Below are 144,179 nucleotides of genomic sequence, written 5' to 3'. Positions count from 1 at the left end.
CCGATCATTCATTCTAACCTTCAGTCTCTGTCTGTGGTACTCCAGGTGCTCGAGAGCTTTAAGATCATGGACTACAGTCTACTGCTGGGGGTCCATAACCTGGGCCTGGCTGTGAGAGAGTCCCAGGGCTCACCAGCAGGGGGCGATGAAAAGAAGCCTCAGGCCCAGAGAGCCCTCTACTCTACTGCCATGGAGTCTATACAGGGAGGGAAGGCTTGTAGAGACACATTAGACCACGATGCTACGTGAGTTACCGAGCTGACACACACAGGCATGCATGTACACACACACCTTTCCCACTAAATGAGATTCTCTCTCTCTCTCTCTCTCTCTCTCTCTCTCTCTCTCTCTCTCTCTCTCTCTCTCTCTCTCTCTCTCTCTCTCTCTCTCTCTCTCTCTCTCTCTCTCTCTCTCTCTCTCTCTCTCTCTCTCTCTCTCTCTCTCTCTCTCCAGGATGGGTGGTATTCCTGCTGTGGATGGTAAAGGAGAGCGTCTCCTCCTCTTTATTGGAATTATCGACATCCTGCAGTCCTACAGGTCAATTTCACCAAATCACTCATTGAGTTACTACTGATGTCCTGCTAATCAAAAGGACCAGTACTAATTTAATGATGTATGAATTACTGAGTTATTTTTTCTTGCCCTGCAGGCTAATCAAGAAACTGGAGCACTCGTGGAAGTCTCTGATCAGTGACGGGGTGAGTCCAGTTGCAGGTTGCCGTTTATTGTCATGAGTCTTACCTTGGAGGCAGAACTGAGCGATTTCTGTTAGATGGGCCAGCTGCAAAGTCAAAATTGTCTATAACTAGAGAAAAAAAATCATAAAAACAAAAATGAGCTTTTCTTTTCTTCATTTAAGGCATTAGGGTTAGCAGTGTGGTTAAGGTTAGGGTTAGGTTTAAAAACAGATTTTATGACATTGTGCCTGTGCCAGCTGGTGACTACTCTACAGAGGTGCCTCCAGGGCAAGATTTATGACAACAAATGCCAACCTGCAGTCCAGTCCTCCAGCTTACACAGGCCCGGTGACGAGCTGCTCTACACACAGCTGCATAATTCAACACAGACAGTCAACAGCATATAGACAGACAAAGTGTCCTTAAACCTTTAAGGACTAACCTATGGATGGAACATTAGTCTGATTCTGAGAATGGCTAGTGGGTTATTATTTTAGAACCAACTAGACTTTTGAAAAGGTGACATGGACTAACTCTCCCATTTCAATAATTCCCTATGCCCGACTGTACAGATGTGTTTGATGGTTTGTTTGCTGAGATGGTTTCCCCTTCTCTCTATCTCTCTCAGGACACAGTGTCTGTCCACAGGCCCAGTTTCTATGCAGACAGGTTCTACAAGTTCTGCAGCACCACTGTCTTTAGAAAGAGCTGCTGTGAGTAGGAGACACACTACATCACCTCGCCACGAGCGTTTTATTCGATATTTCAGCTCACAATCTACATTTCGAGATTGAGTCATCGATTGATCGAGCTTTCTCCTTGACTGCTTTCTCTTTTCTCTCTCGTCCATCTCCACCCTCTTTTTCTTGCCTCTCCCTCCCCTTCAGCCCTGAGGTCTTCTCCCTCCAAGAGAGGGCGTGGGGGGGCTCTGCCCGCACCCAAAAACAGTGTCCAAACACAGCTTTCCGTAGAGAGAGAGGAGAACCAGGAGAACGAAGACCTGCACCTCAGAGGGGCTCGTGGCTTCCCTCTGCTGGAGGAGGACGGTAAGACGGTTACCACACTCCATATCCATACAGAGGCTGACCTAAGGAAACTGTCTCTCCTGTTTGAGCCAAAATGGCCGACAAGCATTTGAGGACCAATAGCTTTTTCCCCCACACGGCTATTTGGGTGAAGTGTCATGCTGTGGTGGTAGATTACTAATACTCTATCACAATCATTTCTCTCTCTCTCTCTCTCTCTTCTCTCCTCTCAGGTCTGAGAGAGCATCCCCACACTCCTCCGTCTTTTGAGGATGCAACCACAGCATCCATCGCTACCACTCTCTCTTCAAACAACTCTCTCCCTACCACACCCTTTGATACACCAGAACACCCACGCTTCAGGTACACACACACACACACACACACACACACACACTAGAGAACGACCGCAGCAACAGCAAGCTAGCTCATTCTGTAACGGAAAGGTGCAGGATTCAGAAGTAAGTGAATTGACACAGTGACCAAAATCGAACTCCTGTTGCAAATGTTAAATCAAATCGAAATGTGTTTTATTGGTTGCATACACCTACAGTTGAAGTCGGAAGTTTACATACACTTAGGTTGGAGTCATTCAAACTCGCTTTTCAACCACTCCACAAATGTCTTGTTAACTAACTATAGTTTTGGCAAGTTGGTTTGGACATCTACTTTGTGCATGACACAAGTAATTTTTCCAACAATTGTTTACAGACTTATTATTTAATTTATAATTCACGGTATCACAATTCCAGTGTGTCAGAAGTTTACATACACTAAATTGACTGCACCTTTAAACAGCTTGGAAAATTCCAGAAAATTATGTCATGGCTTTAGAAGCTTCTGTTAGGCTAATTGACATCATTTGAGTCAATTGGAGGTGTACCTGTGGATGTATTTCAAGGCCTACCTTCAAACTCAGTGCCTCTTTGCTAGACATCATGGGAAAATCAAAAGAAATTTGTAGACCTCTACAAGTCTGGTTCATCTTTGGGAGCAATTTCCAAATGCCTGACGGTACCACGTTCATCTGTACAAACAATAGTTTGCAAGTATAAACACAATGGGACCAATCTCCTAGAGATGAACGTACTTTGGTGCAAAACGTGCAAATCTATCCCTGAACAACAGCAAAGGACCTTGTGAAGATGCTGGAGGAAACAGGTACAAAAGTATCTATATCCACAGTAAAACGAGTCCTGTATCGACATAACCTGAAAGGCCGCTCAGCAAGGAAGAAGCCACTGCTCCAAAACCGCCATAAAAAAGCCAGACTATGGTTTGCAACTGCACATGGGGACAAATATCGTACTTTTTGTAGGAATGTCCTCTGGTCTGATGAAACAAAAATAGAACTGTTTGGCCATGATGACCATCGTTATGTTTGGAGAAAAAGAGGGAGGCTTGCAAGCCGAAGAACACCCCCCCCCCCCCAACCGTGAAGCACGGGTGTGGCAGCATCATGTTGTGGGGGTGCTTTGCTGCAGATGTATTTGACTGGTGCACTTCACAAAATAGATGGCATCATGAGGTAGGAAAATTATGTGGATATATTGAAGCTATCAATGTGGATGTTGTCGTGCTCTCTCTGCTGTCTCCTGAAGTCCACGATCAGCTCCTTCATTTTGTTGGGGAGGTTATTTTCCTGGCACCACTCCGCCAGGGCCCTCACCTCCTCCCTGTAGGCTGTCTCGTCATTGTTGGTAATCATGCCACTGTTGTGTTGTCTGCAAACTTGAATGAATTAGTTGAGTTAATTCACTAATTCACGAATAATAATGCTTGTGTCGAGGTGCCCGGACATTCATGCAATAAGCTAGCTAAGCAGATGGCTATGTGACCTGTTAGCAAAGATTATGTAGTGTTAGCTAGCTGTTGGATTTTAAAATGGATGCATTAATGCATACATGGCTGTCTCTGGGAAATGTTGTCATCAAAATGTTCACATTTTATTATATTGGCCTAAAATATTGGTATCATCATCGGCCCTAAAAAAGTATATATTTTTCTCTAACACACACACGCTCCTACAGATACACACTCACCTGTCCTTGTTCTACCCCACAGGAGGCCAACCCACTCTCCACGGGACCGTGAGGGGAGGTAAGCAGTCTTATTTCATACCCTTTCAATCTAACACATCTCTTCTCATCTGACCATTCTGACTCTAATCGATGGTCCGATGTCACTTCCTGTGCTGTCCCATGTAGTTTCAGGCCACAGCAGGAAGTAGTGGCGGTGCACGAGCAGACCATCACTGTAGCTGTAGAGGTGAAGAGGGAACCTACAACCAGGTACACACACACAAGAACGCACACACACACACACACACACACACGTATGTTATCAACTGTCTGACAGCAATGTTTCTATCTCTGTCACAGTGTGGTTCCAGAGGACCTTCAGGACTCTAAAGCAACAGAGGAGGAAGTCATCACACAGACCACAGCTGCTTCCCCCACCTCTACACCTCCTTCAACCCCTCCTCCCTCCTCCGCCCCTCCATCCTCCACTACTCCCTGCTCAGTCCCACCAGCCTCCACTCTCCCTCGCTCCCTTCCTCCCTCAGTCCCTTCCTCCTCTGCCCCTCACCCTCACTCTAACTCCACTCTCCCTTCTTCTTCCACTCGTCCTTTCTCCACCAATCAATCATCAGCTCACATCGCCTCCACCCTTCCACCCTCTGCAGTCCCTCCAGCCTCCAACTCGCCCTCTTTCACCACTCCCGCCTCCACCCTTCCCTCCTCCTCCCCCCATTCTTCCCCCCTCCTTCCAAGCACCCCTCCCTCCTCTCTCCCTCCGAGTCCCCAGGTGACAGCAGAACGCTTTTCGTCCAATCATCTGTCTGTCACCTCGTCCGTCAGCCACAACTCACTGGAGGGGGAGGTGCCAGTCTCAGACATCTACTTTGTAAGTCGTGGGTGTGCGCGCATGTGTGTAACAGTCTTCAGCGTGTGAATGTAGCTCTGAAGCTCTTGTGGTTTACTGGGGTTTTGGATTTCTTACAGTCGGGCAGTAAGGACAGCGTGGTTGATCTATGAGGGTGAGGGTTTGTGTAGTTTGCTGTCATTGATCATTAATCACAAAGTGTGGCTTGAAAGCATGTGGCAATGTCGGTTACTCTCCCTGCAATAAAGAGGTTGGATTGAACCCTGAGACACCACATGCCTGATAACAAACATTCCGCTGAAATAGCAACTGGGAGAGAGAACAGTATGCAGTGCTAAAAGTCTCTCTTGTGTTGTGTCGTGTGGATTGCATGTTGGCTTGTGTGTTGCTCATGCCTGGCTGATCCATATTAATCCAGTCATGTGATTCCTTCTTATAATCCCCCAGTCATATCATGATGGGTTGTCAACAGCAATCTGGCCTGGTGGTTCATTCAACATGATGTTCTTTCGTCATCCATTTTGAATATGTATTATTCCATTCTCCTCCACATTTTCACTCTTTTTCCTCTCTCTCTTCACTGTCCCACCCCACCCATGTTGTCACAACATCCTTCTGTCCATCTCTCTCTCTCTCTCTGTGTCTCTGTCTCTCTTGCTCTCTCCATTCTCCCTCTTTTTCTCTTACTTCCTTTTCCATTTCTCTTCACCTACCCCCCTGTCCTTACCCGTGTGTGCATGTGTGTGTGTCTGTGTGTCTTTGTGTATGCACGTGTTTTGTGTATTATCAGTATGCTGATGGGAGGTATTGGGTGTACTCCCCAATTCTGGGTCGTAAGAAGCTCAACTCAAGCTCTAGCTGCAATGTAAGTCACGGCTGCTGGTTGCACAAGCCATAGTCCGTCGTAGTGTAATGTCAAGTGGTATAGACTGGTGTCGGCTTCCTTCCCCTGATTCTGAGCTTCTAGAACCCATCTCAAATCACCCCCTAACATGGCCCCTTAGGCACTTTGTGTAACTTAGATCGGAAAGGATCGGACAAGTGTGAGGCAAAATGGCAAAACAATTAACAATTAACACCCAACATGGGGCTAGAATACCTATTTAGGACTTGTGGAAGGTCTTCCTCCCTAAATGTACTTTTCTCTCTCTTCCTCCGGTTTCTGCGAATGCTGACCTGTGTGTCTGCTGCCCCTGCTGGTTGGGTGGTGTAACAACAGAATCAGGAGGACAGGAGCTGGGTGTACTCTCCTCTGCACTACGGCTCAGAGTCCAGACCTGGCTCTGACGGGGAGAGCGAGACAGTAAGTGTGCACTTCGTCCATACCCCTACAGAGAAGTTTCCTTCACTCATACCCTGACTCTAACTCGCCCTCTCTCTCAAATGTCTCTTTCTTTTTCTCAACAGTAAGTTGAGTGGAGTCTCCAATGTCAGCGAATCACGTTGAGAGGATTGAAGACTACAGACAGAAGCCGTGATGCTTTGCGACGCTCCAGGAAGCTCTATGAAGCTTCTACGGCATTGTGTAACCCTTGTGGCCCAATCTGCATGTGAAGGCTTGTTTTACCCACGTGGATGGAGAAGGATTCTGTGGGAAAACGTAATAAAATGTTACTTCTCTGCTTTGGCAACACCTTCCTAACACACACGCACACTAACACACACGTCTTCACACTCACACACCCTAACATTGTCCTATATAAGTATGCAACAATAATGTGCCCTTTGCCGCAAAATCAACTCATAAACATGAAAGTATGCATAATCTTCAATGGGAGTACTTTGAATAAAACCATATTGCAACCATTTCCAAACATCAGCTAAGGCTGCCCAGAGAGACTATCGTAATAGTACTTTAGTTGGTTTTGTCGTGTTAAGAATGATATTTGTCTTTTGTTAACTGTGCTGTAATATCACAAATGGAATATCATGTGTTATATTGTCTTGGTCAGGTTTTTGACTCCTATGGTTAAATGTTGGAGAGGTTTGTCTTTTTATGAAGCAGAACTTTTTTTTTCTCAAGTTGTTTATAATGTTTTGTGGTGTTCACTGGTCTGATGGTGGTGGTTTCAAATTCAAGTTGAGAATCGTGAACATTTCTGTCTGGAATTGTGCTGTGCTCTCTGTGTTCTCACAGGGCTACTGAAGTCTTCACAATGGTCATGAAAACCTGAACATTTTATTTCATTATTAGCCCTCTAAAACTATCATTTTGTAAATGTGTTTTTAAAAAAAAAACATATCTTTGTCATTGTTTTACATTTAAATGTTACGTTTGAGTAATTTAGCAGAAGCTCTTATCCAGAGCAACCTACAGTTAGTTAGTGCATTAATGTTAAGATAGCTAGGTGGGACAATCGCATATCATATGCACAGTAAGGACACATTTCCTCAATAAAGGAGCTATCAGCAAAGTCAGAGCTAGGAAGGGGGGGGGGGGGGGGGGGGGCGGTCAAGTGGTCAGTTTATTTATTTGTTGAATTATTTGTTTCCTCTATTGCTGGTGAATGTTTTTGTTTTTTTGTTGAGATGTACTGAACAAATGTGATATAAGATCATATAAATGTGTTATTGTTGCCTTACTGAGAAATATTCCCCTGGTCAGTTTCCTTTTTTTTTTAAATTAATTTTGATCAAATGGGCCAGGGTAGGTGTAATATAAAATATGGTAATATATGCCATTTAGCAGACGCTTTAATCCTAAACGAATCACAGTCATGCATGCATCCATTTTTACCGATGGGTGGCTTCAGCGGGAATCAAACTCACCACCCTTGGAGTTGCAAGCGACTGAGCCACACACAGGACCAACACAGTGTGTTGAACTTCAGCGTAACTTTCAAAAATAATAATATGATTATCATTATTGTTAAAATACTCAATTATAAGAGGTCCATACACTCCTCAGTAGTTCTATAATGTCATTCTTCAGCATCTAAGAAGAAAAATACATTTTGTGAATTGTTAATAGTGTGTGAGGTAGTGGGTGCGTGGGTGACGAAGCGAAAGGGTTGGTAAGGAAAATAAGATATTGCACTTTGTCCTGGTCGATAATATAAAACATCAAGGGTTAAAAAAGATGACAAAGTTGTTCCAGTCCAGGGAACTTTAAAGGCTATAAACATTACTGTAACATTGAATCAATGTCCATCCTTCTAAAGGTGCCATCTGTAAGTTATCTGGCTCACTGTGGCGACCAGACAAAGGAAAAAAAACACAACTGACCTGAAACAAAACACAAAGAAAAAATCTATAGTTCAAATTTGTCAATGATACTGTACTTGTACGACTTCATCATCAATCCCCCGAAAGGTGTTGGGGTGAACGTACAGATTGCCCCTTGAAGACAAATCAATGGCTGTGTCTAAAGTGTTTTGACAAGGAGTTAGAGCTTATCACCGAGTAAAAATTAAATAATATCTTGTGTAAGAATTAGTCAATTAAATCTCTCACTTAACAGGATCGGTGGCTCCCCCACGGGACGGTTGAGCTAACGTAGGCTAATGCGATTAGCATGAGGTCGTAAGTAACATCTCCAAGGACATAGACATATCTGATATTGGCAGAAAGCTTCAATTCTTGGTAATCTAACTGCACTGTCCAGTTTAGAGTAGCTATTACAGTGAAATAATACCATGCTATTGTTTGAGGAGAGTGCACAATTTTGAACTTGAAAAGTTATTAATCAACCAATTGGGCACATTTGGGCAGTCTTGATACAAAATTTCGAACAGAAATACAATAGTTTATTGGATCAGTCTAAAACTTTGCACATACACTGCTTCCATCTAGTGGCTGGGCTGGAATAATACATTGTGGCCTTTCTATTGCATTTCAAAGATGATGGTACAAAAAAACAGTAGTTTTTTTATTTGTATTATCTTTTACCAGATCTAATGTGTTATATTCTCCTATATTACTTTCACATTTCCACAAACTTCAAAGTGTTTCCTTTCAAATGGTAACAAAAATATGCATATCCTTGCTTCATGTCCTGAGCTACAGGCAGTTTGATTTGGGTATGTCATTTTAGGTGAAAATTGAAAAAAAAAGGGGCGGATCCTTATCCTTTGAACTTGTTATGTAAAATAATGGCTGATATTTATTTATTTGCTCAGGGCTGCAAATACTTGAAGAATCTGACCCATAGAGGTACTATATTCAGGGACGGCTCCAGGCATAAGAAACATAAGGGGTCACTTAGTGGTCGCATGGGGGCCCCCGACCCCCCCAAAAAAACAGTATTGTGTTTTGGGGGGAATTCAGGGTCTCGACTTACTGTTGAGAGTTAGAATAGTAGACAAGGAGCAATTTCCACATGTGGTTGTGCATCCACAGTTTTTCTTTCATGTCAGTCACTGACTGTCACTCAATTAGCAATGTTGGCTAACAATTCTTAAGAGCCTAGCCAGTTATCTAAACTTAGTAATCATGTCCGAATACCAACCAGGACACGGTTTCCCCAAAGCATCTAAAGGCTAAATTAATCGTTAGACCCTTCGTAGGGAGCATCATTAAAACTCTGAGCTGGTTCCCAAAACCATCATGATTAATGTTTCTCTTGAAAACGCTTGTAATCTAACGCCTGCCTCAGACCACTCGCAGAACAGGCAAGTGTGTCGTTAGACTGCATAAAAACTAAACAGTAATCGGCCTATTTTAACCATATTGATATACATTTCATGTTCAATCAATTGAGTTCTATTTTGCTGCTTGTAGGCTGCTGTCTATAATTTGACTCAATATATTTCATGATGTGTGGCCTAACATGTGCACTGTGATGTGCCAAATCGGTGATTTAGTGCATTTTAATTTGTTAAGCATTAGAATAAGCCGTCTCAATATTTGCATCCGTATGTGGTAATATCTCTGGAGGTGATCCGTCATCAGTATTGTGAAATCATTCTGATGTTAAGGTAAGATCTGAATGGAGAAAGCTGATCTGAGAGCAGCGCTGCCTTTAGATCCTATCAGTATCAATACATGCTCCAACAACGCACGTAACAAACATTCCTTCTGCATGGTGTTTTGGGAAACATGACATTTTCGGCCATTGTAGGAAAGATGCATCTTTATAATACTTGTAAGCCTAAATTCCAGGGCTATCAGGAAACTGGGCCCGGGTCTGCAGGGCACCTCCACGGGTTCCCCGTTGATTTGATTTTGTTCGTCACTCTTATTTAAGGCTGTTGCGGTGACCACATTACCGCCACACCTGCAGTTGAGTCATGACCGCAGTAAAATTCTATGTGCGCTCTGGACATGCGTGAATAAAATCCAACCAAACTTTATTTGTCACATGCGCCGAATACAACAAGTGTAGACCTTACCATGAAATGCTTACTTACAAGCAGCAGTGCAGTAATGCAATAAAATAACAATAAAGGGCCTATATACAGGGGTACCGATTAGTTGAGGTAATTTGTAATGTAGGTAGGTGTGAAGTGACTATGCATAGATAATAAACAGCAAGTAGCAGCAGTGTACAAAAAAAATATAAGGGTGGGGGGTGTCAATGTAAATAGTCTGGTGGCCATTCGATTAATTGTTCTGCAGCTTTCTAAGGTGATGACAAAATCAAAACACAAGATATGTATATTAGAGCTTACAGTTACTTCCACTGGAATCTTTTATAAATAAATAACTTTAACTTACGGCTCTCTACTGATGTCGGTATCAATTCTTTGACGTCCATCACTTAAGCGGGTAGCTGGCTAGCATCAATCCGGCTGGTAGCTAGCTCCATTAATTGAACTCACGGTAATCCCGAAGGCGAAAAGGACACATCGGTGGTATGGAACAATCGTCTTCCAGAACTAGCACGTCCTCTCCCTCCCACGATACTCTGACGGAGGTCTCCTCTCTACTCGTTATTATTCTCTAACTCTCCACCCGCACACTCGCTCGTGCCACCTCTACCCAGGACCTTTCAGAGCCGGCGGTGATATCACCTACCTCATAGTAGTCTTGGAAAGTCCCTGAACAGAACGTTAAAAGCCATATCCCTAGACTCCGCCACATTCCCCCCTGCAAAACCCTGCCAAGCCCAAGTACCTCTGAACACAGAAAACAACAATTCACATGCTTGACCTTGCAGTGCACATCAACTTAACTTCTACAGCTTTCATGTTTCGGTATCACAGGATAAGGATAAGACAAGCCCTTCCTAAACCTCAATGTACTCCTAGAGCTCCTCTCTGACCATCGGGGACCCTCCAACCCCTCATTCGCTGTGTGCATGCTTTCTTCCTCCTCAGGGGGTGCCTCCTCTTCCCCTGACATCAACTCAGGCTCTTCTATGCCTACTTCCGTTTGCAGCACCCCTGCTGGCACATCCCCATGACCGTCCTGGGGCAGTGCTCTCAACATGTCATGCATCGTACGAACCTTCCACACTGACCATTTCCCTGAGGGTGGTAGGGGCTACAGCGACTTTTACCGATACCATAAAGATTTCAGAGTTCCTTGATCATGTTGGCCTCGAAACACCTCCATTGGTCAGAATTCATTCTTGCTGGACAACCATAGTATTTGATCCAATACTGCAACACAGCATTAGCCGTAGTGTGAGCTGTCTGGTTCTTTGTCAGCACTGCTATGTTGAACTTGTTAAACATGTCTGTTAAGACCGAGACATTCTCAAATCCATCTGTTGTCCTCTCCAACAGCGTGACGCCCATGGCCACAACCTCTCTTGGTACCATCACGTTGCTGCAAGTCATGCGTTCCCTTTGCATGGGGAACACATCCCTATCCAAGGCACAGCGTTTACATTGTTTCACCCATATCTGGACAGTCTTCAGCATACCAGGCCAGATGTAGCTCTTATGCATTGCATCATGTTTCGCTTCATACGCCTGGAACTGCAGTGGTTCTGGCACTACCAACTGCCACATTTCCTCTCCATCTCTAGGATCTAGGAGCCTTCTGAAGAGAACCCCTTGGTGCAAACAAAGCCTTTCTCATTCACCTAGAAGAACCCTGGCAGACTCCTGAACAGCTAATTAAAGGGCTACCCAGACCCCTCTTTTTACGCTGCTGCTACTCTCTGTTTACTATCTATGCATAGTCACTTTAACTCTACCCAAATGTACATATTGCCTCAATTACCTCGTCTAACCTGTGCCCCCGCCCATTGACTCTGTACCGGTACCCCCTGTATATAGCCTCGCTACTGTTGTTTACTGCTGCTCTTTAATTACTGTACCTACATGAACACATTACCTCGTTTAACCTGTGCCCCCGCACATTGACTCTGTACCGGTAACCCCTGTATGTAGCCTCGCTACTGTTATTTTACTGCTGCTCTTTAATGATTTGTTATTTGTTATTTAAATGTTTCACTCTTCTAGGTTTTACTATACACTTATTTTTCCCCCGTAAAACTGCATTGTTGGTTAAGGGCTTGTAAGTAAGCATTTCACTATAAGGCTGTTGTATTCTGGGCATGTGACAAATAACATTTGATTTGATTTGATTGGAGTAGCCGACCAAACATGAGTAAAAAAATGAACCAGCAGGAAAGTGGCCTCCATTTGCTATTGGATTGTTTTCTCTTGTGTTTTCTCTTGTGTTTTCTCTTGTGTTTTCTCTTGCCTCTGTTCCTGCCCATTTGATAATGGACCATTCTAAATCAAAACACATTTGACATATTATTAAAGACACAATTAGATTGAGAATAGTCTGATGGGTGGAAATATGATAAATTGATGAGAGAACATCGTATGCAGCCTGAGGCAAGGAACAAAGAGCGCAGGCTTATTTTTTTTCCAACTTTCTCACATGATCACTGGCCTATAGTCCATCAAGCAAGCCCGTATATCGTAAGATTTCTAAGGCGTTCTAAGGTTTGTATCATCCACAGCTAAATTTGGCAGAATTTGTAGAATAGCATGAAATGTGTTGTAAAATGTAGACATTTTATCTCTGCCCCATGGCAAAATGAGTAGACTTGCGTGAAATGTGTTAATAAAATTGCTAAATGTTCTCTCTGCCCCATGGCAAAATGTGTAGAATTGCAGAAAACATACTTTAAAATGGCAACATTTTCTTTTTTTAACTGACCTGCAGTAGTAGTTCAAGAGCATTTCACCAGGCATACAGGATCTGTGCTAGGGTGGTTTTGCCACTAGGTGGCAAAGTTGTAACGTTCAGGAGAGTTGAGTTTATTGACGTTACTGTAACTCTATTGCAAAATTCAATTGAACAATTGTTTTTCATTTCCCATACAGTATGATGATTTTTTGCTTGTGTTCTTGAGTGTTTGTGTGTGTTTTCTGATTTGCCCTTTTTCTTGTTCCCTGGAGAGGCTTTTCCATTCTGAAACCTTGATCACACACACACACACACACACACACACACACACACACACACACACACACACACACACACACACACACACACACACACACACACACACACACACACACACACACGAGAGCACACACACACACACACAGGAGAGCACACACACACACACACACACACACACACACACACACACACACACACACACACACGAGAGCACACACACACACACACAGGAGAGCACACACACACGCAGCACACAGGAGAGAACACACACCCAGACACACAAAGCACAGTTTGATGGTGTATTTCTTTAGTGCTAAAATAAAATGTGTGCCTTGGGTCGATATGACTCAACCTCACTCAATCTAGAGGCTTGTTTATAATCTCAGGCAGCACACACACATTTCTATCTCTGTTTTATGTTTGCCTACAGTACTCTCCACCTCTACCACAGAAGGGGAAAACAAGAGCAAAAGAGGAAATCCATGAGATATGTGTGTGTGTGTGTGTGTGTGTGTGTGTGTGTGTGTGTGTGTGTGTGTGTGTGTGTGTGTGTGTGTGTGTGTGTGTGTGTGTGTGTGTGTGCTTGCATACATGTACTTGTTTTCCTACATTATCAGGTCCCCAATGTCTTAACATTTCACCCCAATGTCCTGAAAAGGTAGGAAAACTCTGGACTTTTTTCAGGTCCTGGATGCTATTATAAGCTTAAGGGTTAGCTTTAGATTTTTGGGGGGATAGGGTTAGGTTTAAGGTCAGGTTAGGAGTTAGGTTTAAAGTTAGGTTTAGGTTTAAGGTTAGGTGTATGGTTCGGGGTTAGGGAAAATAGGATGGCGCCAGAGAAAGATGGCTGTTGTTTTTCCATACTCCTTACCAAATGTGTTTTTTTGTTCGTTTTTTTGCGTTGTTTGTAACTTATTATTATTATTTTTTTTTACTTATTCTGTAGGTAATGTCGTCTCTTATGACCGAAAACTTCTGGACATCTGAACAGCGATTACTCACCACGAACTGGCAGAAGTAGTTTTTTTTCCTTTAACGAGTCCGACGAGCCCGTTGTGAAGGACATACTGCTTTCCCGGAAACAGGACCCAGATCACTAGCCATGTAGCATTACTCATCTCATGTGTACAAACTGGACTCCACACTATTCTACGGTATCTTAGTCACTTTTAAATTGTGTTTCTATATTGCATCACCCATTTCATATATATATATGTATGTATATATATATATATACACTGTATTGTATTCTATACTACACCATTGACTGCCATCTCCAGCACATCAGATGCTGCTTCCTGTAGACATAGATTAGGAATCAGTGGCCACTTCAGAGGAAATGAAACACTAGCCACTTTAATAATGTCTCCGTATCTTGCATTACTCATCTCAGATGTGTAAATTGTACTTTATACTAGTCTACGGTATCTTAGTCACTTTAATTGTTTGTAAATATTGCATCACCCATCTCATATGTACACTACCGCTCAAACGTTTGGGGTCACTTAGAAATATTCTTGTTTTTGAAAGAAAAGCCATTTTTTGTCCATTAAAATAACATCAAATTGATCAGAAATACAGTGTAGACATTGTTATTGTTGTAAATGACTATTGTACTTGGAAATGGCAGATTTTTTATGGAATATCTACATGGGCGTACATAGGCTGATAATGATCAGCAACCATCACTCCTGTGTTCCAATGGCACGTTGTGTTAGCTAATCCAAGTTTATAATTTTAAAAGGCTAATTGATCGTTAGAAAACCCTTTTGCAATTATGTTAGCATAGCTGAAAACTGTTGTTCTGAATAAAGAAGCAATAAAACTGGCCTTCTTTAGACTAGTTGAGTATCTTGAGAATCAGCACAGGCTCAAATTGGCCAGAAACAAAGCACTTTCTTCTGAAACTCGTCAGTCTATTCTTGTTCTGAGAAATGAAGGTTATTCCAATGCCAGAAATTGCCAAGAAATTGAAGATCTCGTACAAATCTGTGCACTACTCCCTTCACAGAACAGCGCAAACTGGCCCTAAACAGAATAGAAAGAGGAGTGGGAGGCCCCGGTGCACAATTGAGCAAGAGGGCAAGTACATTAGAGTGTCTAGTTTGACAAACAGCAAGTCCTCAATAGTTTCATTAAATAGTACCCGCAAAACACCAGTCTCAATGTCAACAGTGAAGAGGCAACTCCGGGAGGCTGGCCCCCCCCAACCAGAAGCCATGGATTACAGGCAACATCCGCACTGAGCTAAAGGCTACAGCTTTCACGGAGCAGGACTCTAACCCGGAAGCTTGTAAGAAATCCCGCTATGCCCTCCGACGAACCATTAAACGGGCAAAGCATCATTACGGGACATTACGAGATCGAATTGTACTACACCGGCTCCGACAGTCGTCGGATGTACCAGGGCTTGCAAACCATTACAGACTACAAAGGGAAGCACAGCCGAGAGCTGCCCAGTGACACGAGCCTATCAGACGAGCTGAACTACTTCTACGCTCGCTTCTAGGAAAATAACACTGAAACATGCATGAGAGCACCAGCTGTTCCGGACCTTTAAACAGGTCAACATTCACAAGGCCGCAGGGCCATACAGATTACCAGGACATGTACTGCAAGCATGCGCTGACCAACTGGCAAGTGTCTTCACTGACATTTTCATCCTCTCCCTGTCCGAGTCTGTAATATCATCATGTTTTAAGCAGACCACCATAGTCCCTGTGCCTAAGGTAACCTACCTAAATGACTACCGACCCGTGCTTTGAAGGGCTGGTCATTGCTCACATCAACACCATTATCCCAGAAACCCTAGACCCACTCCAATTTGCATACCGCCCTAACAGATCCACAGATGATGCCATCTCTATTGCACTCCACACTGCCCTTTCCCACCTGGACAAAAGGAACACCTATGTGAGAATGCTATTCATTGACTGAGGCTCAGTGTTCAACACCATAGTGCCCTCAAAGCTCATCAATAAGCTAAGGACCCTAGGACTTAACAGTTCCCACTGCAACTGGATCCTGGACTTCCTGACCGGCCGCCCCATGTGGTAAGGGTAGGTAACAACACATCCGCCACGCTGATCCTCAACACAGGGGCCCCTCGGGGGTACATGCTCAGTCCCCTCCTGTACTCCCTGTTCACTCATGACTACACAGCCAGGTACGACTCCAACACCATCATTAAGTTAGTCGATGGCACAACAGTGGTAGGCCTAATCACCGACAACGACGAGATAGCCTTAAGGGAGGAGGTCAGAGACCTGGCAGTGTGGTGCCAGGACAACAACCTTTCCCTCAACGTGATCAAGACAAAGATGATTGTGGACTATAGGAAAAGGAGGACTGAGCACGCCCCCATTCATATCTACAGGCTGTAGTGGAGAAGGTTTTGTGAGCTTCAAGTTCCTTGGTGTCCACATAACCAACAAACTAACATGGTCCAAGCACACCAAGACAGTTGTGAAGAGGACACAACAAAACCTATTCCCCCTCAGGAGACTGAAAAGATTTGGCATGGGTCCTCAGATCCTGAAAAGGTTCTACAGCTGCACCATCGAGAGCATCCTGGCTGGTTACATCACTGCCTGGTATGGCAACTGCTCGGCCTCTGACCACAAGGCACTACAGAGGGTAGTGTGTACGGCCCAATACGTCACTGGGGCCAAGCTTCCTGCCATCCAGCACCTCTATACCAGGCGGTGTCAGAGGAAGGCCCTAAAAATTGTCAAAGACTCCAGCCACCCTAGTCATAGACTGTTCTCTCTGTTACCACATAGTAAATGGTACCGGAGTGCCAAGTCTAGGTCCAAGAGGCTTCTAAACAGTTAACAACCCCAAGCCATAAGACTCCTGATCATCTAATCAAATGGCTATTTGCATTGCTGCTGCTCTTTACTTACTTGTTCCTTTTATTTCTTATTATTTTTCATATTTTTTTAACTGCATTGTTGGTTAGGGGCTTGTAAGGAAGCATTTCACTGTGGTCTACAAATGTGGTATTTTGGCGCATGTGACTAATACAATTTGATTTGATTTGAAATTTAAAGAAAACAAAGCTGTGTGTGTGTGTGTGTGTGTGTGTGTGTGTGTGTGTGTGTGTGTGTGTGTGTGTGTGGCTGGTTTTATTGCAAGCTTGAGTTACCTGGGGTGGCAGAGAGTTCCATTTAGTCACATAAGTCTATTTAACACTGTATGTTTCCCAGCTTGTGTTCTGGACCTGTGGACTGGAAAAAGACCTCTGGTTGCATGTCTTGTGTGGATTCAATGAGTGTCCAAACTGTGTACCAACTGCTTGAACAGACAGTTTGGTACCTTTAACCCATCAACACCTCGCACAGCGACCAATATTGATGCAGTCAATCTCTGATAAACTTTGAGCAAGGAGAGATTGACATGCATGTCATTGACATTTGCCCTCTGTGTACATCTAAGTGCAATAAGTGCTGCTCTGTTCTGGACCAACTGCAACTTGTCCTTCTTTGCCGAACACATGATCACACAACTGGACAGTAGTCCAGGTGAAACTACACATGATCACACAACTGAACAGTAGTCCAGGTGAAACTACACATGATCACACAACTGAACAGTAGTCCAGGTGAAACTACAGATGATCACACAACTGGACAGTAGTCCAGGTGAAACTACACATGATCACACAACTGAACAGTAGTCCAGGTGAAACTACACATGATCACACAACTGAACAGTAGTCCAGGTGAAACTACAGATGATCACACAACTGGACAGTAGTCCAGGTGAAACTACACATGATCACACAACTGAACAGTAGTCCAGGTGAAACTACACATGATCACACAACTGAACAGTAGTCCAGGTGAAACTACACATGATCACACAACTGAACAGTAGTCCAGGTGAAACTACAGATGATCACACAACTGAACAGTAGTCCAGGTGAAACTACAGATGATCACACAACTGGACAGTAGTCCAGGTGAAACTACACATGATCACACAACTGAACAGTAGTCCAGGTGAAACTACACATGATCACACAACTGAACAGTAGTCCAGGTGAAACTACACATGATCACACAACTGAACAGTAGTCCAGGTGAAACTACAGATAATCACACAACTGGACAGTAGTCCAGGTGAAACTACACATGATCACACAACTGAACAGTAGTCCAGGTGAAACTACAGATGATCACACAACTGGACAGTAGTCCAGGTGAAACTACACATGATCACACAACTGAACAGTAGTCCAGGTGAAACTACACATGATCACACAACTGAACAGTAGTCCAGGTGAAACTACAGATGATCACACAACTGGACAGTAGTCCAGGTGAAACTACACATGATCACACAACTGGACAGTAGTCCAGGTGCGACAATACTAGGGCCTGTAGGACCTGTCTGGTTGACTGAGATATCAAGAAAGCAGAGCAATGCCTATCATGGACATACCTCTTCCCATTTCAGTAACCATTTAGTCTATAGGTTAAAGGGTTTCCAGTACCTGTTTGACTGGGAGGGTTAATACCCGGAGGAGAGGTGCTGGGTTCCCTCTAGAGACTTCCACCGGCTTCCACCGCCGACACCCCGGTCAACCAGGTATGCACCCAGGTAGGACGCCAGGTGGCGCCCCTAGAGGAGGTGTACTATCGCACCCTGATCTGGTTCACCTGTCCTTGTGATTGTCTCCACGCCCTCCAGGTGTAGCTTATCATCCCCGGTGTATTTATCCATGTGTTTCCGGTCTCTCTGTGCCAGTTCGTCTTGTTTGCCAAGTCAACCAGCGGTTTTCCTTGCTCCTATTTTTCCGCAGTCTCTGTTTGTTTCTAGTCCTCCAGGTTTTGACCCTTGCCTGTCCTGACTCCAAACCCGCCTGCCTGACCACTCTGCCTGTTCTGACTACCAGCCTGCCTATCCCCTTGTACTGTTTTGGACTCAGATCTGGTTTCTGACCCCTGCCTGGCCTGACCTCGAGACTGCCTATCGCCTGGTACTGTTTGGACTCTGACCTGGTTTATGAACTCTCGCCTGTCCTGGACCTGCCTTTGCTTACTCCCTTTGTTCTAATAAATATTGGTGCTCTACCGCATGCCTCCTGTGTCTGCATTTGGGTCTCGCCTTGTGCCCTTATACCGTTATGCATGAATAAGAAGGCTCAGCATTTGTTTTTTTGCATACATGCCTAAATTCACTAATCTTGTCAACAAAAACGGGGGTTGGCAATATCAAAGGGTTTTGTTATGAACGAGTCATCTGCCTCAATGAAGGATGGAGCTGAGTTAGCTTTTGTGCCCGGAATTTCATTTAAGGTACTCCAGAGCTTTCCACTATCATTTGTTTATATAATTTATCTTTGTTCCATAGTATAGTGTTTTCTTATTTGTGTCTAATTGAGTTACTTGATTTCTCAATTTACTGTATGTTTGCCAGTCTGCTGTGTTGCCTGATGACTTTGCCTCTCCCCTCTCAGCCATACCGTTTTTTCAGTTCATCATCTATCCATGGGGATTTGGCAGTTTTCACAGTCAGTTTCTTTATGTGCCTGTCAGTAAGCGCAAGAAGCAGTTTCATAAATGCTTCAAGTACGGTGTCAGGATGTTCCTCATTACACATTTCAGACCAACAAATGCTTTTCACATTTTCAACATAGGAATCAATGCAAAACCTCTTGTATGATTGTTTATACACAATTTTATGTCCAGTCTTTTTTATCTTCTAGATTTTGCAATTACATTATGATTACTACATCCAATGGATTTGGATACTGCTTTAGAGCAGATTTCTGCAGCATTGGTAAAGATGTGGTCAACACGCGTGGAGGATTTAGCTCATGTTCTGTTTTTAAATACCCTAGTAGGTTGGTTGACTGATAACCTGAACAAGGTTGCAGGCACTGGTTACAGTTTGAAGTGGACAGCTTGATGAAAGCCCATCAATATTCAGTCACCCAGAAAATATACATCTCTGTTGATATCGCATGCATTATCAAGCATTTCACACATATTAACAAGATACTGACCGTTAGCACTTGATGGGCTATCGCAGCTTCCCACCAGAATAGGCTTTAGGTGAGGCAGCACTTGACATCAGATCCTCTCTAAACTTTACACAAATATGACTCTCTGTGTGTGTGTGTGTCTGTCTGTGTGTGTGTGTGTGTGTGTGTGTGTGTGTGTATGTGTGTGTATGTGTGTGTGTGAATGTCATTGCGGGTGTTAACTCAGCCCTGTCTGGCCATAATGGAATCTCTGATGGACAGGGATCACAGGCTGCTGGTCCAATCTTCTCCTTTAATGAAAACAAGATTCCTATTTCTCTTCTCTCTTTCTCTCGCTCCCCCTTTCTCTCTTTTCATCTCTTCTCTATCATAGATTCTAACTCATGTTTTGTTGAGAAAGAGACATAAAACATATTGTTGGAAAGCACGGAAGGAATATGATGGATGCCTTCTAAGAAAGACAATAAACCCTGCATGTAGAAATTGCTAATTTTATGGTGCAGTAAGTCAATGAGACTGGGAAGAAAATACACTGAATGCCCACAAGGTTTTGTAGAGGCATGAAAAGTATGAGAGAGACAGAGGAAATACTATGGGCAGAATGCTGGATAGACTACTGGGTTAAAGAAAGGATGGACTAAAGTGGTTTAGAGAGAGAGGGAAGGTGAAGAATGATTGCAGTGTTTTTGTGGCAGTTATCGGAAGCTGATCAGAGTGCCGTGGGGTTGGTTCGGGAATTTGGGATGAGGTCTGGATAGCATCACATTGGCCCAGGAAACACACGCCGTTTGCCACCGTCGAGGTCTCTTCCTGTCCTGTGACGTTGTAACTTCCTTCTGGTGGTGCTCTCCTGACATCCATGGCTGTCATCACGGCCTGGTTGTCATCACGGCGATTGGTGTTTATTTACATTTTCAAGGCATGGAGTGTGTGTGCGCGTGTGTGTGTCTGTCTGTCTGTGCAGCACCACTAGGCTTCCAAACAGTCTATCTTGTCCTAGTATCAGTGACCTTTTTAACCTGTTCTTTATCCTTGCCATGTTGTGCAGTATGCTTCATTCTCTCTGAACTGAAGGTACTTCTCCCCCTATTTCACACACCACCAGTCCTATGAGTATTTCTCCCTTTTCTCATCTCTCTCTATCCCCTTAGATTCCCTTTGTGTGTGTGTGTGTGTGTCTCCCCCTCTTCTTCTCTTCCTGTCCCCACAACTACTTTCTCCTGCCAGACGTCCAGACACAAGCACTCTGTCATCACCTTGTCAAAACAGTTTTCAACTCAGACAGACACCATCCAATGGTGATGACTCCATTCTCTTTCTCTTTTCCTCTTTCTCTTCATCAGTAATGAAGGTTTTAAAATGTATTGGTTAGGTCAGTGTGTTTTTGCCAGGTTTCGGGTGTTAATGGTGCGTAATAATTACTCACTTCCCGCCAATCATCCCTCATGAGCCTTGGCTCTTTACAGTTTCCATGGGGGCCATAGCAGTTGCAGTGGCCCACAGGAAACCGTGACTTACTGGACTCCAGGGACCTGTTACTGAGAGCGAATAAAAGCCCAATGATGTTGTTAGGAGATTCTGGCACAGGGTGATGATACGTGATGCCCCAGTGAGGCAGGAGCAGGTGGGTGGGCAGGTACTTGTGCATGCTGATGATAAGGCTCAGTGGCAATGAAATGAGGGCTTACTGGCAATGCAGAAATGTGGGTGTATGTGTGCATGCATGCGTGTGTGTCAGTGTGGTCAGGGTCTCCTCCTCTCATAGGGCCTGATTCAGACTTAGGAAACATATGCCTTTCCTATGCACGCCTTTCCTATGCACTTCACAGTAGTTGGTATTTAGACTTACCTTACGAAGGGGCGTAACAGGCTTTGCAGGTTTGATTCCCTTGCACACGCTGAATTAAATGTAATTTAAATGCTGAAAACCCTCCCACTTGCTGTCCAACAGATTTTCTCATGGAGTTTTCATTCAATAGGGTACCAAAAAAAATCTGCAGCATTGAAGATCCCCAAGAACACAGTGGCCTCCATCATTCTTAAATGGAAGAAGTTTGGATCCACCAAGACTCTTCCTAGAGCTGGCCGCCCGGCCAAACTGAGCAATCGGGGAGAAGAGTCTTGGTCAATGAGGTGACCAAGTACACAATGGTCACTGAAAGAGTTCCAGAGTTTCTCTGTAGCTATGGGAGAACCTTCCAGAAGGACAACCATCTCTGCAGCACTCCACCAATCAGGCCTTTATGGTAGAGTGGCCAGACGGAAGCCACTCCTCAGTAAAAGGCACATGACAGCCTGCTTGGAGTTTGCCAAAAGGCACCTAAAGGACTCTCAGAACATGAGAAACAAGATTCTCTGGTCTGATGAAAACAAGATTGAACTCTTTGGCCTGAATGTCAAGCGTCATGTCTGGAGGAAACCTGGCACCATCTCTACAGTGAAGTATGGTGGTGGCATCATCATGCTGTGGGGATGTTTTTCAGTGGCAGGGACTGGGAGACTAGTCAGGATCGAGGGAAAGATTAACAGAGAAAAGTACAGAGAGATCCTTGATGAAAACCTGCTCCAGAGCGCTCAGGACCTCAGACTGGGCCTCAGACTGGTTCACCTTCCAACAGGACAATGACCCTAAGCACATAGCCAAGAAAATACAGGAGTCTCTGAATGTCCTTGAGTGGCCCAGCCAGAGCCCAGACTTGAACCCAATCTAACATCTCTGGAGAGACCTGGAAATATCTGTGCAGCGCCGCTTCACATCCAACCTGACAGAGCTTGAGAGGATCTGCAGAGAAGAATGGGAGAAATTCCCCAAATACAGGTGTTCCCAGCTTGTAGCGTCATACCCAAGAAAACTTGAGGCTGTAATCTCTGCCAAAGGTGCTTCAACAATAACTGAGTAAAGGGTCTGAATACTTATGTAAAATGTAATAAATGTCTAAAAACCGGTTTCTGCTTTGTCATTATGGAGTATTGTGTGTAGATTAATGAGGGCAACACATTATTTCATCCATTTTATTATAAGGCTGTAATGTAACAAAATGTGTAAACAGTCAAGGGGTCTGAATACTTTCCGAATGCACTATAAGTGTGTCTTTCTCCGTTTTCTTCCTACCTTGACTGCACCACAGCAGCTGATCTGTCCTTTATCAGACACAGACACAGCACTCAGACCAGCAGAACCAGAACTTTTAGCCAATAAGTTGGCACATTGGCACCACCTTTACATTTTTCTGTTCTGACTGAGTGACTGACAGACAGTCAGAGCGTGTCTCACTAGCTTTGATGATGTGCACTTGACTTTGGATGTGAATTTGCGCCAACTGAGCCAATCTTAAAATCGGGGCTGGCCATCTTGGTAAAGGGGCCGGGCCGTTGACAACTGGTCAGCCAAATGCTCAAAATAGATAATTATGACAACAGAGAAATTGCGCAAAAGTCAATTAAAAAAGCAAACCCATATTTTTGGGGTCAATTTCAACCAGCCCACCCCAATAAAATCTGGTCCGGCCCTTCTGGCATTTGCCAGAATTCAGAATTGCCAGATGGCCAATCCGCCCATGCGATCCCATTATCCAATTGGCTTACTTGTTTACCTAGCATTTATCAATAGCTCTCATTAATTTGTAAATTACAGTACATGGAAAATGGTGTTATTTCTATCTGAAAAAAATGAAGTAGATGCTGCTCCACTTTGAACCGAGAGGTTGCGCGTTTCATTGCACATGAAGGTGGGGGAGTTATTAGGGAATTAAGTCAAGGTAGGAATACGGTGCACCTGTAGAGATACCTCCACCACACCTTCATTTCTTTGATCTTAAGTTCATAGTCAGATTACTCGTAGAGAGAAAAGTGCAGACAAAGGGAACTACGTTTCCATTGACGCCAGCTTAACTCGGGTCCGAATTACCCCCCATAGAGATTAGCAGTCCAGTCTCTAACTGAGGCCTGAAATCTCCCTCTCAGGGCTCACCCACTAGGCTACAGCACACACCCACACACACAAAAAACACACAGAAATACATTGATTTATGATTATGAGAAACAGATGATAACATTTTCAATACATACTGCTCTTTCCATGGCATGGACTGACCAGGAGTAATCCAGGTGAAAGCTATGGTCCCTTATTGATGTTGCTTGTTAAATCCACTTCAATCAGTGTGGATTAAGGAGAGGAGACAGGTTAAAGAATGATTTTTAAGCATTGAAACAATTGAGACATGGATTGTGTATGTGTGCCATTCAAATAGTGAATGGGCAAGACAAAAAGATTTAAGTGCCTTTGAACGGTGTATAGTACAAAGATGCTTGATTTTTCACGCTCAACAGTTTCATGTGTGTATCGAGAATGGTCCACCACCCAAAGGACATCCAGCCAACTTGACACAACTGTGGGAAAAATTGGAGACAACATGGGCCAGCATCCCCGTGGAACGCTTTCGACACCTTCTAAAGTTCATGTTCCAGATTTTTACTATACCAGTCTATTTTATGTATGGTCGTATGCACACTGCAAAAAGTGAAATTTAAGCAAACCTAAATATTTTATATTGAGTGATAATTCGCTTGTCTTATTTTCTTGTTTTTTCTTACCAAGCTAAATTATCTAACAATATTGTTATCTAACATAATTTGCTTATTTGCTTAATAACTCAATTAAAGATCAATTACTTGTTTTTAGCCTTTTTTAGGTTAAAATAAGCAAAAATATCTGCAATCGACGTTAGATAATTAAGCTTGTTAAGAAAAAACAAGAAAAAAAAACACATTTTAAGTGAATTATCACTCAACACAAGATATTTAAAATAGGCTTTCTTAGATGTACTTTTTGCGGTGTATGTGAACGTGGATGCATGCATGTGTGAGGACATGTTTTCATAATGTGGATTTTGATTCTATACTCTGATAAAGCAAACAGTGGCTTGTGGTGGCACAGGTCCTCCTCATATTCCACTGTGCAGGAGGACTATGTGAAACAGCCCATTCATGGTGATGACATGAGCTGTTCTGTACTTCCACACCACATCCTATTGGTGTTTCATTCACACATGACTATACCTGCTTCACATGTTTTCTGCAGATGACTATGTGGACATGTTAACAGAGCTCCTCTCTCTCTCTCTCTCTCTCTCTCTCTCCCTCTCTCTCTCCCTCTCTCTCTCCCTCTCTCTCCCTCTCTCTCTCTCTCTCCCTCTCTCTCTCTCTCTCTCTCTCTCTCTCTCTCTCTCTCTCCCTCTCTCTCTCCCTCTCTCTCTCCCTCTCTCTCTCCCTCTCCCTCTCTCCCCTCTCTCCCCTCTCTCCCCCCTCTCCCCTCTCCCCCCTTTCTCCCGCTCCCCTCTATATTTCTGTGTAGTCTGCATGTTCTGTATCAGGGGGGAAATGGGGCGTAACAAAGCAAACGTTTCATCTGCAGGGAAAACTCTGTTATTCTTTGAGCCGGAGAACAAAGGAGAGGAGGAAGAAAGCAGCCGAGAAACAACAAACAGAGAGGGGGGGGGGGTGAAAGAGAATGACAGAATCAGTTAGAAAGAGAGAATGAGAGAGAGAGAGAGAGAGAAAGAGAGAGAGAGAGAGAGTTGGATGGATGGATGGATGGAGAGAGAGAGAGAGAGAGAGAGAGAGAGAGAGAGAGAGAGAGAGAGAGAGAGAGAGAGAGATGGATGGAGAGAGCAGATCAAAGCAGATGGGAAGTGTTTGAACTCCAGAGGGAGAGAACGAGACGGAGACGAAGAGTTGGTCCTGTGTGGGAGGTGACTCTGTACGTACCTACCCATCATGCATTGCGTCACCCCTATCAGCCCACTCATGGTTTTTGGGCCATCACTGTTCTTATCACGTTACCATGGATATGATAAACCCCCATAAGAAACCAACGAAAGGTTACAGAGTTTTTTTGGGATGTGGGAACCAGTGATAAAGTCATTTTAATCCAAATCTGATATGATGGCATAGCTTGCCCAAAATTGAGATTGTATATTGAGTTAGATACGATTTATTTACACAGCACAGCAAAACGCCCTACAACCATGGTCTGTTGAAGGTTTTATAGTTTGCACACTTTGCTCCCATGACAGCATGCCAGAATACTGCCAGGATAGGAGTCATTTTAGGAATCACATTGAAATGAAGTTCTATTATAATCAAATCAAACTTTATTTGTCAAGTGTAGACATTACCGTGAAATGCTTACAAGCCCTTAACCAACAGTGCACTTCAAGTAGAGTTAAGAAAATATTTACCAAATTAACAAAGTAAAAAATGATAAAAAGTAACACAATAAAATAACAGTAACGAGGCTATATACAGGGGGTACCTGTACCGAGTCAATGATCGGGGTTCAGGTTAGTCGAGGTAATTTGTATATGTAGGTAGAGGTGAAGTGACTATGCATAGATAATAAACAGCGAATAGCAGCAGTGTACAAAACAAATGGAGGAGGGGGGATGTCAATGTAAATAGTCCGGTGGCCATTTTATTAATTGTTCAGCAGTCTTATGGCTTGGAGGTAGAAGCTGTTAAGGAGCCTTTTGGTCCTAGACTTGGCACTCCGGTTTATGACTTGGGTAACTGGAGTCTCTGACAATGTTTGAGGCTTTCCTCTGACAGTGATGTACTGGGCCGTACACACTACCCCCTGTAGCGCCTTACAGTCAGATGCCGAGCTGTTGCCATACCAGGCGGTGATAGAACTGATCAGGATGCTCTCGATGGTGCAGCTGTAGAACTTTTTGAGCATCTGGGGACTCATTCCAAATGTTTTCCAAATCTCGTCTCCTGAGGGGGGAAAGGTTTTGTTGTGCCCTCTTCATGACTGTCTTGGTGTGTTTGGATCATGATAGTTCGTTGGTGATGTGGACACCAAGGAATTTGAAACTCTCGACCCGTTCCACTACAGCCCCGTCGATGTTAATGGGGGCTTGTTCGGCTTGCCTTTACATGTAGTCCACGATGAGCTCCTTTGTCTTTCTCACTTTGAGAGAGACGCTGTTGTCCTGGCACCACACTGCCAGGTCTCTGACTTCCTCCCTATAGGCTGTCTCATTGTTGTCGGTGATCAGGCCTACCACTGTTGTGTCGTCAGCAAACGTAATGATGGCGTTGGAGTTGTGTTTGGCCATGTGTTGAATGGTGAGCTGTAGTCAATGAAAAGCATTCTCACATAGGTGTTCCTTTTGTCCAGGTGGGAAAGGGCAGTGTGGAGTGCGATTGAGATTGCTTCATCTGTGGATCTGTTGGGTCGGTAAGCAAATTGGAGTGGAGGGTATCCAGGAGGATGCTGTTGATGTGAGCCATGACCAGCCTTTCAAAGCACTTCATGGCTACCGACGTGAGTGCTACAGGGCGGTAATCATTTAGGCAGGTTACCCTTGCTTTCCTGGGCACAGGGACTATGGTGGTCTGCTTGAAACAAGTAGGTATTACAGACTCAGTCTGGGAGAGTTTGAAAATGTCAGTGAAGTCACCTTTTTTTTCTGCGCATGCTTTTAGTACATGTCCTGGTAATCCGTCTGGCCCCTTGGCTTTGTGAATGTTGAACTGTTTAAAGGTCTTGCTCACATCGGCTACCGAGAGCATTATCACACAGTCATCCAGAACAGCTGGTGCTCTCGTGCATGCTTCAGTGTTGCTTGCCTCGAAGTGAGCATTAAAGACATTTAGTTCGTCTGGTAGGCTCATGTCACTGGGCAGCTCAGGTCTGGGTTTCCCTTTGTAGTCCGTAATAGTTTTCAAGCCCTGCCAGATCCGACGAGCGTCAGAGTCGGTGTAGTGGGATTCATTCTTAATCCTGTATTGCTTGTTTGTTTGTTTGCTTTGCTTGTTTTGATGGTTCATCTGAGGCCATAGCGGGATTTCTTATAAGTGTCCTTGAAAGTGGCAGCTCCAGCCTTTATCTCGATGCGGATGTTGCCTGTTATCTGAGATTTAGCAGGTGGTAATTTGTGGAATAGACACTGGCTGTAATACAATGGGTGGGTGTAATCCTGACTGCAGGTTGGTTAAAACTACATTCCAGCTGGCGTCTATTCCAAAAGTTACTACCAGCTATTTCTTGGATGTTAAAATGCCTATTTAGTCTGTTCCATCTGACTGCGCAATCAACTGTCTCATCAGCCCAGCCCGGCAATTCATAAACTTCATCTCCACTATAAAAAGCGTCTAGATATTATCTCACATTTCTTTTAGACTAACATTTTGTTTTCAACAGCATAGATTTATATTAACCTTGTTCTCTGTCTCCCCGACATTTGCCACATTGTTTCAATATTCAAATTCGATCTCAGGATGTCAGGATGAGACAGACAGGCAGGCAGGCAGCATTTCTCAGCCAGTCAAAATCGTGAATCAGCTAGTATCATTATGGATAATATACAAAGAAATGTCAATTGAGAAAGGGTCAAATGAAACAGTGCAGCCAGTTTGCAGTCTTTCCAGCTTCAGTATGAAGTGATTGTGTTAGCTGTGTTGTTGGCTAGTTCCTCTGAACAACAGTGTCCTGACGAGTGAGCAAATGTTCTATGCCAGGCGAAATCCTGCCTCATTAGCTCCTTGTTATGGATGTATTCAAATTAATGTCACCAGCTTAAACAAATGCAAATGAAGCTACTTTGCTGTTATTCTGGCTGCACTTTTTGACGTGACTGTACAGTATGTTAGCCATAGATGGCTAGCAGCCAAGGGATAAGGACGTTGCCAGCCAGTATGGCAATGGAACATTTAGAATGAACAACTGGGTCTTGTCCATAGATAAGGAACAAGAAGATTGAACCACTGGGTTGCGACACTAGCAACCAAACTGATAGAATGAACATCCAGCCGGCTTGGGTAGCGACCCTTGATTTGTGTCGGGACTATATCTTTCGGAATGATGAAAGAGTATAAATAAATGAATCAAAATAACGTTTTTTTTAATGAAAATATGTCATTCAGTATTTGAATATGTTGGTAACCCGTTGTATAAAAGTGTTAAGGCCCTCAAAGCTGGTGTTTGGAGGATATATTGGCACGCTTTGACGGCCATCGACTTCGTCTCAGGCCTAACAACACGTTGTGTCAATATATCCTCCAGACACCGGCTTCTCGGGGGTAAGACTAAGAGTAAGGGTTACTTGTGTGTAGTAGGGCTATGTAATGGTGGACCTTGAATGCAGGTTCTGGCATGTGAAGAGTTCATTCATGGACACATACAGTGTTGTCCTCAATACTGCAGGACACATGTGGACATGGACATGTTATCAGTAAGAGGGGGTGGGGGGTGGGGGGGGGGGGGCATGGGGGTGTTGTGGTGTTCCTCTCTGGCTACAGCTGCTAAGGAAGACAGTTTTATTGCCAGGCTGACTGATCAACCAGCAGCTCAGTAAAGAAAATATTTGACATTGTTGAAGTGTGTTTTAGCTCCTAAGTATCTCTGGGCAGAGTCTGTGTTTGTCTTTGCCTTGGGCGGAGACAACAAAGTAATTGATTTCAAATAGAAATCCCCTCCTCCATAGTGTCCTATCAATATTCAACTCCTCCCAACTGAGATAGAGGGGTAGGGAGCCCATAAAGGACGAAACTCTCTCCATCTCTACTCACTTTTCATTTCTTTCTCTCAGGCACTCTTCTCTTCTGCAGTCAAGCGCCACAGTACTGTAACAAGCTAAATGTGCTCATGTAGTGGAGTGGGTTTGGTGAACATTTAACGAGTAGCCTTACCTTGATCCTGAGGCCTCGTGTTATCTACCAGAGCAATTACCTGTAGGCTTTAGCTCAATGGGCTAACATGGTCTTGAGGCCCACAGATGACCTAGAATTGATACCCAGTCTGTGACATTTCCATGAAGTTTCTCTGCTTTTGGGGTCTTTTCCCATGACCTCACAGCCAATTCTTACTCTGCCGTCATGGCTGCCTGAGCAAGTTCACTGAATCGACTTGACTGCAAATGACTCAATTCTTCTCTTTCTCCATTGATTGGACTCCTGGCTGTGAAAGTGTACCCCTTCCCCTCTCTCTCATCTCTCCATTCACCGTTGCCCTTTCTCCATCTCTCTCATTCTTTTTCTTCTTCTCTCTTTCTCTTCCTCTCTCTCCAGGGTGTATCATGTTTCAGTCCAAACATCAGTAATTGTCCGGTCTGTGTTTGACTAGCGGGTGGCATGTCCTCAGCTCCGAGTGCCCGATATTCAATGACAATGGCTCTTTTTCTCCAGCCGTAGCGGAATGCTCGAAACGCTGTCTTTGATACACTTGATCTTATGTAAATATTGTTGAAGCTGTAGGATCTTTCCTTGTGTGTCATAGTCAGACTAGCTATTAGAACCGACTCTGATATACCCCAGCATGTACTTGGTCAGCCTTGCTTTATGTAGACATAGTGGTTATTTCTATCAATAAGGGTCTCTGTGGTTAGAAATGTTGAATTGAAGTACAGAATCTATGGGAGTCCATTCACCCAATCGCCTGCTATTACCTGAAAATGTTGGCTGTATTTTTCAACCACAGTAATGTCCTCCTTTACTATTTTCTCCTTCACATTTCTTTCTTTTCCTCTAATATTTGACGCGGTAGGAGAATATGGTACCGCAACGGGAGAGTCCCAGTCAAACCAAGAGGGTTGTGTTGCGTTCCTCACCTTCGTTTCCAGTATATGGGGCGTTACTAGAAGCAACACTGATCACAGGTCTGACACCACGAGCACACTCCCTTCTGTCAACACACTAGCAACTTCCTCTTTCTTCAGACAACTGTGGGTGCACATGCGCGTGTGTATCTGCGTGCGTGTGCATTGCATTTCAGGCACTGCATTCATTCTCTAGAGAGCAAACACACATCAGGGAGCAGCATCAGATTGTAACGGAGGTGGAGATAGATAATGATCTATAATAGGAGACATGATGTACTGTAGATTGCTAGTGTAAAAGACGATGTGATACAGATTTGTAGTTGACTTTGTAAGACACACACAAGCGTGTGCGCGCAAGCACACACACCCATGCACGCACGCACGCAAGCACACACACACACACACACACACAAACACACGAATGATGCACTATTGATTTCAGTCCCCTCTGGGGATGGACAGACACTCTTTCTCATGACGGCACACAGTACATTGGGCATTGTTGGGTATTAGAGTGTTATGTGTTATATTGCACATTTCTGAGCACCCCTCACAATGAGGAGATGAACAGATGGAGAGATGAGTGTAGAGGCGCTTAACGGAGAGTAGATCCATGACAGATGCTTTCATCAGCAAGAGACAGTATGTGTACCTTCTTCTCTCTCTCTATCACTCTCTCACGCCCTCAAAAACACACTCCTCTCCATCCTCTCCTTCCCACTCACTCTTTATTTTCTCCCATCCTCCAACAGCAGTGGGGAGTGTACCCCCTGCCAAGGGAAAGCAGACTCGGTGTTTTCAGATGTTCCTATGAAACCATAACAAAAAAGCCAGGAACGGACGATCTGACTGATGCAACTGAAACATGCTGTTGAATAGCCTCCAAAGCCTGGGGGATTCATGTTACAGACATACACCTACACTACACACACACACACACACACACACACACACACACACACACACACACACACACACACACACACACACCAAGAGGCCTGGAGATTTGAGTTAGAATGTGAATTTCAAAAAAGTTAATACAATGGAATTCTCTTTGAGTTGGGTAGCAGGAACGTTAATGGTATACTCTTGGATAAAAGGGTTCTTCGGCTGTTCCCATAGGACAACCCTTTTTGGTTACGGATAAAAACCCTTTTTGGTTCCAGGTAGAACCATTTTGAGGTCCATGTAGAACCCTCTGTGGAAAGGGTTTAACTTGTAAACAAAAGGTTTCTACCTAGAACCAACAAGGGTTCTTCAAAGGGTTTTCCTATGGGGACAGCCGAAGGACCCGTTTAGGTTCTAGATAGCACCTTTCTTCTAAGAGTAGTCCTCCTGAAAGGCACAATGTGTAAGTTGTGTTCGTTGACTAGGGAGCTAAGTGATCTCGCTCTGAAGTTGGGGTCATAGTTCATTTGGATCTCTCTCTCTCTCTCTCTCTCTCTCTCTCTCTCTCTCTCTCTCTCTCTCTCTCACGAACACACACAAATGAACAGACAGAGAGAGAGATCTAGAGACTGTTTCTCATTAGGACAGTAACCCTAGTCTATGTTTGTCTCATGTGATCCAAAACAGGAAGTAAAGGGCCACCTTTCAGACATCCCCTAGCAGACTGGACTGCACTTTCATGTCCCTCTGTGCCACACACACACACACACACACACACACACACACACACACACACACACACACACACACACACACACACACGTCTGTTTTAAGGTCTCCTCCCCATACATATGCCCCATATCATGGCCTTCTTGGAGTTCACGGCTCACAGTACCCTGCTAGTTAATGTCAGAACGTTTCTCTTCTGTCTTTTCCCTCTCCTCTCCATATTTCTCTACCCCCCACTCTGTCAAATATTCTACCTTTCTCTCACTCTTATTCTCTCTCTTAAGGACAAGACAGACCAACACAAACGTTGGCTGTGCACAGCAGGTGGCCGTCCTATCGCCTCTGACCGAAGAACGTTGGCCGTCAATTTCTGTTAATTCTCCAATGATTCGACATGTTGAATCACCACCGTTCGTCGACACACAGCAGATGAACTACTGCGCATGGCCGATGTTCATGTTGGCCTGTCTTGTTCTCTATTCTATCCATCCCCCTTGCCATTTCTCTCTCTGTCTAACACACACACACACACACACACACACACACACACACACACACACACACACACACACACACACACACACACACACACACACAGAGACAGAGACAGAGACAGACTCTCCGCTGTTACCCTACTGCTGAGGACAGTAATTTCATTAACCCTGCACCCCAATAACCACAACACTTCATTTGTTCACTCAGCGAGATGCCAGATTGATTGACATGCCTTTCGTCTCCGCCTCCTCCTCCCCTCTGTCTACCTCTCTCTGACCTCTAACAGAACCCACAGACACAGACCTATTTTAGAGTGACACATACCTACAGTGGAGAGAGGGGAACAGTAGGACAATCAGTCAGTCAATCAACCAATAAATCCACCGATCAAGGACAACCAATCAATCACACATAGAGATAGGCAGAAGAGGGAATTGGATATTTAGCCGATTTCGATATGTACAGTGTAACTGACTGGATGTTAAACCCTGGTTGTCTGTGTGACTCAAACTTGATAGACATTTCTACGACTGAATCCCGGCCTACACTGCAACAACAAAAAGATGTTGGTTCAACGCACAATTGTAAGGCAACCTGCTACAATAGGATTGTGAGTTTGCTCAACATTTGGGCATGGATCTTACATAACATACATTTTCAAGTTGAATTGAATGTTCACTCAACTTGTTATTTCAGGTTGAGTGAACTTACAATTTAACTCCTGAATTTATTCTACCTTATTTGCATATTTCGCAGTGTGCCTTGTCTTTCGAGTGAAATGTAAGTTACCACCCATATGTTATGAGTTAAAGATAAATATATATATATAGTAACACTAGGCATGAATACAAGGTGAATAACAAATACCAAGTAAAAAATAACATGGCTGAGGTAGAACCACAGGGAGTACCAGTTGATGTGCCGGGGTACGAGGTAATTGAGGTGGCTTTGTACATAGTCAGGGGTAAAGTGACTAGGCAACAGGATGATAATAGACAGTTAGCAGCAGCATATGTGGTGAGTGTGAGAGTGTGTGTTTGCGTGTGAACATATATTTTGTGTGTGTGTTTATGTATGTATGTATGTATGTATGTATGTATGTATGTATGTATGTGTGTGTGTTTGGTGTCAGTGTAAGTATGTGTGAGAGTGTGGGTAGAGTCCAGTGTGTGTGTGCGTATAGTCAGAGCAGGAGAGTTAGTGCAAAAAAAGTGAATGTGTGTGTTGTGTTGTGTCAGTGTGTGTTGGGGGTTAGTGTAAGTATGTGTGAGTGTGTGGGTAGAGTCCTCTGTGTGTGCATAGAGTCAGTGCAAGATAGCACAAAAAGGGTAAATGCAGGTAGTTGGGGAAGTCATTTGATTAGATATTTAGGAGTCTAGTTTAGCGGTCTTATGGTTTGGAGGAAGAAGCTGTTCAGGGTACTGTTGGTTCCAGACTTGGTTCACTGGCACTGCTTGCCATCAAGATGCTCTCAATGATGCAGCTCTAGAACTTTTTGAGGATCTGGGGGCCCAGGCCAAATCTTTTCAGCCTCCTGAAGGGGGAAGAGGTCAGGTCGTGCCCTCTTCACAACTATGTGGACCATGTTAATTCCTTAGTGATGTTGACACAGAGAAACTTGAGGCTCTCAACCCTGTCCACTACAGCCCCATCGATATGGATGGGGGTATACTCGCCCCTCCATTTCCTGTAGTCCATGATCAGCTCCTTTGTCTTGCTGACATTGGGGGATGGAGAGATTGTTTTCCTGGCACCACACTGCCAGGTCTCTGACCTCCTACTTATAGGCTGCCTCATCGTTGTTAGTGATCAGTTTACCACCATCCTGTCGTCACCAAACTTGATGAGTTCAAGAGGGGACTAAGCACACACCCCTGAGCCCGTGTTAATGGAAGTCCAGAATCCAGTTACAGAGGGAGGTGTTCAGCCCCAGGGTCCTGAGTTTGGTGATGAGCTTGGAGGGGGTGAGTTTTGAATGCTGAGCTGTAGTCCATGAACAGCATAGGTATTCCTTTAGTCCAGTTGTGTGAGGGCAGTGTGGAGTGCAATAGTGATTGGGTCATCTGTGGATCTGTTGGGGCGGTGTATGAATTGGAGTGGGTCCAGGATGTCTGGGATGATGGTGTTGATGTGAGCAGTGACCTGCCTTTCAAAGATTTTCATGGCTATAGATGTGCCTTCTATGGGGAGAGAGTCATTTAGGAAGTTTACCTTGGTGTTCTTGGGCACGGGGACTATAGTGGTCTGTTTGAAACAAGTTGGTATTACAGACTTGGTCAGGGATAGGTTAAGCATTTCAGTAAAGACACTTGCCAGATGGTCAGTGCATGCTCTGAGCACGCATCCTGGTGTTCCGTCTGGCCCCTCTGCCTTGCGAATGTTTACCTGTTTAAAGGTCTTACTGACATTAGTAGCCGTAGTGGAGAAAGAGACCACACAGTCGTCCGGAACAGCTGTTGTTCTCATGCATGATTCAGTGTTTCTTGCCTCGAAGTGAGCATAGAAGGCATTTAGCTTGTCCGGTGGGCTTGCGTCACTGGGCAGCTCGTGACTGGGTTTCCTATTGTAATCCGTGATAATTTGCAAACCCTGCCACATCCATCGAGCAGAGTAGGATTCGATCTCAGTCCTCTATTGACGTTTTGACTGTTTCATGGCTCATCTAAGGTCGTAGCGAAATGTCTTATTACCGTCCGGATTAGTTTCCTGCTCCATCAAAGTGGCAATTCTAGCCTTTAGCAGAGTGCAGATGTTGCCTGTTATTCATGGCTTCTGGTTGTGGTACGTACAGTGCATTCAGAAAGTATTCAGACCCCTTGACTTTTTCCACGTTTTGTTACGTTAAAGCTTTATTCCAAAATGGATTTCAAAAAAATATCCTCACCAATCTACACACAATACCTCATAATGACAAAGCAAAAACACTGGAAATGTATTGAAAATACATCTCTCGATTGCTCTGTGTGGCCGGGTGGCCAGCTCTAGGATGAGCCTAGGTGGTTCCAAACTTCTTCCATTTAAGAATGATGGAGGCCACTGTGTTCTTGGGGACCTTTAATGCTGCAGAAATGTTTTGGTACCCTTCCCCAGATCTGTGCCTCAACACAATCCTCTCTCGGAGCTCTACGGACAATTCCTTCGACCTCATGGCTTGGTGTTTGCTCTGACGTGCACTGTCAACTGTGGAACCTCATGTAGACAGGTGTGTGCCTTTCCAAATCATGTCCAATCAATCCAATTTACCACAGGTGGACTCCAATCAATTTGTAGAAACATCTCAAGGACGATCAATGGAAACAGGATGCACCTGAGCTCAATTTCGAGTCTCATAGCAAAGGGTCTGAATACTTATGCAACTAAGGAATTTCTAAAAACCTGTTTTCGCTTCGTCATTCTGGGTTATTATTGTGTGTAGATTTCTGAGGGAAAATGTATACTTTAATCAATTTTATTATATATCTGTAACGATTCAATTTGTTGGAAAAAGTCAAGTATGGTCACATATTCCAGTCTGTGCTAGTGAAACAGTCCTTTAGCCTAGCGTCCGCTTCAGTGGAACACATCCGTATTGAGTGCATCACAGGTACTTCTTGAGTTTTTGCTTGTAAGCAGGAGGTAGGAGGATGGAGTTATGGACTCCTCCAAGGGGAGGGCGAGGGAGGGCCATGTATGCATTTCTGTGTGTGGAATTAAAGTGATCTCGAGTTTTGTCACCTTCAGTGGCACAGGTGACATGCTGGTAAAAATGTGGTAAAACGGATTTCAATACGTTTAAATCACCAGCCACAAAAAACGGCACCTCTGGGTGTGTGTTTGTTAGCGACAGAGACATGGTTGTTGTTTATGCTACAGGTGCTGTTCGTAAATTCCATCTGGAGTAAACTCAGAGCATTGTCAGATTGTCCGTTCATATACTCAGAGCTTTTCGCTCTCAGAGCGTTCAGAAAGCACACGACACTCCGAGGAGTAGGGTTGATTTGAGCATTCTGACCTAACAACAGCAGTCAAGCACCCAAGCTAACTGGCTAATGTTGGCTAGCTTGCTAGCTACTTCCAGACACAAATGAGAGAACTGCTCACTCTGACCATTTTACTCACCCTAGCAGAGCTGGTTAGGCTGTTTTTATGTTAACCAGACCATTAGTGACTATAACTGTGCTGCTGGCAATAATTGAATTACGCTATTTTGTCAACGTTTACTGACACCGGCCACGGGTGTTGAGCGTTCATAAATGTGTCAGTTATTCTGCTCTTTGGCACAGAGCTCTGGCACGGAGTAGATAGCCAGTGCGAATTTACCAGCTACGTCTATTGACAGTTGTTGCCTTGACATCATGAACATTCTATTGAAATGGCTACTTGAATAGTGGAGTCTTTTGTTTAGTTATTTAGCCAGCTAGCTAAACAATGAACCATAATCCCAACTCATAACGCTACTACCCTGCATGAATATGCAGGTAGCTAACCAACTAGGTCCAATGTTAGTCTGCTAACTAACACTGGGCAATAACTAACAATGCAAATGGCTCTGAGATACGTATACTTTTTCTACACAGATCATACAAGTAACATTAGCTAGTGAGCCAGCTAGCTAACGTTAGCTAGATAAATAACAGTACGGTTTTAACTTGAAATGACAACAACTTTCTGACAAATTTACAAACCTGTAATATCTGAAAATGCAGCTAGCTAGACTATCTTACGTATACATGGATGGATGCTTCTCCCTCTCTGTCATGGATGCCATGGTTGCCCTTAGTTTGAAGATGTAATCCAGAGACAGGTATTTTATAGAACAGCCGTATGTTCTCTTTTCGACATCTCTCTGCATATTTGCAATCAATTGCCAGAATTTTCTACATCTCCTTAGCTAATTCCACTGTTCATTCCACTGATTTCAAAACTCTGTCCTCCAGAAAGTGGAGAACACTTTTTCAGTTATACTACATGACATCTTTCAAAAAGGTGTGTTAAAAAGGATTACCTACACATACTGACCAGCTCATATTACAGACAGAAGCGTGTTACATTGCAGACCAATCCGAAAGTATCTCTCGGCATATCCAGCCCATGCATTGTCCCAGCCAATCATAACTAGAGGGAAGGTTCCTGAATTTTTCCGTGGCTAAACCAACTAGGCTTCACAGATTTTCATTGTAAAGGGTTTAAACACTGTTTCCCATGCTCGTTCAATGAACCATAAACAATTAATGAACATGCACCTGCGGAATGGTCGTTAAGACACTAACAGCTTACATATGGTAGGCAATTAAGGTCACAGGTATGAAAACTTAGGACACTAAAGAGGTCTTTCTACTGACTCTGAAAAATACCAAAAGAAAGTTGCCCAGGGTCCCTGCTCATCTTGCATGAACATGACTTAGGCATGCTGCAAGAAGGCATGAGGACTGCAGATGTGTCCAGGGCAATAAATTGCAATGTCCGTACTGTGAGACACCTAAGACAGCGCTACAGGGAGACAGGATGGACAGATGATCATCCTCGCAGTGGCAGGCCACGTGTAACAACACCTGCACCCTGCACAGGATCGGTACATCCCTACATCACACCTGCGGAACAGGTACAGGATGGCAACAACAACTGTCCAAGTTACACCAGGAACGCACAATCCCTCAACCAGTGCTCAGACTGTCCTCAATAGGCTGAGAGAAACTGGACTGAGGACTTGTAGTCCTGTTGTAAGGCAGGTCTGGCAAAAAGTGCTCTTCACTGATGAGTCGCGGTTTTGACTCGGATTTGCGTTTATCGTCAAAGGAATTAGCATTACACCGAGGCCTGTACTCTGGAGCGGGATCGTAGTGGATTGTCCGTCATAGTCTGGGGCGGTGTGTCACAGCATCATCGGACTGAGCTTGTTGTCATTGCAGGCAATCTCAACGCTGTGTGTTACTGGGAAGACATCCTCCTCCCTCATGTGGTACCCTTCCTGCAGGTTCATCCTGACATGACCCTCCAGCATGACAATGCCACCAGCCATACTACTCGTTCTGTGTGTGATTTCCTGCAAGACAAGAATGTCAGTGTTCTGCCATGGCCAGCGAAGAACCCGGATCTCAATCCCATTGAGCACATCTGCGACCTGTTGGATCGGAGGGTGAGGTCTAGGGCCATTCCCCCAGAAATGTCCGGGAACTTGCAGGTGGTTTGGTGGAAGAGTGGGGTAACATCTCACAGTAAAAACTGGCATATCTGGTGCAGTCCATGAGGAGGAGATGCACTGCAGTACTTAATGCAGCTGGTGGCCACACCAGATACTGACGGTTACATTTGATTTTGACCCCCCCTTTGTTCAGGGACACATTATTAAATTTCTGTTAGTCACATGTCTGTGGAACTTGTTCAGTTTATGTCTCAGTTGTTGAAAATTGTTATGTTCATACAAATATTTACACATGTTAAGTTTGCTGAAAATAAATGCAGTTGACAGTGAGATGACGTTTATTTTTATGCTGAGTTTATGTTTCAGAATGTATTTCTGCCAAAAAATGCATTTTGATTTGAAAAAAAATAGTAAGGTTCAAATGGCTCGCCTGTGAAGTAGTGACGCTCGCAACATACACCTAGTTTCCCAAAACGAGTCACAAATGAGTGTCTAAGTAAATATGATATCAGTACAATTAAACTCTTCATTGCAAAGCATGTAACAGCAAGATGGCACTGGCAGACATGGCAGCTCTGCTTCTAGCTCCAAAGCAACTTGGCAGTATTAGATTTTTTGGTGTGTTATTTCTTACATTATTAGCCCAGAATGTTTTTTGTGTTATTAAATACACTTGGAAATAACTTTGGGATTTCAGAGTGGCGGTAACTCACCAGCATTACCAACAGGAATATGACTTTCCCGAATTGGATCCTTGTTCGTAACACCCAGGGCAATTTAACTTATCCCAGAGGCTGCTCCAAGACGCCGGCGGTGGAGAACAGGTTGTTGGAGTGAACCTCTAGTCCGACCTCTAGTACGGGCAAACCATCTACCTCTAATACTTCTAATACTTCTAATACTTACCTCTAATACTTTCTAATGTTCAGTCTCTGGACAATAAAGTAGATGGGTTTATGGCGAGGATGTCCTTCAAAGAGACATCAGGGACTGTAATGTACTCTGTTCCACGGAATCATGGCTATCTCCAAATATACTATCACCCCATCCATACAGCCAGTTGGGTTCTCAGTACATCACGCAGAAAGAAATAAAGAACTCCCCGGGAAGAAGAAAGGCGGTGGTGTATGTTTCATGATAAACTACTCATTGTGTGATTGTGATAACATACAGAAACTCAAGTCCTTTTGTTCACCTGACCTAGAATACCTCACAAACAAATGCTGACCGTATTACCTCCCAAGACAATTCTCTTCGGTTATATATCAAGCCGATACCCTGGCGGCCCTCAAGGAAGTACACTGGACTTCATGCAATCTTGAAACCACATATTCTGAGGTACTCGCGCTGCTAAAACACTCAACCACTGTTACCCCCCTTTCTGGGATGCCTACAAGGCCTTCTCCCGCCCTCCCTTCGGCAAATCAGATCACGACTCCATTTTGCTCCTCCCTTCATATAGGCAGAAACTCGAAAAGGAAGTACCGTGCTAAGGTCTATTCAATGCTAGTCTGACTAATCAGAATCCATGCAGACTGAGATATGTTGTGGGTAGCCTCTGAGAATAACATTGACGTATACACGGCCACGGTGACTGAGTTCATCAGGAAGTGGAAAGGAAATGTTGTTCCCACTGTGACTATTAAAACCTACCCAAACCAGAGACCATGGATAGATGTCAGCATTCGCGCAAAACTGAAAGCGTGAACCACAACATTTAACTAAGGCGACTGCGAATACGGTTGAATACAAACAATATAGTTATTCCCTCTATAAGGCAGTCAAACAGGCAAAACGGCAGTACAGAGACAAAGTGGGGTCGCAATTTAATGGCTAAGACACAAGGAGTATGTGGCAGGGACTACAGACAATCACAGATTACAAAGGGAAAACCAGCCATGGCGCGGACCCCAACTTCATGCTCACGGACAAGCTAAACACCTTCTTCGCCCGCTTTGAGGATAACACAGTCCCACCAATGCGGCCGACTCCCAAGGACTGTGGGCTCTCGTTCTCTGTGGCCAATGTGAGTAAGACATTTAAGCGTGTTAACCCTTGCAAGGCTGCCAGCCCAGACGGCATCCCTAGCCACGTCCTCAGAGCATGCGCAGACAAGATGGCTGGAGTGTTTAGGGACATTCAATCTCTCTCTATCCCAGTCTGTCCCCACTTGCTTCAATATTCCACCATTGTTCCTGTACCCAAGAAAGCAAAGGTGCCTGAACAAAATTACTATCGCCCCATAGCACTCACTTCTGTCGTCATCATCCCCTAAGACCCTCACAAACTTTTACAGATGCGCAATTGAGAGCATCCTGTTGGGATGTATGGCCTGGTACAACAACTGCACCGCTCGCAACTGCAGGGCTCTCCACAGGGTGGTGCGGTCCACTCAACTCATCACCAGGGGCACACTGCCTGCCCTCCAGGACACCTACAGCAGCCAATGTCACAAGAAGGCCAAAAAGATAAATCAAGGACGTCAACCACCCGAGCCACTGCCTGTTCATCCTGCTATCATCCAGAAGGCGAGGTCATTACAGGTGCATCAAAGCTGGGACTGAGAGACTTAAAAACTGCTTCTATCTCAAGGTCATCAGACTGTCAAATAGCCATCACTAGCTGGCTACCACCCGGCAGCTTAGAGACTGCTGCCCTATGTACATAGACATGAAATCACTGGTCACTTTAATAATGGAACACTAGTCACTTTAACAATATTTACGCACTGCTTTACTCATTTCACATGTATATACTGTATTATATTCCACTGTATTTCAGTCAATGCCACTCCAACATTGCTCATCCAAATATTTATATATTTCTTAATTCCATTCTTTTACTTTTAGATGTGTGTGTATTGTTGTGAATTGTTAGATACTACTGTGCTGTTGGAGCTAGGAACGCAAGCATTTCGCTACACCCGCATTAGCATCTGCTAAATATGTGCCAAATGAAATTTGATTTGATACAGTATAAGGCCTAGCATGGTAGGCAGATTGTTCTGGCAAATCTCACATAGAAACTTAATTGGGAGGAAGAATGTTTGACATGCTATTTACATTCGTAGCACAAACCATTCTTTAGAAAATCATGATGAAAATTGACATTTTGGGCCCTTTTTCGACCTATACATGCCTCCTTTAAGACTTTATAATCTGTGAACCGTTCATGATACAGACAACATCTTGGTGTCATTATACTCCTTATAGTGGGCTCTAACATATGGAGTATGTCTTGGTTCTGAAATACACATTATATTAATATGAATATCTCAAAAGTACCCTTCTTGATTTAGTTAATTTCATTGTTTGGAAAGAATATACTCTACAAGTGCATCACTTTTCCAGAGTGGTCTCTCTGGTAATTCTAAAGTTGTGAAAAATGTTATGAGCACCGGCAACAAAGTGAATGCTAAACGGATTCAAAGGGAATTCCTTCTGCTGATGATTTGCTGAATGTGCAATCCCAAAGGAGGGCTGTGATTGGTTAATGAACTATAATGACCATTACTATGTATAAAATGGGTCATATTGTTAAAAGTACCAGAGAGCCCACTGAAATTTTGACTTGTTTGAAGAGTATATTGTTCCAAACAATATATCTAAAAATAAACAATATCAAAAAGGGTGCTTTTGAGATATGAATAATATTTTTTTAATGTTAAATACATTATTATTGTGAAGACAAAAAACTACTCCATATGTTAGAGCCCACTATAAGGAGTATAATGACACCAAGATGTTGTCTGTATCATGTACGGTTCACAGACCATAGGGTCTTACAGGAGACATGTATAGGTCTAAAAAGGTCCCAAAATGTCCACTTTCATCATGATTTCCTAAAAAATGGTTTGTGAAACAAATGTAAAAACCATCCTCCCAATGAAGTTTCTATGTGAGAATTGCCAGAACAATCTGATGTATGTTGGCATGGAATCGCAATTCTGAAAAGCAACCTGCAGTAGAGCATAGTGGGAAATATGATAATGATGGGCATGGTTTAGAGTGGTTTTGAGCAAACATTAATTTGTAGTTTTATATTCAGCTCACTATTAAGCTTGTTCAGTAAATACATTTTAACGCATTAGCTCAAATTCTCCCCCTTTTGAAGTCCAGTCAACTCACAGAATAACGCTGATTAATTGGTTTCGTTTTTTAAAACAATGTATCACAGAGGACACAGACATTAAAGAATAGAGGACTCACACACAATTAGGACACCACACACACACACACACACACACACACACACACACACACACACACACACACACACACACACACACACACACACACACACACACACACACACACACACACACACACACACACACACAGGAGGGGTGTATCTGGTGGCAGATGGGGAGCAGTCTGGTACCTTGGCAGCTCAGGAGAGAGAACCCACATTTCTCTACCAGAATCAGTGGACACACTCATGGACAAGGGAAAAGAGAGAAGGAGAGGAGGAACCTGCACTTTGTCATTGTGCCCTGGACCGGACAAACACAATACAGTCAGCAGCATCTCAAACCAAATCAAATGTTATTTGTCACATGCGCCGAGGGGTGAAAGTATAATTAATTTATTCCCGGTACGGGACCTGCTATATGTGCACGCGCTTGCGAGTGTAGGAATTTTTTTATGGGCCTAATCATAGAATTACATACGGTGCATCCGGAAAGTATTCTGACCCCTTGACCTTATCCACATTTTGTTACGTCACAGACTTATTCTAAAATGGATTAAATAAATGTTTTACCTCGTCAAAACTCGTCAGTTTTACCTACACACAATACCTAACAATGACAAAGCAAAAAAATAAGGAAATACCTTATTTACATAAGTATTCAGACCTTGTGCTGTGAGACTCGAAACTGAGCTCAGGTGCATCCTGTTTCCATTGATCATCCTTGAGATGTTTCTACAACTTGGAGTCCACCTGTGGTAAATTCAATTGATTGGACATGATTTGGAAAGCCACACACCGGTCTATATAAGATCCCACAGTTGACAGTGCATGTCAGAGCAAAAACCAAGCCATGAGGTCGAAGGAATTGTCCGTAGACATCTGAGACAGGATTGTGTTGAAGCACAGATCTGGGGAAGGATACCAAAAAATGTCTGCAGCATTGAAGGTCCCCAAGAACACTGTGGGCTCCATCATTCTGAAATAGAAGATGTTTGGAACCACCAAAACTCTTCCTAGAGCTGGCCGCCCGCCCAAACTGAGCAATCGGGAGAGAAGGGCCTTGGTCAGGGAGGTTATGGTTACTCTGACAGAGTATTCCACCAATCAGGCCTTTATGGTAGCCACTCCTCGGTAAAAGGCACATGACAGCCCTCTTGGAGTTTGCCAAAAGGCACCTAAATTACTTGTTTCTCACGGTCTGATGAATCCAAGATTGAACTCTTTGGCCTGAATGCTAAGCGTCACATCTGGAGGAAACCTGGCACATTCCCTATGGTGAAGGATTGTGGTAGAGACTAGTCAGGATCAAGGGAAAGATTAATGGAGCAAAGTACAGAGAGATCCTTGATGAAAACTTGCTCCAGAGCTCTCAGGACCTCAGACTGGGTTGAAGCTTCACCTTCCAACAGGACAACGACCGTAAGCACACAGCCAAAACAACGCAGGAGTGGCTTCGGGACAAGTCTCTGAATGTCCTTGAGCGGCCCAGCCAGAGCCCGGACATGAATCCGATCTAACATCTCTGGAGACACCTGAAAATAGCTGTGCAGCGACGCTCCCCATCCAACCTGACAGAGGTTGAGGATCTGCAGAGAAAAATGGGATAAACTCTCCAAACACAGGTGTGCTAAGCTTGTAGCGTCATACCCAAGAAGACAAGAGGCTGTAATCGCTGCCAAAGGTGCTTCAACAAAGTACTGAGTAAAGGGTCTGAATACTTATGTAAATGTAATATTTCAGTTTTATATTTATTTATACATTTTGCAGAAAATTCAAAAACCTGGCTTGGCTATGTCATTATGGTTTTTTTTTGTGTAGATTGATGAGGAAAAAAGCATTTGACACGTAAGAAAATCGACTGGTGGAAAAAGTCAGCCCGGTCTGAATACTTCCCGAATGCACTAGAACCCCTATTAATTGATTCAATGTATTACCATTTATTGTGGCATAAACACAACCAGTCCTGATGTCAAACAATCACTTCAAAGGGCTCCTTTACTAGGCTACCCGTGCACGTTCATCCACTCGCAACGTACAGTACCTTCAGAAAGTACTCATAACCCTTGACTTATTACACACCTTGTTGTGTTACAGCCTGCATTCCAAACGGATAATATATTTATTTCTCACCTACCTACACACAATAACCCATAATGACAAGGTGAAAACATGTTTTTGGACATTTTTGCAAAGGTATTCTAAAATGAAATATAGAAATATCACATTTATATAAGTCTTCACACCCCCTGTTAGAATAACCTTTGGCAGTAATTACAGCTGTGAGTCTTTCTGGGTAAGTCTCTAAGGGCTTTGCACACCAGGATTGTACAATATTTACACATTTTTGTTTCAATTATTTTTTTGCCTGTGGTTAGCTCTATTCCATTTCTTTTTATCCTCAAAAACTCACTAGTCCTTGCCAATGACAAGCATATCCATAACATGATGCAGCCACCGCCATTCTGGAAGGCGAAGGTTCACCTTCCAACAGGATAACTACCCTTTGGGGCGGCAGGTAGCCTAGTGGTTAAAGCACTGGGCCAGTAACCAAAAGGTTGCTAGATCGAATCCCTGAGCTGGCAAGGTAAACATCATCCGTTCTGCCCCTGAACAAGGCAGAAAACCCACAGCTCCTAGGCCGTCATTGTAAATAACAATTTGTTCATAACTGACTTGCCTGGTTAAATGAAGAAAAAGTCTTGAAAATATAAAGAGTGGTACTCAGTGATGTGTCCTGTTAGATTTTCCCCAAACATAATGCTTTGTATTCAGGACATAACGTTCATAATTTCTTTGCCACATTTTGTGCAGTTTTACTTTAGTGTCTTATTGCAAACAGAATGCATTTTTTTGAATATTTTTTTATTCTGTACTTCCTGTCATTTAGGTTAGTATTTTGGAGTAACTACAATGTTGTTGATCCATCCTCAGTTTTCTCTGATCACAGCCATTAAACTCTGTAACTCATTTGGTGAAAGCCCTGAGGAGTTTCCTTCCTCTTAGAGTTAGGAAGGACCGATGTATCTTTGTAGTGACTGGGTGTATCGATACACCATCCAAAGTGTTCTTAATAACTTCACCATCCTCAAAGGGATATTCAATGTCTGCTTTTTTACCCATCTACTGTACCAGTAAGTGCCCTTCTTTGCGAGGCATTGGAACATTTCCTAGGTCTTTGTGGTTGAATCTGTGTTTGAAATTTACTGTTCGACTGGGGACCTTACAGATAATTGTACGCTACATATACAAAAGTATGTGGACACCCCTTCAAATTAGTGGATTCGGCTAGTTCAGCCACACCCGTTGCTGACAGATGCATAAAATCGAGCACACAGCCATGCCATCTCCATATAAAACATGGGCAGTAGAATGGCCTTACTGAAGAGCTCAGTGACTTTCAACGTGGCACCGTCATAGGATGACACCTTTTCAACAAGTCAGTTCATTCAATTTCTGCCCTGCTAGAGCTGCCCTGGTCAACTGCAATTGATGTGATTGTGAAGTGGGAACGTCTAGGAGCAACAACGGCTCAGCCATGAAGTGGTAGGACACACAAGCTCACAGAATGGGACCACAGAGTGCTGAAGCGCGTAGCGTGTAAAAATGGTCTGTCCTCGGTTGCAACACTCACTACCGAGTTCCAAACTGCATCTGGAAGCAACGTCAGCAGTGATAAATCACACTTCACCATCGGGCAGTCCGACGGATGCATCTGGGCTTGGCGGATGCCAGGAGAACGCTAGCTGCCCCAATGCATAGTACCAGCTGTAAAGTTTGGCGGAGGACTCACATACTTTTGGTCATGTTGTGTATGTGTGGAGTACAGAGATAAGGTAGTCATTCAAAAATAATGTTAAACACTATTATTGCGCACAGATTGAGTCCATGCAGATTGAGTCCATGCAGATTGAGTCCATGAACTTATTTAGGCTCGCCATTCCAAAAAGGGGTTGAATACTTATTGACTCAAGACATATCATTTCATTTTGTATTCATTTGTAAACATTTCTAAAAACATAATTCCACTTTGACATCATGAGGTATTGAGTGTAGGCCAGTGACACAAACTCTCAATTTACTCAATTTAAAATTCAGGATGTAACACAACAAGATCTGGAAAAAGTCAAAGGGTGTGAATACTTTCTGGAGGCCCTCCAAACAGTGGTGAATAGAAAGAGACTGTAACACAAAACACCAAAAAGGGTCATGGCATTTGGCGAGTTTCATTAGGCCAGAATGAATGAATCCTTTGCTGTCCGCGTGCGTCTAGGAGTTGACCACTCATCTCTGCCTTGGCAAAAAGTTTGTGTTCTGGTAGAACGACATCGCATTTTGGAGCGTAGGCTATACCACTCATTTTTCATGCGTCTGAAATGTGGTAATTATAAAAAGTGGTGTAATAGCCTACAGTTTTCTTGAAATTTTGTTTGAGTTATTTTGATGTGCTCATGTTTTACCGATACGGCCTACCCCCACTATATATTTTGTAGGAACGCCGTACCAAACCGTATACATGTACTTTCACCCCTGTATGCGCCGAATACAACTGGAATGCTTGCTTACGAGCCCGTCCCAACAATGCAGAGATTAAAATAGTAACACAAGAGGAATAAAATAAAGTACACAAGTATGGAGCTATATACAGGGAGTACCAGATCAATGTGCAGAGGTACGAGGTACATGAGGTAGATAAAGTTGAAGTCGGAAGTTTACATACACTTAGGCTGGAGTCATTAAAACTCGTTTTTCAACCACTCCACAAATTTCTTGTTAAAACCTCTTGGAACTACCCATCCCAGATCCGGGAGAATTGTCATCAACTGACACTAATTAGCATAGCGCAACGGTCAAAAATATTACTAGAAAATATTCATATTCATGAAATCACAAGTGAAATATAGTGAAACACAGCTTAGCCTTTTGTTAATCACCCTGTCAGCTCAGATTTTAAAATGATACTTTACAGCCAAAGCAAGACAAGCGTTTGTGTACGTTTATCGATAGCCTAGCATAGCATTATGTCCAGCTAGCAGCAGAAGCTTGGTCACGAAAATCAGAAAAGGAATCAAATTAACCGTTTACCTTTGATCTTCGGATGTTTTCACTGACGAGACTCCCAGTTGGACAGCAAATGTTCCTTTTGTTCCATAAAGATTATTTTTATACCCAAAATTCCTCCGGTTGTTGGTCACGTTATGTTGAGAAATCCACCGGAAATAGCGGTCACGACAACGCCGACAATTCCAAATTATATCCATAATATAGATAGAAACATGGCAAACGTTTTTTATAACCAATCCTCAGGGTGTTTTTCAAATATCTATTCGATAATATATCAACCAGGACAGTTGACTTTTCAGTAGGACCGTTCTTTTGCGCAAGAATCACTCTGAAAGCCATCAGCTGGCCACTTATGCAATGTAGTCGTTCACGCTCATTCTTCAACATAAAGGCGTGAAACTACGTCAAAATGCTGTAGACACCTTGGGGAATACGTAGAAAAAGGAATCTGGTTGATATCCCTTTCAATGGCCAATAGGGGTGCATAGGAACACAACGGTTTCAAAATAAGAGGCACTTCCTGATTGGATTTTCCTCAGGGTTTCGCCTGCAATATCAGTTCTGTTATACTCACAGAAAATATTTTGACAGTTTTGGAAACTTTAGTGTTTTCTATCCTAAGCTGTCAATTATATGCATATTCTAGCATCTGGTCCTGAGAAATAGGCGGTTTACTTTGGGAACGTTATTTTTCCAAAAATAAAAATAGTGCCCCCTAGTTTCAAGAGGTCAAACTATAGTTCTGGCAAGTCGGTTAGGACATCTACTTTGTGCATGACACAAGTCATTTTTCCAACAATTGTTTACAGACAGATAATTTCATTAATAATTCACTGTATCACAATTCCAGTGGGTCAGAAGTTCACATACACTAAGTTGTCTGTGCCCTTACACAGCTTGGAAAATTCCAGAAAATTATGTCATGGCTTTAGAAGCTTCTGATAGGCTAATTGACATAATTTGAGTCAATTGGAGGTGTACCTGTGGATGTATTTCAAGGCCTACCTTCAAACTCAGTGCCTCTTTGCTAGACATCATGGGAAAATCAAAATAAATCAGCCAAGACCTCAGAAAAGAAATTGTAGACCTCAGTCTGGCTCATCTTTGGGAGCAATTTCCAAACGCCTGAAGGTACCATATTCAACTGTACAAATAATGGTATGCAAGTATAAACACCATGGGACCACGCAGCCGTCATACCGCTCAGGAAAGAGACGTGTTCTGTCTCCTAGAGATTAACGTACTTTGGTGCGAAAAGTGAAAATCAATCCCAGAACAACAGCAAAGGACCTTGTGAAGATAATGGAGGAAATAGGTACAAAAGTATCTATATCCACAGTAAAATTAGTCCTATATCGATATAACCTGAAAGGTCGCTCAGCAAGGAAGAAGCCACTGCTCCAAAACCGCCATAAAAAAAGACTGGTGCACTTCACAAAATAGATGGCATCATGAGAAAGAATAATTATGTGGATATATTGAAGCAACATCTCAAGACATCAGTCAGGGAGTTAAAGCTTGGTCGCAAATGGGTCTTCCAAATGGACAATGACCCCAAGCATACTTCTAAAGTTGTGGCAAAATGGCTTAAGGACAACAAAGTCAAGGTATTGGAGTGGCCATCACAAAGCCCTGACTTCAATCCTATAGAAAATTTGTGGGCAGAACTGAAAAAGCGTGTGTGAGCAAGGAGGCATACAAATCTGACTCAGTTACACCAGCTCTGTCAGGAGGAATGGGCCAAAATTCACCCAACTTATTGTTTGACCCAAGTTATACAATTTAAAGGCAATGCTACCAAATACTAATTGAGTGTATGTAAACTTCTGAGCCACTGGGAATGTAATGAAAGAAATCAAAGCTGAAATAAATCATTCTCTCTACTAATTATTCTGACATTTCACATTCTTAAAATAAAGTGGTGATCCTAACTGACCTAAGACAGGGAATTTTTACAAGGATTAAATGTCAGGAATTGTGAAAAACTGAGTTTACATGTATTTGGCTAAGGTGTATGTAAACTTCCGACTTCAACTGTCTACAGTATATGAAGGCAGGGTAAAGTGACGAGATATCAGGATAGATAATAAAACAATTAAAACAGATAACAGTGTAGGAGCCGTGTCCTCTTCATGATTCTGCGGGTGTGTGTGGACCATTTTAAGTCCTTAGGGATGTGTACGCCAATGAACTTGGAGCTCTTGTCCCACTCCACAAGAGCCCCGTGCTCTCCCCTCTTTCTCCAATAGTCCACTATCAGCTCCTTGGTCTTGCTGAAGTTGAAGGAGAGGTTGTTGTCCTGGCATCAAACTGCTAAGTCTCTAACCCGCTCCCTGTAAGCTTATTCATCACGTCGGTGATCAGGCCTACCACTGTCGTGTCGTCAGCAAACTTGATGATGGTGTTGGAGTCATGCTTGGCCATTCAGTAGTGGTTGAACAGGAGGGGACTAAGCACACACCCCCGAGGGGCTCCCGTGTTGGGTCAACGTGGCTGAGGTGTTGTTGCCTACCCTCACCACCTGGGGCCGGCCTATTAGGAGGTCCAGGATCCAGCTGCAAAGGGAGGGGTTCAGTCCAAAAGTCCCTAGCTTGGTGATGAGCTTGAGGGCACTATGGTGTTGAACGCTGATCTGTAGTCGATGAACAGCATTCTCATATAGTTATTTCCCCTCTTGTCCAGATGGGAGAGGGCAGTGTGAAGTGCAATTAAGATTGCGTTATCTGTGGATCTCTTGGGGTGGTATGCGAATTGGAGTGGGTCTACAATGTCTGGGATGATGGTGTTGATGTGTCTCATGTCCAGCCTTTCAAAGCACTTCACAATTACAAATGAGCGCTACAGGACGATAGTCATTTAGGCAGGTTACCTTGGAGCTTGGAGCTTTCATGTCTCGTCAGAGGTCGTAGGGGGCTTTCTTGTATGTGTCCATGTCCGTGTCCCGTTCATTGTAAGCAGTAGCTCTAGTCTTTAGCCCATTGTGGATATTGCCTATAATCCATGTTTTTTTATTTGGATCCATTCTTATAGTCACAGTGGGGATGACATCGTCTATGCACATCGTCTATTGATGAAGCCTGTGACTGTTGTGGTAAACTTCTCAATGCTTTTGGATGAATCCCGGGACACATCGCAATCTGTACTAGCCAAACAGTCTTGTAACCACATGTCTTCTATATTCAACCACTTCCGTATTGAGGGCATCACTGGTACTTCCCGTTTGAGCTTTAGTTTCTAACACGGTAGCAGGAGAATGGAGTCATGGTCAGATTTGCCAAAAAGAGGACGAGGGAGGGCCTTGTATGCATTTCTGAGGGTAGAATAAAGTGGCGCATGGAACGTGTTGGTAGAAGTGAGATAGGACGGTTTTAAGTCTTCCTGGGTTAAAGTCTCTGCCCTCTAGAAACACTGCCTCTGGGTGAGCGGTTTCTTTAACTTCACTAGGGTAGGGGGCAGCATTCTGAATTTTGGATGAAAAGCGTCCCCAAATTAAACTGCCTGCTACTCAGGCCCAGAAGATAAGATATGCATATAATTTGTAGATTTGGATAGAAAACACTCTAAAGTTTCCAAAACTTTTAAGATAATGTCTGTGAGTATAACAGAAAGGATATGGCAGGCAAAAACCAGAGGAAAATCCAACCAGGAAGTACTATTATTTTGAAAGGCTGTTTTTTCATCCTATCCACCATACAAAGACTTAGGACCCAGTTCACGGTCTCTATGGCTTCCTCTACATGTGGCCAGTCTTTAGGCATTGTTTCAGGATTTTACTCTGAAAAATGAGGGAGACACAGCACTTTCAATCAGTGGCCAGTGGAAATTTCCATTCATCAGCCATGCGCCTGATAGGGAACGCGCCTTTCTTGTTTCTCCTTTCCTATTGACAAAGCTTTTGTCCGGTTGAAATATCATTGATTATTTATGACAAAAACAACCGGAGGATTGATTTTAAACATCGTTTGGCATGTTTCTACTAATTTTTATTATACTTTCTTTTGACTTTTCGTCTGGACATAGTGCCTTAAGCATTTGGATTACTGGACAAAACAAACATTTATTGTCTAACATGGAGACCTGGGAGTGCCACCAGATAAAGATCATCAAAGGTAAGTGATTCATTTGAATGCAATTTCTGACTTTTGTGACACTCTCCTTGGCTGGAAAATGTCTGTGTGGGTTTCTGTGGTTAGGTGCAGACCTGACATAATCGCAAAGTGTGCTTTCTGTGTAAAGCCTTTTTGAAATCTGACACAGCGGTTCCATTAACCTATTTCATTTTTGGATAAAAAACGTTCCCGTTTTAAGCACGATATTTTGTCACGAAAAGATGCTCGACTATGCATATTCTTGACATTTTTTGAAAGAAAACACTCTGTAGTTTCAGAATCTGCAAAGATATTGTCTGTAAGTGCCCCAGAACTCATTCTACAGGCGAAACCAAGATGATGCATCAACCAGGAAATTAGCAGAATTTCTGAAGCTCTGTTTTCCATTGTCTCCTTATATGGCTGTGATTGCGCAAGGAATGAGCCTACACTTTCTGTCGTTCCCCCAAGGTCTTAGCAGCATTGTGACGTATTTGTAGGCATATCATTGGAAGATTGACCATAAGAGACTACATTTTCCAAGTGTCCGCCTGGTGTCCTGCGTGGAATTCGGTGCGCAATTGCCAGCTGCTTGTACTTTTCCATTTGATATAGGGGAGAAACCATGCGTCCAAGAACGATATATCAATGAAGAGATATGTGAAAAACACCTTGATGATTGATTCTAAACAACGTTTGCCATGTTTTCAGTCGATATTATGGAGTTAATTTGGAAAAAAGTTCGCGTTTTGAGGACTGAATTTTCGGGTTTTTTTGGTAGCCAAATGTGATGTATAAAACGGAGCTATTTCTAATACACAAAGAATATTTTTGGAAAAACTGAGCATCTGCTATCTAACTGAGAGTATCCTCATTGAAAACATCAGAAGTTCTTCAAAGGTAAATGATTTTATTTGAAGGCTTTTATGTTTTTGTTGAAATGTTGCGTGCTGGATGCTAACGCTAATGCTAATGCTAAATGCTACGCTAGCTAGCTACTTTTACACAAATTATTGTTTTCCTATGGTTGAGAAGCATATTTTGAAAATCTGAGATGACAGTGTTGTTTACAAAAGGCTAAGCTTGAGAGATGGCATATTTATTTCATTTCATTTGCGATTTTCATGAATAGTTAACGTTGCGTTATGGTAATGAGCTTGAGGCTGTAGTCACGATACCGGATCCGGGTTTGGGAGATCAGAGAGGTTAAGGAGAAGTTTATCTTTATTCGCATGTTTAACACTTGTATCGTTTATCAATGTTTATGATGAGTATTTCTGTAATTTAATGTGGCTCTGCACTTTCACCGAATGTTTGTTTGAGACAATGCATTTCGGACCATAATGTGCAAATGTAAACTGAGATTTTTGGATATAAATATGAACTTTATCGAACAAAACATACATGCATTGTGTAACATGAAGTCCTATGAGTGCCATCTGATGAAGATCATCAAAGGTTAGTGATGAATTTTCTCTATTTCTGCTTTTTGTGACTCCTCTCTTTGGCTGGAAAAATGACTGTGTGGTTTTCTGTGACTAGGTGCTGACTTAACATAATCGCATGGTGTGCATTCGCAGTAATGCCTTTTTGAAATCAGACACTGTGGTTGGATTTACAAGAAGTTTATATTTAAAATGGTGGATAATAGTTATTTTTATTTTAATTAGGGATTTCTGTTGTTTTGAATTTGCCCCCCCTCCCCCATTTCACTGGCTGTTGTCGATGTGGGACTCTAGCGTCCCACTTGTACCAGAGAGGTTAATGTCTATGGCCCCAGTTTACAGATTGCTGAGTGCCAGAGTGGTGTTGGCTTATGGAGGGATGTAGACAACTGTGATAATTACAGATAAGGACTCTGATGGTAGTCCTTATTTCCTTCACACTTGAAGCAGCACGGCAGTTGTTATTTGACGAAAAACCACACTCCACCTCCTTTTGAATTCCCAGAGGCTGCCTTCTGATCCTGCCGCTGCATGGACAATCCAGGAGTACTACGTGCGTAGCGTCATCATCCAGCCACGTTTCAGTAAGTCATATAATATGGCAGCTTTTCAAGTCTCTCTGATAGGAGACTCTCGAACGAAGCTCATCCATCTTATTCTCCAGTGACTGGACATTTGCCAGTTGAACATAGGGGAGAGGCGTTCTGTTTTCTCATCGCAACCAATTTCCCCACCTCGTCTCCCGCGTCTACACCGGCTGCGTTTTAGTAGCCCCTGGAACAATGAATAAGGTTCGGTAAGAACAGTGGAACAGCTGAGTCGCATTTGAAGTTGAAATCGAGGTTCGTAACTTTTGATCTGATGTCCAGAAGTGCTTGGTGATCATGTGTGATAATAGTACACACTTTCTTTTAAGATAAACACGATTAAAGTCACCATATAGCCAAGTTGGGGTCGAACTCGTAAGATGTCGCCCTTCTTTGTCGGTGTCCCCTTCATGAGGTGTTGCTGTAACTCTCAGCTCTCTCTCTCGCTCCCTCTCTCTCTTTCACTATGTGCGTGCATAGATGCATGCATCTTAAAGATAATATTTTGGGGGTTGGGGACTGGGGCTTGTAGTCTGTAAATATGATTGGCAATTGGTGGTCCTAGTGTAATGTTGTAACGGCGGGAGGAGGCTTCATAGAGAGCAGCAAGATTAGCGTTAATCACACTGGTATTCCCCAAGGAGATCCTGACTAGACAATGACAGAGACATTGTAGGTCTGCAGACCACACCCTTCCTCCCCCGACCCGGACAACTACGCCCTCAGCGACCCCTCTATGACCTTTAAACCAGGACTCCTCAACTCTGGGTCCATCTAGGATCAGGTCCCCTCTGTCAATGTATTCCTTAGGATCAGCATTTCCACTCTGAGACTGTTTGTTGGTTTTCATTACAGCCACTTACTTTCATTGACAAGACTCCATTAAATGGCTGTGGCTATTTGAAGTATTCCTGATAACTATTCCGCAGAAAAGTCATAGAGCTATTACCCAACTGTCTGAACAGTTTTTAGGGTGAAAGGTGCTGTGGTAAGATGCCACATCAGACTCATTAATTGGCTGCTAATGTCTGTCTCAGACTCATTAGTCAGCTTTTAATGTCTGTCAGATGTTATCTGTCCACTGGCAGCGGGAGAGGTGGATCACATGACTCGAGTCAGTGGCTTCAGTAATAAAGGGAGCACAGGTTGCCAAATTGGACAGGTGGCTACACCAGGATGGCGTGAGAGAGGGAGATAAAAAGAGGGACTAGGCGTTTCTGTATACACTGTGTACAAAACATTAGGAACACCTTCCTAAGATTGAGTTCCACCCCTTTTTGCCCTCAGAACAGCCTCAATTCGTCGGGGCATGGACTCTATAAGGTGTCGAGTGTTCCACAGGGATGCTTCCCACAGTTGTGTCAAGTTGGCTGGTAGCAATTCTTGACACAAACCGGTGCTCCTCGCACCTACTACCGTACCGTACCTGCTCAAAGGCACTAAAATACACACACACAATCCATGTCTCACTTGCCTCAATGCTTAAAAATCCTTCTTTAATCTGTCTCCTCCCCTTCATCTACACTGATCGAAGTGGATTTAACAAGTGGCATCAATAAGGGATCATAGCTTTCACCTGGATTCACCTGGCCTGTCGATGTCATGGAAAGAGCATGTGTTCTTAATGTTTTGTATACTCAGTGTATGCTATTTTACACTGGGGGGACTGCCTGTCACCTCTCTACCAGTACCAGTGGGCACGCAAACTTGCTTGCACGTACACACACAAAACACGCACACCAGGGTTACCGTGGGAATGCCTCTGGCATTGCGTTTGTCAATGCGGTGATGCATATAAATGGAAATCCTGAAAGACATGTAAACCCTGGCTGTGTGTGTGTGTGTGTGTGTGTGTATGTGCGTGCATGCGACTGTGTGTGCGTGTGTGTGACTAAACCCTGTCTCTCTCCTCCCAGTCACACACACATTAGGGTACGGTTGGCTGGCTATTAAAGACACCCCACGATCACTCCCTCTGTGTAAGACCAGGCGAGATTAGCCTGTTCTATTACCACACTAATCTAGTGACCAAAAGACCACAATGACACCCTACAGAGAGCGGGAGAGAGAGAGCGCGCGAGAGACAGAGGGGAGAATTTTTTAATTGAAGCATTCATCCTAACAGAGATTCTGTTCTCTTAACATGTTTTTTTCAGTGGCAGCCTGCGTAGACAGACGGACAGATTAAGAACGGGTGTCTATCTTCGTGCTCCGGTCTCCCTCAAGCTCTATTAGAGTGGGAGAGTGGGCGCACATGACTCTATAAGGACAGAGTGGGTTTTGTGCGAGATGGGTTTCGTCTGTGGGAGAGAGGAGTGTGTCTAACACCATTAACGGGATCAAGTCTTCAAAAAGACTGTCCCAGCATATCTGCCCCACACCCCTAACCCACAGGCCGGCTTTGTGTTGGTGCGAGTGTGTGTGTGTGTGTGTGTGTCTCTCTCAGATCATATGCAAAACCCCGGTGTAGAATGTCTGAGTATCCAAGGTGATTTTGCCTGTTGTCTCCAGCTGGCAAGGATTTTATTTAATCCACAAAAGCAAATATCCCTGATTTGAATGTGAAATTGAGGTTTGGTTTTGTGCAAGTACATGTCGTTGCTAAAGTGACATATCTGTGTTGTACTGTTACCGATGTCCTTCACCTGTGCTGTCCATGTGTGTGTGCCCGAAGTTCTCTCCTGCTGCGTGTGTGTCACAGTGTGTGTGTGTGTGTGTGTGTGACACACTGTGTATGCGTTTCTCCGTGTGTGTTTAGCAGATGGCTCTCTCCACACCACTGAACGTTTTAACAGAATGCCTCCCAGCACCCTTCACTTTAATCCACCTGGCTTTGTTGCCGGTCAGACCACACCAGTGCACACACTTCCCTTAGTTACACACACACACCGAACACACACTTCCCTTAGTTACACACACACACACACACACACACCGAACACACACTTCCCTTAGTTACACACACACACACACACACACCGAACACACACTTCCCTTAGTTACACACACACACACCGAACACACACTTCCCTTAGTTACACACACACACACACCGAACACACACTTCCCTTAGTTACACACACACACACACTTCCCTTAGTTACACACACACAAACACACACACACACACACACACACTTCCCTTAGTTACACACACACACACACTTCCCTTAGTCACACACACACACACACACACACCCCTTAGTTACACACACACACACACTTCCCAGTCGCACACACTCTTCCGCATCTGCTTCAAAAAGAAGTTCAGACAGAAATGACCCATTTCAGTCATTTACATTATTCCTATTTCACAATGTACAACCTCGATAATAAGAAGACGATAAATAGAATGAAATCCTTTATGCACCTGATTGTATTTCCAAACAGTAACATTTTACAAAGACATGTAATACCTAGAGTATATGTTAATCGTTGACGAGATAAAACTAGCTAATACCGTTGTTAATGTGCTCATCCTAAATAAAAAGCCAGCAAGAGCTTGGCACACATACATTCTATCACAAAACGCTCCCCTGCCCATATTTCTGTCTTTGAATATCCCAAACTAGTCCTCAAAGGCAAGCACACACACCAGGATTGAGGTCAATTCCATTTCAATTCCAGTTTATTCAGAAAGTAAACCCAATTCTAATTGAACATTTTACTGATTGAAAAGCATTGGAAGAGAATTGGAGTTGGAATGTCATTGTATTTTCTGAATTGACTGGAATTTAAATGGAATTGACCCCAACCCTGACACACACACACACACACACACACACACACACACACACACACACACACACACACACACACACACACACACACACACACACACAGTGATGCTTCAGAACTACACTTTATCAGCTCGTTCATTAAGTTTCTCGACTTCCAGACGACATTCAATTTGTCCTGTTTTTATTTGTCGAACTATGCTTCACTATTAACTTACAAGTCTTTGTTGGTGAATATTTGTAGCACTCATTAGTCCTGGTCTACAAAAGCTCAATGGATGGATTACTTCTTTGTGGGAATGGGAGCTGGAGTCCTTCTGGTATAAAGACAAATGGGTAGCCTAGTCCTGAGATGCATATGAGGCAAACTGGAGGTGTCTGGAAATGTGCACGGGAGAGAAAACAGTTTCTAAACTGAAAACAATGGCACCACTGTCGGGATGACACAAAATCAACAACAACAAAAATGTTTAAAAAAAGAAAAATCAGGAGCAGATGAATGTTATTTACAAGGACACGTATGTACAAAAAGTAAACAAAAAAGGGACAAAATGTCTCGTTGTTTCCTCAGTGTTGCAGTGAAACCATCTTCAGCAGCTTCTTCAGCCTCAGGTCAAACCTCAGGTCATAGTTCAAAGGTCAAAGTTTATAGGGTTTATAAAAGTGCTGCTTTTCTCTCTTTCTCTCCTCATATTTTCTGTTGTAGTTTTTTGTATGTTGATGTAATTCCTTGTGAAAATCTCATTCTAAAGTGCATGGATGAGGTAAATAAAATTCATTAAAAACAAATTGTTTTAGTTTTGTATCCATTCACTGGCTCAGACGGGAACCATACTGTCTGGCATCTGTTCCTGTATTTGTTGCATGTGGGACAGCAATACCTGCTGCACACTGGCAAGGATCTGGTCCTGGTGTGATGGTGTGATAATTCCTATACTGGTCATATCCCTGTAAACATGGAATAATTAAATTAGACATGTTCAGAGTTATGAAGACTATGAGTACCCACCCAGAAAGAAAGAGAGAGAGAAAGAGAGAGCGGGGGGGAATAGAGGGAGAGAAATAGAGAGCCATAGTGATATATAGAGAGGGGGGTTAGAGAGAGAGAGGGGGGTTAGAGAGAGAGAGGGGGGTTAGAGAGAGAGAGGGGGGTTAGAGAGAGAGGGAGAGAGAGAGAGAGATACAGAGATACTGAGAGAGAGAGAGAGACTCACTGATGTGTGAGGGTTAGCAGAGAAATAGAGAGAGCCATAGTGATATATAGAGAGGGGGGGGGATTAGAGAGAGACTCACTGATGTGTGAGGGTTAGCAGGCTGTCAGGGCTGGTGTATCCAGCAGTAGTGAGCGTGTCTCTATACATGCCCATCCCTATAGCCTGAAGACAGTCTTCTGCTGACCACACTGACACAAACTCTGGACCTCCTACAGGCTCCAACAGACTGGGAACAGGTCTGCACAGAGAGATAAAGACAGAGGTTGAGGTAGTTATGGGGAGTGAATGTTATGCTGGAAAAACACATTGAAAGAGCTTGCAATGAAAGACATCGTGTCCCCCGTGTGTACCTGTCTCCTCCTGTCCTCCTCAGAGTGGTGGTCGGGTTGCGGATGAGTTTATCCAGCATGTTGAGGATCTGTGTGAAGCTGGGTCTGTGTGTTCTCTCTGTCTGCCAGCAGTCTAACATCAGCTGGTGTAGACACACAGGACAGTCCATTGGCGGGGGCAGACGGTAGCCCTCATCTATTGCTTTTATCACCTGGAGAGAGAGGGAGAGAGAGAGACATTTGTCATTTCTTTCTTCTTTTGGAACTTTTGTAATGTTTACTGTTCATTTTTATTGATTATCTCACTTTTGTCTACTAAGGGAAAATGGCGCTGGAAGAAATGGCAGCAGTTTTACGGGCGCCCAACCAATTGTGCTATTATGTGTTTTTTTTTCGTGTTATTTGTAACTTATTTTGTACATATGTAACGGTTTTCTTCTATCTCCTCCTCTGATGAAGAGGTAGAACAAGGATCGGACCAAAATGCAGCGTGTAGATTGCGATCCATGTTTTAATGAACAAACGTTAAACACGAATCAGTACAAAAACAATAAACGTAACGAAAACCTAAACAGCCTATCTGGTGAAAACACATAGACAGGAACAATCACCCACAAACACACAGTGAACCCCAGGCTACCTAAATATGGTTCCCAATCAGAGACAATGATGAACACCTGCCTCTGACTGAGAACCATATCAGGCTGAACATAGAAATAGACAAACAAGACATGAAACATAGAATGCCCACTCAGATCACACCCTGACCAATCAAAACATAGAAAATACAAAGTAAACTATGGTCAGGGCGTGACAACATAATGTTTCTGCCACCGTATCTTACGGCAAAAAAAGAGCTTCTGGATATCAGGACAGCAATCACTCACCTCGGATTAGACAAAGATTTTTTCTACAACAAGGACGACGCACAAGATACTCTCCAAACACCTCACAGGGCCAACATCCCCGTTATTTGCAAGAGGAAGCGACGCAGGTACAGAGGACAAAGAGCCGGATGCCTGGTCAGCACCCGTAGAAAGCGAGTGGGAAAGCTGCCGTTACAGTCAATACTACTCGCCAACGTGCAATCATTGGACAACCAATTAGACGAGGTACGATCACAAATATCCTACCAACGGGACATCAAAAACTGTAATATTCTATGTTTCACGGAATCGTGGCTGAATGACGACATGGATATTCAGCTGCACCGGCAAGATAGAACAGCATACTGTGAGATGAGGGCGGGGAGGGGGGGGTTCTGTGCATATTTGTAAACAACAGCTGGTGCATGAAATCTAAGGAAGTCTCTAGATTTTGCTCGCCTGAAGTAGAGTATATTGTGATAAATTGCAGGCCACACTACTTGCCTAGAGAGTTTTCAGCTATACTTTTCGTGGCTGTTTATTTACCACCCTAGACAGATGCTGGCACTAAGACCGCACTCAGTCAGCTGTATAAGGAAATAAGCAAACAGGAAACCACTCACCCAGAAGCGGCGCTCCTAGTGGCTGGAGACTTTAATGCAGGGAAACTTAAATCAGTTCTACCAAATTTCTATCAACATGTTAAATGTGCAATCAGAGGGAAAACAATTCTAGATCACCTGTACTCCAAACACAGAGATGCGTACAAAGCTCTCCCTCGCCCTCCATTTGGTAAATCAGACCACAACTCTATCCTTCTGATTCCTGCTTACAAGCAAAAATTAAAGCAGGAAGCACCAGTGACTCTTGTCTATAAAAAAGTGGTCAGATGAAGCAGATGCTAAACTACAGGACTGTTTTGATATCACAGACTGGAATATGTTCCGGGATTCTTCCGATGGCATTGAGGAGTACACCACATCAGTCACTGGATTTATCGAGGACATCATCCCCACAGTGACTGTACGTACATACCCCAACCAGAAGCCATGGATTACAGGAAACATTCACACTGAGCTAAAGGGTAGAGCTGCCGCTTTCAAGGTGCATGACTCTAACCCGGAAGCTTACAATTAATCCTGCTATGCCCTGCAATGAACCATCAAACAGGCAAAGCGTCAATACAGGACTAAGATTGAATCATACTACACCGGCTCTGACGCTCATCTTATGTGGCGGGGATTGCAAACTATTACAGACTACAAAGGGAAGCACAGCCGCGAGCTGCCCAGTGACACGAGCCTACCAGAGAGCTAAATCACTTCTATGCTCGCTTCAAGGCAAACAACACTGAGGCATGCATGAGAGCATCAGCTGTTCCGGACAACTGTGTGATCACCCTCTCCGTAGTCGTCGCAAGTAAGACCTTTAAACAGGTCAACATTCACAAGGCTGCAGGGCCAGACGGATTACCAGGACGTGTGCTCCAGGCATGTGCTGACCAACTAGCAGGTGCCTTCACTGACATTTTCAACATGTCCCTGATTGAGTCTGTAATACCAACATGTTGTTTCAAGCAGACCACCATAGTCCCTGTGCCCAAGAACATAAAGGCAACCTGCATCACTCACGTCCTGTATCACTCACGTCCGTAGCCATGAAGTGCTTTGAAAAGTTGGTAATGGCTCACATCAACACCATTATCCCAGAAACCCTAGACCCACTCCAATTTGCATACCGCCCAAACAGATGATGCAATCTCTATTGCACTCTACACTGCCCTTCCCCACCTGGACAAAAGGAACACCTACATATGTGAGAATGCTATTCATTGACTACAGCTCAGCGTTCAACCATAGTACCCTCAAAGCTCATCACTAAGCTAAGGATCCTGGGACTAAACACCTCCCTCTGCAACTGGATCCTGGACTTCCTGACCGGCCGCCCCCAGGTGGTGAGGGTAGGTAGCAACACATCTGCCACGCTGATCCTCAACACTGGAGCTCCCCAGAGGTGCGTGCTCAGTCCCCTCCAGTACTCCCTGTTCAACCACGACTGCATGGCCAGGCACGACTCCAACACCATCATTGCAGATGACACAACAGTGGTAGGCCTGATCACCGACAACGCTGAGATAGCCTATAGGGAGGAGGTCAGAGAACTGGCCGGATGGTGCCAGGACAACAACCTATCCCTCAAAGTAACCAAGACTAAGGAGATGTGAACTACAGGAAAAGGAGGACTGAGCACGCATCCATTCTCATCGACGGGGCTGTAGTGGAGCAGGTTGAGAGCTTTAAGTTCCTTAGTGTTCACATCAACAACAAACTAGAATGGTCCAAACACACCAAGACAGTTGGCATGGGTCCTGAGATCCTCAAAAGGTTCTACAGCTGCAAGAGCAGCTGGTTGCATCACTGCCTGGTTGAAAGTCTGTGTTGCCCAGCAACAACCCCAAAACATCACTGCTCTAGAGGAGATCTGCATGGAGGAATGGCCCAAAATACCAGCAACAGTGTGTGAAAACCTTTGAAGACTTACAGAAAACGTTTGACCTCTGTTATTGCCAACAAAGGGTATATAACAAAGTATTGAGATAAACTTTTGTTATTGACCAAATACTTATTTTCCACCATAATTTGCAAATAAATTCATTAAAAATCCTACAATGTGATTTTCTGGATTTTTTTTCTTATTATGTCTGTCATAGTTGAAGTGTACCTATGATGAAAATTACAGGCCTCTATCATATTTTTAAGTGGGAGAACTTGCACAATTGGTGGCTGACCAAATACTTTTTTGCCCCACTGTACATGTTCATACTACCTCAATCTGCCTGACTAACCGGTGTCTGTATGTAGCCTCGCTACTTTTATAGCCCGCTACTGTCTATAGCCTGTCTTTTTACTGTTGTTGAATTTCTTTACTTAACTATTGTTTACCTAATACCCTTTTTGCACTATTGGTTAGAGCCTGTAAGTAAGCATTTCACTGTAAGGTCTACACCTGTTGTATTCGGCGCACGTGACAAATAAACGTTGATTTGATCTAGTTCACTTGCTTTGGCAATGTTAACATATGTTTCCCATGCCAATAAAGCCCTTAAATTGAATTGAGAGAGAACAGGGTATAGAGAAAAGAGGGTAAGAAAGCATGTTTAACTAACTTTGTCTACAGTGAATACATTTGCACACATTTCTAAAAACCTGTTTTCACTTTACCATTATGGGGCATTGTGTGTAGACTGATTTAACCCATTTTAGAATAAGGCTGTAGCGTAACAAAATGTGGGAAAAGTGGGCTCTGAATACTTTCCAAATGCACTGTAGCCATCTACCTTTTGCTTCAGTCCACACAAAAAAGATTCCACTTTCAGGGGAAAATCCATTACATAGAAAACGCACTTACATCCTGGTTACTCATGTCCCAATATGGTCTCTCGCCATAGGACATCACCTCCCACATGACCACGCCATAGCTCCAGGTGTCAGAGGATGGGGTGAACTTCCTGTAGGCGATTGCCTCTGGAGAGGTCCATCTGATGGGGATCTTCCCCCCTGGAGAGTGGTACGTCCCAGTCACCTCCTGTAACACATGGGAAGAGAATTGTATTTCAATCCACAGTCTAGCACAAAGGACCCAGAGTTCAAAGGTGATTGAAACATGAACCTCTCTCACATACTAAATCATTACCCCAGATAGACATGCTAGTGTTCAATGTTCTCCCCTGTGTTCTTACCCGTGTGGTGTAGGCATTCTCAGGGTCCTCTTGGAGTACTCGGGACAGGCCGAAGTCAGACACCTTACACACCAGGTTGCTGTTGACCAGGATGTTGCGGGCGGCCAGGTCTCGGTGAACGTAGCTCATGTCAGACAGGTACTTCATGCCCGACGCGATGCCACGCAGCATGCCCACCAACTGGATCACTGTGAAATGACCATCGTGTTTCTAACGGAGAGAGAGAGAGAGAGACTTTAGGACAGGTGTCAAACTCACGCCACGGAGGGCTGAATTCAGGTCACTGACTAGTAAGGAACTCCCCTCGTCTGGTTGTCTAGGTCTTAATTGAAACCCCCTGCTGTTTTAGAATATAACACACAGTACAAAGACATAGAGATAAAACTTATTTCTAATCTTTGTTTAACTTGGCAAGTCAGTTAAGAGCAAATTCTTATTTACAATGACAGCCTGCCGGGGAACAGTGGGTTAACTGCCTTGTTCAGAGCTACACCTTGTCAGCTCTGGGATTCGATCCAGCAACCTTTTGGTTACTGGTCCAACGCTCTGAACACTAGGCTACCTGACGCTCCAAGAAACACTAGGACCTCTTACCCTGAGGAAGGCGTCAAGAGATCCATTCTCCATGTACTCTGTGATGATCATCACTGGTTTACCTGCACAGGAAGCAAACAAGCAGCGATTAAGACAGGGGGGTGTTCCACAAGGATCAGTTTCGGGATCCTCTGCATTTTTATATCTTTATAAATGTAGAAGGAACCTGTCAATCTCTGCTTGGATTGGTCAAAGTAGCTGTCAATCACTCACATCGCGTGACCACGCCCTCCAGTCTGATGATGTTTGGGTGGTCGAACTGTCCCATGATGCTGGCTTCAGAGAGGAAATCTTGCCTCTGTTTGTTAGAGTATGCTGCCTTCAGACTCTTTATGGCCACGTAGATCTCCCTCTTTCCCTGGAGACGCAGACGGCCACTACACACCTCCCCAAACTCACCTACAACACACACACACAGCATAAATAACTACACACTTCCCCAAACTCACCTACAACACACACACACACACAGTATAAATAACTACACACTTCCCCACACTCACCTACAACACACACAGTATAAATAACTACACACCTCGCCACACTCACCTACAACACACACAGTATAAATAACTACACACTTCCCCAAACTCACCTACAACACACACAGTATAAATAACTACATACATCCCCACACTCACCTACAACACAGCATTAGCATCACACACCTTCAAAACCTTGACGATTTACTGTGAGCGTGTGTGTCAGGCTCCCTTACCAATGCCAATGACCTTCTCTATGTGTATGTAGGAGGCGTCAATTTCTTTTGCAAACTCATGAACTGCCTGGTCTGGGTCCTCATAGGTGAACGGGTCCACGTATATCCTCACACCTACAGATGAAGAAAGGGGAGGAGATGGGTTGGGGAAAGGAGTTTGACATGTTTGTGGAATAGGATGAGGTGTGTGTGTGTGCGTGCGTGTGTGTGTGTGCGTGCGTGTGCGGTCTTACCTGGGTTTAGGTGTTTCTCCTCCTCGGAGTCTTGCTTGGCTTGGCTGTATTTGCCCCTCCTGAAAGAAGAAAGGCAGAGGAAGAAGTGGTGAGTGGCACGGAACACACACAATGTGAGTGATTGACAGCTACTTTGACCAATCCAAGCAGAGACGGGTTATTCAAGGCGAGTAGAGGGAAAGAAGGAGAAGGGGGATGGAGGGTGGGAAGGAGAGAGAATAGTGCCTCGGGTAATATAGGAGAAAAGGTGTGTTATCTTACAGAACCTGTCTGTAACACTACCCATTGTGTCTTTAAGCGGTGTGGTGTGTCATACCTTGAGAGCCACTGTCAGTAAAAAGAGGCCTCAAGGGAGAGGTTGTGTGTGAGTGTTCGGAGGCCAGGGGGAAGCTGATACAGTGGCTGTGTTATTGTGGAGACACTAATGATAAGTCAGGGACAAGGGGATTACCAGGTGAACAATCAGACCTTCAGAAGGACATACTGTCTCCTCTTTAATCCCCCTCCAAAGCCCCAGGTGATCTGTGTGTGTGTGTGTGTGTGTGTGTGTTTTAGCGGTTGCTTGTTCTTCTGAGGCCATATGTGTTTGTACCTGCGGCTGATAATGAAGACTGCGGTGGAGGTGAGCAGTAGAATCACACCTCCGCTGATTGACAGCAGGAGCAGGGTGGAGCTGGCGGCATCACCAATCAGAGGCAAGGGATCTGTCAGTGGGAGGAGACATCAGGTTACAAACCAGGATGTTTTCTGTAAAAACAGGTCGCCCCCAAAAAATGCAATATCTCTTGCTCAAAATCAGCCGAATAGAATACATTAGAATGTCTTCTACCTGAGTTGGTGGAGAACTCCAAGGGGCCGCTGAACTCTCCGTATCCGGCGGCGGTGCGAGCGCGCACCTGAAACAAGTACACAGTAAGGGGACTCAGCCCAGTGATGTCAGCACTGCGAGACGCCGTCTTCATGATGCGGTAGGAGCTCTCCTTCTGATCCTGATTGGAGGAGAGACAGGAAGAGAGAAAGAGGGGAGGGATCTGTTAATGAGCAGAAATCTGCGGCCATATACATGACTCTTTCCAAGATACAGCATAACTTAAATGCACCCCATTTTAACTGGGAAGTGTAAAGATAAGGGGTAACGGATGAGGTCATGATCCTAAAATGTAACTTGAAGTTGCAGAACAATGTGTGGTTCTGGAGCGAAATACCTCTCCCTGTGGACCCTAGGCCTATAATCACAAAACCAGACGAGCGAGGACAAACTGTAGCCACACAATTCCAAATCCACTACAAATCACTCCCGCCCATCTTGCTCTCTCCACAAAAAAAAAAATGCATCTCGTAGTCTCGCCCTTCATATCTCCCTCCCTCTTTTTCCATGTCAAACACAAGGAATGCTTTGAAGATTGTTTATTGGTTGTTTTATAGGTCTATTGATACCAGTTTAAGCAGATAGCATGTGAACACTCACAAACATGCATGGATGCACATAACATCCCCCCCCCCCACACACACACACACCAGTTATAGTGTTTTCCAAAAAAAGAAAGTGGTATCAAAAATAGTGGTATCTAGTAGAACCCTTTCCACAGAGGGTTCTACCTGGAACACAAACGAGTTCTCCTATGGGGACAGCCGAAGAACACTTTTGGAAACCTTTTTTTTTTCTAAGAGTGTAATTTTTTTTAAAGGATTTCTGAACCGCGGTTCCCACAAGGCATCTCACCTTCTCGTAGTACTTGACCTCATACTCCAGGATCACCCCGTTGGGACGATCGGGCTGTTGCCATGCCAACGACACACCATGCCTGGTGACATCACCAGCCTGGATGGATGTAACTGGGGAGGGAGCTGAGTGAGTGAGAGAGGTACACAAGTTGAAGAACTAGGACAGCCCAAGATATATCATGGCTTTTATGTTTGTGTATTGAATCTCTTGAATAGTTTACCAGAAAATAATGTATAAGACACAATGGCATAACATCCGCAAATAAAATAATTCAAGCTACAGGATTGACAGGTTTTCATCCAAATCCACATTTGGAGTTATAAAAAAAACACTTCCCTGAATGTTTGGTGGCAGTCACAATGACCCAATTCACCACAGCTGAGTCCTGGATGACACTTTTACCTTTTTCTCTTGGGAACAGGCCTTTCTCACCTTGGGAACCTTGGGAACAGACCTTTCTCACCTCTTTTCCTTTATCATTGTCTTTCCCACTTCCTTTATCATTGTCTTTCCCACATTCTTTCTATCCCTTTATCATTGTCTTTCCCACTTCCTTTCTATCCCTTTATCATTGTCTTTCTATCCTTTTATCATTCATTGCCTTTCCCACATCCTTTCTATCCCTTTATCATTTTCTTTCTATCCCTTTATCATTCATTGCCTTTCCCACATCCTTTCTATCCCTTTATCATTGTCTTTCTATCCCTTTATCATTGTCTTTCTATCCCTTTATCATTCATTGCCTTTCCCACATCCTTTCTATCCCTTTATCATTGTCTTTCCCACATCCTTTCTATCCCTTTATCATTGTCTTTCTATCCCTTTATCATTGTCTTTCTATCCCTTTATCATTGTCTTTCCCACATCCTTTGTATCCCTTTATCATTGTCTTTCCCACATCCTTTCTATCCCTTTATCATTGTCTTTCCCACATCCTTTCTATCCCTTTATCATTGTCTTTCTATCCCTTTATCATTGTCTTTCTATCCCTTTATCATTGTCTTTCCCACATCCTTTCTATCCCTTTATCATTGTCTTTCCCACATCCTTTCAATCCCTTTATCATTGTCTTTCCCACATCCTTTCTATCCCTTTATCATTGTCTTTCTATCCCTTTATCAATGTCTTTCCCACATCCTTTCTATCCCTTTATCATTGTCTTTCCCACTTCGTTTCTATCCCTTTATCATTGTCTTTCCCACATCCTTTCTATCCCTTTATCATGGTCTTTCCCACATCCTTTCTCATTGTCTTTCCCACTTCCTTTCTATCCCTTTATCATTGTCTTTCTATCCCTTTATCATGGTCTTTCCCACATCCTTTCTCATTGTCTTTCCCACTTCCTTTCTATCCCTTTATCATGGTCTTTCCCACATCCTTTCTCATTGTCTTTCCCACTTCCTTTCTATCCCTTTATCATTGTCTTTCTATCCCTTTATCATGGTCTTTCCCACATCCTTTCTCATTGTCTTTCCCACTTCCTTTCTATCCCTTTATCGTTGTCTTTCTATCCCTTTATCATGGTCTTTCCCACATCCTTTCTCATTGTCTTTCCCACTTCCTTTCTATCCCTTTATCATGGTCTTTCCCACATCCTTTCTCATTGTCTTTCCCACTTCCTTTCTATCCCTTTATCATTGTCTTTCTATCCCTTTATCATTGTCTTTCTATCCCTTTATCATGGTCTTTCCCACATCCTTTCTCATTGTCTTTCCCACTTCCTTTATCATTGTCTTTCCCACTTCCTTTCTATCCCTTTATCATGGTCTTTCCCACATCCTTTATCATTGCCTTTCCCACTTCCTTTATCATTGCCTTTCCCACATCCTTTCTATCCTTTTATCATGGTCTTTCCCACATCCTTTATCATTGCCTTTCCCACATCCTTTCTATCCCTTTATCATTGTCTTTCCCACTTCCTTTCTATCCCTTTATCATGGTCTTTCCCACTTCCTTTCTCATTGCCTTTCCCACTTCCTTTCTATCCCTTTATCATGGTCTTTCCCACTTCCTTTATCATTGCCTTTCCCACATCCTTTCTATCCCTTTATCATTGTCTTTCCCACATCCTTTCTAGCCCTTTATCATGGTCTTTCCCACATCTTTTCTCATTGTCTTTCCCACTTCCTTTCTATCCCTTTATCATTGTCTTTTCCACTTCCTTTATCATTGTCTTTCCCACATCCTTTCTATCCCTTTATCATTGTCTTTCTATCCCTTTATCATTGTCTTTTCCACTTCCTTTATCATTGTCTTTCCCACTTCCTTTCTATCCCTTTATCATTGTCTTTCCCACATCCTTTCTATCCCTCTATCATTGTCTTTCTATCCCTTTATCATTATCTTTCTATCCCTTTATCATTGTCTTTCCCACTTCCTTTCTCATTGTCTGTCCCACATCCTTTCTCATTGTCTTTCCCACTTCCTTTATCATTGTCTTTCCCACATCCTTTCTATCCCTTTATCATTGTCTTTCTATCCCTTTATCATTGTCTTTTCCACTTCCTTTATCATTGTCTTTCCCACTTCCTTTCTATCCCTTTATCATTGTCTTTCCCACTTCCTTTCTCATTGTCTGTCCCACATCCTTTCTCATTGTCTTTCCCACTTCCTTTCTCATTGTCTTTCCCACTTCCTTTCTCATTGTCTTCCCCACTTCCTTTCTATCCCTTTATCATTGTCTGTCCCACATCCTTTCTATCTCTTTATCATTGTCTTTCCCACTTCCTTTCTATCCCTTTATCATTGTCTTTCCCACTTCCTTTCTATCCCTTTATCATTGTCTTTCTATCCCTTTATCATTGTCTTTATATACCTTTATCATTGTCTTTCCCACTTCCTTTATCATTGTCTTTCCCACATTCTTTCTATCCCTTTATCATTGTCTTTCCCCCCACTTCCTTTCTATCCCTTTATCATTCATTGCCTTTCCCACATCCTTTCTATCCCTTTATCATTGTCTTTCTATCCCTTTATCATTCATTGCCTTTCCCACATCCTTTCTATCCTTTTATCATTGTCTTTCTATCCCTTTATCATTGTCTTTCTATCCCTTTATCATTCATTGCCTTTCCCACATCCTTTCTATCCCTTTATCATTGTCTTTCCCACATCCTTTCTATCCCTTTATCATTGTCTTTCTATCCCTTTATCATTGTCTTTCTATCCCTTTATCATGGTCTTTCCCACATCCTTTCTCATTGTCTTTCCCACTTCCTTTATCATTGTCTTTCCCACTTCCTTTCTATCCCTTTATCATGGTCTTTCCCACATCCTTTATCATTGCCTTTCCCACTTCCTTTATCATTGCCTTTCCCACATCCTTTCTATCCCTTTATCATGGTCTTTCCCACATCCTTTATCATTGCCTTTCCCACATCCTTTCTATCCCTTTATCATTGTCTTTCCCACATCCTTTCTAGCCCTTTATCATGGTCTTTTCCACTTCCTTTATCATTGCCTTTCCCACATCCTTTCTCATTGTCTTTCCCACTTCCTTTATCATTGTCTTTCCCAATTCCTTTCTATCCCTTTATCATGGTCTTTCCCACATCCTTTCTCATTGTCTTTCCCACTTCCTTTCTATCCCTTTATCATGGTCTTTCCCACATCCTTTCTCATTGTCTTTCCCACTTCCTTTCTATCCCTTTATCATTGTCTTTCTATCCCTTTATCATTGTCTTTCTATCCCTTTATCATGGTCTTTCCCACATCCTTTCTCATTGTCTTTCCCACTTCCTTTATCATTGTCTTTCCCACTTCCTTTCTATCCCTTTATCATGGTCTTTCCCACATCCTTTATCATTGCCTTTCCCACTTCCTTTATCATTGCCTTTCCCACATCCTTTCTATCCTTTTATCATGGTCTTTCCCACATCCTTTATCATTGCCTTTCCCACATCCTTTCTATCCCTTTATCATTGTCTTTCCCACTTCCTTTCTATCCCTTTATCATGGTCTTTCCCACTTCCTTTCTCATTGCCTTTCCCACTTCCTTTCTATCCCTTTATCATGGTCTTTCCCACTTCCTTTATCATTGCCTTTCCCACATCCTTTCTATCCCTTTATCATTGTCTTTCCCACATCCTTTCTAGCCCTTTATCATGGTCTTTCCCACATCCTTTCTCATTGTCTTTCCCACTTCCTTTCTATCCCTTTATCATTGTCTTTTCCACTTCCTTTATCATTGTCTTTCCCACATCCTTTCTATCCCTTTATCATTGTCTTTCTATCCCTTTATCATTGTCTTTTCCACTTCCTTTATCATTGTCTTTCCCACTTCCTTTCTATCCCTTTATCATTGTCTTTCCCACATCCTTTCTATCCCTCTATCATTGTCTTTCTATCCCTTTATCATTATCTTTCTATCCCTTTATCATTGTCTTTCCCACTTCCTTTCTCATTGTCTGTCCCACATCCTTTCTCATTGTCTTTCCCACTTCCTTTATCATTGTCTTTCCCACATCCTTTCTATCCCTTTATCATTGTCTTTCTATCCCTTTATCATTGTCTTTTCCACTTCCTTTATCATTGTCTTTCCCACTTCCTTTCTATCCCTTTATCATTGTCTTTCCCACTTCCTTTCTCATTGTCTGTCCCACATCCTTTCTCATTGTCTTTCCCACTTCCTTTCTCATTGTCTTTCCCACTTCCTTTCTCATTGTCTTCCCCACTTCCTTTCTATCCCTTTATCATTGTCTGTCCCACATCCTTTCTATCTCTTTATCATTGTCTTTCCCACTTCCTTTCTATCCCTTTATCATTGTCTTTCCCACTTCCTTTCTATCCCTTTATCATTGTCTTTCTATCCCTTTATCATTGTCTTTATATACCTTTATCATTGTCTTTCCCACTTCCTTTATCATTGTCTTTCCCACATTCTTTCTATCCCTTTATCATTGTCTTTCCCCCCACTTCCTTTCTATCCCTTTATCATTCATTGCCTTTCCCACATCCTTTCTATCCCTTTATCATTGTCTTTCTATCCCTTTATCATTCATTGCCTTTCCCACATCCTTTCTATCCTTTTATCATTGTCTTTCTATCTCTTTATCATTGTCTTTCTATCCCTTTATCATTCATTGCCTTTCCCACATCCTTTCTATCCCTTTATCATTGTCTTTCCCACATCCTTTCTATCCCTTTATCATTGTCTTTCTATCCCTTTATCATTGTCTTTCTATCCCTTTATCATGGTCTTTCCCACATCCTTTCTCATTGTCTTTCCCACTTCCTTTATCATTGTCTTTCCCACTTCCTTTCTATCCCTTTATCATGGTCTTTCCCACATCCTTTATCATTGCCTTTCCCACTTCCTTTATCATTGCCTTTCCCACATCCTTTCTATCCCTTTATCATGGTCTTTCCCACATCCTTTATCATTGCCTTTCCCACATCCTTTCTATCCCTTTATCATTGTCTTTCCCACATCCTTTCTAGCCCTTTATCATGGTCTTTTCCACTTCCTTTATCATTGCCTTTCCCACATCCTTTCTCATTGTCTTTCCCACTTCCTTTATCATTGTCTTTCCCACTTCCTTTCTATCCCTTTATCATGGTCTTTCCCACATCCTTTATCATTGCCTTTCCCACTTCCTTTATCATTGCCTTTCCCACATCCTTTCTATCCCTTTATCATGGTCTTTCCCACATCCTTTATCATTGCCTTTCCCACATCCTTTCTATCCCTTTATCATTGTCTTTCCCACTTCCTTTCTATCCCTTTATCATGGTCTTTCCCACTTCCTTTCTCATTGCCTTTCCCACTTCCTTTCTATCCCTTTATCATGGTCTTTCCCACTTCCTTTATCATTGCCTTTCCCACATCCTTTCTATCCCTTTATCATTGTCTTTCCCACATCCTTTCTAGCCCTTTATCATGGTCTTTTCCACTTCCTTTATCATTGTCTTTCCCACATCCTTTCTATCCCTTTATCATTGTCTTTCTATCCCTTTATCATTGTCTTTTCCACTTCCTTTATCATTGTCTTTCCAGACTTCCTTTCTATCCTTTTATCATTGTCTTTCCCACATCCTTTCTATCCCTCTATCATTGTCTTTCTATCCCTTTATCATTATCTTTCTATCCCTTTATCATTGTCTTTCCCACTTCCTTTCTCATTGTCTGTCCCACATCCTTTCTCATTGTCTTTCCCACTTCCTTTATCATTGTCTTTCCCACATCCTTTCTATCCCTTTATCATGGTCTTTCCCACATCCTTTCTCATTGTCTTTCCCACTTCCTTTCTATCCCTTTATCATTGTCTTTCTATCCCTTTATCATGGTCTTTCCCACATCCTTTCTCATTGTCTTTCCCACTTCCTTTCTATCCCTTTATCGTTGTCTTTCTATACCTTTATCATGGTCTTTCCCACATCCTTTCTCATTGTCTTTCCCACTTCCTTTCTATCCCTTTATCATGGTCTTTCCCACATCCTTTCTCATTGTCTTTCCCACTTCCTTTCTATCCCTTTATCATTGTCTTTCTATCCCTTTATCATGGTCTTTCCCACATCCTTTCTCATTGTCTTTCCCACTTCCTTTCTATCCCTTTATCGTTGTCTTTCTATACCTTTATCATGGTCTTTCCCACATCCTTTCTCATTGTCTTTCCCACTTCCTTTCTATCCCTTTATCATGGTCTTTCCCACATCCTTTCTCATTGTCTTTCCCACTTCCTTTCTATCCCTTTATCATTGTCTTTCTATCCCTTTATCATTGTCTTTCTATCCCTTTATCATGGTCTTTCCCACATCCTTTCTCATTGTCTTTCCCACTTCCTTTATCATTGTCTTTCCCACTTCCTTTCTATCCCTTTATCATGGTCTTTCCCACATCCTTTATCATTGCCTTTCCCACTTCCTTTATCATTGCCTTTCCCACATCCTTTCTATCCCTTTATCATGGTCTTTCCCACATCCTTTATCATTGCCTTTCCCACATCCTTTCTATCCCTTTATCATTGTCTTTCCCACTTCCTTTCTATCCCTTTATCATGGTCTTTCCCACTTCCTTTCTCATTGCCTTTCCCACTTCCTTTCTATCCCTTTATCATGGTCTTTCCCACTTCCTTTATCATTGCCTTTCCCACATCCTTTCTATCCCTTTATCATTGTCTTTCCCACATCCTTTCTAGCCCTTTATCATGGTCTTTTCCACTTCCTTTATCATTGTCTTTCCCACATCCTTTCTATCCCTTTATCATTGTCTTTCTATCCCTTTATCATTGTCTTTTCCACTTCCTTTATCATTGTCTTTCCCACTTCCTTTCTATCCCTTTATCATTGTCTTTCCCACATCCTTTCTATCCCTCTATCATTGTCTTTCTATCCCTTTATCATTATCTTTCTATCCCTTTATCATTGTCTTTCCCACTTCCTTTCTCATTGTCTGTCCCACATCCTTTCTCATTGTCTTTCCCACTTCCTTTATCATTGTCTTTCCCACATCCTTCCTATCCCTTTATCATTGTCTTTATATCCCTTTATCATTGTCTTTCCCACTTCCTTTATCATTGTCTTTCCCACATTCTTTCTATCCCTTTATCATTGTCTTTCCCACTTCCTTTCTATCCCTTTATCATTCATTGCCTTTCCCACATCCTTTCTATCCCTTTATCATTGTCTTTCTATCCCTTTATCATTCATTGCCTTTCCCACATCCTTTCTATCCCTTTATCATTGTCTTTCTATCCCTTTATCATTGTCTTTCTATCCCTTTATCATTCATTGCCTTTCCCACATCCTTTCTATCCCTTTATCATTGTCTTTCCCACATCCTTTCTATCCCTTTATCATTGTCTTTCTATCCCTTTATCATTGTCTTTCTATCCCTTTATCATTGTCTTTCCCACATCCTTTCTATCCCTTTATCATTGTCTTTCTATCCCTTTATCATTGTCTTTCCCACATCCTTTCTATCCCTTTATCATTGTCTTTCCCACATCCTTTCTATCCCTTTATCATTGTCTTTCTATCCCTTTATCATTGTCTTTCTATCCCTTTATCATTGTCTTTCCCACATCCTTTCTATCCCTTTATCATTGTCTTTATATCCCTTTATCATTCATTGCCTTTCCCACATCCTTTCTATCCCTTTATCATTGTCTTTCTATCCCTTTATCATTGTCTTTCCCACATCCTTTCTATCCCTTTATCATTGTCTTTCCCACATCCTTTCAATCCCTTTATCATTGTCTTTCCCACATCCTTTCAATCCCTTTATCATTGTCTTTCCCACATCCTTTCTATCCCTTTATCAGTGTCTTTCCCACATCCTTTCTATCCCTTTATCATTGTCTTTCCCACATCCTTTCTATCCCTTTATCATTGTCTTTCCCACTTCCTTTCTATCCCTTTATCATTGTCTTTATATCCCTTTATCATTCATTGCCTTTCCCACATCCTTTCTATCCCTTTATCATTGTCTTTCTATCCCTTTATCATTGTCTTTCCCACATCCTTTCTATCCGTTTATCATTGTCTTTCCCACATCCTTTCTATCCCTTTATCATGGTCTTTCCCACATCCTTTCTCATTGTCTTTCCCACTTCCTTTCTATCCCTTTATCATTGTCTTTCTATCCCTTTATCATGGTCTTTCCCACATCCTTTCTCATTGTCTTTCCCACTTCCTTTCTATCCCTTTATCATGGTCTTTCCCACATCCTTTCTCATTGTCTTTCCCACTTCCTTTCTATCCCTTTATCATTGTCTTTCTATCCCTTTATCATGGTCTTTCCCACATCCTTTCTCATTGTCTTTCCCACTTCCTTTCTATCCCTTTATCGTTGTCTTTCTATCCCTTTATCATGGTCTTTCCCACATCCTTTCTCATTGTCTTTCCCACTTCCTTTCTATCCCTTTATCATGGTCTTTCCCACATCCTTTCTCATTGTCTTTCCCACTTCCTTTCTATCCCTTTATCATTGTCTTTCTATCCCTTTATCATGGTCTTTCCCACATCCTTTCTCATTGTCTTTCCCACTTCCTTTCTATCCCTTTATCATGGTCTTTCCCACATCCTTTCTCATTGTCTTTCCCACTTCCTTTCTATCCCTTTATCATTGTCTTTCTATCCCTTTATCATGGTCTTTCCCACATCCTTTCTCATTGTCTTTCCCACTTCCTTTCTATCCCTTTATCGTTGTCTTTCTATCCCTTTATCATGGTCTTTCCCACATCCTTTCTCATTGTCTTTCCCACTTCCTTTCTATCCCTTTATCATGGTCTTTCCCACATCCTTTCTCATTGTCTTTCCCACTTCCTTTCTATCCCTTTATCATTGTCTTTCTATCCCTTTATCATTGTCTTTCTATCCCTTTATCATGGTCTTTCCCACATCCTTTCTCATTGTCTTTCCCACTTCCTTTATCATTGTCTTTCCCACTTCCTTTCTATCCCTTTATCATGGTCTTTCCCACATCCTTTATCATTGCCTTTCCCACTTCCTTTATCATTGCCTTTCCCACATCCTTTCTATCCCTTTATCATGGTCTTTCCCACATCCTTTATCATTGCCTTTCCCACATCCTTTCTATCCCTTTATCATTGTCTTTCCCACTTCCTTTCTATCCCTTTATCATGGTCTTTCCCACTTCCTTTCTCATTGCCTTTCCCACTTCCTTTCTATCCCTTTATCATGGTCTTTCCCACTTCCTTTATCATTGCCTTTCCCACATCCTTTCTATCCCTTTATCATTGTCTTTCCCACATCCTTTCTAGCCCTTTATCATGGTCTTTTCCACTTCCTTTATCATTGTCTTTCCCACATCCTTTCTATCCCTTTATCATTGTCTTTCTATCCCTTTATCATTGTCTTTTCCACTTCCTTTATCATTGTCTTTCCCACTTCCTTTCTATCCCTTTATCATTGTCTTTCCCACATCCTTTCTATCCCTCTATCATTGTCTTTCTATCCCTTTATCATTATCTTTCTATCCCTTTATCATTGTCTTTCCCACTTCCTTTCTCATTGTCTGTCCCACATCCTTTCTCATTGTCTTTCCCACTTCCTTTATCATTGTCTTTCCCACATCCTTTCTATCCCTTTATCATTGTCTTTCTATCCCTTTATCATTGTCTTTTCCACTTCCTTTATCATTGTCTTTCCCACTTCCTTTCTATCCCTTTATCATTGTCTTTCCCACTTCCTTTCTCATTGTCTGTCCCACATCCTTTCTCATTGTCTTTCCCACTTCCTTTCTCATTGTCTTTCCCACTTCCTTTCTCATTGTCTTCCCCACTTCCTTTCTATCCCTTTATCATTGTCTGTCCCACATCCTTTCTATCTCTTTATCATTGTCTTTCCCACTTCCTTTCTATCCCTTTATCATTGTCTTTCCCACTTCCTTTCTATCCCTTTATCATTGTCTTTCTATCCCTTTATCATTGTCTTTATATCCCTTTATCATTGTCTTTCCCACTTCCTTTATCATTGTCTTTCCCACATCCTTTCTATCCCTTTATCATTGTCTTTCCCACATCCTTTCTATCCCTTTATCATTGTCTTTCCCACATCCTTTCAATCCCTTTATCATTGTCTTTCCCACATCCTTTCTCAATGTCTTTCCCACTTCCTTTCTATCCCTTTATCATGGTCTTTCCCACATCCTTTCTCATTGTCTTTCCCACTTCCTTTCTATCCGTTTATCGTTGTCTTTCTATCCCTTTATCATGGTCTTTCCCACATCCTTTCTCATTGTCTTTCCCACTTCCTTTCTATCCCTTTATCATGGTCTTTCCCACATCCTTTCTCATTGTCTTTCCCACTTCCTTTCTATCCCTTTATCGTTGTCTTTCTATCCCTTTATCATGGTCTTTCCCACATCCTTTCTCATTGTCTTTCCCACTTCCTTTCTATCCCTTTATCATGGTCTTTCCCACATCCTTTCTCATTGTCTTTCCCACTTCCTTTCTATCCCTTTATCGTTGTCTTTCTATCCCTTTATCATGGTCTTTCCCACATCCTTTCTCATTGTCTTTCCCACTTCCTTTCTATCCCTTTATCATGGTCTTTCCCACATCCTTTCTCATTGTCTTTCCCACTTCCTTTCTATCCCTTTATCATTGTCTTTCTATCCCTTTATCATTGTCTTTCTATCCCTTTATCATGGTCTTTCCCACATCCTTTCTCATTGTCTTTCCCACTTCCTTTATCATTGTCTTTCCCACTTCCTTTCTATCCCTTTATCATGGTCTTTCCCACATCCTTTATCATTGCCTTTCCCACTTCCTTTATCATTGCCTTTCCCACATCCTTTCTATCCCTTTATCATGGTCTTTCCCACATCCTTTATCATTGCCTTTCCCACATCCTTTCTATCCCTTTATCATTGTCTTTCCCACTTCCTTTCTATCCCTTTATCATGGTCTTTCCCACTTCCTTTCTCATTGCCTTTCCCACTTCCTTTCTATCCCTTTATCATGGTCTTTCCCACTTCCTTTATCATTGCCTTTCCCACATCCTTTCTATCCCTTTATCATTGTCTTTCCCACATCCTTTCTATCCCTTTATCATGGTCTTTCCCACATCCTTTCTCATTGTCTTTCCCACTTCCTTTCTATCCCTTTATCATTGTCTTTTCCACTTCCTTTATCATTGTCTTTCCCACATCCTTTCTATCATTTTATCATTGTCTTTCTATCCCATTTTCATTGTCTTTTCCACTTCCTTTATCATTGTCTTTCCCACTTCCTTTCTATCCCTTTATCATTGTCTTTCCCACATCCTTTCTATCCCTCTATCATTGTCTTTCTATCCCTTTATCATTATCTTTCTATCCCTTTATCATTGTCTTTCCCATTTCCTTTCTCATTGTCTGTCCCACATCCTTTCTCATTGTCTTTCCCACTTCCTTAATCATTGTCTTTCCCACATCCTTTCTATCCCTTTATCATTGTCTTTCTATCCCTTTATCATTGTCTTTTCCACTTCCTTTATCATTGTCTTTCCCACTTCCTTTCTATCCCTTTATCATTGTCTTTCCCACTTCCTTTCTCATTGTCTGTCCCACATCCTTTCTCATTGTCTTTCCCACTTCCTTTCTCATTGTCTTTCCCACTTCCTTTCTCATTGTCTTCCCCACTTCCTTTCTATCCCTTTATCATTGTCTGTCCCACATCCTTTCTATCTCTTTATCATTGTCTTTCCCACTTCCTTTCTATCCCTTTATCATTGTCTTTCCCACTTCCTTTCTATCCCTTTATCATTGTCTTTCTATCCCTTTATCATTGTCTTTATATCCCTTTATCATTGTCTTTCCCACTTCCTTTATCATTGTCTTTCCCACATCCTTTCTATCCCTTTATCATTGTCTTTCCCACATCCTTTCTATCCCTTTATCATTGTCTTTCCCACATCCTTTCAATCCCTTTATCATTGTCTTTCCCACATCCTTTCTCAATGTCTTTCCCACTTCCTTTCTATCCCTTTATCATGGTCTTTCCCACATCCTTTCTCATTGTCTTTCCCACTTCCTTTCTATCCCTTTATCATTGTCTTTCTATCCCTTTATCATGGTCTTTCCCACATCCTTTCTCATTGTCTTTCCCACTTCCTTTCTATCCCTTTATCGTTGTCTTTCTATCCCTTTATCATGGTCTTTCCCACATCCTTTCTCATTGTCTTTCCCACTTCCTTTCTATCCCTTTATCATGGTCTTTCCCACATCCTTTCTCATTGTCTTTCCCACTTCCTTTCTATCCCTTTATCGTTGTCTTTCTATCCCTTTATCATGGTCTTTCCCACATCCTTTCTCATTGTCTTTCCCACTTCCTTTCTATCCCTTTATCATGGTCTTTCCCACATCCTTTCTCATTGTCTTTCCCACTTCCTTTCTATCCCTTTATCGTTGTCTTTCTATCCCTTTATCATGGTCTTTCCCACATCCTTTCTCATTGTCTTTCCCACTTCCTTTCTATCCCTTTATCATGGTCTTTCCCACATCCTTTCTCATTGTCTTTCCCACTTCCTTTCTATCCCTTTATCATTGTCTTTCTATCCCTTTATCATTGTCTTTCTATCCCTTTATCATGGTCTTTCCCACATCCTTTCTCATTGTCTTTCCCACTTCCTTTATCATTGTCTTTCCCACTTCCTTTCTATCCCTTTATCATGGTCTTTCCCACATCCTTTATCATTGCCTTTCCCACTTCCTTTATCATTGCCTTTCCCACATCCTTTCTATCCCTTTATCATGGTCTTTCCCACATCCTTTATCATTGCCTTTCCCACATCCTTTCTATCCCTTTATCATTGTCTTTCCCACTTCCTTTCTATCCCTTTATCATGGTCTTTCCCACTTCCTTTCTCATTGCCTTTCCCACTTCCTTTCTATCCCTTTATCATGGTCTTTCCCACTTCCTTTATCATTGCCTTTCCCACATCCTTTCTATCCCTTTATCATTGTCTTTCCCACATCCTTTCTATCCCTTTATCATGGTCTTTCCCACATCCTTTCTCATTGTCTTTCCCACTTCCTTTCTATCCCTTTATCATTGTCTTTTCCACTTCCTTTATCATTGTCTTTCCCACATCCTTTCTATCATTTTATCATTGTCTTTCTATCCCATTTTCATTGTCTTTTCCACTTCCTTTATCATTGTCTTTCCCACTTCCTTTCTATCCCTTTATCATTGTCTTTCCCACATCCTTTCTATCCCTCTATCATTGTCTTTCTATCCCTTTATCATTATCTTTCTATCCCTTTATCATTGTCTTTCCCATTTCCTTTCTCATTGTCTGTCCCACATCCTTTCTCATTGTCTTTCCCACTTCCTTAATCATTGTCTTTCCCACATCCTTTCTATCCCTTTATCATTGTCTTTCTATCCCTTTATCATTGTCTTTTCCACTTCCTTTATCATTGTCTTTCCCACTTCCTTTCTATCCCTTTATCATTGTCTTTCCCACTTCCTTTCTCATTGTCTGTCCCACATCCTTTCTCATTGTCTTTCCCACTTCCTTTCTCATTGTCTTTCCCACTTCCTTTCTCATTGTCTTCCCCACTTCCTTTCTATCCCTTTATCATTGTCTGTCCCACATCCTTTCTATCTCTTTATCATTGTCTTTCCCACTTCCTTTCTATCCCTTTATCATTGTCTTTCCCACTTCCTTTCTATCCCTTTATCATTGTCTTTCTATCCCTTTATCATTGTCTTTATATCCCTTTATCATTGTCTTTCCCACTTCCTTTATCATTGTCTTTCCCACATCCTTTCTATCCCTTTATCATTGTCTTTCCCACATCCTTTCTATCCCTCCATTAATGTCTGTCCCTTCCCTTTCTATCCCTCTAACATAGTCTTCCCCGTATGTCCCTGTATTATTGTGATAGTCCCTCTGACATAGAGAATGACACAGTGACTCACCAAAGACAGTACAGTGTATGTGACTCAGTGACTCACTAAAGACAGAAAATAGTTATTTCAGAGTGAATGAGTATTGAATGACAACACTGTTTCTGCCTTTGAATAATAGTTCCCAGCCTTCTCATTTAGCACCCAGTAGGTTACTCTACGCTACACAGGGAGACAACACACTTCCCACGGGTAGTCAGAGCAGGTGTGTCTGCCACTATCTGGGACTCAGAGGCCGCGTTTACCTAGGCATCTGATCTTTTTTTCCCTTCCACTCATTGATATTTTGACCAATCAGATCAGCTCTGAAAAATATCTGATGTCAAAAGATCTGATGTGATTGGTCAAAAGGTCAATTCCTGAAGGAAAAAAAATCAGAATTGGGCTTCCTGTGTAAATGCAGCCAAAGACATTGTAAAGATAGAGTCAGTGGGCAGTGTTCCAGTTCACGCACAGTAAAGCACACAGAAAAAACACTTCATAAGCACACACTCCATCTGACTCACACTCCCCGTAGAAGCTCAAATGAAACACCTTGTAAAAAACTTTACAGACCTCCTAAATGTAGAGGTGATCAAACCAACACACTTTCTCCCCGCATGTGACACACACACGCACACACGCACACACCGTGGCATAAGCCAATAAGACCGTGGCATTCTGTTTATGTCACCGAGACAAGTCACTCCTTGAGAGTTTGACAAACACACTCACACACATTACTCCCATGTACTGTTCCAGAATGTATTCACACCCCTTAACTTATTTCACATTTTGTTGTGTTACTGCCCGAATTCAAAATGGACTACATGCAAATGTATCGAAAATGAAATACAGAAATATCTCATTTTACATAATTATTCACACGCCTGAATCAATACTTTGTAAAAGCACCTTTTGGCGGCTATTACAGCTTTAAGTCGTCTTGGGTATGTCTTTATCAGCTTTGCACATCTGGATTTGTTCCTTGCAGATTTGGATCGGCGCTGAATAGCAATCTTCAAATCTTTCCACAGATTTTCCATGGGATTCAAGTCTGGGCTTTGGCTGGGCCACTCAAGGACTTTCACATTCTTGTTCTGAAGCCATTCCAGCCTTGCTTTGGCTGTATACTAGGGGTCATTGTACATTCATTGTCCCCTGTATCCTTACCCTTCTCCCAGTCCATGCCACTGAAAAGCATCCACATAGCATGCTTCACGGTAGGGATGGTCCACCACCACCATGCTTCACGGTAGGGATGGTGTTAGACGGGTGATGAGCTGTGCCTGGTTATATCCAGACATAGCACTTTGTATTCAGGCCAAAGTGTTTTATCTCATCAAACCACAGAATCTTTTGCCTTATACTTTGAGTCTTTCACGTGCATTTTTGCAAACTCATGGTGTGCTGTCATGTGACTTTCTCCGGAGTGGCTTCTGCCTGGCCACTCTAGCAAAAAGCCCAGATTGGTAAAGTGCTGTAGAGACTGCTGTACTTCTGGCAGGTTCTCCCATCTCAGCCAAGGAACTCTGCCGTTCTGTCAGAGTGGTCATTGGGTTCTTGGTCACCTCCCTGACCAAGGACCTTCTTTCCCGGTTGCTCGGTTTGGTCGGCCGACAAGCTCTAGTCTGAGTAGTTCCATATTTTTTCAATTTCCCAATGATGGAGACTGTGCTCTTGGAAACTTTCAACACTCTAGAAATGGTTTTATACCCTTCTCATCACAATTATATCTCGGAGATCTACTGACTTCATGGTGTAGTTTCTGCTCTGACAACTGTGGGATCTTATATAGACAGGCGTGTTTCTTTCTAAATCACGTCCAAACAATTGAATTGGCCACCCGTGGACTTCAATCAAGCTGGAGTGACATCTAAAGGATGATAAAAGGAAATTGGATGCACCTGAGCTCAATTTGGAGTGTCATAGCAAAGGGGTGTGGTGTGAATAATTTTGTAAATGCGATAGTTCTGTATTTTATTACCAATAAAGCATTTATTTTCTAAAAACACATGTCATCTTTGCCTTTATGGGGTATTGTGTGTAAGAAGAAAAAAAATATATATATAATCCATTTTGAATTCTGGCTGTAACACAACAAGATGTGGAATAAGTCAAAGGGTATGCATACTTTCTGAAGGCACTGTATACAGACACACACCAGCAGGCACATACACTTCTTCCAACTTAATCCAATTCACATTCCCCAATTAAAGGCTACCTGCTTCACAGACGCTCACACACACTCCCCTCAATCCCCCACACTCCATGCAATGCACAGCCTGTACTTGGCCACACACACACACACACACACACACACACACCTCCTTACTTACATACTCCTTCACACAAACTCACCGGCCTGGTTGGTGGTGAGAGTGACAGACACACTCTGTCCTGCCCCTGCACTGTGGCCCTGGGAGACCCCGTTGCGGGCGAGAATGGTGAAGGTGTAGCGTGTGTGTGCCTGCAGCTCGCTCACACACACCCTGGTGGCCCTTAGGCCACTCTGCTGGGGAGAGAACAGGACGTCTTGACTGCAGGGCAGGCAGAGCTGGGCCCCAAGAGGACCCTTAAGAGCTGCAATGCTACCAGCTTCTCCAAGTTGACTCCCAATCTGAGTTCGATTTCCGGTTTGACTCTCAGGTCCGTGGCAGAGCAGGCAGTCCACACTGTAGCTGATGTCACTTCTCCCTCCGAGCCTGAGGGGGGCGCTCCACTCCAGAACCACTGACGTCTCGTTGACCTCGGAGATCAGCTGCTGCGGAGCAGATGGGGGTTCTGGGATACATAGGACAGGGAGGTTGAGTTAGAAAATATATTGTGGCTGTGGTACATATATGGTTCCTCTGTGTTACAGTTTTCGTTATGTTTTTGTGTGAGAGAGTGTTGTCTGTGTTCTCAGGCTGGCTGAACCCTGTGCTGTATATAGGCATAATTAAGTTTATGACAAACAGACCAAGGTCTCAGTCAGAGAGAGAGAGAGAATGAAAGAGAGAGAAAGACAGAGCGAGAAGGAGAGAGAGGGACTGAAAGTGACATGTAACTGAGCCCGAGGACTATTCATTCGATCTCAACGCCTTATCTCCCGTCCAGGACATGGTGGATTAGTCAGAAGTCATTAGATCAGTACAGAGGGACGACAGAGGAAAGAGAGAGAGGACAAAAGAGAGAAGAGGAACCGAGAGGAGAAAGAGTACAGATGTTATAGATTGATCGATTAATCGACCCCCTGGGGGGAAATGATGTGTGTGTTCTTACGTGTGCAGGGCACAGATGCAGGGTCGCTCTCAGAGCGGTAGTATCCCGGGTTGCAGTCACAGACAGCAGCCCCCTCCTTCTCTGAGTGACTGTGCGGAGGACACTTGGAACACGCTCTGTCTGTAGACACAGCTCTGTTGAAACCGACCGTGCAAGCTACAGAGAGAGGATGAGATTCCATTCATTTTCATTCTAGTACAAACAAAACACATGCATTGACATGACAATACTCAGTTTGACTTATTCAGAATGCCCAACCCCCATGGCTGTCAACCCATTCATGAAATCATTCACTTTTTCACAACTCTTCTAGAAGTAATTACGTTACTATCTCTATTCTCCCCCTATTTCCTTTCCAGGGGGTGACCAAGTCATCGCAGTGGGAGTGGTTCGGAATGTGGGAGTGACAGAGTTTGTATTTGAAAATGGGGGTGACAGTGTGTGTGTGACAGAGTGTTTTATGACACTCAGTAGAGGAAGTCTTCCCATAGGAATGTCCCATCTCTGTAATCAACGCTGTCCTAACCATCCCTCTCTTCTGGGAGGCTCTACCTCTCTCACACATACTTTATTTCTCACGCTCTCTATCTTTCTCTCTATATTCCTCTCTCCCTCCCTCTCTGTATTCCTCTCTCTCCCTCCCTCTCTGTATTCCTCTCTCCCTCCCTCTCTGTATTCCTCTCTCTCCCTCCCTCTCTGTATTCCTCTCTCCCTCCCTCTCTGTATTCCTCTCTCCCTCCCTCTCTGTATTCCTCTCTCCCTCCCTCTCTGTATTCCTCTCTCCCTCCCTCTCTGCATTCCTCTCTCCCTCCCTCTCTGCATTCCTCTCTCCCTCCCTCTCTGCATTCCTCTCTCCCTCCCTCTCTGCATTCCTCTCTCCCTCCCTCTCTGTATTCCTCTCTCCCTCCCTCTCTGTATTCCTCTCTCCCTCCCTCTCTCCCTCCCTCTCTGCATTCCTCTCTCCCTCCCTATCTGTATTCCTCTCTCCCTCCATCTCTGTATTCCTCTCTCCCTCCCTCTGTATTCCTCTCTCCCTCCCTCTCTGCATTCCTCCCTCCCTCTCTGCATTCCTCCCTCCCTCTCTGCATTCCTACCTCCCTCTCTGCATTCCTCCCTCCCTCTTTGCATTCCTCTCTCCCACTTTGCATTCCTCTCTCCCTCTCTGTATTCCTCTCTCTCCCTCTCTGTATTCCTCTCTCTCCCTCCCTCTCTGTATTCCTCTCTCCCTCCCTCTCTGTATTCCTCTCTCCCTCCCTCTCTGTATTCCTCTCTCCCTCCCTCTCTGTATTCCTCTCTCCATTCCTCTATCCGTATTCCTCCCTCCCTCTCTGTATTCCTCTCTCCCTCTCTGTACTCCTCTCTCCCTCCCTCTCTGTATTCCTCTCCCCCTCTCCCTCTCTATTCCTCTCTCCCTCTCCCTCTGTATTCCTCTCTCCCTCTCCCTCTGTATTCCTCTCTCCCTCTCCCTCTGTATTCCTCTCTCCCTGTATTCCTCTCGCCCTGTATTCCTCTCTCTCTGTACTCCTCTCTCCCTCTCCCTCTGCATTCCTCTCTCCCTCTCCCTCTGTATTCCTCTCTCCCTGTATTCCTCTCTCCCTGTATTCCTCTCTCTCTGTATTCCTCTCTCCCTCTCTCTCTGTATTCCTCTCTCCCTCCCTCTCTGTATTCCTCTCTCCCTCCCTCTCTGTATTCCTCTCTCCCTCCCTCTCTGTATTCCTCTCTCCCTCCCTCCTCTGTATTCCTCTCTCTCTGTATTCCTCTCTCTCTGTAATCCTCTCTCCATTCCTCTCTCCCTCTCTGTATTCCTCTCTCCCTCTCTGTATTCCTCTCTCCCTCTCTGTATTCCTCTCTCCCTCTCTGTATTCCTCTCTCTCCCTCTCTGTATTCCTCTCTCCCTCTCTCCATTCCCCTCTCTCCCTCTCTCCATTCCTATCTCCCTCTCTCTCCCTCCCTCCCTCTCTGTATTCCTCTCTCCCTCTCTCTCCCCCCTCTCTGTATTCCTCTCTCTCCCTCCCTCTCCGTATTCCTCCCTCCCTCCCTCTCTGTATTCCTCTCTCCCTCTCTTTATTCCTCTCTCCATCCCTCTCTGTATTCCTCTCTCTCTCCCTCCCTCTCTGTATTCCTCTCTCTCTCCCTCCCTCTCTGTATTCCTCTCTCTCTCTCTCCCTCCCTCTCTGTATTCCTCCCTCTCTGTATTCCTCCCTCTCTCCCTCTCTGTATTCCTCCCTATCTCCCCCTCTGTATTCCTCCCTCTCTCCCTTTCTGTATTCCTCCCTCTCTCCCTCTCGGTATTCCTCTCTCCCCCTCCCTCTCTGTATTCCTCCCTCCCTCGCTCTCCCCCCTCTCTGTATTCCTCTCTCTCCTTCCCTCTCTGTATTCCTCCCTCTCTGTATTCCTCCCTCTCTCTCCCTCCCTCTGTATTCCTCTCTCCCTCCCTCTCTGTATTCCTCTCTCCCTCCCTCTCTGTATTCCTCTCTCCCCCCTCTCTGTATTCCTCTCTCCCTCCCTCTCTGTATTCCTCTCTCCCTCCCTCTCTGTATTCCTCTCTCCCTCCCTCTCTGTATTCCTCCCTCCCTCCCTCTCTGTATTCCTCCCTCCCTCCCTCTCTGTATTCCTCCCTCTCTCCCTCTCTGTATTCCTCCCTCTCTCCCTCTCTGTATTCCTCCCTCTCTCCCTCTCTGTATTCCTCCCTCTCTATTCCTCCCTCTCTCCCTCTCTGTATTCCTCCCTCCCTCTCTGTATTCCTCTCTCCCTCTCTGTATTCCTCCCTCCCCCTCTCTGTATTCCTCCCTCCGCCTCTCTGTATTCCTCCCTCCGCCTCTCTGTATTCCTCCCTCCGCCTCTCTGTATTTCTCCCTCCCCCTCTCTGTATTCCTCCCTCTCTCCCTCTCTGTATTCCTCCCTCTCTCCCTCTCTGTATTCCTCCCTCTCTCCCTCTCTGTATTCCTCCCTCTCTATTCCTCCCTCTCTCCCTCTCTGTATTCCTCCCTCCGCCTCTCAGTATTCCTCCCTCCGCCTCTCTGTATTTCTCCCTCCCCCTCTCTGTATTCCTCCCTCCCCCTCTCTGTATTCCTCCCTCCCTCTCTCTGTATTCCTCTCCCTCTCTCTAGATTCCTCCCTCCCTCTCTCTGTATTCCCCTCTCCCTCTCTCTGTATTCCTCCCTCCCTCTCTGTATTCCTCCCTCCCTCTCTGTATTCCTCCCTCCCTCTCTGTATTCCTCCCTCCCCCCCTCTCTGGTTTTCCTCCCTCCCTCCCTCTCTGGTTTTCCTCCTTCCCTCCCTCCCTCTCTGGTTTTCCTCCCTCCCTCCCTCTCTGGTTTTCCTCCCTCCCTCCCTCTCTGGTTTTCATCCCTCCCTCTCTGTATTCCTATTCCCTCCCTCCCTCCCTCTCTGTATTCCTTCCTCCCTCCCTCCCTGTATTCCTTCCTCCCTCCCTCCCTCTCTGTATTCCTTCCTCCCTCCCTCCCTCCCTCTCTGTATTCCTTCCTCCCTCCCTCCCTCCCTCTCTGTATTCCTTCCTCCCTCCCTCTCTGTATTCCTTCCTCCCTCCCTCTCTGTATTCCTTCCTCTCTCCCTCGCTGTATTCCTCCCTCCCTCTCTGTATTCCTTCCTCCCTCCCTCGCTGTATTCCTCCCTCCCTCCCTCTCTGGTTTTCCTCCCTCCCTCTCTGGTTTTCCTCCCTCCCTCACTCCCTCTCTGGTTTTCCTCCCTCCCTCCCTCTCTGGTTTTCCTCCCTCCCTCCCTCTCTGTATTCCTTCCTCCCTCCCTCCCTCTCTGTATTCCTTCCTCCCTCCCTCCCTCCCTCTCTGTATTCCTTCCTCCCTCCCTCTCTGTATTCCTTCCTCTCTCCCTCGCTGTATTCCTCCCTCCCTCTCTGGTTTTCCTCCCTCCCTCCCTCTCTGTATTCCTTCCTCCCTCCCTCCCTCTCTGTATTCCTTCCTCCCTCCCTCCCTCTCTGTATTCCTTCCTCCCTCCCTCCCTCTCTGTATTCCTTCCTCCCTCCCTCCCTCTCTGGTTTTCCTCCCTCCCTCCCTCCCTCTCTGGTTTTCCTCCCTCCCTCCCTCTCTGGTTTTCCTCCCTCCCTCCCTCCCTCTCTGTATTCCTTCCTCCCTCCCTCCCTCCCTCTCTGTATTCCTTCCTCCCTCCCTCTCTGTATTCCTTCCTCTCTCCCTCGCTGTATTCCTCCCTCCCTCTCTGGTTTTCCTCCCTCCCTCCCTCTCTGTATTCCTTCCTCCCTCCCTCCCTCTCTGTATTCCTTCCTCCCTCCCTCCCTCTCTGTATTCCTTCCTCCCTCCCTCCCTCTCTGTATTCCTTCCTCCCTCCCTCCCTCTCTGGTTTTCCTCCCTCCCTCCCTCCCTCTCTGGTTTTCCTCCCTCCCTCCCTCTCTGGTTTTCCTCCCTCCCTCCCTCTCTGTATTCCTTCCTCCCTCCCTCCCTCTCTGTATTCCTTCCTCCCTCCCTCTCTGTATTCCTTCCTCCCTCCCTCTCTGTATTCCTTCCTCTCTCCCTCGCTGTATTCCTCCCTCCCTCTCTGGTTTTCCTCCCTCCCTCCCTCCCTCCCTCTCTGGTTTTCCTCCCTCCCTCCCTCCCTCTCTGGTTTTCCTCCCTCCCTCCCTCCCTCTCTGGTTTTCCTCCCTCCCTCCCTCCCTCCCTCCATTCCTTCCTTCCTCCCTCCCTCCCTCTCTGTATTCCTTCCTCCCTCCCTCTCTGTATTCCTTCCTCCCTCCCTCCCTCTCTGTATTCCTTCCTCCCTCCCTCCCTCCCTCTCTGTATTCCTTCCTCCCTCCCTCTCTGTATTCCTTCCTCCCTCCCTCCCTCTCTGTATTCCTTCCTTCCTTCCTTCCTCCCTCCCTCCCTCCCTCCCTCCCTCTCTGTATTCCTCCCTCCCTCCCTCTCTGTATTCCTTCCTCCCTCCCTCGCTGTATTCCTTCCTCTCTCCCTCGCTGTATTCCTTCCTCTCTCCCTCGCTGTATTCGTCCCTCCCTCTATTCCTCCCTCCCTCTCTCTATTCCTTCCTCCCTCTCTCTATTCCTTCCTCCCTCCCTCTCTCTATTCCTTCCTCCCTCCCTCTCTCTATTCCTTCCTCCCTCCCTCTCTCTATTCCTTCCTCCCTCCCTCTCTCTATTCCTTCCTCCCTCCCTCTCTCTATTCCTTCCTCCCTCCCTCTCTCTATTCCTTCCTCCCTCCCTCTCTCTATTCCTTCCTCCCTCTCTGTTTTTCCTCTCTCTCTCCCTCCCTCTCTGTTTCTCTCTCTCTGGAATGCTTTGAAGATTGTTATTGTTTTTTTTTATAGCTCAATCGATACCAGTTAAGCGCTGACTGCATAAGAACATGCACACACACGTGCACTAAAACACACAGATAGGAGCCATTCACATCCGTGAACCCTGCTTGTATGGCTCTATGTCAATCACTTTACAGCTGTAGGCCTTGATGTCGACATTTTACATTTGAGTCATTTATCTAGCCGACGCGCTTATCCAGAGTGACGTACAGTTAGTTAGTGCATTCATCTTATGATGAACCACGTATCACAGTCGTAGTAAATGCATTTTTCCTCAATACAGAAGTTATCAGAAAGTCTGTGCTAGTTGCAAAAGGCAAGTGCCTTTTGTTGTTTTTGACTGAGCCCCCGCTATCAATGAGTGAGTAAAGATCTGGGTATTATAATACTATCAGTAGAGACCTTGGTGTGTGTGTGACACCATAAGGTCGTAAACTGTTGAGGGTGGTGGTCTTTGTGAGGGTGCGACAGAGGGGAAAGAGGTGTGTAGAGAGAAAGAGAGAGAGAGAGAGAGAGAGAGAGAGAGAGAGCAGCAGTCCACTGTAGCCCTCTCTTATATAGGGCTCAGAACACCTTTATGAGCTGTAATTTCAGGTCAACGCTCACTCTCCCTTTGCAGCACAAACACAAATCATGACACACACACACACACACACACACACACACCTTTTCCCTTCAGAGAGAGGAATGATAAAAAATTGAGAATATCAGAGACTGTGGGGAAAGAGAAGAGGAACAGAAACAGAGAAGACAGGGAATGAGCGAGAGACAGAAACAGTGGCGTGAAAAGACGAAGGAGTGTTTATGGGTTGGTGGCCACACTCCCTCCCTTTCTTATTCTCTCTCCCTCTCTCTTTCACCTTCCCTCTGTTCATTGTGGGAAAAATGGAGAAAGGCAGGGTGGGATGGAGACAAAGCCAGCTCACAGCCTTGAGTCCTGCCCTCCTGCTACAATGCAATAGCTCACGGTGTGCCAACAATGTGTGCCAGTATGGCTGTATGTGTGCCGGTGTGTTTGTGCATGTGTGGGAGAGAGAAAGAGAGTGTGTGTGTGTGTGTGTGTGTTCATGTCAACGGCAGGTCAGGTATCGCGTGTCTCTATGATGGACAGCCCCTGGGTCGTCCATCAGACTCAGAGACAAGAGTCCCGCCCAGCAGAACGCACACAGTAGGAGTGTGTGTGTGTGTGTGTGTGTGTGTGTGAGGAAGGGGGGTGGCAGTTGACAGAGGAGGAAGGACAGTAGGACACACACACACAAACACACGCACTGTAAACAGTCAGATCCTTGGCTCTTGTCTCCAGTCTCCTGATGAGAGCAGCTGAAGCTGCTAGCCAAACCCAGCAGGTAAGGGGTAGACAACTCACATTACTCTCTATTATCCCTAAACTCTCTCTCTCTCTCTCTGTGTGCAAGAGAGATCCCTCTCCACTCCTGTAGTTTCTCCTTCCCCTTTGCTCTTCATTTGACAGAAAATGCTGAGTTGGGTAGAGTGAGTAAATGAGTGTTGGCTACTTCATTTTTACTACAAACTCCATAAACTGTGTGAGTGAGTGAGTGAGTGAGTGAGTGAGTGAGTGAGTAGCACATCTTTGACTATGTAGAGACTCAGTGAGCATAGCCTTGCTATTGAGAAAGGATGCCGAAGGCAGACCTGGCTCTCAAGAGAAGACAGGCTATGTGCACACTGCCCACAAAATGAGGTGGAAACTGAGCTGCGCTTCCTAACCTCCTGCCAAACGTATGACCATATTAGAGACATATATTTCCCTCAGATTACACAGACCCAAAGAATTCGAAAAACTAATCCAATTTTGATAAACTCCCATATCTATTGGGTGAAATACCACAGTATGCCATCACAGCAGCAAGATTTGCTGTCACTTGCTTTGGCAATGTAAACATATGTTTCCCAGAGAGAGCGAGAGAGAGCGAGAGAGAGAGCGAGAGAGAGAGAGAGAGAGAGAGAGAGAGAGACAGAGAGAGAGAGAGACAGAGAGAGACAGAGAGAGACAGAGAGAGACAGAGAGACAGAGAGAGAATTGTTGCCGGGGGCTTCTGACATGCTAATATTCTCACTGTCAGTTCCAACCGCCCCCAGCCTGGGCACACACACTAAACACTGTGAATGTGAAACTTAATCCACCTAGACTAGTGTGTAACTAGCAGGTCTGGGTGACTGATGGAGGAAAGAGAAGCGACAAACTCTGTAAATATCCTCCAAGACAACGAGTGTCAACACCTTTCCAATGACAAATGCATTCCACATACAAACACACAGGGCTGTGCTTGCATATCTGTGCGTGCGGTGGTGAGGTAGGAGCTAATCCTGGTTTACCCTGAGGGAAAGGCAGGCTGACAGTCAGACAGACAGACATCTCACTCACTCAGGGGAGCCATATATAACATCTAACCAGGCTCTCATACAGATGTTCTGTTGTGTGTCACTGCAGAGGTGACACATCTGCATTGAGGATCATAGTTCTTCTGGTTAGGAACTCTGATTTTGTTCACAAGCCACAAGAGGAAGTGCCGGAACACAAGAGGGATTACGTAATCAGACTAGATTGCAACATTTAAGTAGCTATATTCTGCTACAATGTTGAAGAGCCCCTTGATCACAGAGGAGTGAATGGGACAGGCCTTGGGATCACTAATCTACAGTGGTAAACTCATCTCGTTTTCCCCAGGTCCACCAGGCACCAATAACTCCCTCTGATGTCCATCCCTCCATCTCATTTATCACTCCATCCATCCATCACTCCGTCCCTCCCTCTATCCATCACCTAGACAGCCGACACACTGGAGCGGTCAGGGCCACTTCCGACTCACAGAGAGAGAGAGAGCGAGGACGACAGGAGAGGGTTAGAGAGAAACTCACACACACACACAGGCAGGCACACACACACACAGTATGTAATGAGATAGATTTGCATTTTATCTGGATTTGCATTTGCGCAAAAAAAATGAATATGTAAATGACTTAGATGATAGCAATAAAAGGGCACCTTTACTGTGAATGTTTCCCTTTCACTCTCTCCTCTTGTTCTCCCACTCCCTACACCTATCTCATCTCTCTATCGGTCTCCCTCGTCTCTCTCACTCTCTCGCTCGCTCTCTTCTCTTCTCTTCTCTTTCAGTAGACAGGTGATGATCACGTATTCAGTATTCTCCCACAGAGAGAAGCAGACAGGATATGAATATTCAGACTGTCAATACCTTTTGTTTTACAGACACAGAAGGAGAAGCAACACACAGCACTGTGATCACACACACATTTCCAAAATAATATCCATATTCAACGGGTGTTGAGTGTTCGTAAATATGTCAGTTATTCTGCACTCTGGCACAGTCAGACGAGAGTGCTCTGAAATCGGAGAAGATAGCCAGAGCGAATTTACCAGCTACGTCTATCAACAGTTGTCGCAGTGACATTCTATTGAAATGGTTACTTGCATAGTGGAGTATCCTCTTGAAGCTAGGGGGCACTATTTTTATTTTTGGAAAAATAACGTTCCCAAAGTAAACTGCCTATTTCTCAGGACCAGATGCTAGAATATGCATATAATTGACAGCTTAGGATAGAAAACACTCTAAAGTTTCCAAAACTGTAAAAATATTGTCTGTGAGTATAACAGAACTGATATTGCAGGTGAAATCCTGAGAAAAATCCAATCAGGAAGTGACTCTTATTTTGAAACCCCTGTCTTTCTATGCATCCCTATTGCCCATTGAAAGGGATATCAACCAGATTCCTTTTTCTGTGGCTTCCCCAAGGTGTCAACAGGCCTTTACTTTGAAGAATGAGCATAAACGTCCACATTGCGTAAGTGGTCAGTTGTTGGCTCTCAGTGTGATTTTTGCGCTAAACAGAGAGGTAGCCATTTTTCCTCCCGGTCTTACTGAAAAACCAACTGTCCCGGTTGATATATTATCGAATAGATATTTGAAAAACACCTTGAGGATTGATTATAAAAAATATTTGCCATGTTTCTGTCGATATTATGGATATAATTTGACATTTTTGTCTGCGTTGTCGTGACCGCTATTTCCGGTGGATTCCTAGGCATAACACATCAAACTAACGGAGGTATTTGGATATCAAAAATATCTTTATGGAACAAAAGGAACATTTAATGTCTAACTGGGAGTCTCGTGAGTGAAAACATCTGAAGCTCAAAGGTAAACGATTAATTTGATTGCTTTTCTGATTTTGTGACCAAGTTACCTGCCGCTAGGTGTACATAATGTTTTGTTAGTATATCGATAAACTTACACACGCTTATTGTTTTCGCTGTAAAGCATAATTTCAAAATCTGAGACGACGGGGTGATTAACAAAAGGCTAAGCTGTGTTTCGCTATATTTCACTTGTTATTTCATGAATATGAATATTTTCTATTAAGATTATTTGACCGTTGCGCTATGCTATTTAGCATAGTTGATGACAATTATCCCGGATCCGGGGGGGGGGGGGTTCCAAGAGGTTAAGCCATGTAGTTAGCTAGCTAGGTAAACAATGAACCATAATCCCAACTCATGACGTTACTACCCTGCATGAATCTGCAGGTAGCTAACCAACCAGGTTCAATGTTGGCTAGCTAACACTAGGCTATAACTAGCAAAGCAAATGGCTCTGAGATATGTATAATAAGATCATACATGTAACATCAGCTAGCAAGCCAGCCAGCTAACGTTAGCTAGCTAGCTAACAGTACACTTGAACTTGAAATGAAAATGAATTTGTCAAAATTAGAAACGTGTAATATCTGAAAATGTGGCTAGCTAGAATATCTTACCCATATACATCATGGATGGGCGCTTCTCCCTATCAAGGATGCCATGGCTGCCCTTAGTACAGTGCCTTGCGAAAGTATTCGGCCCCCTTGAACTTTGCGACCTTTTGCCACATTTCAGGCTTCAAACATAAAGATATAAAACTGTATTTTTTTGTGAAGAATCAACAACAAGTGGGACACAATCATGAAGTGGAACGACATTTATTGGATATTTCAAACTTTTTTAACAAATCAAAAACTGAAATATTGGCCGTGCAAAATTATTCAGCCCCTTTACTTTCAGTGCAGCAAACTCTCTCCAGAAGTTCAGTGAGGATCTCTGAATGATCCAATGTTGACCTAAATGACTAATGATGATAAATACAATCCACCTGTGTGTAATCAAGTCTCCGTATAAATGCACCTGCACTGTGATAGTCTCAGAGGTCCGTTAAAAGCGCAGAGAGCATCATGAAGAACAAGGAACACACCAGGCAGGTCCGAGATACTGTTGTGAAGAAGTTTAAAGCCGGATTTGGATACAAAAAGATTTCCCAAACTTTAAACATCCCAAGGAGCACTGTGCAAGCGATAATATTGAAATGGAAGGAGTATCAGACCACTGCAAATCTACCAAGACCTGGCCGTCCCTCTAAACTTTCAGCTCATACAAGGAGAAGACTGATGCAGCCAAGAGGCCCATGATCACTCTGGATGAACTGCAGAGATCTACAGCTGAGGTGGGAGACTCTGTCCATAGGACAACAATCAGTCGTATATTGCACAAATCTGGCCTTTATGGAAGAGTGGCAAGAAGAAAGCCATTTCTTAAAGATATCCATAAAAAGTGTTGTTTAAAGTTTGCCACAAGCCACCTGGGAGACACACCAAACATGTGGAAGAAGGTGCTCTGGTCAGATGAAACCAAAATTGAACTTTTTGGCAACAATGCAAAACGTTATGTTTGGCGTAAAAGCAACACAGCTCATCACACTGAACACACCATCCCCACTGTCAAACATGGTGGTGGCAGCATCATGGTTTGGGCCTGCTTTTCTTCAGCAGGGACAGGGAAGATGGTTGAAATTGATGGGAAGATGGATGGAGCCAAATACAGGACCATTCTGGAAGAAAACCTGATGGAGTCTGCAAAAGACCTGAGACTGGGATGGAGATTTGCCTTCCAACAAGACAATGATCCAAAACATAAAGCAAAATCTACAATGGAATGGTTCAAAAATAAACATATCCAGGTGTTAGAATGGCCAAGTCAAAGTCCAGACCTGAATCCAATCGAGAATCTGAGAAAAGAACTGAAAACTGCTGTTCACAAATGCTCTCCATCCAACCTCACTGAGCTCGAGCTGTTTTGCAAGGAGGAATGGGAAAAAATGTCAGTCTCTCGATGTGCAAAACTGATAGAGACATACCCCAAGCGACTTACAGCTGTAATCGCAGCAAAAGGTGGCGCTACAAAGTATTAACTTAAGGGGCTGAATAATTTTGCACGCCCAATTTTTCAGTTTTTGATTTGTTAAAAAAGTTTGAAATATCCAATAAATGTCCTTCCACTTCATGATTGTGTCCCACTTGTTGTTGATTCTTCACAAAAAAATACAGTTTTATATCTTTATGTTTGAAGCCTGAAATGTGGCAAAAGGTCGCAAAGTTCAAGGGGGCCGAATACTTTCGCAAGGCACTGTATGAAGATGTAATCCGGAGATAAGTGTTTTCTCCATCTCCTTAGCTATCGTACTCTAATTCTACTGATTTCAAAACTCGGTCCTCCAGAAAGTGGAGAGCAACACTTACGCAGTTCTACTACGCGATACATAAAATAAAAAAAAGCTGCATTAGACAGGATTACCTACACATACTGACCAGCTCCAATAGACAGCAGCGTGCTATATGGCAGACCAATCCGAACTCATCTCTCGGCATGTCCAGCCCACTCATTATCTCAGCCAATCATGGCTAGCGGGAAGGTTGCTCTTTTTCTGTTGCTAAACCAACTAGGCTCGTAATTTAAATGTTTTAATCTTATTTACAGACGGCATACAAGTCTGTTATTAAGGAACATGAAAGTTCACATGTTACAAAAGCTATTTATAGAAAAAAAACACATTTAGATTAAAAACAAAAAGTTTACATTCAAATGGCTCTCCTGTGAAGTAGTGACCCGTGACATACGCCTAGTTTCCTGAAACGAGACACATTTATGTCTTGCACAGAATAGAATAGGTTAACTTTTGTACTATGAAAGATAGTAAATTGACATAGGCTAGTTATTTTGCCATTTGTTAGGCCTACTCATCTTATTGGCTGATGAAAAGTAAATGTGGACAGTTCTTCCAATGTCTTCAATATGTACCTCGGAAATGGATAAGGACACGCACATTTGTGTCCCCGGTGTGTCTGTCTTCACTTGAAGCCTGTGAGAAAAACCTGATCACTTGAGGGAGAGCCATGTGGTTTGGAACATGCAGCACTCCAGGCCAAGGGCACAATGGCCACTGGCTGCAAAAGGCATGGATATTTTTAGGTGCATTACGGCCAAACAAAGGGGATGCCGCAGGGAAATTCAAGCCGTTATCAAGTGCTTGTCTAATTGTGAACGAGAGACTGATGAAGTGTGTACAGCCTGCGCAAAAAAAACAAAGCAGAGCTAATGCCTTTGAAGCCACTTTTTTCAAATCATCAATAGACTCGCATCATGCAGCTTTACAATGTATTAAACATCAAAAAATATCGCCCAACGTTTGTAGAACAACTAAAGTTACATTTCTTTGTTAACCGCTCAACACAGTATAGCCGCATATGTGCACTCCTTCAAATCGTTTGGAGGAAATATCCTTTCTATTTAATTCAGCTTAGTTCAAGTGTATTCTTCATACTATAATATAAAATACTGCCACAGAATTCTAAGCAAATCTCGTCTGCTAAATGAACTAGTGTAGCCCACAGCCATTTGGCATAGCCAGATCAGGGCCTAACATAAGGACAACTCAACTTCTGTTCTTCTGAAATGGACTACATTTTCATCATATCATGTTTCTTAACACCTGTCTAAAAAATAGATTTCATTTATTGTGAATGTGTAGGCGATATTACATCAGTTATTTGCTTGACAATCACCGGTTGACAAAATGTTGTGACAGGATACACATGAGTATCCTTGATGAAAGGTGGCCATTGAGGAGGGGAGGACACTTCTGTTCACCTACTAACGAATCGACATCTCCATAACCACTCAACCACTCATCGGTGTCCGTGTCAAGAGAGAGGACGGAGGAGAGAGGGTGGAACAGACTTTTGCTCAAATGAGAAAATTATGTCACCTGAGCGTGCGAAACAGCGCCCCACTGTCTTACTATCTGTAGCCCATGTATCTGATGCCGTCTGGCCCCCCAAAAAAAGAGTATGACATGTCATGCACATGGGCTACACAGACTGAGGCAGATGGGTGCTGTTTCGCTCGGGTGCTTTGTCTGGTATTGTTGCGTCTATGTCGACGTGCGTCTCAGTCAAATAAATGATCAATATTTAAATATTTTATTTGGATGGGCAAGGAGGTACAGTAAGGCGGGCCAGGCCCCATAAGGCCCACCCATAACGCTGGCCCTGTCTCTCTCTCTGGCCATCTCTCTCTACACACACACACACACACACACACACACACACACACACACACACACACACACACACACACACACACACACACACACACACACACACACACACACACACAACCAAATCCTCTGTTGGTTGAGTTACTGAAGGTGCACCAGAGTGAATTGCAGTTATAAAGTCTCTCTGACGTCGATCACACTTGGACAACCGCCACCATGCATCTTATAAAATCTCATTTCAGGTCTCTCTCTATCCCTCTCTTACTCGCTTTATTTCACCTCTCCCTCCACACAGTGTCTTCGGAAAGTATCCAGACCCCTTGACTTGTTCCACATGTGTTTTTCTCAGCAACACAGTACTCCATAATGACAAAGCAAAGAAAAAAACAGAAATACCTTATTTATGTAAGTATTCAGACCCTTTGCTATGAGACTCGAAATTGAGCTCAAGTGCATCCCTTCCAAGACTCAGACCATGAGAAACAAGAAGCTCTGGTCCAGTGAAACCAAGATTGAGCTCTTTGGCCTGAACGGCAAGCGTCACATCTGGCACCATCCCTACGGTGAAGCATGGTGGTGGCAGCACCATGCTGTGGGGATGTTTTTCAGCGGCAGGGACTGGGAGACTAGTCAGGATCGAGGGAAAGATGAACGGAGCAAAGTACAGAGAGATCCTTGATGAAAACCTGTTCCAGAGCGCTCAGGGCCTCAGACTGGGGCGAATGTTCACCTTCCAACAGGACAACGACCCTAAGCACACAGCCAAGACAACGCAGGAGTGGCTTCGGGACAAGTTTCTGAATGACCTTGAGCGGCCCAGCCAGAGTCCGGACTTGAACCCGATCGAATATCTCTGGAGACACCTGAAAATAGCTGTGCAGCAACGCTCCCCATCCAACCTGACAGAGCTTGAGAGGATCTGCAGTGAGGAATGGGAAAAACTCCCCAAATACAGGTGTGCCAAGCTTGTAGCTTCATACCCCAAAAGACTTGAGGCTGTAATCGCTGCCAAAGGTGCTTCAACAAAGTACTGAGTAAAGGGTCTGAATACTTATGCAAATGTGATATTTTATTTATAAAAAAAAAAAAAATTGTTGCAAGAATTTGTAAAAAACAGTTTTTGCTTTGTCATGATAGAGTATTGTGTGTAGATGTATGAGGTGGAAAAACGATTAAATACATTTTAGAACAAGGCTGTAATGTAACAAAATGTGGAAAAAGTCAAGGGGTCTGAATACTTTCCCGAAGGCACTGTATATCGCACACAAACACATATACACACTGCAGAAATTAGAAACACACTCACACACAGATAACGCCCACATAGGACACCCAGTAATAGCAGCAGATGAGCAACCACAGCTGAACAAAGTCCCTCTAAAAAGGCGCCGTCAAAACTCTAACAAAACTCTTAACAAAACGCAGAGATCCTTTTTCATTCCGGAGTCTGGCTGTCCCATTCACATTTAAACCACCTCTGTTGTCTCTCCTCCCCTTCTCTGTCCCCTCCCTTGCTTCCTCTCCTCCCAGCCCGAATCACAGCTGTCAGAGTTTTGACGTCTTTATCAACCTCGGTCATGACCCTGCCCTTCACAACTTAACAGAGTGTATTTGCGTGTGTGTCTGTCAAAGTTTTTGACGGCTTCATCAAGCCTGGTCATGACCCTGCTCTTAAAGGTGTGTGTGTGTATGTGCGTGTGTGGGGGTAAGGGGGGGTAAGGGACATTGGGGGATATAGTTGAGGGGAGCGGGGGGGGGGGGGGGGTAACCTCTCTTATGTTTGTGTTCTTGCCCCTGTGTGAGCCCACTGCACCACCTCTAACACCCCGACATAGTAACAATTTGGGGGGGGGGGGGGGGGGGGGGGGGGGCTGGGCTATCATTGATGCCTTATGCCTTAAATGGCCTCCTTATACAACCCCCTCTCTATTCACAAACTAATTCCTCCTTCCTTTCCTCCCCCTCTCTCTCTCCAATCCTCCACCCCTACTCCACCTCTATCCACCGGTATCTCTCTGCACTGCTCTATTTCTCTCTCTGTCTCTTTATAGCACTCTGTAGCGCTAAACAGTCTTCTACTCATTCCCTGCCTCGCTTTGTCGTTTCTCTCTCCCTATTGGTACTCTCCATTGTTTGCAGTCCGCTAATTGATATGACGGAGAGACTTAATCTAGGGTCCAATCGGTCGTCAAGCCTGACAGTGTATTGGCAAATCACTAGAGCACTCCAGTCCTGAGTGGGCTGTTTCAACTTAGAGTGGGGAAAAGGAAATACTTAAAAAGAGCTAGTCCTTCACTTCAGTTCAAAGGTGATCAGAGTCAAGGGTCTAGTTAAATCTTGTTAAAGAAAACAGCCTTTAGACGTCATTAACTCTGCTATGGATAAAGAGAGGGAGGTCTGGCTGGAGAGAGGGAGGTCTGGATGGAGAGAGAGGGAGGTCTGGATGGAGAGAGAGGGAGGGAGAGAAGTTGGTGTCTGTCACGTACAGAAACGTTTGATAGCTGTCCCTTTTCTCTACTATCACAGACACACCTTCTGCTCCGGTCCGCAGGCCTTTAAAAGTTGAAGCTGTTTGTTATATAATTAGCCTGCTGGGATGGCCATAATAAATAGGATTGAGAGAATAGACCCACAGCTGTATATCATACCCTACTGAAGCACTGACGCTCAACTGGTGTGTGTGTGTGTGTGTGTGTGTGTGTGTGTGTGTGTGTGTGTGTGTGTGTGTGTTGAACAGAGACTCTCTATTCAGAGAGAGTAATGGCGTGCTATAAAACTGTCTTCAGAACGTCTGTTCCCTCCAGTCTCGCCTTTTTCCCTCACTCTCTCTTCCAGAGGTCCAAGAGCTGATGACTTAACTTTAGCTCAGTCGCCTAAGTGCATACGCCCGGGGGTTCGATACAATTTAGAAGAAAATGTGGTCATTAAATTAAAAGTAAATCAAATGCCTTACCCTGACAGGCTCCGCTTTTCTCCTCGTATCCCAAGTTACAGACACACCCTCCAATGGGGACCAGCCATTCCCCGTCTGCGCCACAATACATCTTGGGCTCCTCCCTCTCTTCTGATTGGTTCACGCACGACCCCCTGACCTCCACTAACGAGGAAGTGTCAGCTCCGGTGTTGGTATCTGGGAAGGTTGCTAAGTTGCGGACAGTGAGGGGGCAGGTTTTGTAGAAGACACGTACGGAAACCAGAGCAATGCAGGCGCCAACATCCTGGAACGCCAGGTAGAAACCCTTCCGGGTTGTGACCTTTACGTCCCGCACCTCAGTGTTCAGCTTCATGATGCGGTCCCCAATGTCCACCTGATCATTGTAATAATAACATAATTACTGATAATAAATAGCCATAAGGACACAATCTTCCTTCATTGTAATTTTCACATTGAACAAACATAATCAACACACCATCAGATATTAAAATTGAACAAAGAGATTAAAAACAAACCAAGGCTCCTAACCTGAGTGAAGCTCTCGTCGGCTGCCACGGTGTCGATCTTGAGAAAGTTGCTCTCTCTGATGTAGTGCTCTCTGTCGTTGTTAGACTCATAGTAGTAGAGGTTGAAGGTCTCCTTACAGGTGCCGGTGACTCCAGGCAGGCTGTTACAGTCCCGGAGGGTGAACTTGATCTCGACGTAGATGCGCTGCGCTCCAGACCGAGGGATCCAGTCGGTTCTAAGCCAGTTGCTCTGGCTGGGTTCCATCACGTTACACACCTGGTATGTTCTGATAGGGACGTTCTTCTCATCCATGATGCTTACCTCCTCCCACTGGGAACACACACATTCTGATCATTAGACCAAAGTCCTTTCTAGTCATTAATCAGCTTCAGTGACGACAAAACCTTCCATGCGTTTATCTTGGATAGTTTATCAAGGACGTTTTATGGAGTTGCATGGTGACCTTGCCTAACTATGGCATCTTATTACCATGGAATAATAATGTGGCCTCCCACTCCCTGCTGGTGAGAGCTTTAGACGTACCGGGCCAGAGACTGTGTGTGTGTGTAGAGGTGTTCTATAGGACCTGTCATAGAGTATGACTCCAAGGAATAACCCTCCTTTGGAGTCTTTGTTGAAGGACAGAAATCACAGCTGTCACAGTCGTAAAGCTGGACACGGGCCCCGACTGTGATGTGGAGAGGGGTTTGTGTGTGTGCGTGTGTGTGTGTGTGTGTGTGTGTGCGTACGTGCGTGCACGCGTAAGCAATGGGTGGGTGGGGGTACGCTGGCAATCAAAGGGCTCAGTGTGTGGGGACCAGGACCTTGTCAATCAAGCAGTTCAGTAAAAGAAAGTGAGCGCAGGGAGACTGGAGAGGAGTCAAGTTCACCAATAACTCTTAAACTAACAAAGAGGCTGGCGAGAGTGAAAGTGAGCGCGAGAGAGGGTGTGCCTGCAATGAAGACAGAGGGAGATGGAGACTGCAGTAGAATGCCGTCTAGCTTGGATTATAGGGTATTTCAAAAAAAAAAATACTCACCCATAGTCTACCTGTGTACAACTATGCATTATAAAACACATATTCTCACTGAAATAGGTTATTTTGTCTCGGCCGGACCACGTACCCCTCCTTCTGTTGGACTTGCCGCCCATTTCAGCTCGCCAGGAACTGTCCTTGTGTCCAGTAACGTCTCTGAAACACACAGTTACAAACAGGTACGGAAGGTGATTTCCACTTTCCATTGGCAGTACACTCCTAGGCTCAAGAAGAACCCGTACATACTGTATTCATACAGATGCAGATATGGAAAGAAAATGATAAGATTGATAAAATATCACAAACAGACAGACTATCTCAAATATACTGGAACGAATGTATAGATTTTGGGCTAAACTTTACACATATAGCTCGCCCATGACACTGTGTTGGGATTAACTAGTGCCCCTGTACATTGTTTTATTTAACCTGTATTTAACTAGGCAGGTCAGTTATTTAAGAACAAATTGTTTTTTTTACAATGACAGCCTACACCGGCAAAACACAGACGACGCTGGGCCAATTGCGCGACTCCCAGTCAATGCCGGTTGTGATACATCCTGGATTCAAACCTGGGTGTCTGTAGTGACACCTGAAGCAATGAGATGCAGTGCCTTAGACCACTGCGCCACTCGGGAGCTCCAACATTGACTCTGTACCGGTTTGCCCTATATATAGCCTTGCTATTGTTATTTTACTGCTACTCTTTAATTATTTGTTACTATAATTTCTTATTTTTTACTTAAACCTGCATTGTTAGTTAAGGGCTTGTAAGTAAGATTTTCACTGTAAGGTCTGTATTCGGCGCATGTGACAAATACAATTTGATTTGATTTGGGATAAAAACCCGTAGCGCAAAGGCCGTAGGTCACTGCTGAAACCGAAAATGCTTTGACGTTTTACTTGTTAGAAATGTGACATTTGTCAGAATCTGGAGGTTTCATTTGTTCCCCTGTTCAAACTGCTTTCGGCTGAGCAGGCTACTGACTGCATAACATTGAAATTCAGCTAAAATGATAAAGAAAGATAGTTTGGGAGGCAACCACATACATTTTTTGGATTGCAGTGATTGCGATTATCATTCATCATTCTAAGCTTGTGAAACAAATTGTTGGATAAAAGTCAAATGAAAGAGGAACAACTGTATGTACATACTTGAACTCCAAGTATGTAACTTGCGAAATAAGAAACAGCAGTTTCCAATAGTGCCCGAATATGAAGGGAAAAACGGACCCTCAATTAAGACACGTTAAGTAGCCTAACCAAATATTTCGGAGAATCGTACCCTCCCTTATGCCTAAACAATTGCAAAACACTGATTTCCTTACCTTCGTTAGGCGGATACACTCGAGCGGTGGAAATAAGTGTAAACATCCATATGAACGCACAAGTTGTTTTGCAAAAACTCGCAGCCATTTGTGCTGTATGGAAGTGTCTCCGTTTAGCTCCGCGCATCCCTGTCGGAAAACTGTGTGTGTGTGTGTGTGTGGGAATGATATACTTGGAACGCTGTGGGCAAAAGGAGGTCCTCTCTCGCTCCCTCTGACGCAGTTGAAGGTATCTTCTCTTCTCTGGTCAGTGGTATCTCGCTGGCATAGGGTGTACGTGTTTGTCAACGTGTGAGTTGTTATATGTCATATGTGTAGATTATGTTGTAATGTCTGCGTGTTTTTACTGTTTTACCTGTGCTCCTAGCAATTAAGTCACTGACAGTCGTGTGACAACATCACACTAAGCCCGCGTCATTGATTCGTCATGATGAGCCAATTTAACGTGATCGTTTCGATAAATCAACAGACAAGCTTTTAACGAAACATGTGTAGTATGTGACAAATAGGACTAATTTAAGATAGAAAACTGTTTATAGATTGAAACAAAAGTGATAGATAAAATAGTGTGCTGTTGGCTATATATTGTCGCTTTGGAACTGGGAACACATCAAATATGAAGGTCACTTCCCACTGGGCAAATCCTGGTTGAACCAACATTGTTTCCACGTTATTTCAAGCCAAAGAAATATATGTGATGACATTTAGTCAACGTGAGAAACTGTTTCGATTTGCTTAAAGTAACCAATTGAAGGGCATTTCGTATTTTTTCACCCAACTGTTAACCTAAATCCAATGGCATAATTACATTTTTTTGTTGATTTCACATTGAATTCATGTTAGTTGAAATGTAAATCAAAACTAGACGTTGAACTGACATTCGTCCCAGTCTGTAGGTTGTTTGTTGCTTGCTGCATTTACAATGCCTCACTGACAAGGATGCAGGAAAAACAAGAGGGAGATAGCGCCCCCTGTCTTTAGCTCATATCTCTCTCTCTCTACCTGACGCTCTTCCATTGGGAGTGAGATCTGGGGTGATGCTGATGAATCTCAATAGCCTAAGGCCAGGGTTGGGTAGGTTCCTTTCTTAATGTAATCAGTTACTGCTACTAGTTATCTGTCCAAAAATTGTGATCAAAAACGTAACTTTTGGATTACCCAAATTCAGCAATGCAATCTAATTACGTCAGGTTGTGGTTCGATCGATGGGCCAGTAACCAAAAGATTGCTGAATCAAATCCCCGAGCTGACAAGGTAAAAATCTGTTGTCCTGCCCCTGAACACGACAGTTAACTCGTATGCTGCCATTGTAAATAAGAATGTATTCCTAACTGACTTGCCTGGTTAAATAAAGGTAGAGTAACATTTAGTTACTTTGAGATGACTTTCCCCTTTAAGAGGCAAGAAGACAAAAATGTATGTTACCAATGGAACGACATCTAAATGTAATTTTATGGGTTGGTTATGTAGGATCCTTCTAAAACCTTTTCTTTCTAATACATATAATAATAATAATATTACATTATATCTTCACTTTAATGTATATAATTTATAAATCCCAAAATAGATGTAGCAACTACAGATTGCCCCTTTAAGGCTATCAAAAGTGTGCGAGTTTGAACATGTGTCCATTAGGCCAATGGAAATAGATTGAGCAATAAAAGCTCCACTTTTATTTCATAGGCTGGGATCCGCAATATGCAGCTGTTGCAAGAGCACATTTTTTTCACTGGTTGTCCACTGGTTTCAAAAACAATGATTTATAAGCAGCTTGAACATGCTGAATTCAACCATTATTGGGTTCAAATACACATTTAGATTTGTGATCAGCCATCCACAACAACCCACAATCTGCGTAAGGCGCAAATAGTTAAATGAGAGAGCAGCAGTGTGATTCACATCAATGCACTTTGTAAATATCAGGAATAAGTGATATCCGTATCGCCGTAGTCTACATCACTGCTGACATCCTTACCGCCAAGCGTTTATTCAAGTTGGATAATCTTAGGATGCCGACAGCAGTCGCACCATTGGAAGACATAGCTTGGACTGTAGCCTACAAAAGCCTATTCCTGCTATTGTTACACGATCCGTCAAACCCATTAGTTGTGTCGTCATAGTGGTCTCTGACTTGTGGTCAGACTCGTTCAGCTGGAACAAACTTACACTTGCACCACCTTTTTTCAATGTTGATTTGAATGTCATTGAGAAAACAGAGAAGTGTCAAATATTTTTTTCTCCCCAAATATCCTTTCTGAGTTTAAAAGTAATCCTCAAAGAAATCATCTAGTTTTTCAAAAGTATCTGTAATCCGGCTACAGTGTTTTTACGGGTAACGTAACGGATTACAGTTACATATTTGTTGTAATCCCTTACATGTAACAGATGACATGTAATCCATTACTCCCCAACCCTGCCTAAGGCTATGGACAACTACACAATAAGAACAGTGACACTGTCAACATAAAAAAAGGTCTGAATACCAGAAACGTTGCCGTAACGGGACACGCGCACCACCGTGCCACAACGATCCAGACCTCTTGGCAAAGGTCATACTATGCTTACATCTACCGTATACAGGTAGTCCCCCGAGGCAGGCACGCACCGCAGCCATTATTACACACTCTGTTCGGAAAAAAAGTCGGACTCCATCCTGTGCAGGCTGTAAAAGCTTCGAGGAAGAACAAAGAGAGGGGTCTGCGGTCCTCCCACACCTTCTCTCTCTCAATGGAGTGGCTGCACAAAGCAGCACAGTGGATGTCTCTTAAGAGAAGAGACACAGGTCTTTTACTATAGCCTGTTACAGCTGTTTATCCCAACCCCGACTTGGTAGTCCACGATCTTTAATTCCGTCCTGTCCACGTCTAATATTGCTTTCGACCGGGTCACGCGAGTTGCATGTGGTTTGTTAAGAGCTCTACCTAGGGAGTTTGCGATGTCGACCAGAGGCCTTTTGTCACATTGAAACGTGTTCAACCTCGAGTGAGAGTGTGTAACTTTTGTGCTGACCTCAATTTAGAGACAGAGGGAGAATTTATTGTGTGTGAGACCTGTATATGTGAATTGCATGTGTGTTCGCCATAGACTTTCCATCTCGTTGCATGGGGCCATTCTCAGGTCCGGGCGGGGCCCTTAGTACAGGGTGCTGTGTGTTTGTGTTTCTCCAGGGTCCTATTCTGAACGCCTTTGTGTCATTTCGGTTGCTCAGGCGAAACCATCCCGTCCCCCATAATGCACCATAATGGAACCAGGAAGAGCATCTGGTGCTTTGAGACCGAAACCCATCGCCTCACATCGACCCGTCACTCACCGCCGCAGACCATAATGCCGTTTTCACCACCTCATTTTCCTCCAAACCCACGACAGACTGCGCATTCACAAAGACCCAATTAGCCGAGAGCGGGTGGCAGCTTCGCTGTGGAGTCGGTGTCCAATCACATCGAGCCGTGGAGGGCAGGGGCCTATCGAACGCGGGTGCCAGTGGGCAGACCCTCGCCGCGGGTCGGAGGTGACACAGTGACATTATGGAGTTGCAGGCCGTTGTTCAGGCTCGTTTGTGTCAGTGTAGTTTTGATTGATGACCGTCGAGATGGTGTTCCCATTCTCCTGTGGGATTCCCAGATCTGAAGAGTGAACTCCCACTGCGGCCCCGAGCCTTCGGCCCCCACACACATGTTTTGTTCCTATAGGGCCCCAGATGGCTCCTACTGCCCACACATCTATATTGTGTGTGTGTGTGTGAGCACCCCTTAACCCCTAGGGATACCTTACCTTCCCCTAATTACTAGAAAGCCTAAACCCACCAAACCCACTAACCCCCAGAAGAGCTCCTGAAGCCACAGTGAAGTCATCTTGGCCCTCTCCAAACCCCCTCCTCAAATCACCAACTAACTCCTCATGCCTCCCACAGACACCATCGGGTACTCGTCATAGAAGTAGTGATAAAAGGAGTCATGGGGAGAAGTTCACAGAAGGACCCTTTAATAGTGTGACAAATATATGTCTAACTGCTTTGTAGACACATTGCTGAGAAGGATAGGGGGATGCTTGTGTATGGAGATATGTTGGACATGTGTTGTGTGTGTAAGGAGCTCGGGCAACAAGATATTTTCAAATAGCATGTCTCACTCTCGCTTGCCCTCTCTCTCTCTCTCTCTCTCTCTCTGTGTTAGAAACACAATGGTCAGTTCACAGTGATCCAGTTGGTGGGCATGCTGCGTGGCATCGCGTCGGGCATGAAGTACCTGTCTGATATCATCTACGTTCACCAAGACCTGGCCGCCCGCAACATCCTGGTCAACAGCAACCTGGTCTCTCTCTCTCTTTCTCTCTCTCTCTCTCTCTCTCTCTCTCAGTGTGTGTGTGTGTATGTATGTATGTATGTATGTATGTATGTATGTATGTATGTATGTATGTATGTATGTATGTGTGTATGTGTATGTATGTATGTATGAGCTGCAGGTCTGGTAAAGGCTCCAGGGATGTAAAAGATATGTGGGTGGTTAAGACAGAAGAACAAAGGAGGAGAAGAAGAGGACAGAAGTGTTGCTAGTGGAGCTTCTGTATGGGGCCTTTCAAAAACCTCCTCATATATCACGTGCACTCCACGAACAAGAGTACGGGTTAACAGAGAGCGCAATCTGTGCTATTATATTGGGGCTCAAACATAGAAAGAGGGTAGCAGATATTTGTGTGTGTGTGTATGTTCACGCGTGTGTCCAGAGCCCACAGTTAACGGAGCATCATTAACATGCCTGAGGCGTAGTGGCGAGACCTAGGGATCGCTAGCATCTGTCACACCACTCTGAGGGAGCACAGACACACACACACGCATGAGTGTACACACAGCTGACGTGATTCCACTGAGCCACCGGCTGCTCTGAGGGAGGGCTGGGGGAGAGTTGGCGGAATAAGACTCCAGGTGCATCAAGTCTAGCATGATGGTCCTCTCCTCTCTTTTCCTTCATATGCTCTGATGAAAGGACTAAAGAGGTCAAATCCCCTTGCAATCCTCTGCCATAATGTATCTGCTGGCATTTATCTGTTAAGCATTTGTGTGTGTGTGTTTGTGTGTGTGTGTGTGTGTGTGCGTGTGTGTGTGTGTGTGTGTGCGTGTGCGTGTGTGTGTGTGTGTGAAAAAAGGTTTAAGTTGCCAACAGAGGAAGAAGGAGGCAGCAGAAGATGTCGTCAGTAAACCCAGGAGTGTGTGTCCTTTTATTTGTTTGCTTACTTTGACACTAAAAGAACACAGCCAGGGAACCTCTCGCCTCTTTAATTCTCCTCCTCTCCCCCCTCCCTCTCGTTCTATTGCTGTCTTTCCTTGTTAGCATGTGGTAGAAAGATAACTTTTTACACGTTCATCTATGTGTGGGTATCTGTGAGTGCGTGAATCAGTGTGTGCGGTTATGTAAAGTGAAGTGATATGATGCAGAACACGTTTGTTCTCTCCATCCATCCATCTGTTGTGCTGGCGTCTTGTTGGCGGCTCGCTCCTCAGGAACAGGGGAACACTTTCTCCCTCTCTCCAACTGGTACACTAAGGCAGAATGAACAGATCACTGCAGTCCCAAGGGAAAGAGAGAGATGGGTAGAGTGAGTGAGAAAATTGAGAGAGAGAGAAAGAGAGAGAGAGAGGCAGTGAGTGACTGGGAAAGAAAGATAGGAAAAAGAGAGAGTGCTGTGGGGTGGTGGTAGATTCCATGGTGGCCTTGGTTTTTGTCTGTCTGTCAGCACAGTCTGCGACGCACACTCTCAGGTCACCTGGTGACCCCGCAGGCTCCATCCTGCCTCTCACCCCACGCATGTGTGTGTGTGTGCGTGTTTGTATGTGTACGTTTGACCAAACCACACCTCTCAACATCTCCCTCTCTCGCACACCCTGAGGTCTCCGACACGACTCACATGGTTATATATAACCAACCACTAATAGTTCCAAAGTGTGTGCGTTTGTGTGAGCGTGTCCTTACTTCCAGAGGGAATGTACTATGATTCTCATCCGTCTTGGTAGTTTGTGTCGCTCTGTTGATGGATGATATTCATCAAGGAAAAAGGCTTAGGGCTAACCACTATTCCACAGCCATTAATTATGTCAGTCAAGAGGATGCTCCGCTGTATGTGTGCGTGTGACTTTCTAGAATGAGAATCATTGTAATCTAGTATCTAAATCGTTGCTGGTAATTCACACTTAATGACACAGTACTTGTTCAATTGGAGAGGACTCGAGGAGCACGAGCTTCTACTGAAAGTTTTAAGGCAACGCCTTTGCAGCTTCTGTTGCCCCACAGCCCAGGCAGGAGAGAGGTGACCAGAGGACACAGTGTGTGGGTGGGCAACTCAAAGGGACTCCCTCCCGCCTTTTCCACCATTTTGGGAGGGCGAGTGGGAGAGAGGCCCAAGGCAAGACATATGTGGACAGGGAAGACTTTCTTTCTTGCTCTCTCTCTCTCTCTCTCACACTCACACACACACACACACACACACACACACACACACGTGTTTGCTTATGCAAAACATTTCGCTCTTTTGTGTTGGACAACATTCACGCTGAACTCAAACACAGATCACCACTCACATGCCACTGTATAGGAGCACCACTACATAAACACAGACTCACTTACCACTGTTACTGAAAACAAACACATGATTACAGGGCACAAGAGCCACAATAAATCAAAGTGGCAGAGGATGCGGGGAAAGAGGAGGGGAGAAAGAGAGAGAGAGAGAGAGAGGAAGAGTGAGTGAGCAAAAGAGATGAAAGGTGTCTTCTCAGAGAAGGATCCCTCTGTAGATGTCTCTTTGAGTGAGCACGGGGAAGGAAACAAAGGGAACTGTGTTATGAGGGAGATTACTTGGGGATTAGATGTAAACAGATGATTGCACATGTCAGGCCCTTGTTGCACTGATGAGACAGGATAGACACACACACACACACACACACACACACACACACTACAAAGCAGCTCTACACCAGCCCTCTGTTAACAAAGCATTAACTTGGGTATTACATAGCAAATCTTTGAGAGCAGAAAGGAGAGAAGAGGAGACCGAAAATAAGGAAGAGAACAGTGGACTCTCCCAACAGGAAGTTGGTTTTGAGATCCGTCACTCGTCACCTTTGACTTCCTGTCTCTGTCTGTTGACAGCCCCCTCCGCCATGTTTGTTCTTTCACACCAACTAACAACACTCACACACATGCAGGAGGAGGGTGAAGGAGGGAAGTGTCAAATAACCAATCATCACTTCTTTCTTTGCCTTCTTTATCTCTCAGTTATTCAAGGATGAGAGGACAACAAGGCCCTGTGTTTTGCATGGCAAAGAGAGAGAGACAGACATGGAGAGACAAACACCAAGATAGACCAACTCACGGAAATTTCCTCTGAACCTACTTGATTCATTTGACTTTCTATAGGTGTTATTCACCATCTTCTACTGGCTGATTCTAACCCAAACCTGGGAGCTCCGGGTTCAAGGTTACGTCTATTGGTTTGTGCTACACTTAGACCTCCCCACCATGTTTTCATTCCTTCTCTCTCTGCCTAAACTGAGGATGATCAAAGCATGGGTCTGTCTGACACATCTCCAGGACTGGGCTCATCAAAGTCAATGATAGTCTACAGATCAACTGGAAGGCTTGCTCTGATTCCACTGCATTCTGGAGATAGAGTTTATCAGTCTGTACCAAAGGACTGAGACTTCGGGGGTCACCAGGGTCAGAGATAGCTGACTGGAGTATACTAAAAGACTCCTAGGTGTGGGGGATGCACAAGGTCAAAGACTGCTGGACAATGAACACCAGAGCCAGTTAAAGACTGCTGGACAATGAACACCAGAGCCAGTTAAAGACTGCCGGACAATGAACACTAGAGCCAGTCAGTGCAGATATGACACAGACAGACATGAGAGGGTCAGACAGAGACCAAGAGCTTGCATATGTGCCTATAAATGATTTATACATACACTACATGACTGCCACCGCACCTCCATTTTACTACTCCCCCACAATTGTAAAAAAGATTTTGGATTTATTGATGTCTACATTCATTTTTACCATGTTTATTATATTACAGACAACTTAATGCACACTTTTAAATGACATTGTGTGAGTTAAACATACAAATATATATATTTTTTTGTTGTTGAGAGTACTTATGTTACTGTCCCCACAACAACCAAATAATACTTAAATACATGTTATTGCGTCCTTGAAACATTGAATTGAAATACTGTACATTCCTATGGAGGACTGCTTCTTCTGAGGAGTACCAATATGGCCGACGGGAGGCTTCAAAGCTTCTCATTGGCCAATACATAGCAAATTGCAATCTAGTGTTTATGTACATCATTGATGTCTACTGACAAATCTAACAACACAGAATGGAATGAGATTATACTAAATCTATTCATGCAGATGACATGTATTTAAATGTTAATTACTGTACCATATCCCCCTCCACTGGTTATGATTAAAACTACAACATTGACAAAAAGGCTGTGGAGTGTGGGTGTGGGTGGTGGGTGAGTGAAAACCTTGAGATGAGTGTGTCAACATCCTACCTAAGGGCACCGTGAGCCACGCATTCAGACATCGCTGAGAAATTCTGATCTTGTTTAAAACAGAAGCATGCACCCCTTCCTCCACATCAGCACTCTGTGGTGACAGTTTATGGATGGCAATGCACCATTTCAGAGTACACAAATTCAACGGCTGATATAGATATTTCAGCAAAGAAATATGATCTTATGTGAGAGACCGTTAGACAATCTCTAACTTTTCCTTTGAACTTTTCGATATCAGAAGAGGCATTTGTAGAAGGTCAACACATTATAATAGCCATATCTAGGAAAACCAAAGTTCCGAAAGGCTGGTAATAGGAGGTCGTACAATACGTTTTGTAGTGAATCATATGTTGATGATTTAAAGAATATTTGCTGGTCTGTGGTGTGTAATGAGGAGCAACCAGACGCACATTGGCACATTTGTGAAATTGCTTATTCCAGTTACTAACAAGTTAAAAAATGACTGTAAAAAGGGTTCAATCCCCTTGGATTGATGAGGAATTGAAAAATGTTATGGTTGAGAGGGATGAGGCAAAAGGTATGGCAAATAAGTTTGGCAGCCCAACTGATTGGCAAACGTATTGCAAATTGAGAAATCATGTGACTAAACGAAAACTAACTATACTATGAAACAAAGATACATGATATAAAGAATGATAGTAAAAACCTTTGGGGCACCTTGAATTACATTTTGGGGAAAAAAAGCCAACTCGGCTCCATCATTCATTGAACCATCAGATGGCTCATTCATCACAAAGCCTGCTGATATTGCCAACTACTTTTCATTGGCAAGATAAGTAAACTTAGGGATGACATACCAGCAACAAACGCTGACACTACACATCCTCTTATATTGGACCAAATTATGAAAGACAAGAATTGTAGTTTTGAATTCCATAAAGTCAGTGTGGAAGAGGTGAAAACTGTTTTGTTGTCTATCAACAATGACAAGCCACGAGGTCTGACGATCTGAATGGATAATTACTGAGGATAATAGCAGACGATATTGGCACTCTTATTTGCCACATCTTCAATTTAAGCCTACGAGAAAGTGTGTGCCCTCAGGCCTGGAGGGAGGCTAAAGTCATTCCGCTACCTAATAGTAAAGCCCCCTTTACTGGCTCAAATAGCCGACCAATCAGCCGGCTATCAATCCTGGAAAAAACAGTGTTTGACCAGATACAATGCTATTTTACAGTAAAGCACACTCACAGCCTCGCCTTGTTGGGGCAGGAAGTCCAAATAAGGCTTGGGTGTGGAGCCAGGGGGCTGCAAGATATCTCCCCTCAATAACCACTCCCCTCACCTCTCCCTGCCATCTGCCACAGCATTCTTTAACTTAGGGCTAGGCCCCTTTTTCTCTCCACTTCCTGCCTGAATGACGTGCCCAAAGTAAACTGCCTGTAGCTCAGGCCCTGAAGCCAGGATATTCATGTAATTGGTACCATTGGAAAGAAAACACTTTGAAGTTTCTAGAAATGTATAATGTAGGAGAATATAACACAATAGATATGGTAGGAGAAAATCCAAAGAAAAACCAACTAGATTTAAAAATAAATAATAATGTTTAGAGACCATCCTCTTAGAAATGCAAGAGAAAGGTCATATTGAAAATTAGCTCCCTGGATGCAATTTCTATGGCTTCCACAATGTGTCAGTTGTCTATGTTCAAGGTTTCAGGCTTGTAACTTAAAAAAAAAGAAGAAATGTCAGTTTTAGTAGAAGGACACAGTCTTGGAAATTCTTGATTGCGTGCGCCATGAAGACATTATGGGCCTGCTAAAATCGGTTTCCTATTGAACATACTTCTTTCCTAAATAAATATTACAGTTTGATTACATTTTAGGGTATCTGAGGAGTAAATATAAATGTATTTTGACTTGTTGAAACAAAGTTTAGGGGTAGATTTTTGGATTCCTTTCTCTGCAAGTTGAATGAGTGGATTACTCAAATCGATGGCGCCAACTAAACAGACTTTTTGGGATATAAAGAAGGATTTTATCTAACAAAACGGCACTACATGTTATAGTTGGGACACTTTGGATGACAAATCAAAGGAATATTCTCAAAAAGTAAGTGAATATTTCATTGTTATTTGTGAATGTATGAAACCTGTACCTGTGGAAAAATATTTTGATGTCGAGTGCCGTCCTCAAACAATCGCATGGCATGCTTTCGCTGTACTAGCTACTATAAATCGGACAACGCAGTTAGATTAGCAAGTATTTAAGCATTCAGCCGATATATGACACTTAAATGTACATAAATGTTTAAAATCCATAATATTTATGATTGTTTATTTGAATTGCGCGCCCTCCAGTTTCACTGGTAGTTGTCCCGCTAGCGGGACACCAATCCTTAAGAAGTTTAAATGGAAGCCTCTCAAACATAATCCAGGTAGAATCAGGAATTCCCCAGGGTAGCTGTTTAGGCCCTTTGCGTTTTCAATCTTTACTAACGACATGCCACTAACTTTGAGTAATGTATGCTGATGACTTAACACTATACACGTCAGCTAAAAAACTGAAATGAAACTGAAATGACTAACATTTAACAAAGAGTTGCAGTTAGTTTCAGAGTGGGTGGCAAGGAAAAAGTTAGCTCTAAACATTTCTTAAACTTAAAGCATTGTATTTGGGACAAATCATTCACTAAATCCTAAACCTCAACTAAAACTTGTAATAAATCATGTGGAAATTGAGCAAGTTGAGATGACTAAACTGCTTGGAGTAACTCTGGATTGTAAACTGTCATGGTCAAAGCATATTGATACAACAGTAGCTAAGATGGGGAGAAGTATGTCCACAATAAAGCACTGCTCTGTCTTCTTAACAACACTATCAACAAGGCAGGTCCTACAGACCCTAGTTTTGTTGCACCTTGACTACTGTTCAGTCTTGTGGTCAGGTGCCACAAAAAATGACTTACCGTAGATTGGCAATTGGCTTAGAAGAGGGCAGCACGGCTGGTCCTTGGATGTACACAGAGAGCTAATATTAACGTCAGTCTCTCCTGTCTCATAGTGGAGAAGAGATTAACTTCATCACTACTTGTATTTATGTATTGACATGTTGAATGCACTGAGCTGTCTATTTGAACTACTGGCACACAGCTCGGACCCCCATGAATACCCCACAAGACATGCCACAAGAGGTCTCTTCACAGTCCCCAAGTCCAGAAGAGACTATGGGAGGCACACAGTACTACATAGAGCCGTGACTATATGGAACTTTTTTCCACATCAAGGAACTGATGCAAGCAGTAAAATTAGATTTAATAAACAGATTCAAAAACACCTTATGGAACAGCGGGGACTGTGAAGCAACACATATAGGCACAGACACATGCATACACACACACGCACGCACGCACACACACTCATGATAACATACATGCACATGGATTTTGTACTGTAGATATGTGGTAGTGGTGGAGTAGGGGCCTGAGGGCACACAGTGTGTTGTGAAATCTGGGAATGTGTTATAATGTTTTTCAAATTGTATAAATTGGCTTAATTTTGCTGGACCCCAGGAAGAGCTGCCAAGGCAGCAGCTAACACTGTCACTCCCCCGCTAATATGTTGTTCGATTGGAGTATTACTAAAATACTTTATGTGAAAAACACAATGTAGCTGACCCAAAATCAATAGGCTACTTCTCAGAAATCTGTATGTGGATGGCTTTTCAATAGCAGCTGCATATATATTGGAAAGTTTAAAGTGGCTTAAATTGATGACAAAAAAGCATTTGAAAATTGTCATAGTTGCCACAGGAGTAGCAAATGCTGAGTTCTATTAAACTATTATTGATTTGAGCTTTTATCAATTGATTTGAAGCTATTAAGCCATATTCAACTGTTCAAAAATGTACTTGAAACATGCACTTTTTATTGATCTTCGGTAGTTAGGCCACATATATTCTGCTGCACCAGATTCTGGGCTCAATCGAACCCACATAGTTGTATTTACCCACTAGCTATTTTTCTCATGGCATTTGTTATTGAGACTAATGTTCAGTGCTGCATGACAACACAATAATAGCATTTATTTTATCTAGGTCAGGTGATCTGGGTTTGCTCTTGTCAGCTTTCTGCAGGAACCACTAAATAGGTCACGGTACAGACGAGGGGTTTTTGACAACCTGCTATTGTTTCATAACTTCACCACAAACACTCTCATACAGGGGAGGCTGCCTCATAATAATGGCTGGGACGGAACGGCATCAAACCGGAAACCATGTGTTTGGTACCATTCCATCTACTCCGCTCCAGCCATCACCACAAGCCTGTTCTCTCCAATGTTTTTATTTTATTTAACCTTTATTTAACAGGGCAAGTCAGTTAAGAACAAATTCTGATTTACAACGATGGCCTACTGGGGAACAGTGGGTTAACTGCCTGGTTCAGAACAACAGATGTTTGACCTTGTCACCTCAGGGATTTGATTCAGCAACCTTTTGGTTACTGGCCCAACACTCCAACCACTAGGCTACCTGCCACACTAAGGTGTCACCAACCTCCTGTGCCCTCATTATATTATTACTGACTATTCTGAGCTTGTAAAAGATGCTGGACTCATCAGACATGATAGCCAAACACCTTTTTTTATGCCAATGTGGGGTGATGTTGCTCTGTTTGGGAAAAGTCGAGGGGAGCCTGAGTTGGCCTTGAGCCTGCAGAAGTCCCTAGATTTGTACGGTCACTACTGTATGCATATCAGTCAAAACACATACCATTCAAGCAACATTAGGTGTGGACCTATGATATGACCGTAACCAGGTTATACGACTGAGAACAAATTAGCGACAACCAGTGCAACAACTGATATAGGCCTGAAACTAAACGGGTCATGGGAACAGGCAATGTTCGCATCTCTGTCAGCCATCGTGCAGAGATGGGCTTCCTGTCCTCAATTTAGAAACCACAGGTTAGGAGTGAAGGACATGATTGACATGTATCAGAATCATCAACAAACACACACTCACATGCACACACCTGTTTGTAGGGGTATATAGGATCAGTCCGTAGGCGTGTTTGGTGTATCTTCTCTAGTCTACCATCACCATGGCTCCCACATACCTGGAGACAATCCTGCTTCTCTGCTGTGTTGGGACCATGTTCAGTTCAACCTCAGCTGCATGTAAGTTTACCTGGTAACCAATTTACCCGTTTAAGAGTTTTGCCCATGTACATGTACCACTTATTTGTTTTACCAATGTCTGATAAGGTCTAGCTGTGAGACCTGCCAACTCTGTTTTGGGGGTCATGTTGGTTAGGTTGGATCAGATTAGAAGACTAGCATTGTAGTTCACAGAATAGATTACAGTGTGTGTGGCATGTGGCTGACTGATGTTTGTGCATGTGTTCAGACGGTCCTAGGAGACTTTACTGTTGTGTGGAGTACCAGGAGAAGCCTATACCCGACCAGCAGATAAAAGGCTACAAACTACAGCGCTCCAAGGAGGTGTGCAACATCGACGCTATCATGTAAGCCCTGAACAAAGTATACACACACACACACACACGCACCGTTACCATAATCTTAGAATGTATGCTCATATTTTGTCATCTCTATGAGGTCAAGGGTATAAACTACAGTCCTTAATTTAAACAATAACAAAGCGGGAACCCGCCTCTGTTTTGGTAAAAAGCTGAGGGAGGGGCCTGGAGAAATATAACCACTCTCAAATTCATAGACAGAGCTATGGACGCAAGGACTGACTATCCACGACATATATATATATATATATATATATATATATATATAAAAAAAGTGGTTTTAACCATGTTGAGGCTATATCGTTTTACATTGTTTACAAACATTGGCGTCAAACACGCCTATGTATGGTGTGTTTTCTGTCGTAGCTTCTACACCTCGAAGAACAAAAAGGTGTGCGCCACAGTTAAGGACGAATGGGTGAGGAAGGCTCTGGCTCGTCTCAGGTACGCAAACACACTTCTCTTAATAAGACCACACATGCTGCCTTTCAACTGGAACACCAGTGTTACACTAGTGTGTACTCCTTGATGTTACACTAGTGTGTACTCCTTGATGTTACACTAGTGTGTACTCCTTGATGTTACACTAGTGTGTACTCCTTGATGTTACACTAGTGTGTACTCCTTGATGTTACACTAGTGTGTACTCCTTGATGTTACACTAGTGTGTACTCCTTGATGTTACACTAGTGTGTACTCCTTGATGTTACACTAGTGTGTACTCCTTGATGTTACACTAGTGTGTACTCCTTGATGTTACACTAGTGTGTACTCCTTGATGTTACACTAGTGTGTACTCCTTGATGTTACACTAGTGTGTACTCCTTGATGTTACACTAGTGTGTACTCCTTGATGTTACACTAGTGTGTACTCCTTGATGTTACACTAGTGTGTACTCCTTGATGTTACACTAGTGTGTACTCCTTGATGTTACACTAGTGTGTACTCCTTGATGTTACACTAGTGTGTACTCCTTGACGTTACACTAAGGATATTGTGTTTCCATAGCTAGTGTTGACAGTGAGGACTTGTGAAGAACAGAATCAACAACCTCTGCACAATCACAACAGTTGCTTTGTGAAGTGTTAAAGTTCACAGTTAGCCCGTGGTATGTAAATGTCAGCTGAAAAGTACCAGTGTCCTGGCTTTGGAAAAATAAAATACACCAAAACCACAAGACTGGATGTCAATCGAACTTGCCGTACAGGTTTTACCCAGTGTCTTCATGTACAAGTGACTGCCTTCTAAAGAAAGAAATTCATGCGAGTCTGCTTCAAAATGTCCTGAGTTTCATGTTCTGTGTCATATGCAGCTCCGAACTGAAGAAGATGTCTAGCAGCAAGACTGTGACGGGAACCCCCCCCACCACCCCGATCTGAAAGGAACATCCAGCCACATCACCAGTAATCCCAAACGTTCAGTAATGTGGTGAAATGATGCAGCTATTATTTGAAATATAATGCATTGCATTAGCTCTGATGTTTGCTGTTGTTGATGACTGTAGTACTCGATTCATGCTTAAGCTTACAGGGGTCCTCTGAATCCACAATATAAGCTAGTAAAGTCAACGGCTTCAATTAATCATATTTTTTTCTACATTTAAATGTTGAACGTTTGTTTCTTTTAAGGTCGGCAGAAATAAAAATTATTTGAGATAATGCCAGCCGTGATTATTTGAGTCACATTACTGTATCACGACTTCAAATGATCACCTGAGACAAACCAAGAGGTTGGGGAAAAATAACTGTATATTTAATCATTTTGAATTATATAAAGCCAATTCATACAATGTCATTTCCTCAAGCCCAGTTAAGGCACAACAAATCCATAATGTCATCAGGAGTGTGTATTTGTGTTTAGAAGACCCCGTAGCACATCTGCTGGAAGGTGTCCATGCGGGCCACTTCACAGATGATGTCACCGGTGGCCGTGTCCTTGTTGTCCTCGCTCTCGAGGGGCTTGGGGACCGGCGTGCCCTGCTTGAGGTCATACATCAGCTGGAGGGGACACAACACAGTTACAACGCAGACCGGTATAATCACAATGTAGGCCGAGACACAAAAGAAAACGGGGACACACTCATCCTCTGTTGTGCAAGACGAGCCAACAAGGTCCGAGTTGGAAGTAGATGCAGAGACTTCCCATCAGCGCCGTTACATGTGCTCTACCTGGAGGTACTCCTCGAAGTTGATGGACTTGTAGTTGTCCTTGTCCGCTCTACTAAACATTTCTTTCCTGGCCTCCATAGTTGATGCATCGTTGACCATGTTCAGAGAAGCGCAACTGTCAGGGGGTAGAGGGAGGTAAGTCTGTGCTCGCAGTAGCCACTTTATTCAAGTGTGATGGTTTAAAACCACGACTCACAATAAGACTACTAGTAGACCTACCTCGTTATTGTAGATGGCATTTGTGTGCGTGTGCTGCCACCTACAGCCCCCTAGGCTTGAGCTAAATACCACCGAGTAGCCACGACATCAAAAGTCACATCGGCATGTACTACGTTCACTCACAACTCGCCGAAGTCCAGCAGGCGGTCTTTGTTGGTGTCAAAAATCTCAAACTGCCGTCTCAGGTTGAGCAGGTCATCAGCTGTCCAGTGGGGGAACTCGTCCTTCAGATCCAACACACTGGTGTTCCAGTCGTAGCTGTACTCTACACGCAGGCAGACATACGGGTTACATTTATAAAAAACACAGCAGGCCAAATAACCCCCACAAGTAGTAAATACTTTCTGAACACACTGTACAGATCCTTTTTGACTTCAGATTGGTGATGTTAGTAGAAAAGTTTATAGGCAACATGATGACACAATATCAATTGCTTAAAACCGATCAATATCTTTGGTTTTGTACTGCTGATTTTTGTCAGGGGCAGCGGGGGGGGGGGGGGGGGGGTCGCAGGACTTAGAACGCAGCTATTATTTGATTTCTCAAATACCACGGATAATTCGGGGACGGTCTCTCTATAAAAGTCGCTGGCCACACACCAATACACGGATATGACATTCAAACTCTCTCTTCAACAGCAACCAACCATTGTCACTGTTGATATCCTATGGCGGATTGTGATTCGTTGAAGTTAACTATCAGAGAAGGTGATTTGTTCCCTCTTACGTGATTGCAGCCTCCCGAAATCAACATCCGCCCATTCCAAAATATAGATAGAAGCCTTCTACAAATTCTCGTCAAACCAACCACGTATAGGTAATTCCAAGTATCCGTACGGCCTTGATGTAATGTACGTTTAAACCAGCACATACTACCCAAACGCTTGGTCCGTTCTATTGATTTCAATGTGTAGTGATATGAGTGATTAACAATGTTACATTACACTTGCCACGTTGGTGACTCACGTCAATCAAAAAGCAAAACAGTTCAAAATGTAGCTCGTCTTCCACGTATTGTCCTCTACCAGGGAAATACAAATGATTCTTGAGTTGTGCTAGTGAACAGAATGTGCAACCTATCCCCTCTCGCTCTATTGAAATCAACTTGATATCGATAGGAGTAATTGACAAAACAGTGGTGTTTCTCTTCGTTTTGGCAACCCCCTTATCAAAAATTCAACACTGAAAAGTAGCTGTCCATCTTCTGCAGGTTGTCCTCTAATCCATGCTGTAAAAAAATATATCCAGTTTCCATGTTTTTTGTTGTTGTTGTTGTTGTGTTAGTTTCAACAGCACGTACAACCTGATTCCCCCCCTGATCAACATGAGTAATATATTGTCACTTTTGTCAAAACAACAGGGGTTTTGGTGCGTGTGTAGTTTACAAGGTGCTTGTTAAAAAAATGATCTAAGTAATATATATTATATTACTATTGTTGCACATGTATGTGTAGATAATACATTTGAATGTTTAGGTTTTCAATATATCAAACTGTTTCTGCATTGTGGTTATTGAATTGGAACTTCAAAACTGTTGTGACTTTGGGCTATTTATTAAAATCGGCTTGTCAACAAGATCAGCAACAGCATCATTTTCAACTAAGGTTTTAGGAATATAAATGGAATTTTAAAAATGAATTAAATCCAAAAACATGCTGTGATTGACTTATTTGATGATATACCAGAATTCACCAACATGGGTTTGCCCTGCCTATGTTAAGATGGAGCATTTGGCTGTTAAGGCTGTATTTCTTCATTCTTTTATAGTCCTTAAAATTTCTCTCATCAAATTATATATCTTTTTCATGATTATTGTATTTATTATATTTGTATTTAACATTTTCTGTGTGTCCCTGATATCACTTTCCACCCTGTTACTTTGTAGTAATTTGTAGTAATTCTCCTTTAAGAAAACAGCCCCTTCTCACAATGACATCAAGTCCAGGAAGTGCCATTATTTTTTGGGTGGAACATTGCTGTGGGGACTTGCTTCCATTCAGCCACATGAGCATTAGTGAGGTCGGGCATTGATGTTGGGCGATTAGGCCTGGCTCACAGTCGGCGTTCCAATTCATTCCAAAGGTGTTTGATAGGGTCGAGGTCAGGGCTCTGTGCAGGCCAGTCAAGTTCTTCCACACCAATCTCTCGACAAACCATTTTGTATGGACCTCGCTTTGTGTGCGGGGGAATTGTCATGCTGAAACCGCAAAGGGACTTCCCCAAAATGTTGCCATGAAGTTGGTGATGGTGAAGCGTGATTCATCACTCCAGAGGCCAATGGCGGCGAGCTTTACAACACTCCAGCCGATGCTTGGCGTTGCGCATGGTAATCTTAGGCTTGTGTGCGGCTGCTCGGCCAAGGAAACCCATTTCATGAAGCTCCAGACGAACAGTTTTTGTGCTGACATTACTTACAGAGGCAGTTTGGAACTCGGTAGTGAGTGTTGCAACCGAGCACAGACTATTTTTACATGCTTCAGCATTCAGTGGTCCCGTTCTGTGAGCTTGTGTGGCCTTACCACTTCGTGGCTGAGCTGTTGTTGCTCCTAGATGTTTCCACTTCACAATAACAGCACTTACAGGTGACCGGGGCAGCTCTAGCAAGGCAGAAATTCGACACACTGACTTGTTGGAAAGGTGTCATCCTATGACAGTGCCACGTTTAAAGTCACTAAGCTCTTCAGTATAAGGCCATTCTACTGCCAATGTTTGGCAATGGAGATTGCATGACTGTGTGCTTGATTTTATACACCTGTCAGCAACGGGTGCTGAAATAGCCAAATCCACTATATACTTTTGTATATATAGTGTATATATATACTCAGTTTGATCTATTTTCCCATGTTTGATGGGATTAGTCTGTTTGTCTAATCCATACAGTTCCACCCTGTTGCTAAATTATAGAGAAAAGTAATCAAATTTAACCGGTTAGCATTATGCAATGACTGTATGTATGGGGTTCATTTTATGCACCTAACAGGGATTTAAGATTATTCAATGATTGTAGTTTTATGCAGCTAACAGGAATTTGTGCCCGAGTTTGAAATATGTTTTTCTTGAAAGTCAAACATTATTTTTTTTTGTATTTAACTATCTTTTACAATGACCTCCTACCTTCCAACCGATTGAGCGCTGCCCTACGGGACTCCCAATCACAGCCAGATGTGAAACAGCCCAGGATCGAACCAGGGTCTGCAGTAACACCTCTAGCACGGAGATGCAGTGCCAAAGACCACCGCGCCACTTGGGAGCCCGAGTATTTCTGATAGGATATTTACAACAAATATTACGAGGTCCAAACTCACTGTCAAATTTGGCGGACTCCTTGATAGAGCGGATCCTCTGTTGGATCATGTCGTATGTGTAGCTCAGGTTAATCTCATGCATTTCCATTGCGAAATTCATCTCGTCGGAGTCTGGTGAGGCGTTGGGAAACAAGAATGGTACACCAGCCATGCACAGGTTATTCATTCAGCATTTGAGCTACTAACGGTTGTTGACGCCATTACCTTCGTTTAGATCAGGATCCACATAACTTTCTGGCTCTTTCACCAGTGGATATGACAACGACATCCCCATCTTGCACACTATGTTACCGTGGCTAGTTTGCACCTGTCAAGAATACAAAAGTACAGTACATTTAGGATAGCAGTTGATTAGCCGCTGGCCAACAGTTCGGCGAGTAACGTTAGCTAGCTAGGTAACGTTACGTTAGCGGTTCCAACTCGTGATTATTTTGCATAATCCTTCGAGTAATTTCGCTCGACTTGTTTACCGAATGACACGAACATCTAACGTAGCTAACTAACGCCATTCAATGTCTCATCAAACCTCCGTGTCACCTCATTTGATAGACAGGCTCCAGGTGAAACGTTAATAATGCCGTTAGCTGGGAAGCAAATGACTAGAAAAGGTCCGTTTGGAGCTTCGGATTTTTTTTGAAAGGAAACGTCCGAATGTCGCGTGTCAAGAGCCAGTGGAGTGCGAGATCGTGCATACATCTAGGAACTTTCTATCCCCCCTTCCATCTACACCAGTGCAGCAGGTCACACAACATGCTGGCTTTCATTTCCGTTTAGGCGTCCAACGTAATTGTATCAACTGTAACGCAAACCCTAGGAGCTGATGGAGCTTCGAAGTCAAGTGTGAAATGAAAGAGATGAAATAAGGAAAGGTCCATACATGTTGAATGTATGTAGCTGCAATGCTAAATTGAATCCGCCCGGTGGCGGCAAGAATCTATAAGTAGAGGCGATTCAGCCAAAATCTGGTTCAGAATGAAGCAATGAATGGGAGTGTGAAGCCACTTAACCCATGCAAATGGAGAATGTACAATACGCAGGACTCATGTTTCTAACGAAATGACTAAGGGGATTGATTATAAGATGGGATAGCAAAGGATTCAGTTGTTTTATTTGGTATAAATACTTGACATAAATTCTTACATCTCCAGTTTATTTCAACTTGAAAATAGGCTGTTGACCTTTGACTTTAAGATGCACATCATATGAATTAACTAAATGTTAATAGCATATAGCAAACTGCAATTCATACAAAGCCATTCAATCTACATATAAAACACCCAATAAATACTTCAACTGGCAATAAATAATAAATACACCAGTTTCTCTCATATTATCTCGATGGCTTTACATGTACCTTCTTTAGCATAAATAATGTAATAGTTTATCCTTTCAATTACAGGTTTAAACAACGCTATCCCTCAAGTTCAGCGAGTGACGATGATGATGATGATGATGGTGAAGAGCGTCCTCTATGGGGATGTGGTGGGGGAGTTGGCGGTGGGGACCTGTGTGTCCAGTGACTTTCTGGCCATCCTAGAAGAAACAGCAGCAAAAGTAAGCATTTCAACTTTCCATCAACCATTTATTTATTTTACATCCAATCTTTTCTCCTATGGCGCTTGTACAGGTCTTTATGCAAGTCACCTACTCTAGCCAGCCATGAAAGTATGTAATCTGTGAATATTACAGGATTAGCCTACAGGGAGTATTACACTATGTATATGAATGAATAGGACTGACTATTGATCACTCATTGGTTATATTGTCGAGGACTTACTCCAGTTGGAAGAATGCTTTTCGAACCCAGGACACTTTCCAATGGCTGCAGATGGTCTCTCCGTTGTCGGTCTCGAAGCTGTGCAGAACACAAGATGACAACATTGAGACAGCTGTCCTACTCTTTTGTCCTAACTCATTCGTCTGTCTGGAGGTTGTAAAAGTGGGCCTTAATACATTATGATTTGTGAAGTTCGGTGTTCTGTTGGGATGGAGAGGTTCTTACATGACAGCGTTGACGCAGGGGAGGGCCTTTTTCTGCAGTCTGGCGCCGATGATGGGAACGGTGATCTTCTGCTTGGAGACCTTTGTGCAACAGTTGTGAACCTTGTTGGCGTCTGAAGAGTTCAAGAAGCATATGTGGTTTAGTACAACATGTTTTAACCCACCACCACCACCACCCCGCTCTAATTTCCTCTAGTACAGCAAATTTGTAATAACTGATTTTATTCCAGAAAATATTGTATTTACAGAGTTTATAAAACACAAAAATAGGGCTAAACCAATAACTTTGCCAAGGGTTTACAGATCTCTTGGCATAATCTTAGTTGTTGGATGAACATATGCAAAGTTGTTGGTTCAAGTCCTGCAAGGGCTATACCCCCCAAATTCACTACAGTAGCAGACTGTACTTACCAGTGTCAGTGGCTGTTAACGAGAGAATGACAGCGAAGAGAGCGAGGCACGCCATTGGTCCGTAGCACAGCTGCATGGTTGCTATGGTGGTGTTCACAACTGTGTTCTTGTCTGATTCAGAAGGCTAGAACCGGCTGGAGGAGAGGAGATGACTGATCTTTCTTGACCAGGTCCTCAGCTTTTAAACCCTAAAATGAGGAACCTGATTCAGTCCGTCCGGATCTGTTTTTTATTTTTTCAGAGCGAGGATGGGGTTGGCAGAGGTCACTGGGGACGGGGGGACACTCATGGGTGCTTCTGCTTAGTCAGACAATTTCCTGCAAAGATTGTGTAATTAGGACCATGGTGTGCTTATTGAATGAAACTCTGAAAAAATGATGGTCAGGCCACTGACTAGATGGATTCAGGCCTATGGATTTCTCTAGTGTTGGAAAATGTAGAATTTATGTTGGATTTAGGTTAGGGGATGGTTCTTTCATGAGCCTTATAGGGACATGAATTTGCACGGGCCTAGTCCATTGAAATGAAACAAACCCAGGGCTAGGGGTGACCAGATTGTGATTTCCACTGTGCTGTGGTAGGTACTTGGGGTGTGTGTGTGTGTATGCACTACTCAAAATGTGTAGAATAGCAGGGAATTAGCAACTTAACAACTGCACATTTTTCTATACTGCCATACGACACTGTATGTATTTGTATGTGTATGTGTGACATGGTGGGGTGGGGTGGGGTGGGGTGACGGGGGCCACAAGTGAGGATGTCAACAGATATGTTTGGGCATGCTGTGAGGTCATGAGATCATGTGCTTGTGACTGCACACATTTCACAGCCCTCCTTCCTCCTCTCCCGCCCTCCCCCCACCCATCCTTCCTCCCACCATCCAGATCGGTCCTTTGCGGTCAGAGCAGGAAACTGAAAAGAGGAAGAAAGAGGGAGAGTTTTCCGTTCCCTGAAACCAAACCAATTCGTTGGCCTAGGGCAGGGAAGGGCAACTTTGATAGGGGTAGGGGACACAAAAAATCAGGGCCAGTCGCTCGCGGGTCTGTGTACCCCCCCCCCCACTATGAGCAAAACATTTCAGTGTCCCTCCTCTTGACAGCTGGGATAAAATATATATATATATATACAGTGGGGCAAAAAAGTATTTAGTCAGCCACCAATTGTGCAAGTTCTCCCACTTAAAAAGATGAGAGAGGCCTGTAATTTTCATCATAGGTACACTTCAACTATGACAGACAAAATGAGAAAAAAAATCCAGAAAATCATATTGTAGGATTTTTAATGAATTCATTTGTAAATTATGGTGGAAAATAAGTATTTGGTCACCTACAAACAAGCAAGATTTCTGGCTCTCACGGACCTGTAACTTCTTCTTAAAGAGGCTCCTCTGTCCTCCACTCGTTACCTGTATTAATGGCACCTGTTTGAACTTGTTATCAGTATAAAAGACACCTGCCCACAACCTCAAACAGTCACACTCCAAACTCCACTATGGTCAAGACCAAAGAGCTGTCAAAGGACACCAGAAACAAAATTGTAGACCTGCACCAGGCTGGGAAGACTGAATCTGCAATAGGTAAGCAGCTTGGTTTGAAGAAATCAACTGTGGGAGCAATTATTAGGAAATGGAAGACATACAAGACCACTGATAATCTCCCTCGATCTGGGGCTCCACGCAAGATCTCACCCTGTGGGGTCAAAATGATCACAAGAACGGTGAGCAAAAATCCCAGAACCACACGGGGGGACCTAGTGAATGACCTGCAGAGAGCTGGGACCAAAGTAACAAAGCCTACCATCAGCAAGGGCATTGAAGATGAAACATGGCTGGGTCTTTCAGCATAACAATGATCCCAAACACACCGCCCGGGCAACGAAGGAGTGGCTTCGTAAGAAGCATTTCAAGGTCCTGGAGTGGCCTAGCCAGTCTCCAGATCTCAACCCCATAGAAAATCTTTGGAGGGAGTTGAAAGTCCGTGTTGCCCAGCAACGGCCCCAAAACATCACTGCTCTAGAGGAGATCTGCATAGAGGACTGGGCCAAAATACCAGCAACAGTGTGTGAAAACCTTGTGAAGACTTACAGAAAACGTTTGGCCTCTGTCATTGCCAACAAAGGGTATATAACAAAGTATTGAGATAAACTTTTGTTATTGACCAAATACTTATTTTCCACCATAATTTGCAAATAAATTCATAAAAAATCCTACAATGTGATTTTCTGGATTTTTTTTCCTCATTTTGTCTGTCATAGTTGAAGTGTATCTATGATGAAAATTACTAACCCTAACCCTAACCCTAACCCTAACCCTCTCTCATCTTTTTAAGTGGGAGAACTTGCACAATTGGTGGCTGATTAAATACTTTTTGCCCCACTGTATATATCATTTTGCGTTCATTTGCAGTTTTAAAACAAGTTTGCTGCAATTCTACACATCTTGACATGGGGCAGAGAGGAACATGAGCCGGAGAGAAATGTTTGCAGTTTTTAATTTGATATCGGAGTGAGACTGACAAAATATTTGTTTTCTTAGCCAGGTCAGTAATTCGACCATAATAACAAGTTTAGATAGACTGTCAGTGACTGACATAACAAGAGAAAAACAGCTGATACACAACCATATTACGAAATTGCACCTTGTGTATTCTACTAATCTAACTCTCAACAGTAAGTTGACTGTGTAAAAAATAAATAATTCCAATGATCCGAGGGCTTTCAGATGGTCGGTGGGCGGCTAGTTGCTCATCCCTGGACTAGGGGAAGTTTCTTACCCTCACCAGCATCTTATCAGGCAGAAAGGTTAACCACAACAGGGAATATCGATGATGACTTTTTGCAGTGTGCAGACTGCACTCTCCTGTACTTCAGATTGCACTTTTGGCAAAGATAGGAATTGAGCGAAAATATGCCTTTTTGGATAAAAAGGCAACTCATAGTATATGCAGAAACGTATTGCCTAAAGCTATTGAGATGCATCCGTCCCATTGATTTCCTTAGAGACAGCTCTGTGTCTGTGTTACATATGAGTTTGGTGTGACAGGAAACAGGTAGATGGTGTGGGTTTTGAGTCATGTATGGACCCATGGGTTGGGTAGTCATGCCTTTCAGGGCACGGCCTGTCTCCAGACTGCATTGGGCAAGGTGTTTTTTTGGTGTTGTTGTGGTCGTTGAATAATAGAAACGTTCAGATAAAGTGCACCCTGAAATGGTGAAAGACAAATGACCAAATGTCTTGAATTCATGTTTGAAAACGCCATTATTCTCTAGTTCTGCATTGTGATTCCCCCTTCATGAAAAGCAGAAGTAGGCCTAGACTTTACCAGCAGTTTAGTCATTCAGATCCGTTTATCTGAATGAAGATGTAATTTAAGCTATTGCGAACGTCTTACATTTATGAATTAGAAAGGAAAGAGAGAGTGTAACAACAGAAGTTCTGCTTTTTCCCCATTCATAATCCAGAGTTTGGTCATTGCCAAGTTGTAAGAGCTTGACCGATCCCTTACCTGGGAATGTCATGCTGGGTTTAGTTTACATCTAGGTTTATTTGAACATCTTTGTCAATTCAGCGTACGCTAAAAAAGACTGTAATATGTGATGTCGGATGCTGTCTCGCAAAGCCTGTGTCAATGACTGATCTTGTCTAATGTTCCTTTGGCTGTGTGAACCTCTCACCTACTTCAGTTTAGGTAACTCTCTATTAATATATAAACTCAGCAGAAAAAGAAACGTCCTCTCACTGTCAAATGCGTTTATTTTCAGCAAACTTAACATGTGTAAATATTTATATGAACATAACAAGATTCAACAACTGAGACATAAACTGAACAAGTTCCACAGACATGTGACTAACAGAAATTTAATAATGTGTCCCTGAACAAAGGGGGGGTCAAAATCAAAAGTAACCGTCAGTATCTGGTGTGGCCACCAGCTGCATTAAGTCCTGCAGTGCATCTCCTCCTCATGGAGGAGGGAATGGCCCTAGCCTTCACCCTCCGATCCAACAGGTCCCAGACGTGCTCAATGGGATTGAGATCCGGGCTCTTCGCTGGCCATGGCAGAACACTGACATTGCTTTCTTGCAGGAAATCACTCACAGAAAGAGTAGTATGGCTGGTGGCATTGTTATGCTGGAGGGTCGTGTCAGGATGAGCCTACAAGAAGGGTACCACATGAGGGAGGAGGATGTCATCCCTGTAACACACAGCGTTGAGATTGCCTGCAATGACAACAAGCTCAGTCCGATGATGTTGTGACACACCACCCCAGACCATGACGAACCCTCCACCTCCAAATCGATCCCGCTCCAGAGTACAGGCCTCGGTGTAACGCTCATTTCTTTGACGATAAACGTGAATCCAACCATCACCCCTTGTGAGACAAAACCGCGACTCGTCAGTGAAGATAACTTTTTGCCAGTCCTGTCTGGTCCAGCGACGGTGGGTTTGTGTCCATAGGCGATGTCTGGTGAGGACCTGCCTTACAACAGGCCTACAAGCCCTCAGTCCAGTCTCTCTCAGCCTATTGCGGACAGTCTGAACACTGGTTGAGGGATTGTGCGTTCCTGTTGTAACTCAGTCAGTTGTTGTTGCCATCCTGTACCTGTACTGCAGGTGTGATGTTCGGATGTACCAATCCTGTGTAGGTGTTGTTACACTGGGTCTGCCACTGCGAGGACAATCAGCTGTCCGTCCTGTCTCCCTGTAGCACTGTCTTAGGCGTTTCACAGTACGGGCATTGCAATTTATTGCCCTGGCCACATCTGAAGTCCTCATGCCTTCTTGCAGCCTGCCTAAGGCACATTCACACAGATTAGCATCTGGGCATCTTTCTTCTGGTGTTTTTCAGCAGAAAGGCCTCTTTAGTGTCCTAAGTTTTCATATCCGTGACCTTAATTGCCTACTGTCTGTAAGCCGTTAGTGTCTTAACGACCATTCCACATGTGCATGTTCATTAATTGTTTATGGTTCATTGAACGAGCATGGGAAACGGTGTTTAAACCCTTTACAATGACAATCTGTGAAGTTATTTGGATTTTTACAAATTGTCTTTGATAGACAGAGTTTATGAACCTGAGCTACCCTTACAAGTTTATGAACCATACGAGTTTATGAACATCTGCTAAATTGCATATATTATAATATTATGATGATGATGATTATATTATTATTTAATTGATGTCTGTCTAGTTGGGTCCAGTGTCTGTCCAGTTGGGGTCAATTCTAATTCCATTTAAAATTCCACCTAGTATAAAACAAATATAAGTCATGTTTACATGGATTTATATATTGCCAGTATAGCTAACATGATCAGCCTGAATGGCTGAAGGAATTGGAATTTGTGTAATTGTTGGGGAATTGAATTGGGAATTGAATTCTTGGAATGCACCTAACATTGTAATTGTGGAGGAATTTAATCATCACTGAATTCAGAGACTGACCAGGAATTTGAATTGAATTAAATGGAATTTACAATGAGGGGGAATTGAACTAGAATTGCATTTGTGGAATTAACCCCAAACCTGGTTGTGTTATTTACTTCTCTGCCCTTTTCTGACTATCATGTGCAACCTGTCATCAAACCTTCATTACATTCAGGTTGGCTAGGAGTTTAAGTTATCTGTAGATAGGCCTCTCTCAGCCCAGAACATGGCTTAAAGAGAACTAGTTTGGAAATGACTATCTCCATGCTTACCCATTCATTTGCACACAAAAATGTGATGGAGGGAAGGACAACAGAGAGAGAGGGGAAGTGATGGTCAGAGTGTCCCAATGCCTCTCCCACCATAGGAATCCCTATACAGACGGAACAGTATATTAAATATGACTTAGCTAATATATCCTGGAGGCACATTAACATAGACTAGCCCTGAGGCTATACTCTCTTTGTCTCTCAACCGGAGAGCAACCCTCGGGCTTGGAACAGAAGTCTGTGTGTGTGTGTGTGTGTGTGTGGGCAACGTGCAGTGTGTACTTTTCAACACATGGGCTGTGATAACGGACTACAGTGTTCCAGTCTCTCCTACACACTTATCTCACCTACAGTACATGTTTGTGGTTAGACGACACCTCTGCTCTTTCTCTCTCACTCTCTGTCTTACTTTCTTTCTCTCTTTCTCTCTCTCAATTCAATTCAATTCAAGGGCTTTATTGGCATGGGAAACGTGGTAACATTGCCAAAGCAAGTGAGGTAGATAATATAGCAAGTGAGGTAGCAAGTGAGGTAGATAATATATAAAGTGAAATAAACAATAAAAATTAACAGTAAACATTACACATACAGAAGTTTCAAAACAATAAAGACATTACAAATGTCATATTATATATATATATACAGTGTTTTAACAATGTACAAATGGTTAAAGGACACGAGATAAAATAAATAAGCATAAATTTGGGTTGTATTTACAATGGTGTTTGTTCTTCACTGGTTGCCCTTTTCTCGTGGCAACAGGTCACAAATATTGCTGCTGTGATGGCACACTGTGGAATTTCACCCGGTAGATATGGGAGTTTATCAAAATTGGATTTGTTTTCGAATTCTTTGTGGATCTGTGTAATCTGAGGTAAATATGTCTCTCTAATATGGTCATACAATGGGCAGGAGGTTAGGAAGTGCAGCTCAGTTTCCACCTCATTTTGTGGGCAGTGTGCACATAGCCTGTCTTCTCTTGAGAGCCATGTCTTCCTACGGCGGCCTTTCTCAATAGCAAGGCTATGCTCACTGAGTCTGTACATAGTCAAAGCTTTCCTTCATTTTAATTTTGGGTCAGTCACAGATCTGTCTCTCTCTTTCTCTCTTTCTCGCTCTCTCTTTCTCTCTTCCTCTTTGTCTTTTGCACAGATCTATGCATACATGCTCGGCCACTTATATTTTAACTGTCTACATTGTATTATTATTACTTATAATTATTTTTATTATTGATGGTGTCTGCCTTATTTGCATGAACCGTACGAATAGGACACACAATCAATCTCTGTCCGCAGCTACTTTAAATGCTTCTTACTGTACAGTGGTTGTGTTGCAACTTATCTCATGCAAACACTGATGGAATGACTGAGTAGACCACCAACACTACCTCTACTTCCTTTCTTGTAAGCCCCTGTCTTTTGTTCACCTCTCTCACTCTCTTCCTGTCCCTCCCTCAGCCCCCATCACCTTTCTGTTCTTACCATGTCACACCTAGGCCCTGTGTTAAGAACACTTCATAACACATCATAAACCAGTGGAAAGAGCGCGTGTGTGTGTGTAAATTATCAGAGAATAGTAGCTCCACTCATCAGATAAAACCCTGACTCAGAACCCACAGCAACAGAAAAGGCATCTCTAAAAATAACCAATGATTCATCTGGGCAGTGATAACAATTACTTTCAGATATGACCCCTGCAAACAATAATGAGTTCGTTAGGACGACCCTGTGATGTCACGTAATAGTCGGCCTAAAGTCGTCAGGACGTCGTGTCCTGGTCCCTTGGTGGTTTTGTCTAGTTCTCGGTTGGTCCCGGGAATGTCCCCGAGGACGTTTTTAGGACGTTCTTGGGACGTTGTGTCATTGTCCCCTGGAGGGCGCCTGAACGTTCTTGGGATGTTGTGTCATGGTTCCCTGGAGGTTTTTGTCTAGTCCCCGGTTCGCTCCCGGGGACGTCACCTGATGGTCGCAAAGAGACGTTCTACCAACAAACAAACAAACATTTTACCCAGGGCACACGCACCCTAGTTTCATGACACATCGTCCTTGTTTACTGTTGCCAAGCCCATTAAGGCCCTGATTGGTGAACCACTGATGAATGTGTAGGGAAACTTCTGAAATTTGACAGATTTTGGTGGCCCAGCAGGAAGTCCACCCCAAGTCCAGAGGTTGTAAATTCAAACCCATGTGGGGTCATATTGAAAAGTCAGTGTGAAGTGATCATGCCAAATGCAATCATATAGTCACTGATTGAAGATTTTACACTATTTTAGCTGAACATTATAACAGTTACCTTATAACCCCCATACCATTTAATGACTTTACTTATAATCGTTTGGGGCACCTGGGACCATCACGTGTCAAACACCTCCAGGGGGCCATGACACAATGTCCCAAGAACGTTAAAGGGACTTTCAGGAGTATAAAGAACACGCGGCCACAGAAATACCATAACCAATGGAACGGTGTGTGTGCATGCGTGTGTGTGTGTGTGTGTGTGTGTGTGTGTGTGTGTGTGTGTGTGTGTGTGTGTGTGTGTGTGTGTTATTTAGAGAGGTCTAAACAATCTGTGCTCGGAGAGATGAGTAGCTCCACTCATCAGGTTTAACTTTACCTCAGAACCCGCAGCAACAGAAAACACATCTCGACTACGCAGGATTCATCTGGTCAGTGATGAGCATTACTCTCAAATAATATGACTAGGGGTTTTCCTGGTCAGTTTACCTTCAAAGTGATGGTCACCATGGTGCATACCATCATTATAGGAGTTGGACAATCACCACAGTATTTGTATGGCCTAGCAGAATATTTTGAGGAAATATCCTTGCCATCTGACAGATCAGTCTTGGATTGTTCAAACTGGACCTAAACAGTATTTACATGACAAACACTAACATGCTTATTTACTTTTTTTTTTTTTTTTTTGTAATGCATTTATTACCTAGTAAACTGTTTCTAAATCAGTTTAAGATAAATACATTATAACAGTAATGTGTTCGGCTTGATATTAGTTGATTTTACAGGTGTTTTTACTGCTGCAAAGCTTTGATATAAAAATAAAAGATCATTGGCAACTTCTCATTTTACCCCTGTGGTAACTAACTCATTCTCACACAGTGACAGATTGAAGTCTCCATTTTAACAGTGTCTGCCACACTTCTGCCACTACTGTGTGAATAGTACAGTACTGCACAGTCAGTCAGGGTTAGCGTAGGAATTGTTTGGCGTCCCACTCAAGCCACATCTTCCATTTGGATGTGACGCCTCTGAAAATGTCCTCCCTTGCATTCTCAACCTATCTTGTGGTTAGCTTCAAATGCTACATGGGCCTCTTATTAAACTGTCTCACTAATACTGAGAGACCAGTCGGGCATGTTATCATGCCATTTCTTAACCAAAACACAGCGCTTCCCTCTGTGTCCACATAGACATGCATTAAACCAGCCTCTCAGTACTAGAACTAGAAATATATGGCTAGAGTAGTGTCACTCACCACCGCTATGGAAACCCGCTAAGTCACCAGTGATGAGAAAGTGATAGCGGGGGAGACAGTCCTCATGGTTAGGGGGTTCTGTGGGAGGAAACCCGTCTGTGATGCTCTCTGAGTGTAGGAAAAGTATTTGCATACGGGTATGTTGTGTCTCTGCGTATGAGGTTGGTGGGCTTAAAAAGAGCTACAGTTCTGGTGAGCGTGACACATCTGACTGCAGACTCAGAGTCAGTGATACAGGCAGAATGAAGGCCCTCCTCGCTCTCCCGCTTCTCTTCACCACCGCTCTACTGATGTCCACCACTTCGGCTCAAGGTGTGTGTGTGTGTTCTGTGATCATGCATTTGGTTAGATAGTGTTAGATTCCACTCAAGATGTTTGTTCTTAGCATAGGAAGCAAATTGATGACGATGGAAATTCAAGAGGAAGAAAATGTTGTCATGCTTTATAAGTACAGTGGACATGGATGATGGTGATGATGAACATGACAATACAACTCTTCTCTCTCTTGTAGCCGGTGGATCAGTAATCTCCTGCTGTTTGGAGATTAAAGGCACTATAGTGCGCCGCAACCTGATCGATTCCTACTACCTACAGGACACAGCCATGTGTAACATAAAGGCAGTGACGTAAGTGCTCATAACATCATTGGCATTGTTGAATTCGATATTAAGAATAGCAAGCTAGGACTGATGGTGTGGTTAGCTAAACTAGCAACTCTGTTTGTTTGACTACCAAGGCAACTACAGTAGCTGTCGAGTAAACTTGCTAGCTACGTCAGTGGATGTTGAACACTTTTTTACCTGCAAATGAACACATCTCGAGCGGCAAATGTGTTAAATTATAGCCATGGTATAAAAGGCATAATCAACTCGGGGCTCTATGCGTTCTCTGGAAAATAATGCAACTGTGGAAGGTTAGTTTCACTCCGCTAGCGGGTCGTGGAACACACTTTTCACATTGTTCATTTTCCATTGATTATCCCTTACTTATTTCATCCTTTGTGAATGCAGTATATGAATGCATTATACCCAGATAGACAGTTGGTTCATAGAAAGCATGACTGTTTTGAGCGCGTATTGTGACTGGTCTAATAGTTTTTTTTAAACCTGTTCTTTCCCCAGGTTTGTCACAGTGAAAGGCCTACGAATCTGCTCTGACACTTCCAACCCCTGGGCACAGAAAACCATGCAGTACCTGAACGAGAAGAACAAGTCTCACACACTGCAAAAACATCACATCACCTCAACTACTACTTCTACTACAACCACCACTATCGCACAACCAGCCAACAACAACCCTCACAAAACAACATTTTCAGCTCGCCACCCCAAAATTGCTTCTCAATGGTCAACAACTCACCACAAGACGTAGAGGGAGAGAGAATTTTCCAGTTCCTAGTACAGCCGACTATTGACTTTGAATGTTTGAATATTTTCAATATGCAGCTATTATAACGTTTGTCACTTTAATGAATATCTTTATATATTTATGAATGATTCAATCGAATTTACTTCCACAGTGAATTTGATGATTGTGATTGTGTGTTAACTTTCTGGCTATTTGCCAGTATGCCTAAACAATGTATAATGTTTCTTAATAAAATAATAGTTTTAAATGGCCGATTTGTTGTCCTCTGTCATCCAATGTGATAGCCAACATGTGGGGAGGGTTCTGGTGCAAGATGGCTGCCATGCATCACCCTGGTGCGCGCTAGATATTAGCAATGGATGAGCAGCACTTTACAATACAATAAGTGAAAAAAATGACATAAAAGCAACGCATACCAATGATTAGGTGGGGTAAGTTAAGAAAAGCAGGTATTGATGTTAAAAGTGATGTTTTCTGCTGACCTCTAGCTGTGGATATTAGTCACTTTGTTCCACAACTAATTACCTATATGGCCCATAAGTTCCATGATCGTCACATCAGGCCATGCTAGAAAGGACAGATGGATAGACACACATGTTACACAAATGCTATTAACCCCAAACCTGAACTATAACCTTACCGTGAATTTGACCTCTTACCCTATTTGATAAAGAACAAGCTCTACCTAGTACCTACTCATCAAATCTGACCATATTGACACTATTATCCAGTTTATGTAATGTTCGTCGTCTTCCTCTGATGAGGAGTAAGAGAGATCGGACCAATTTGCAGCGTGGTATGTGTCCATATTTATTAAAATGAACACGGAAACAACAAAAATAAAAAAGAGAAACAACCGAAAACAGTTCTGGCTGGTGCCAGACACACAACAGAAAACAATCACCCACGAAACACAATAGAAAACAGGCTACCTAAATATGCTTCTCAATCAGGGACAGCTGCCTCTGATTGAGAACCATACCAGGCCAAACACAGAAATAGCAAATCATAGAAAAACGAACATAGACAACCCACCCAACTCACGCCCTGACCATACTAAAACAAAGACATAACGTGACAGAACGTGACAGTTTAGCATGGCCATCTAGTGACCTCTGTCTTTCAACCGTGGAGTCAGAACCAGACGGTGCTTTCTAGAATTAGACTCATTCTAGAATTATCCATTTCAATGGCTCCAGGAGAGAGGGAAAGCTGTGGAGTTGTTTCAACTGTATCGGTGTACACAGTAAAACATGGCTGGAGTTCCGGTGGAGCAACCGGTTAGCGCGTGGTGTACACTAACAGTGGCGGTTGATGTTAAATAGGTTACTACATGTGGGAAGAGAGAAAGTTAACGCTGTCTCTCTGTTAACCGGAGGGGTTTTGGGGGCTGCTGTGGAGTAGGTATGAGTGTTTGAGGTGTAGCGAATGCTCTAGTATGCCACAGCGGATTTTCCCCTTCCGTCTGTACAGCCACTTACAACACCTCCATTTCTGTTTCCACCTCTGTAAAGTCACATCGTTCTGTGCACTATGAATACTATTTAGTGTGTATGGTTGTGTGTAAGTCACACAATGTACAGTATGTTGCTAACTTAGCGATATGAGTTTCTTTGGATAAAAGCATCTGTTAATATTACCATATTATTGTATAATTCCTCATGTGTGTACAGTACCCTCCTTGGGTGTCTTGAAAGACAGTTAAAGCAAACTGTACCTTCATTTTGACTCTGATTATTCATGAAAAACATTTACATAAAAGCACTCACTTCTGGAGGGAGATTAGAAAACAATAATTTGTTGCTACTACATTGTTGGTAGCGATGATTAGGACTGCCTTTAATGCATTTCTTAAGTGATGTCTTTATTTTACAATTAGAGTTTGTTTGAGACTGGGAATGTCTTGTTCTCTCAAGGAATGAGAGGCAGTCTTGATTCGGAGTCAGAGTCATTGGTTTCTACTGTACCTGTATCTGTAGTTTTGCTTTGTTGTCATCATCAGTGACATCATTATCCTGTCTCGTTACCAGTGCAGTGAAAAGGTTCCAGTATTCTGTGTTTGTGTAGTGTATGTACTGTATGTATGTGTGTGTGTGTGTGTGTGTGTGTGTGTAGTCTACGTGGTTCAGTAAGAAGTGATGGAGAGGCTCTCTGTGGTCTGTCAGTCAGAAGGGGAAAAGTTAGGACTCCTACTGTTGTTCCTTTCTTCGCCAGTGTCAGAAGTAGAGGGTCCCACTAGCTGTGGTTAACACATGTTATCCACCATTAGGTAGGCTACATGTGTTAGCCTGACACAACCCACAGTGGAGGAAACCCTTCTACATTAAAACTATGCTCCTATCTTTTCCATGGAGACCAGAGAAAGGTTAGCAGGAGACGGAGGCAGCGATAATGAAAAGCAACTCAGTGGTTTAAAGGAAGAAGACAGTGTGAGAACAGGAGCAAACGTTTTCTGTGTGGCACTTTATTATCAGCTAGGCTGTATCACTGTCTAACGGTAGAGCTCTGTGGCTGAAACAACAGCTGTACACATTCTCTCGCGGGCCCTGTCATCGATTACTGGATTTACTTTGACCAGTTAGGCCGAGGTAATCTTTCATGAAAAATGCTTCTGAAAGAAAAGGTTTTAATCTGTCAGTCTGTCTTCATCACGCACATCCTGTATGTCACAATTTCTTATTATTATGTATTTGTATTTGTTTTGTTTTTCTGAGAACAAACTATCAGATATGTAACCTGTGGTTGAAACCAGGCCTGTATAAAGACATGCATATACGCACTATACACACACTATTCTACACACTCGATTCTAGAGTACAGGAAGTGGTGTTTTTGGTTATACGATGCTACGATTCAGTTCCAGTGAAAAGGTAGACACGCCACAATTATTTAGAAGATCATGGCCTCAGACTCAGATTAACACACTATTACTTTATTCATTTACCTTTAGCTACCCAGTGGTGTGAAGTACTTAAGTAAAAAATACTTCAAAGTACTGATTAAGTAGTTTTGGGGGGTATCTGTACATGACTTTACTATTTATATTTTTAACAACTTTTACTTTTACTGCACTACATTCATAAAGAAAATATTGTACTTTCTACTCCATACATTTTCCCTGACACCCAAAAGTACTTGTTACATTTTGAATGCTTAGCAGGACAGGACAATTGTCAAATTCACGCACTTATCAAGAGAACACGTGGTCATCCCTGCTGCCTCTGGCCTGGCGGATTCACTAAATACAAATGCATATTTTGTACATAATTTCTGAGTGTTGGTGTGAGCCTGGCTAACCATACATTTTTAAAACAAGAACATTTTAATTGACTTTTACTCAAGTCGTTTTTTACTGGCTTCTCACTTCTACTTGAGTAACTTTCTATTAAGGTATAAAATAAAACAAAATGTTACATACAATTTTGGGGGGACAGATTTTATCGCTGGTGTAGCGAAATGCTTGTGTTTCTAGCTTCAACAGTGCAGTAATATCTAACAATTCACAACAATACACACAAATCTAAAAGTAATAATGTAATTAAGAAATATATAAATATTGATTGATCTTCAAGATGTTCAAACGTTCATAGATGACCAGCAGGGTTAAATAATAATCACAGTGGTTGTAGAGGGTGCAACAGGTCAGCACATCAGGAGGAAATGTCAGTTGGCTTTTCATAGCCGAGCATTCAGAGGTCAAGACAGCAGGTGTGGTAGAGAGAGAAAGAGAGAGTCAAAAACAGCAGGTCCTGGACAAGGTAGCACATCTGGTGAACAGGTCAGGGTTCCCTAGCCGCAGGCAGAACAGTTGAAACTGGATCAGCAGCACAACCAGGTGGACTGGGGACAGCCAGGAGTCATCAGGCCAGGTAGTCCTAGGGCTCAGGTCCTCTGGTAGGGGAGGGAGGGAGGGAGACAGGGAGAACGAGAGAAGTAGAGGGAGCATACTTAAATTCACACAGGACACCAGACATAACAGACTGACCCTAGCACCCCGGCACATAGACTATTGCAGCATAGATACTGGATACTGAGACAGGGGTGGATCGGGGGACACTGTGGCCCCGTTCGACGAAACCCCCGGACAAGGCCAACCAGGCAGGATATAACCCCACCCACTTCTCTAAAGCACAGCTCACACACCACTATCGGGACATCAACACACCATCAACTTACTACCCTGAGACAACACTGAGTATTGCCCACGAAGATCTCCTCCACCACACGAACAAGAGGGGGCGCAAAACCAGACAGAAAGATCACGTCTATGACTCAAACCACGCACACCTCCTAGGGACGGCATGGAAGAGCACTAGTAAGCCAGTGTTTCAGCCCCCGTAATAGGGTCAGAGGCAGAGAATCCCAGTGTAGAGACAGGAGCCGGCCAGGCAGAGACAGCAAGGGCAGTTCATCGCTCCAGTGCCTTGCCGTTCACCTTCGCACCCCTAAGCACCTGTACTGACTTCACCTTCTGGATGATAGCGGGGTGAACCTAGTTGTGGCTCGGGTGGTTGAAGTCTTTGAGGATCTTTTTGGCCTTCCTGTGACATTGGGTGCTGTAGGTGTCCTGGAGGGCAGGCAGTGTGCCCCCGGTGATGCATTGGTGCATTGGTGCCCCCGGTGATGCAACCCTTGATTGTGGGCGGTGCAGTTGCCGTACCAGGCGGTGATACAGCCCGACTGGATGCTCTCAATTGTGCATATGAAAATGTTTATGAGGGTCTTAGAGGCCAAACCACATTTCTTCAGCCTCCTGAGGTTGAAGAGGGACTGTTGCGCCATCTTCACTATACTGTCTGTGTGGGTGGACCATTTCAGATTGATGGTGGGTGGACCGTCAGTGATGTGTACGCCAAGGAACTTGAAGCTTTCCACCTTCTCTGCTGCGGGTCCTGTCGATGTGGATAGGGGCATGCTCCCTCTGCTGTTTCCTGAAGTCCACGATCAGCTCCTTTGTTTTGTTGACGTTGATGGAGAGGTTATTTTCCTGGCACCACTCCGCCAGGGCCCTCACCTCCTCCCTGTAGGCTGTGTAATGCTCCGGGTGCCGTGGGTGTGGAGTCAAACGCAGGAGACAGAGAGTGCAATGCTGTGCGTCTTTAATAGCACCAACGCACCACAGGGTGCTCACAATAGTTACGTTCCCAAACACAGGGAATCAAAATGTACAACGGAAAAAATCACAACCAGCCACTAACACGTACCTCTACAACAGAGCCGAAGGTTACACTGAAATAATCCCGCACAACAACCAGGCGGGCCGGCTGTCTAATAAAGACAAACTAATTATACATAAACAGGTGCTACCAATAAACATACAAGGAGGGGGAGGAAAGACAATCAGTGGCAGCTAATAGGCCGGTGACGACGACCGCCGAGCGCCACCCGCCTGGGAAGGGGAACCACCCTCGGTCGGACTCGTGACAGGCTGTCTCATCGTTGTTGGTAATCAAGCCTACTACTGTTGTGTCGTCTGCAAACTTGATGATTGAGTTGGAGGCGTGCTTGGCCACGCAGTCATGGGTGAACAGGGAGTACAGGAGGGGGCTGAGCACGTACCCTTGTGGATCAGCGAAGAGGGGGTGTTGTTTCCTACCTTCACCACCTGGGGGTGGCCCGCCAGGAAGTCCAGGACCCAGTTGCACAGGGCGTGGTTCAGACCCAGGGCCCTGAGCTTAATGATGAGCTTGGAGCGGTATATTGTGGTGTTTTTAGGCTGATCTATAGTCAATAAACATCATTCTTAGTTAGGTATTTCTCTTGTCCAGATGGGATAGGGCAGTGTGCAGTGCGATAGCGATTTCATCGTCTGTGGATTTATTGGGGCAGTAAGAAAATTGAAGTGGGTCTAGTGTTTTCAGGTAAGGTAGAGGTGATCTGATCCTTAACCAGCCTCTCAAAGCACTTTATGATGACAGAAGTGAATGTTACGGGGTGATAGTCATTTAGTTCAGTTACCTTTGCTTTCTTGGTTACAGGAACAATGGTGGACATCTTGAAGCATGTCGGAACAGCAGACTGGAATAGGGAGAGATTGAATATGTCCATAAACACTCCAGCCAGCTGGTCTGCGCATGCTCTGAGGATGCGGCTAGGGATGCTGTCTGGGCCGGCAGCCTTGCGAGGGTTAACACGCTTAAATGTCTTACTCACGTCGGCCACGGAGAACAAGAGCCCACAGTCCTTGGGAGCGGCCCGCGTCCGTGGCACTGCGTTATCCTCAAAGCGGGCGAAGAAGGTGTTTAGCTTGTCCGGGAGCAAGACGTCAGTGTCTGCTACATGGCTGGTTTTCCCTTTGTAATCCGGGATTGTCTGTAGACCCTGCCACATAGTCTTATGTCTAAGCCGTTGAATTGCGACTCCACTTTGTCTCTGTACTTACGTTTTGCCTGTTTGATTGCCTTATGGATGGCATAACTACATTGTTTGTATTCAACCATATTCCCAGTCACCTTGCCATGGTTAAATGCAGTGGTTCGGCGCTTTCAGTTTTCCGCGAATGCTGCCATCTATCCACGGTTTCTGGTTTGGGTAGGTTTTAATAGTCACAGTGGAAACAACATCTCCTATAACAACATCTCCTACATCTCCTATAACAACATCTCCAACATCACCTACAACATCTCCTATACGCTTCCTGATGAACTCAGTCACAGTGTCAATGTATCTGTCAATGTTATTCTCAGAGGCTACCCACAACATATCTCAGTCTGCATGGACTCTGATTGGTCAGCATTGAAAAGACCTTAGCACGGGTACTTCCTGTTCGAGTTTATGACTATAGGAAAGGAGGAGCAAAATGTAGTCGTGATCTGATTTGCCGAAGGAAGGGCGGGGTATCTATACTTTTACTCAAGTATGACAATTGGGTAGTTTTTCCACCACTGTAGCTGTCTTACCTGGTATGAGGTTTGAGAAGTCCACTCCAAACCGCAAGAGAATGCTTGCTAAAATATGGGCCAGGTTCTATAGAAGCTCTTAATTAAGCACTTACTGCACAGTACAGAAATAAGCACATATCAACATCAGAAGAAAACCTTTTTTCAGGAACACATAGCAATTAAAGGGCTGTAATCAGTCACCTTTCGGCAAAATTTTGCCATTTTCAATCCAAATAGGCAACCT

General features: G+C 43.6%; 6 protein-coding genes across 10 annotated transcripts in view; 3 read left to right on the top strand and 3 right to left on the bottom strand.

The window, feature by feature from the left end:
• LOC110508458 (phosphatidylinositol 4-phosphate 5-kinase type-1 gamma) overlaps positions 1 to 7,180 on the top strand; it is a 16,330-nt gene extending 9,150 nt beyond the window's left edge. For 2 of the 4 annotated variants that reach the window (XM_036966725.2, XM_036966726.2), the window contains exons 8-19: positions 46 to 245; positions 454 to 537; positions 650 to 698; positions 1,306 to 1,390; positions 1,565 to 1,723; positions 1,936 to 2,065; positions 3,767 to 3,802; positions 3,910 to 3,993; positions 4,084 to 4,609; positions 5,379 to 5,453; positions 5,808 to 5,891; positions 5,996 to 7,180. In XM_036966725.2, coding sequence (XP_036822620.1) covers positions 46 to 245; positions 454 to 537; positions 650 to 698; positions 1,306 to 1,390; positions 1,565 to 1,723; positions 1,936 to 2,065; positions 3,767 to 3,802; positions 3,910 to 3,993; positions 4,084 to 4,609; positions 5,379 to 5,453; positions 5,808 to 5,891; positions 5,996 to 5,998 — 1,515 coding nt within the window. In that variant the 3' untranslated portion in view covers positions 5,999 to 7,180. Of the gene's footprint in view, positions 1 to 45; positions 246 to 453; positions 538 to 649; positions 699 to 1,305; positions 1,391 to 1,564; positions 1,724 to 1,935; positions 2,066 to 3,766; positions 3,803 to 3,909; positions 3,994 to 4,083; positions 4,610 to 4,707; positions 4,743 to 5,378; positions 5,454 to 5,807; positions 5,892 to 5,995 lie in introns of all 4 variants that reach the window. The other 2 variants (XR_005040250.2, XM_036966727.2) reach the window with 2 other exon arrangements.
• A 50,266-nt stretch (positions 7,181 to 57,446) lies between these two features.
• LOC110508457 (ephrin type-A receptor 4) lies at positions 57,447 to 104,727 on the bottom strand. Its single transcript, XM_036966621.2, has 18 exons — positions 104,350 to 104,727; positions 103,110 to 103,177; positions 102,006 to 102,314; positions 101,496 to 101,850; positions 84,855 to 85,010; positions 83,952 to 84,374; positions 67,252 to 67,376; positions 66,358 to 66,517; positions 66,121 to 66,232; positions 65,529 to 65,587; positions 65,296 to 65,409; positions 64,791 to 64,976; positions 64,578 to 64,639; positions 63,984 to 64,193; positions 63,653 to 63,829; positions 59,400 to 59,590; positions 59,129 to 59,287; positions 57,447 to 58,783 (listed from the first exon to the last, which is right to left on the bottom strand). The coding sequence occupies exons 1-18, from the start codon at positions 104,474 to 104,476 to the stop codon at positions 58,654 to 58,656; spliced, it is 3,123 nt and encodes a 1,040-aa protein (XP_036822516.1). The 5' UTR covers positions 104,477 to 104,727; the 3' UTR covers positions 57,447 to 58,653.
• A 13,117-nt stretch (positions 104,728 to 117,844) lies between these two features.
• LOC110508456 (C-C motif chemokine 20) lies at positions 117,845 to 120,061 on the top strand. Its single transcript, XM_021588982.3, has 4 exons — positions 117,845 to 118,043; positions 118,273 to 118,390; positions 118,769 to 118,846; positions 119,716 to 120,061. Exons 1-4 carry the CDS (start codon positions 117,968 to 117,970, stop codon positions 119,780 to 119,782), a joined length of 339 nt encoding a protein of 112 aa, XP_021444657.2. The 5' UTR covers positions 117,845 to 117,967; the 3' UTR covers positions 119,783 to 120,061.
• Positions 120,062 to 120,133: 72 nt separating this feature from the next.
• On the bottom strand, positions 120,134 to 124,947 carry si:ch211-122l24.6 (uncharacterized). Of its 2 annotated transcripts, none has more exons than XM_021588979.2 (6): positions 124,632 to 124,947; positions 124,299 to 124,401; positions 124,095 to 124,205; positions 120,914 to 121,055; positions 120,572 to 120,686; positions 120,134 to 120,400 (listed from the first exon to the last, which is right to left on the bottom strand). In XM_021588979.2, the coding sequence occupies exons 1-6, from the start codon at positions 124,788 to 124,790 to the stop codon at positions 120,260 to 120,262; spliced, it is 771 nt and encodes a 256-aa protein (XP_021444654.1). In that variant the 5' UTR covers positions 124,791 to 124,947; the 3' UTR covers positions 120,134 to 120,259. The 2 variants fall into 2 exon arrangements, with proteins under 2 accessions (XP_021444654.1, XP_090081419.1); XM_090225293.1 differs by having other exon boundaries at positions 124,621 to 124,734.
• Positions 124,948 to 125,446: 499 nt separating this feature from the next.
• Positions 125,447 to 126,642, bottom strand: LOC100136057 (CC chemokine). The gene is given in 4 exon segments (NM_001124367.1): positions 125,447 to 125,627; positions 125,872 to 125,949; positions 126,097 to 126,208; positions 126,507 to 126,642. Coding segments are annotated over 4 exon segments (330 nt in total). The 5' UTR covers positions 126,583 to 126,642; the 3' UTR covers positions 125,447 to 125,563.
• An 8,915-nt stretch (positions 126,643 to 135,557) lies between these two features.
• LOC110508274 (uncharacterized) lies at positions 135,558 to 137,305 on the top strand. The gene is made up of 3 exons (XM_021588700.3): positions 135,558 to 135,998; positions 136,198 to 136,312; positions 136,808 to 137,305. Exons 1-3 carry the CDS (start codon positions 135,788 to 135,790, stop codon positions 137,055 to 137,057), a joined length of 576 nt encoding a protein of 191 aa, XP_021444375.2. The 5' UTR covers positions 135,558 to 135,787; the 3' UTR covers positions 137,058 to 137,305.
• Positions 137,306 to 144,179: the final 6,874 nt, after the last annotated feature.

This window comes from Oncorhynchus mykiss, chromosome 28, assembly GCF_057628025.1.
Source record: "Oncorhynchus mykiss isolate SJ-2025 chromosome 28, ASM5762802v1, whole genome shotgun sequence".
NCBI lineage: Eukaryota > Metazoa > Chordata > Actinopteri > Salmoniformes > Salmonidae > Oncorhynchus > Oncorhynchus mykiss.
This window is presented reverse-complemented; position numbering and strand designations above follow the sequence as displayed.

What these genes read in the sequence shown, in the direction of transcription:
- LOC110508457 (XM_036966621.2), bottom strand. Translation starts at nt 104,476, where the DNA reads ATGCGCGGAGCTAAACGGAGACACTTCCATACAGCACAAATGGCTGCG. An exon ending in GAAAAGCGGAGCCTGTCAGG is followed by an intron (nt 85,011 to 101,495) that starts GTAAGGCATTTG and finishes CTCTCTCTGTAG; the next exon opens with CTTGCACGGTCGGTTTCAAC. An exon ending in AGAATGCCTACACCACACGG is followed by an intron (nt 63,830 to 63,983) that starts GTAAGAACACAG and finishes CATGTGTTACAG; the next exon opens with GAGGTGACTGGGACGTACCA.
- LOC110508456 (XM_021588982.3), top strand. Translation starts at nt 117,968, where the DNA reads ATGGCTCCCACATACCTGGAGACAATCCTGCTTCTCTGCTGTGTTGGG. An exon ending in TGCAACATCGACGCTATCAT is followed by an intron (nt 118,391 to 118,768) that starts GTAAGCCCTGAA and finishes TTTCTGTCGTAG; the next exon opens with CTTCTACACCTCGAAGAACA. An exon ending in AAGGCTCTGGCTCGTCTCAG is followed by an intron (nt 118,847 to 119,715) that starts GTACGCAAACAC and finishes TGTCATATGCAG; the next exon opens with CTCCGAACTGAAGAAGATGT.
- si:ch211-122l24.6 (XM_021588979.2), bottom strand. Translation starts at nt 124,790, where the DNA reads ATGTATGCACGATCTCGCACTCCACTGGCTCTTGACACGCGACATTCG. An exon ending in GGATCCTGATCTAAACGAAG is followed by an intron (nt 124,206 to 124,298) that starts GTAATGGCGTCA and finishes ACGCCTCACCAG; the next exon opens with ACTCCGACGAGATGAATTTC. An exon ending in GGAGTCCGCCAAATTTGACA is followed by an intron (nt 121,056 to 124,094) that starts GTGAGTTTGGAC and finishes GCCTGCGTGTAG; the next exon opens with AGTACAGCTACGACTGGAAC.
- LOC110508274 (XM_021588700.3), top strand. Translation starts at nt 135,788, where the DNA reads ATGCTCTCTGAGTGTAGGAAAAGTATTTGCATACGGGTATGTTGTGTC. An exon ending in GTCCACCACTTCGGCTCAAG is followed by an intron (nt 135,999 to 136,197) that starts GTGTGTGTGTGT and finishes TCTCTCTTGTAG; the next exon opens with CCGGTGGATCAGTAATCTCC. An exon ending in TGTAACATAAAGGCAGTGAC is followed by an intron (nt 136,313 to 136,807) that starts GTAAGTGCTCAT and finishes TTCTTTCCCCAG; the next exon opens with GTTTGTCACAGTGAAAGGCC.